Source organism: Homalodisca vitripennis, chromosome 5 (assembly GCF_021130785.1).
Source record: "Homalodisca vitripennis isolate AUS2020 chromosome 5, UT_GWSS_2.1, whole genome shotgun sequence".
NCBI classification, from domain to species: Eukaryota; Metazoa; Arthropoda; class Insecta; order Hemiptera; family Cicadellidae; genus Homalodisca; species Homalodisca vitripennis.
The window spans coordinates 114,809,721-114,953,899 of record NC_060211.1 but is presented as its reverse complement, the minus strand read 5'-3'; the positions used below and the strand labels follow the sequence as shown (position 1 = coordinate 114,953,899).

The following is a 144,179-nucleotide window of genomic DNA, read 5'->3' as shown; positions in this document are numbered from 1 at the left end:
GTGCATCAGTTAAAAAAATAAACCTGGTTTAAAAATTAAGGTGTTTAAGGGTTGTACAAAATATTTTGGTAAATATGGTTTGAAAGTAAATCTATTAAAATCTAACATTTCTTTCTGTAGTTGTCCTACAGAGATTTGGTTATTTACTATCTTTAGTTTGGTGTAGTTAAAACCATATAGTTGTATGTGATATTTTTTTAATCTATACAGGGTGTAACTGAAATACACCGACAAACTTCAGGAGGTTGTTCCTGAGGTCAAAACGAACAAAAAAGTTCCTCCTATAAATGTATGTCCTAAAATGCATCGTTTTCCGTCTGTCCGTCTGTTTGTGTTTATTACATTAATTTTTTTTTCTAAACAACCATTAAAGGTACAAAGTTAAACTTTTCAAACATATGCTAATCTAGTAAATATTGTCAATTTAAAAAAAAAATTGAAAATTTGTACTCAACAAAATTCAAAATGGCGGCTAGTTAAAATCTTTGATGGTGAATTTCTCAAAAAACTACTTCCTGTATAAAAAATGTACTAGAATATAAAAAAAATATAAATTTATTTATAAAACGAACGGTACCTCATTTTTTGAAATCGCTCAAGAAATAAAAAAGTTATGGCATTTTTCTTAACCTAGTAACATATCACATTTACAAGTTTTTTTCTTGTTTCAAAAAACTACAGTAGCCTACAATTGTTTAGAACATTCAACAAAAATATCTCACATTAAACAAAAGAGTTTTAAGCTGTCATTATTAAGAAATACGGAATAACTTAACAGAGCAAACATTTATTTCAAAATATTAGGGATCACTTTACAACAAATAATGTTCAATATGCCTTCCATTTGATGCGATGCATGCATTAACACGTCTGGTCATTGATTGCCGAGTTCTTTCAAGTATTCCTGGTGTATTCCTTACAGTGTTACAGGCTGCAGTGATACGCTGTAAAAGGTCATCCCTGGTATTAACTGGTCTTTCATAAAAACTAGAGTTTTTCAAATGGCCCAAAGGAAGAAATCGATTGGATTTAGATCTGGCGACCGAGGCGGCCATGATACAGGTCCCCCCTCTGCCTATCCATCTTTCCCCATAAGTTTGGTCCAGAAATTGCCTGACATCTAGTCTGAAATGCGCGGGAGCTCCATCATGCATGAACCAACTGTGCTCTCTCACACCCAAGGTAACATCATCTAAAATTTTTCAGGCAATTCGTGTTGTAAGAAATGTCTTGTAGTTTTCACCATTTAGTATGTCAGGTAATACAAAAGGACCTAATAAACAGTCTCCAATGATGCCTGCCCAAACATTTATTTTAAACTGCTGTTGATTGTCTCCCTTCATGAATGGCTTGTGGGTTTTCATCAGCCCATTGATGCATATTGTGGTAGTTGGTTATTCCATCTCGATTAAAAACAAGCTTCATCTGTATACACAACTAATTATGTAAAACCAGGGTTGTTAGCTTGCTGATAAAACCATTGGCAAAACTGTAAACGTAATGGAAAGTCAGCTGGACCAAGGGCTTGTACACGCTGATAATGGTACGGATATAACAATCTGCTCATGTAGAAACTCGCCATACTGTCATGTGGTCTACGTTAGGTATTGCTGCTAACTGCCTAGTACTTACGCCTGGATCCTTCCTCTACTCGCTGTAAGATGTTTTTCTTCCAAATCAGGAGTTCTACGCTGTCTCTGTACACCTCGGTCTGCTAGTAGGAGTGGTAACAAAGTGCCAGTCTCATGAAAGTCGGTTGAAAACAGCAGCAGCAAATGTTGAATGAGTAGGTTTTTGTCGATTTGGAAATGATTCGTAATACAGGCGGGATGCTAGGCGACTATTACCGTTAGCTTTTCCATACATAAATATCATGTCAGCTTGATGGCTAAATGGGTAACCTGCCATCACTTCAATAGAATAAGAGCACTATCGACTAATAATGTTTCTACAAGTGAAAGTAACAGATCATATCTTGTCAAAAATAAAACAAGGAAATGACTTACTTATCTGAATTCATTGTTATTCTAATCAGCTGTGTCTCAACATGAAAACATATTCAGCTGTTTAAACCATGAAAGTTGAGTCATTGTAGATTGCTTGTTACAATTTCGTTTTTAAAAATTTAATACTAATTATCATGTTTAAAGTTTTTTTAACCCAAAACATCGTTTTTATTTTTTTACTTCCTAAATACTTACATTAACTTTTGAAACAAGAAAAAAAACTTGTAAATGTGATATGTTACTAGGTTAAGAAAAATGCCATAAATTTTTTATTTCTTGAGCGATTTCAAAAAATGAGGGTACCGTTCGTTTTATAAATAAATTTATATTTTTTTATATTCTAGTACATTTTTTTATGCAGGAAGTAGTTTTTGAGAAATTCACCATCAAAGATTTTAACTAGCCGCCATTTTGAATTTTGTTGAGTACAAATTTTCAATTTTTTTTTAAATTGACAATCTGTACTAGATTAGCATATGTTGAAAAGTTTAACTTTGTACCTTTAATGGTTGTTTAAAAAAAAAATTTAATGTAATAAACACAAACAGACGGACAGACGGAAAACGATGCATTTTAGGACGTACATTTATAGGAACTTTTTGGTTCGTTTTGACCTCAGGAACAACCTCCTGAAGTTTGTCGGTGTATTTCAGTTACACCCTGTATATATAAAAATGAAACTGTTCGTGTGTAACAGCATCACTCACAAACGGCTGGACGGATTCGCCTAATTTTTTTTTTAATTTGTTCGTCTTGATCTGTAGAAGGTTATAGGATACTTTTTATCCCTTTCCCGATTCAGGATTCCGCCCCACTGGTTACAGAAATACCCGTAAGAAATGCATTGCAGCAAACATATGTTATTAAGTGAAAGAGTCTTTTCAAATTTTTAATCAGCTGTTCTTTGTAAACATATATAATGCGACAAAAAATTGTTGTTATTTTTGACAGTAACTAAGTAAACATAAATATTTTTGACGTTTCTATCTAAACAAACATTTTTTGACATTTACAACGTGTCACAAATGTCAAATTTTTGATAAACATGATTTGATATCTTTTTTACAATTTCCAAGAACAGTGTTATTTTCCATCAGTAAAAGGTTTAAAAAAATAGGCAAGTATTTTTGTTTTCTCATGTAAATATTCTTTGAAGAATGTTTTTCTCAACATTTTTTTTACAGAATTCCTTTGAGCAGTTTTTTGACGAATTTTATTGGAAAATAACATAATGCCGCCAAGAAAAAAAAGTGCTTTAACTTTTATAATAGATTTTATGATATGCTACGATGTATTAGTAGAGCAATAAATTAATTGGAAAAACGTATAATAAAATTAGTATTTCTTTTCGATGCTTGATTGATGTAGCCCTCTCTACTGCCACGCGAGCGGAGCCGCGGGTTTAGGCTAGTTATAAACATATTTAAAATTTTAAAATGTAAACAATTTTTAAATGAAAACATATTTTAGAAACTGAACTTTCTTAGTTATTTTTTGAATGGGTAGGCTCTCAACTATTTTGGGTAACATTTGGAGTTTCATAATTTGGTTAATAAAGTAACGATCAAAGTTGGTTTTTTTAGAATTTTTAACACTCTACACATTTAAAGCACGATAAGTAACACACGCTCTACTCTTACATCAAAAAATTTCCCCAAACAACCTCCCACCCCTCCCCAAAACACCCCTTAACAGTTTTTTGTTGTTTAAAAATAGCTTTATCGAGTTTTTTACCAGAAAATGGGATGGGTACAGTTGAAACGGAGTTTTTATCTTCACTAGTTGTTATACGGCTACAATCAGAGGCCCAGGTGGTCTGGTTCACCCTGCATAATGATCATTAGAGAATTAACGACAGTCTTGTATAGAACTAACGAAGAACAAACAATAGGTACTCCGAATTAATATCTTTATATTTTAATGTGTGTAATCTAGTTGTTTTTTACCCTGCGAACTTGGTTTACACATTGAATTAAGCCTGTGAACTGGTTAATATTGCTAATATAATAATTGTTTCATGAGAACTTACAGGAACCAACAATACCGGAAAGTACATGCATTAGAATTTGAAATGGTACGTTAAAGACACCACTTCTTCAGCAAACAACAGACTATGAATGTTTAAACGTGGGATGAGGAAGAAAAAGTGGTATTTATTTGCAACGCTTGATAACTCATACATTGGCTCTGTTTAAACCACATGGACCCATATCCAATTGAGATATAAACTATAACATAATCAAATGCCTGTCTAAGTACGTTAATATATACCATTGGCATATATTGATTACTGTACAATAATACTGCATATTTTGTACGTCAATAATTAATACATAACACCACTCCAAACAAGTTCGTTCTTCCTTCTAGAACTTATCATCAGAACTATACGCACTTTATTTTGAATATTATTTCTATTTATTACGAAATCTATGTTAAAAATAAAAGTTTAAATTTTAAATTGTTCAGTAGAGACTCTCTTTTTTTACTAGAATGTTTCTGTCAGTACACATGAAAAATTCATTGATATCACATTAATTTTGTCTGTACTCATGTTTGAAAAACAAATTGCTAAGGTCATTAAGCAATATTTATAAAATTTTACCTATATCAAATACTATTAAGTTTAAGTACAAAATTCTAAATAGTTCTTTCAACAATACTTAGTCGATTATATTAATTATCGATGTTTAATGAAGTAGGTATCTGGTCGATATTAATATATTTTACAATAACCGTCTAGCTACGTGTGAGTATATTATGCCTGACCTCTGTGGCTGTATTCTGAGTGGCAGGCTTGTACCCAGACCGGTTTTTTCGGACTATTTTACCGGGACCCGGGCCCTCAGGGGAGCCGGACCAGCCCCGCCAACAACATAACGGGGCCCGGCCGAACATCTTTTCCGGGGCCTGCCAAAGCTGAGTACGGCTCTGCTGAGTGGTGCTGGTTCCACAGAATAGTGTACAGCGCACTAACCCGTCCCGTACACAATGTATTTCTATTTATTATGCCTTCTAATTAAGAAGATTTTATGAAACGGTTTAACGGCAAAGGGTTAAATTAAATATGTTATCTCCTGTCTTTTCTGAATCTGTGAACGAAATTTACAATCGTTAGCAGCATAGTGAGGCAAGGAGGATGTGAAAGTTTGATTTAAATAACAAAATCTCTTGTATCCGTCTTCGTCGAATTAATGTTTGAAAGAAATTTACATACTTGTTTCGTATGGGTGGAATTGTAGTAGCCTAAATCAACGATTTCCCAGTTAATCGGAATCCCCAGGGATGAACCCGTGTGTAATGGCATTGCCTAGGAAGTTTTAAGTGGCGATACAATTTTCTTAATTTGGCCAGAACGTAGAGCAAGATGGACTGTTTACAATATGCAGTAGGGTTACTGGGAGAAGAACGTTTATATATGTAGCAGTCTCCCGTGTACTTCCTACTAAAAATAAGGTTATTACAGGGATAGTCCCTTTAAATAACATTCTAATATTCCTCAGATAAGTGATAGTCGTTGATAGATATTTCAGTCTTTTGACCCTTTTTAGGTTTCAGTTTAAGAAACATATTCTGAGGCCCAGAAAGTGAATCAGGGGGTTTAAGCATTTGTGAAATAACTCGAATTTATCTTCAGTATTCCGTGATTAAAAACAAATTGAATTGCTCTAACGATTTCAGTAATAACTGAACTCTTTAGGATAGCGTGGACGAATCCAAAAGTCAAAGTCCTTAACTTTTCAGTTAACACAGTTATGATGTAATAAATGGTGGATCTCTATGTAATTTTGAAACGAAAGTACGCATACTCTTGGTACATGTTATTACAGTTTTCATAGATTTTTATTTTTGGCCTTGCACATGTATAACGCTTCTAGTTTGGAATGCATTATATTGCCGACGCCAAGGTTGAATTTTCATTGTTGTTCCGATCAAGAAAGTATTTCAAAAGGCTTAGACTATACTTTTGGCCATTGTAATTTATTTCCAGTCTCCGACATTTCTAGTGCCGCAGTTGAGTTTACAATTTTGCCTCGGTAATTAAGTTGTGTACATACGCGGGTCTCAGAAGATTACATCTGTCAAGAAACAATTAAGGTGGACTTTATACCGGACTTTAAATCCGTAGTAAAACTTGGATAAGGACTTTGTCTTTCAGATCTGCACTGCAGTTCTGACTAACCACTGCATATTATAATACGAGATGGTTAGTCGTATTTCCGAAAATTTACAATTAAAAGTATATTTTTACTACAACTTTTAATGTTATTATTATCTGGATATTTCCTTACTCTGTGCTGAGCAGTTGAAAAGAAAAGTGTTGTTACTAAGCTTATTTTAACCTTTCAAGACTATAAATGTAATCAAATTTAAATTGGTAGTTAAATTAATCAAACGCGTGTTTGTCCTGTTACATTAAAATTCTGCATCCTTCAATTAAAAAAAAAAAAAAAAAAAAAAAAAAAAAAAAAAAAAAAAACGCCCGGGTATTGTTAAGGGTTATACTTTTGGCACTGTTATTGTGTTTTTTAATTCTTTAGATGCTTTTTAATGTTTTTTTTTTACGAGAAAACCTTGTTATTGTATGCTGAAGTACCGTGAAGGGTTGATAACATTATTTCATTACAGCGGTATTGTACTGTATATAGCAAAACGCCACACAAATTAAACTATAACATAATTTATTGCAAGGTACAAATACGGTAGTCCATACCTCAATTTGTTCTTAAGGTATCTAGTGGGGAAGATACACACAGATAGAGAGACTGAAATACAGAAGAAGAAATGTTCTATAGTCGAATAGATATAACTTCCGTATTGGATGGGTGTGGAGGGGCAGCGAGCAGTGGGGAGACTGATGCCGCGGTGTTGCCGCGTTGGTGCAGGCACTGCCGTGAGTGGTCATAGGATCCTTTGTAATAACTAACAAAAATATGCAATATTTCAAGATTTATAGCTCAAGTCATTCTCGAGTTATGGTCCTGATTTATAAACTTTATTAATGCTTAACAAAATCCCATGAAGGGGCGAGTAACAAAATAGAATTGGTTTCTTTATACGAATAAAACAATTAAAGTTTGGTCCGATGAAGTTTAATGTTTACTATAATTAGCTTAGTACGCCTCTTGATTTCGACATGTACGCGTTGTAGCACACAATGTATATTTTTATTTAATATATTGTGTTCATATTTTCTTAAAAATGTTTGCCTTTTCGCTGTATGTGTTCTATAATCATGTTAATGCACTTTTGACACGGAGTAATAACAAATAAACCGACAAGACTGAGCGTTAAAACCCAACAGAACGTAACGAAAGTCTTGTCGACCAATCCAACAAAGTAACCTCATTACGTGCGTTACTATTTCACACGGTAAAATTTAATGTCTTTTCACAGTTTGTTCACGAATTGGTCTATTCTATGGTTGTTGCGTTTCCACCATGGTTAGTCATGAGACAAACGTAAAAATATTCCCTTTACACTTCGTAAAATCCTATGGAGTGACACGCAACATCGAACTTAATGTTACTTAAAGCTCCATGCATTATTTAAAGGTTATGGGTGAATTCATTTTAAGACATCGTGTGGATAGACAGACAACAATTGAATTTTTTCAGCTCCTTGACTGCTAGGCTTTGCTAACGTTCAGTCAACTAAGGTACTGTAGTTGGCTTTTATTTATAATAAAAACTGTCAAATACTTTAAGAATTGCTTCACTTTAAATACCGGTACAATGACAGTTAAGGTAAGGGACGCGGATGCTTCCTACTTTCATAGTAAGAGTAAGCATAGTAACAATGATACTTTAAATACGTGTAGTGTATTTATTCTGGACATGAGGTACAAGAAGAGTGTTTATTTATAGAGCAGAGTAGTTGGATTAGCTTGTCGACCAATCAATGCGGTTTATTCCCTCAGACCAAGATCAGTACGACCTTGCTCGTAATACCGCACGATTCATTACGCTGTAGCTTTCAAAACATATTGCCAACATGTTTTATAGCATAAAACAAAACGTTAATATAAGTACGAATACTATAGATATCATATTACACACGTCAACATTATGTGTGTACTATCATTCAATATCACCAGTGTGACATTACTATCATATAACATTTTCAGTATTATGGTAATTGGGTGTTATTGACCTAAATTCACGGAATTTTCAGCCCGGGGGATGGTGAAGGCTTTTTAGAACCACGTCAAAGAGGAATAACGACACTATCGGGAATCGGCATCACTCATATCTCTAATTATTACTATTTGTGTTTGTACAATATTTTCTTCGAAGTACCTACTGGCCACATAGTTTCTCTTCTCTAATCTCAAAACTCAGTCTCGCAGCGGCAAATATTGGAAGGAAGATATTAGTTACACGTCTGTGCCTTTTATAATGCCTTGTCAGCTCTCCTTTTGACGACCTTCCAGGAAGAGGCTGTCGTAAGCCGATTTGAGGTTCGAACCGCCGTTGAATGCTTTCCCTAGGCGAGACAAAAAGAATTCACAGCGCACAATGGGGCCAATCACCAGTTTACTGGAAAAACCCTTCAAAATTCAAACTAACCCAAAGGTTATTTAGTATATCGTTTCCTGTTAAAAATATTCCACGGCACCAAAGTAAGGCTTATAAATTTGTTTGTGGCTGCCCATCACTACTAGAATATTACGGAAAGATTAACGTTTTACTTGCTCTTCCCGACAATTTTAGTGCAAATTTACGGGTTAGTTTATCTATTAACACCAATGATTTGTTATACATATTTATTTATTATATTATATATTTTCACTATAAATATTGACTTTTTAACAATTGCTTGAATACATATAAACCCTATTCTAATGGTTCTTAATAATATATACTCAAATTACAAGCGCGGACTTTTCAGAATACTTAAAAATTATAGCGAGAGGAAAAAATTGAAGTATAACTAATTATAACGACACCAAACCATATCTAAGGTGAAGAGAGGTAGGCTATCTCACCTTTCTGCACCAAAAGATAATCGATTCGAAATTGATTTAGAAAATATACTTCAAATGAGTTGCTGTGTACGTGCATATGAAGTACTGGTAAAAATGTATCATGATAGTAATAATTTGTCTGTCATGATTGATTAAATCAGGTAGCATTTAGCAAATACTTGGTGTGGTAAGCGAAGGCGTTGAGTGAGAAAAAGCAAAACACAGTTCCTACGTCAATGATGTTTCTATTATTGAATATTAAAAAGTTAATATGCTTAATAATAACATTAATTTTATTTCATCCAATAACAACTGAATTATTTTACCTGTACAGTGTAATCTGATATTACGTTTTGTAACTTCTATATGTTCTTAAAATTAACTAAAAGTATAACTTGAGAAATAATTATTCATTTTTTACTTGTAATATAGTTTGGGTTTACTTAATAATAACTATCATGTGTACTTGGTTTGCAAATAGTTCTTTTTTATTTATTTGTATGGTAATTTTCTTGTTGTGATGTTGGTTGGTTTTAGAATTGATAATTAATTTTCTATGCAACAATGGAAGTATATTTATTTCATATTCTACATATTCAAGATGAACCATAACCTTTTGTATAAACTAACGTGTTTAAAATGTAAGGTGGGGAATTGGGAGCAGCCACAGGCAAATCGATTGTAAAATGATATTGTTTTAGGTGTTAGTAGATTATACAACTGTTTATGTTATACATTGCAAGCTTAGTTTGCATAATTATTGTTAAATACTAATTATATTGTACCTGTTCAACCCAGTGCTTAAAACATATTGTGGATTCTTTGTTTAGATGTAAATACTCAATTTAAACATACGAGTCTATCATGTACGAGATTAGACATGAAATTAATTCTTTTAACTTTTCATTTCCAATTAACTAATTTCTAAATTTATTTTACATAAGACGTGTTGATTCGTATGGTGTTATGTTATTTATGTTGCAACTGAAATACGCATATTGCATAAAACTACCAAATATTGAACCCTTATTATGGGAATGCGGGACACTGTGCGGCACCGTAAGAATATTTCGCTCACAACATGACCTTGACAAATGTTTGTGAAAAGTTTAAAGTTTAATAAAATAACATAAAATATTTAAAACTCTAAGACCTAAGACTAAGACGCATAGTGCTCATATAACTAGTGAAATAAGATAATTTACGTTATATGAGTTTTCTGGTTGTAATCACTGAAACGGATTTTTCCTACGGTTGATATGTTGATGGCTGCCGATAAAGATCATTTGTTATATGAATAACACGATTTCGGACGTTTGCCATCGTTATATGTTACAGGAGGTATAACACAACGTTTCGAGAATTGGAATCCGTCCTCTTCGTCAGGTGGGGAAATGTCTCAATACATACAAAAATAAAGCACTTGTATGTAAAAAGTTAAGTATTTGTTATATAATGTTAGGCCCGGGAGGAAAATACGCTGAGATGCTGCATAAAATTAAAATAAATTATAATTTGCTATAGTATAATTATAATCGGGGTGCTGGTGATCGGTACCCCAATACCCAATACCAAACGAACAGACGATACTGGAACATAATCAAGTGGATCAATGACCAAATTTGATTTGGCGGAGGAGAGTTGTTTCCATCACATTGAGTTCAAACAAGTGTTGCAGTTTGCAAGCAATAAATATTGGACTGTTCCAATGCCTCTTAAATTTACAATTTAATGTGCTAGTAGTACTCTTGATAGTAGCAAACCTTTCTTGCAAAGACTCAAAATAATTTGATTCCTAAATATATTATAGAACGTGTTAAAATAAACCGTTATTTTTACATGTACATTACCACAAAATGCCAAATACTTTAAATAATTGTTGAATTGAAGCAGCACTGCTACTTGTTGCTCTAGTAGATGCACGGAAATGAAGTGATAGCACATTAGTTAATATAAATTCTTTATTTCCAAATCGCATTCCTTTATATGCAGAAATACTTCGTAAAACGTCTACTGGACTGGACTTTTGTAACCTATCACTTTTTTAAATAGCTACTAATATTCATCACTATCCCTCTCTGATAAAGAACCACGTTAATTACATATTCTCTCAAACATGTCTTAATTAAAATATGCAAAAGGATTTTATGTGAAATGTCATGGTGTTCGGCAGAGCCGCAGCTAGAGGGATGTAGGGGAGGGGGTCGTTTGCACAGGGCGGCAAAATTGTAGGGGTGGCTAAATTAGTTAAATAGAACATCGAGTCGTTGCATTGCAACTAATGTTTACGCATAATTTAGTTAGTCTCCGCGCGAATCGCTGTACTGTTGGGTCAAAAATACAGATATCCGTGTTTCAATGTTAATAACAAAATAACTAGCAGAACTACAATCTCGGGATTTAATTTAAATTTAGATTAAATTTAAATAAACGCACTCTTGCGTAGTAGTACCCTCACTAGCTCACCCAAACTTGTATTATTTGAACACTGCTGTAAAATCTGTCGCAGGCCTACTAGTAAAAAAGTGAATGCATCATGTGGCAAGATGTCTCGAGGAAGAATTTATCTCTAGACTTTAAAATTTGGAATTACTCTTCATTTCTACATAGACAAGAATGGGTTCTATGAAAGTGCATGTCCAACCATGGGATTTGGCTGAGCGTCATTAAAGGCTATATCACAGTAGGCTGACACAATTTCTCTTTTCTCTGAAGGGAGGGTGAACAAATTTACTGTATGATTTTATGTTTATCAGTCCATAGGACATAATATGTCTATATTATAGAGACATAATGAGCTATATAGATTTAAAATCATGTATCCGGCGTTAGCGAAGCATGTTATGTGAAACGTGGGGTGACGTACTCTTACCTTGTAATTATATAGGTTTTAGCGATATTAACAACAGTTTTAATGCATTGAAAGATGTAAATTGTAAGTTTTATATTTAAGTGGTTCTCAAACAGTATCGTAGCGGGAGGATATCGGGATAAAGAGAGAAATTTAAATTTAAACAGAATTTTTTTACAATAAAAATTCAATAGGCCGTTTGACCACTTTTCGTATGTTTTCATATTTATTTTCTAATCTTATAAAAACACGAATCGTTAAATGTGTTTATAAGCGCTAATCTCGAAATCGACTGGACCAATTCGGATAATATTTTACAATATTTATTTTGTTGGAGTCCTATTTAAAGGTTTTTACGGAGAGAAAATCTGAAAATATTTCTGGAATACTTAAGAATTTGGAATAATAATTATAATAATATTTACGAAAAACAGTCAAAAATTAACTAACAGTAAACACCTTTAGCTGAAGCTTAACAAACAGACATAAATTTTACTTAGTTTACACTTAAACTTTAGAAAATACTAACTACACAGTGCTTGATCAGTAGTATTATGCAGATTGGAAAGGCAAAGTTACAATATAATTTTTATTATAGATTTCGCCTGTGACCAATTAAACTATCTAATGTATAGGACATATTATTTAAACGTTACATAAATGCCACATTAATGAACACAGCTGTGAATGTTTGCACGTAAAGTACTCGAAACTGGTTGGTTCCTTTGACTTAGTATATGATGTTTTTACTGTGATTTCAAGAAAAACAGGGGAATGGATACAAATATGCCTCAACGACTCATTCTTTTCTAGACTACAGTCTGAAAAAGAACAAAAATTCTATCTCGCAAAGCTTATTATAAACGATTATTTAGAAATTAGAAATTAAAATAGTTGAAACAATTGTATACTATATCCCTTATACCGGAAGAAGAACACAAGTGACAAAAGTAGTCTTTCGTGTATGCATGTATTTTCTTGCTCGAGGTAAACATTCAAAATCAAATATAGTACTACCAGAAATATTGTAGACGGGAATTAGACGCTTTTCATATAAGGTATTTTCCGAAACCTACATGTGTACATATTTTCCAAATCGGTGCAACAACGCAAAGTCAACTATGAAACTGTAAATAACTTAGACAATAAGTGAATTTAAACGGCTGGAATAATGGATACATTTAACCACAGTAACCTTTCAGTCTTACGTAAGTATATTTATTTTCTTCGTCATTTAATAAAAAGGCAAACCCACTTATGGCATTTGAAGTATCTTAGACTGGAAGTAGATTACAAGAGCCAGTAGTAGACGTATTGGCCAAAATAGGGCTTGAAAACCAACATATGTATATATTTGCTTTATAAGGACAAAACAAACTTAACGGTGACGCCTTATTAGACTATATGAACAGTGGGAATAGACACTTTTAGACCGTTCGTTGCTAAAAAGACCGTAGACCATCTTTTAACCCCTTCGTAGGTATATATATTCTTAATCGGACAATAAGACAAACTCAACTTAAACACTAGAGATGTCTTTCAAAGGATGTAGGCTAAATTAAAAGGGCCGAAAGTATGTTTTTGACCAAATCAGGTTTCTGGGACCTTTATTTGTATGTATTACCTTGATTGCAGTGGCGTTGGGTGGCACCCGGTGCGGAAGTTGGTGGTGTCACCCCATCGAAAGTAAAAAGTAATACATTTTATATGATAAAGGTCATGGATATATTTTTTTCTTTTATTATCTATCACTATAGAATAATACACGTTTAACAATTCACGCCAACCAAACACAACACACTTCACGAAACAAACGAGAAATGTTGCAACTGAAACGTCAATGATCGCGAGTATGACAGGGAATCCCCCACGACAGCGTCAGGCTCTTTTGCGGGAATCCCCGAATTATAAATAGAGCTGAGCTAGTGCTAGAGGAGGAATCCCCGAAAAAAAAAATGTTTATTCTAGCGATTTATTTTTTGTTTGTTTGTACCTTGTTCTTAAAGTTGAGAGACCGGGTGGGTGTCACCCCAAAAAATGTGACACCCGGTGCGATCCACCCCCGCCTCACCCCCTTTGCTACACCACTGCTTGATTGGGATATTAGGAAAGGGACTTAACTTTGGTATCATAAATGTAGTTTAATTAAACAAAAAATGTCTCCTTCGGCTCGCGCAAAACACGAAATAAGTCAGTACAAATTTTATTTCACTTTAAATCTCTTAACCACGGGCATTAAAATAATAAGTACCCTACATTTTAGTGAAACAATTGTCATATGATTCCATCATATTACATTATAAGGTAAGGTGGGGTAACTGGACCACGATTTTACATTGGACTAGTACATATTTGAACATTTTACCTAAATATTAGTCAAAATAAAAATAAGTACTAGAGCATAGGTGATGGAAATGAAGCTCCAACTTATACTGTTTGCACACATGACATCTCATTTCGATTATTATAACTGACATATAAATATAAACATTTATTTCCTTTTTTACGTTTGGTGGGCCCAGTTACCCCTTGAGTCTGGGGCAACTGGACCACTTGACTATAAATATCATTTGTGCTTGTATAATTTTGCTGTGTGGTATCTGGGCCTGATCCAATATCTTTATATTTGTATAAAATATTCACTGACATTTGTTTAAATTGATTGAATTTCAAAATAGAAACAATGCAAGGCACCCACGTTGTGATCGGGATTAGGTTCCACATTAAAATAAACAAGAGCCATATATAAAAACACTTTTAATTAATTGTACAAATTACAAATTAAAAACTTAAATCTTAGAACTCTTTTACCTAAAAAATACAGTATTAATTGACTTAAAATAATAATGTTTGCCTTACAAAAACGCATAAAAACTAAACTAGGCAAATACAAAGTATGAGTTGTTTCCCAGGACACATCCATATAGTTAAATAGATTACTAGTAGGCATCCCACAAATTCTGCAATTCTTTGATATTATAAAAATCCTCGTTTCGAAATGAGTTTTGGTTCTTCTTTTGCACCTATTACATCATTCCAGTCATATTTCTCGATGTCCGCCTTATCTGGCCATTTCCAGGACTTCAGGGATTTTTTCATTGCCGTTATTTCTACATGTTCTTCCGAAAGGCTTACAATTTTTCCAGGGAAAAACTCGCCTTCATACTTAAAAATGACATATTCTCCAATGTTCTTTTTGATTTTCCTTCAAATGAGAGAAATGGTCTAAGGGCTGATCACTGGTGCAAAGCATTTGAAATTGGACTTCATCTTCAACATTCTTTTCGTTTTCTTCTACTATATCTATTAAATCCATATCATCACTGCTGTCTGTCTCAAAATCTAAATTTCTTTTTTTCTTATTTTATAAAGATATCCAATTTTTTCCGTTTGGTTGCCACTTTAGGTATTTTAAACTTTATTTGTAATTCCAAGAGTTTTTCCTTTTCACCTTTTCTTTTTTTATCTTTCACTTTATCTTCTTTCTCTTTCTCTTCTATTTCTTTCTTTATTAAATACTCATTCGTTGTTATGACTTCACAATTTTTTACAATTCTTTTATGCTTTTTCTCAGTATTTTCAGGACTTTTTCTCTTTTTTTACCATATCCAACAGCAACTCTTCAAAGGATTTACGCCCAGATGTTGTGCGAATACAACCTACATCTGCTTGCACCATGGCTGAGCTAGCTTCTGGCTGGTTTATGCTTGTACCAGACAAGGTGGGTTTGTTGCATTACAGCTGATTCCGCAAGTTTACTAGCTTTCAGCTCTACTTCAACAGAGCAGGGCAAGTATCGGGTTCCATTGCTACTGGGGTGGCGCTGGTCCCCAGCAGCATTGTTTCTGAAAGAGGACAAGCATCTGTTGGTGCTGCAGCTGAATGCATAACTTCAGTGGTAGAAGTAAGGCAATGTGTCTGGTTGCGTTTTGGCTGAGGAAGGTACTAGTCTTCGGCTGTTTCTGTGATTAAAACAGAGGAGGCTTCTGCTTCTACAGAATGGCTTGGGGAAGCACTGATCTCTGAAACTGATGAGGCTTTTTACTTGTATAAATTGGGCTTGAAGTTGGATGATTTTTCTTATATCTAACCAAGTCATCTTTTTTAAATAATGTCTCAGGAATCATCAACCTGTTAGGACCTCCTTTACTTTCATCATAGATTCCTGTGGCTTGAAACCCACTTACTATGTTTTTGTTCAGGCATTTCATGTGAAAGATTAGTAATGAGTTCAACAAAAATCTGTTTCGGGATCTTCTTTCGAGGATTTTCTCTCTGCCACTTAGTCAGAACCTTGTCCCAGTTACTTTTTAGACTTTTTAAAAACGCCCTACATCTAAAGGCTGTAGTACATGGGTAGTGTGAGGAGGTAACTTCATTATGGTTACATTGTTTTTTTGGGCTAGCCTAATCAAGTCTGTAGACACATGAGTGGTGTGGCCATCATATATCAATAATATTGGTCTTTCTTCAGTTATGTTGGGTAGGAAAAACATCACGAAACCAGTTAAAAAATAGGGTGGTTTCCATCCAACCTCGTGATGTGGTGGAAATTGCCGTTTGGGTCGGCAAATTGTCAGAAATCCAATTTTCCATTACATATTTGCCTTTGAAAACGCAAAGAAAGTGGGATCGTTTTGCCATCGGCAGAACAAACACATTTAATACTGATGTATTTTTCTCGCCCACTTGAACTAGTTTTTGCGTTTACTTTTTGTACCTATTGCTCCAACCACCTTTGTTCTACTCGGGTCATGGCAAAAAGAACGTCTCGTCACAATTAAATATTTGTGCTGGTTTCCCCTCTAGTTTAAGATTCTCAACAACTTGTTTCTAAAAACATCAAAAAAGTTATATATTACCCAAGGGTTTGTTTGATCGCATCTTACATGCTCAATACTCTGTGGTTTCCCTAATGGACAGTCCATGCCTTGCCTTAAATGATAAAAACCAGTCAGTGCCAGGGCGTTGGTCTTTAAACCTACTTTCAATGTTGTTCTGTCATTATGTATAACTGAACCATGTCTAATACTTCTTCTTTAGACAAACCCAAATCCGTTTTTATCCATTATTTTTTTAACAGTCTGCTATTTCCTTTTTCTTCTTGAGGACTTAAATATGATTGTACTCCACCACCCACCCTTACCTTCTCTCGAAGTCATACCAGTTCCACGTGTCCCTCTAATGGGGTGTTTCAATGTAGAACGCCGGATTTTATAAAACATAGCTGCACCCCGCGTTGTCTTGATCCCATTTTTGATGTCTTCGAGAGCCTTATTGAGAACCTCCGTGGAGTACGCGGTTCCTGCTCCCTTTTGAGTCTTTCTTATATATGTTCTCACCATACTGTATTCTGGAAAAAAATACCATCGTTAGTTAAAAATAGAAAATTATAAATAATCACAGTATAAGGAAGACCGAGATAAATTTCGAATTAGCTTACAAATATGTAAAAAGCATCAATAAAGGGGACGATAATAGTGTAAATTACTAATTTATCATCTAAGAAGCATTTTTAAGAAAGTATGCATATATGCATATTTAGAAGAAATTTAATTTAAATCTGCAATTGAAACTAACAGGTACACTGGGGCAACTGGGTCCTGTGGGGCATCTGGGCCCACTACATGGTCCAGTTACCCCCTACATGTGGTCCAGTTACCCCATGAAACAGTCAGTTCCTGGGGTAAATGGGCCACCTATCCTAACCTCAAACCTTACTGAACACATGTGCTGAATTAAATGGAAGTATGTCGTTTACATATGGTTTAGTAGTTCTACAGTAATAAACATAGTAAAAACACTTACCTTAGTCATTCAAAAAATCACTGAAATAATCATGACACCGTGTTGTTTTAAGAAAAAACAGGTTAGCGTTTTCAATCTTCTTCTATCCTTTAAAAATAGTACAGGAGAGGTTATGATTGTTGTTTAAGACAGTAAACAGATGTTCGCAGTGCTTCCAACAGCTAAAAACCAAAAATACTCGTATATTATAACAAAGAGATGGTTATGGCCCAGTTACCCCCTGGGTCCTGTTACCCCAACCTACCTTAGATGATTTCACTAAGAAGGACGCTCTTAGATCTTGAAAATTGCGTGCGAAGTCACGGGTAACTGCTATTAACTGCATTTACATGCTGATTTAGAAGCAGCAAAAAAATGTGGAGAAATGTGGTAGAAAAGGGTGGCAAATTTAGGGCTTGCCCCCCCCCCCCCCCCGGAAAAAGTATGCAGCTGCGGCTCTGATGATCGGGGATGAAGAGTGGCGGACACTGTTTTAGAAGCATAGATAAACAAATTCACTGAATCTAATTAGAGATCTCAAAGACCAGCTGAGCCAATTATATTTAAAATTATCAAATGATTAAATAAAAACTAAATCAATAATAACATAATAATCATTACATTAGGCTGTCATTTTTGACTCGGTTATCCGTTTGAGGTCGGGTTTGCGGCTCTGTACTCTACTAATAAAGACCTTTTATTTGATATACATATAAACCCATGCTTACATTTAAGATTTTCTTCTGACTCCTAGCGGGCCGCCCCCCAGAGGAAGTAGCGGATCACTGAATATGTGATAAAATAGATTTTTATGTCCAGTAACTTCGTGTAAGGTTTTGTAGCTCTATTTTAAATATTTTGAAAAATATTTAACCGACCCGGGACTTTTTGGACACCCTGTATATATAAATTATATATATTAATATACTAACTGTTATCAAGGTGTTTCTTGTTTAAATCGCGTTAAATAATTGCTAACACAACACAATTTAAATAACCCACCCCCCAGATCAGTCGAACGAGAGGTAGATTTATCACGAGGCTGTCATCTCGAAATGTCAAACTAAAGATCCATTATTAGTGTAGATGTTTAATTCGCACAACACTCATAAGACAATAACTCGCAAAGTTGACATGTTACATAATCTATTTTTCTCTTTCAAACATTTAGAAAGTCCATAATCTTGAAACCTTACTACACAGCAATTGTGAAAACCATATAAACGTGTTAGTAAGAATGTAGATATGATTTAGTTACAGTTAATCCGAAATAATGTTCACTTACTATGGTTCAATTATATACTTATATAACTTCTAACGGCCACCATCTTGAAACCTGAAAAGTTAAAAAAGTAGGGATAAACGTTGATTGGAATTAATTTAAGATGTTATGAAAAGTTTCAATTTTGATTTATCTTTTAAAATAGCCTACTCAAGATAAAACTTTTTTCCAAAATGCGAATACCGCTATATTGAAACATTTGATTGATTAAGACTGGCCAACGAACTAGTTATCGTGTTTATTATTCCCGCAATGTCGTATAACCTACTATTTAAAACTGTATAAGCAAGTTATGTGGAAACCATGCGTGATATCAAAAAACAAGTTTGAACAAAACATTACTTTAAATGGCCTGAAACACTTCTAAAACACTGTTTTGGGTGCTAATGCATAATAACTGATTTAATCATTCCTTTTCCAAACTTTTAGGATAACTGATTACGTTTATTTGATTATAATGATTTTGACCATCTAAAATATATTCATAATAACACTTATGATCAAACAGTATGAGTTTGAATATATAAATAAATGTAAAACGTAGATGGACTTTTGGTTCAAAAATTAGTAAATTAAGTTTACCATTGGATTAATTAAAAATTTTCTCAGGTATTGAACTGATTAGCTACCTGTGAAAAGATTTAACAACATACTTGAAGTTTATTGACATCTACAATATTTGCAAATAATTACATTTTCATTTTAAAGTTAATTTGGAATATTAATTTTGGAAGTTAAAGGTATACTAATTTAATGATTTAGTAAATAGTTTTTTATGATTATTAGTTAATATTAATTTATTATTACTTTTCTTTAAAAAATGACTGGAAAATCTTCAGACAGTTCAATCTCTAATACTAAAACCAGGGCTTGGTAAAAGACCTCTTCTAAATCTTCAAAAATAAGTACAAAAGAGGAAAAAACTCCTAAAAATACAAAAACCGTACTGAAAAAGCTGAAAATAAAAAATCCCAAAACTGTGAAAAATTATAAAAAGGACTATCATTAGACAAAATAAATAGTATTGAAAACCAAATTAGCAGTTTGAACTCAATAATGTTTTAAAGACAGGCAGTTGGTTAAGTGATGAACCCACCCAGTTACATTTTGATTTGTTATGCAGTACGGTATGGTTTTGAAGACCACAGAAAACATACATATTTTGAATCCAGTCCTTTGCCAAGCCATTTAAGTCGCTGCAAACATAAACCTCATCATTGCTTTTTGAAACTTTATTACATTGAAAATAGAAACTTAGTGTTTGTACCAATAAATACAGGTAATTCAGAAAATTTGTTTGAAGAGGGGTTCTCACTGGAGCGTTTTGATCTATAGTAAAGACAATTCTAACTTTTATTTCTATGATCATATTTAATTGTCATATTCCAACCCTGAGTCAACGATGACACTAATAAGTGTTCTAACTAGAAAGCTGGATCTCAGTCTTAATGTTGAAATTAACAAATTGGATGGACCATGCCAAAGCAATGGCAATGACTGCAATATATGTGATATTTGTAGTGTTTTTGCAGCAGATACTCGTTAAGAAGTTAACTGTGAGAATCATCTATAAAGTTTTAACTGTCTTTACTATATAAAGATAAGAGTTGTACTATCATGCACTCTTCACAACAGGAATAGGATTCGCCACGTATTAAAAGTAGCTGAAAGCAAACTGTGTATACAAAACTTGACTCTGTCTCTGCCATAGATTGGGCTGTTCAAACGGAGAAAATGCTCATAAATTAAAAATATTACCCTCAATTTCCATCTTAAGTTACAGCCACCGAAGAAATACAGCAAAAAGAATTCAAGAAAATTTAGGCCATGAATTTTCAGCCAGAAGTTTGTCAGTTCTGGACAAAAGTTGTCTGAAATTTTAAAGTAAGCCAGGTTTATAAATCTTTCATTAGAGAATGATGTAAGATCTAATGATGTTTACAGTAATGAAGCTGCTAATATATATATATATATAACAATCTTAAATATTCCTTAAAAACTTTGAAATCATGTAAAATAATTTAAGCTAGCATCTTCCTTCGTCATTACCTTCTACTGTTACACAAAATGAGTGAGAAAAAAATGCAACTCAACCAATCAATTGGAGGCTGCTACAATAACTAAAAAATGTCATTTTAAAAATATAACATCACTGTTTTACTCAATCTGGCATTCATCTCAACTGGGCAGGTAAACAAATCATAGCTAGCAAGACAAGTAACCAAATTAATTGCAAGTTGTACCAAAACTGCTGGGAAAATGAAACAAAAGAACCACATACCAACATACATATTTGCCAAGATAAGGTTTTAAACAACTTACTATCTGTTCACCGCTAGGATGCGTTAGAGAGAAAATCACATTGGACAATTTTGTCTCCAACCTTTACAAGTTTCAAGTTGCTACTGGAGTGCATGGTACCTTTGTTTGCAATCATACTGTCGATGTAATAATGTACATTTGCATCAGATCCACATGGTGATATGGTATCGATATATCCATCTTAAATAATACTAATTACCAATAGTATATATGTGGATCAGTATATACAAACGGATACTTGCAGAAAAGATGTGTCCATATTAGGCTCATATGATTTTTTTACCCATATCATGGCAACGTATGGGTTGAGGCACACGATAACCTCATTTAAACAGGAGTTTATAGGCTCAAGATCTGGCATCGACAACATTTTTATAAATATTTACAGTGGCCACATAAACAACAGAGTTCTAATAAATGCTTTGTTTCACCACACCACTATGGCCAGGAAGCGGATGTACACATACCCCTTATTTATAAGGAGTCTTATAGATTCAGTCCTTACAGAGTAAGCTCTCTCCTACACTACAGGGAAAATTGAATAGACGTTTTTGATGCTGAAGACTTTAATTCAAAATTAATTGAATTTCTAAAAGTAAATTATTATTTTGAAACATCATTCCCTGTAATTAGAAGCAAAATAAGTACCAATACACTCCTAACTAAGCCAGAAATAACTTATTCCAGAAATAATCGCTTTGAAATTACCTCTACTTCTTGTACACAGCTATTAAAAATTAGAATTCTCATCATCCTTAATAAATAGCCTACAAAAAACGAAAGAGTTGTATAGGAAATTATTATAAAATACAAATCGGATGATAAAATACTAACCAAAATGTCCTCTTAATCTAACAGATCAAATGCCACGTAGGAAGTTGTAAGTTCTAAGAAACCCCTGAAATCCAAGAAAGTGCTAGAATTACACTAACTACTGACAAGTGATAATTTAATTTCAAATCCCTACGAGATTGCAAATACTTTCATTGAATTTTACTCTATGTTGGCTCATGACACACCCCATACCAACTTTAAACCACTTAAGAAATTCATTTTTTCTCAATCAGGTTACTGAGGAGGAGGTACTTAAAAACATTCTTTCCTTGAAACCAATGTGATTTTGACGGAATCTCCCCCAAACTGTTGAGGCAGCTTTTTTTTATTAATATGATACCATTTTTTTTATAGCTTGGCATAACTTATAAACATCACTTCAAGAGGATGTGTTTCCAGATTCACTGAATCGTTTTCCTAAATGGAGTGCTGCCTTTTTTTTTAGATGAAAACAATGTACTTATTCACACTAACCAATTCGGATTCATTAAGAGGAAGTCGGAAATTAAAACTATTCACAATGTGGTTTCATTCGTTTTCCAAGCTCTTGACATTAAAGAATCGGCTATGGATGTCTTTTTGATCTCATCAATGACTTAAGATATGGTCGATTACAATTTGCTCCTACAAAAAATTGACTGTCACGGGATAAGAGAAGTTTCTCACTTTCTGATCTCTTCATATCTCTTGAGAAGGACTCAGGTTATTAGAGGTCACTTCAAGAATTCTGCAGGTTGTAAAATAACTTGTTTTATCAAATTTAAAGGAGATAAAGTTCTGAGTTCCTCAAGGATCAGTCCGGAATCCTCACTCTTACTCCTATTTATTAACGATCTGTCATCTTGCATAACTGGCATCAATGCTAAAGTCTCTCTCTGTTTGCTGTTGACACTTATTTCTATACAGGCTCAGAGATGAACCGACCATGAAGTTTTTGTTTTTAGAAAAACCAGTATTTTAGTGTACTGCTTTCAAAGAAACCGACTATTTCTAAATGAATCGAAAACTCAAGCACTATTTTCTTAGAAACTAACATATACAAAATATTAATTTATGTAAACCACGAATCAGATCTTTTCATAAATGTTCTTTGTTGTATGTATTAAATGTTACATTTAATATTTCCTATCACATCCAACAAATTTAAAGTAATCACAAGTCATTGCATCTTGGGGCTTGATGAAGTCATCAAAGCCCTCTTCTTATACGTAAACCGGAAAAAATAGAAGGATAGTTACAGTTACAATACAATATACTCTAATTTTGAGGTTATGATAAGAAGTTGTAATTTTTTGGCAATTTTAATCTGTTTCAGAGTTTAATATTTTTAACGATATGATAATTAGAATATACAAAATTTTCAATATTATAAGTTTAATACTTTGTATATATCAGCATTACTGCAGTGCCAATGATGTATTAGGTTGTAATGGATTTGTCAAGAGTACTGTTGGAGAAATTGACTTTTCCAAAGTGGAAGTTAAAATGTAAGTAATACTATTTAGAGGCTTGTAATATTAACAGTTTATTTATATGAGGATTGTATTAAATAAGTTAGACGTAGAAAGAAAATACTAGCCTAAGGAAAGGTGCGATTTTCACAGCTTATCCTAGCCTACTTTTAAAAATATTTTACTCATAGTGCTCGATTTGAAGGGGTATTATGGTACCTCTTTCTGAAAATATAAGGACCTTTGGTTTGTGTGGTAAACTTTCCTCTCCATCCCAAAAATACATAAAACAATGTTTTGATATTGTACCTCATATTGTTACAAATTTGTAGAGAAGGACCCCCAAACACTCTTTTTTCTGGTAGGTATTCTGTACACTAGAGACTCCCAGGACATTAGAATCCACCACCTGTAGTTCTAGATATTGAGCACTGAAGAGCTATTACTTATCGTCTGGCTCTAAAAAAGACCATAAGGCACAACTTGTGCAAATTAGCGCTAACCCTGTGCTAATTACACATTAGCTGGCATTAAAAAATTTGAGTTGTAATTTAATGAGTGTTAATGAAGCCTATCACTTGAGGGGCTGGAAAAATTTCATTTCTGTCACCTATCCTCACGATATCTTGAAAATGAAGTGACCTATAGATTTGAAATTTTGTATGCAGTCTCAATGAACTTGTTACGTGATGATGTGGTGTTGTTTAGAATAGAGTAGATTTTGGTTATGCTTCTTTTCCAATAATTGGTTTATATAACAAGAATGTTTAATTAATATGTGTACCTGAATTGTCGATAACTAGATTATTATATAGTGTTGTATTCAAGGCAAATCTTAAGAACAGCGAATACCGCTCCAATCGCCGTAATTTTTTGCATTCTAACACAGGTTAACGTAATTTCACCGAAAAAAATAGTCCCGATTATCGCCGTAGCCGTTTACTCCCCCCCACCAAAAAAATTTTTTGAAATTCGTATTCAATAAAACAATAATTAATAGTAAGATTGTTCTACTCTTTTAATGTAGAGTAAAATAATATTAAAACAAATAAAAACAATTTAATATAAAATTCATGCACTGTATTATTTTTAATTTTGATTCATATGTGCTCATGAATCTTTAGATATTTTAATCCCACACCTTCGATATAAAAGATGGTCTATTAGAATGGCAAGGATTCTATTTTGAAATTTTTCTTATGTGCTGTCTAAGAATATTTAACCCATTTAATAGTACAGGGTCTTGCCCATTGTCATACTCAAAAGTGCTAACCAGTGGTTTTATAAAAAAAATGTTTTGTTCATCATCAAATGGGAAATACAAAATATCTAACCTTAAATGTAAAAAATATATAATGAAAAAGTTTTAAAATTAAAAATATATAAATTCAGTGTTTACAATTTTGAGTTTGTGTGTAAAATACTGTTACACAAACATTTTAAAAATTGTTTACACTAAATCATACATAAATACTATCTCAAAAAATAAAGAAAGAAACTAAAATAAAGGGTACTTTGGGATTATACCAATCACACCAGTATGAAGAACACAAAAATATAAATTTATAGAAACAAACATAATTACAAACTTACAAGCATTTCCAGGTATTGTGATCGGTACTGTTGTCGCTGTTACCTTATCTTTCTCGAGAATCCCGATTACGGCAGGCCGCACGGCATCACATGATTTGCACGGTACCTACATAATTGCCTTTCCATTACAATTCAATTTATATTTCTGATCAGCCCCTCTAGAATTTGATATTTTACTGATAGGTACTATCTCGAGGGATGTTTTTCTTTCGTTGACATCAGCGCGGGGCATGCCAAAGCCCGCACTGATGGCCGGAGGCACTCGCATTTTGGGTGGCGGAATGTGATCAAGAATAAAAACAAGTTTTGAGTGTTTTTTCAATAAAAAGTTTAGTTTTAGTTTGGTAATGTTTGTTTTTGTAGAATTTTTGTGTTTGGAGAAATGTAGAGGTAAAACACGGAAGTACAACAAAGCGACGCACCAGCTGAACGGGCGGTGAGACTCTGCAATCACGTTATCTACTAGACCGCTCGACTTTGACCTCTGTCTGAGGATGGGGAGGGGTTTGCGATAAGACAATTCCTGTTTTATATTGGCGAAATATTGTTCTACGCTAATCTAGTAATCAGTAGAAGCAAAATGTCAAATAACGATTCATGTGTGGGTGTGGTCGGTATAATCCCAAAGTACCAAATAAAGACACCGTCACCTGTGGTCTGATTGTAATTGAAAAGTGAATATTGCCTACTTTAAAAAAATATATCAGCTATAGAAACGATAGTAATACAAACAGAAAATAACATTTATATTTAGATCTAGGCTAATTGTATATTACACCAAAATAATTTTAATAAAGAAGAGTTGAGAATAAATGAATGGCTAAATTTAATTTTTGTGGGTTTTCACTTTCATAGTTTCAATGGTAATGTTATGGGAAACACTTTTTATTTACAATATTTACATAATGTTTTGGTAAGTATTTTTAGAAATAAACTAAGGGTGAAGCTCTCTAACATTTACCACAAACAATTGCTGACCAGTATCTGCACTCTTTGCAAAGTCTAAATTATTTTCTTCATACAACCAAAAAGGTTCACTTACAAAAGAGATGTCTTGAATAACTGCCTAATCATTATTGAGAGCATTTATACTATAGTCCTCAGAAGCTAGTCATCATGAACTAAGTTTTCACTATCCATGGTCCATACCACAATCCGATTACTCAAACATGCTTGTAATACGCAAATATTGTCTGTAACTTTATTTCTCAAGTAAATAAATAGCCTAAAGCAAGCAAATAAATTAGGCAAACAATAATTCATAGTATAAAACTTTGAAAATAAATAAAATGCCGAAAGATTATTTAATAAAACATTGCTTACCGCTGAATCTGATTGTAAGTAAACCAATTGAATTAAGCAAACTACATGACTAAAAGCTTTTTTGCTCACGTAAGTGAGATGAAAACAGTCCACAGGTAACCAAAGAGTTGAATATCAAAATATGCAGAAAAGTGTATTTCATCAAACCTTAAACATTTTAACACAGTACAATAAGTATTTAACATATTAAATTGAAATATGGTAGGCCTATCAATAATAAGAATACCAGATCTCAAGACATAGATATTTAGTTTTATAACTTCATTAGTACACGCATTTTGAACCAGGATGTATCAGCCATAACTTCAGTCAGCACAATATACAACACCTCTCGATCGAAACAACTGAAAAAAATGTGTACAACACCCAGTGATGCTGAAGAAGCTTAAGGCAGATTTTTTGCAACAATCTCTGCAAGTATAGAAACTTGTCCAAAAAATAGGAGTGTTGCTATAAATCCGTTAAGTAGAGAGAAGATTAAATCCTACTTCCTCAGGACACATGGCAATAATGCAGAAATTTCCTGAGGCTGAAATACTATCTTAACTATTTGAGTGCATGGTAAAGAAATACGCCTTTGCCAAAACAAATTTCGTCTCCTTAGAAAATAAACATAAATGGAATACAAAGGAGGTCTACCGTACTTAAGGTATTCTGCAGCTGTACACTGATGGCTCATGCCTAGACACCATGATAGGGTTTGAAGTTTATGGACTTGGAGCCAAATTGATAATGCCCTTAGGAACTATTTCATGGTCAGGAACTAAATTTGGAAGTCATGGCGATTGAAACAAGCGCCAAAAGGCTCACACAGAGGGCACCAGAATAACACCTAAAGCTGCAACATATCTAATACTATCAGACAGTCGTGCAGCTTTAAAGGCTCAACTTGACACCTTCTCCTTTGACTTAAGGTAATAAGGGAATGTAGGAATGCACTAATGGAACTGGAACTGAAGGTCTCAGGACTCTGGAAATAAAAAATCTATAAGTAAAATGATGTTCAAGATTCCTAGATATACGATAAAGAGGATATACGATTAGTACATGGGATGTAACAGGACATGGCCCTCTTCAAAAACATCTGATGAAGGTTGGTGAATGCCGACTCTCAAACGACATCAGAAGACAGGATACCTTAAATCTAGTAGGTTTATACAGAAGCCTCAAATTTGAGGGCTAAAAACATAAGTAACAGAAGGCGCAAAGGTCCTTTCAGGACTGAGTGCAGAGTCTTAGGCTCTTTTCCTCATTATTAAAAGAAAGAGTAAAGGCCAGAAGAAAGAGAAAATAATCCAGATATATATATATATATATATATATATATATATATATATATATATATATATATATATATATATATAATGACAATGAAAGTCTCTAAAGTTGAATTGAAATAAAATAATTTAATTTTTAATATGGATTTAATGAAGTAGGTTTTTTTACTTAATATGGTCAGTGCCTGCTAGTCTAAATGCGCAAACTATCAAACTGCCAAGGCAGTACCACCCTGGAGGGTACGCATATTTTCTTAATTTTATGTATTTAGATACCCGAGTTTGAAAGTTAACCACAAACTAACCAGTAAGCAACATCAGGTGTTATTTTTCCTTAGATGGGCAACTGCTAAGCATGCCTTTGCAAAAACCCTGCCTAACTGACCATTGGTAGTTTGGAAGTGACCTATAGTAGCTGATTCCCATGTTAAGTGTTAGAGAGGGCTTCTTAATTCTAACTTTGCATGGTAAAATAAGACATTTTTAACTTTAAGTAGAATAGTAGAAATGTCTTTATTTTCTTACAAAGAGAGGTAGTGAATTCAGAGCTGTATAGCCCTATCTTACAAATCTCAATTTTAATAAAATATACATAATAAGTAACAATATGTAGAGCAAATAATGGGGGGGGAAATTAATAAGAAAGAACTTAAAAGTAAATGGACACATAATGTATTAGAACAGGGAATACCAAAATTATTATCAGCTGACATGATCAAAATTAGTTTTATGTATTTAGGTAGGGAATTTCATATTTTGGCAATCTATAGATTGCTGCAATTTACAGCGCATTACTTTTTGGATGAGTTACGTATGTATTTAGTGAAAAATAAATTTGACAAACACTTTAAGAATTTAATATTTTTGGGAGATATTAATTTGGATTTGCTTTCTTCAGAGAGTAACGATATAGACAATTATAAAATACTAATGGCCAGTTTTGGCTTTGAATCATTGATAAATGAGCCGACCCGGGTAACCAATATATCACAGACTTGTATTGATCATGTGTTTATTAGATTAGTAAGCAAACGTGAGATTGAGTTTGAAGCACAGGTTTTGCAGACTCAGGTAACGGACCATTACATGACGGTACTGCGGCTGGGGTGTGCTGGTACGGGGGGAGGGGTGGTAGGCCGGGCTGGTCTAACAGCTGACTGCCGCCTCGGTCCTCCCCCACCGCGCGCCCCGCGTAGTGCGGCGTAGGGGTCTGTTATGATAAACTGATAAGTATACTTCGTACTGTAGACTGGTCAATCGTTAGATCACAGACTGATGCATCTTATGCATATGATCTGTTTGAAACACAGCTTAACACTTGTATATCTGCTTGTACGGTAGAATCTGAATGCAAATACAGCTTTAATAAAAGACTTAAACCATGGATCTCAACTAATATATGCAGAAGGATTGAGAAAAGAAATTATTTATATAATAAATATAAAATATAGACCTTTAGAGGATAAATTTAGGAAATATTATTTAAATTTATAGAAACAAGCTAAGGAAAGATATAAGACTTGCAAAGCTGTCGTATTATGCAAATGAGTTTGAAAAAAAATGTAGGTAATGCTAAGGGCCATATGGAACACTATAAACTGAATAACATGTCAGAGTAAATCTAGTAATAAGATATCTTTAAATATTAATGGACAAATTAATGATAATTGTAAGGATATAGCTGAAGAGTTTAATAGGTATTTTCTTGGCGTTGTTTCAAGAAGTTGTGGGAAGCTATACGCTAAGTGAAAATTTTGAAAATATGACCTATTCCAATAGTTTTCCGGCAAATTATCAAGTGAACTCATTTTTTATGGAGCCAGTTTTAAGTTCAGATGTAGAGAGGGTTATTAAAACCTTAAAAAACGGTTAAATCTCCAGGATTAGATGGTGTACATTCTAACATGATGAAAATAATATATCCTGCAATATTGGACATTTTAACTTTCATTGTGAATTTAAGTTTCGAAAACAGGGGTATTCCCCCAAAAGTTGAAAAAACGCAGTTGTCATACCTATTTACAAAGCGGGTCCGTCTAATGTATGCTCTAATTTTAGACCCATATCTTTAGTTTCAACCTTTTCTAAGGTTTTTGAAAAGATTATGAAAGAGAAAATGTTGCTTTTCTTAAATAAAAATAATTTTTTTTCAAAGAATCAGTACGGGTTTAGGGCAGGACTAAGTACTGAGTTAGCCTTGTGCAGCTTTATGGAGAAAGATTAATGCGGGGATAAACGATGGGAAATTTGTAACTGGACTGTTTATTGATATTAAGAAGGCATTTGACACCGTAGATCATGAGATTTTGCTAGAAAAATTGGGGTAACTGTGGATTTAGAGGTACAGCTCAAAAGTGGTTTAGTAGTTATTTAAGCAAACGACAGCAATGTGTCAAAGTGGAAAATAGTTTTAGAGCGAAAGTGGGGAAGTTATTTGTGGAGTGCCACAAGGTTCTGTATTAGGTGCAATCTTGTTTATATAATTTTTATTAATGATTTGTGTAATGGAAAATTCAAGGGAGAATTAACAGCTTTTGCAGATGATACTGCTCTCTGCTATAAGGTGAAGACAAGGGAACTTATAACTTCCAATTATGAGAATGGATTTTAAATTGCTCTTAACTGGTGGTTTAGAAAAGAATAAATTTGGTCTTGAGTACTGAAAAGACTACGTATATTAATTTTTCTTTGAGACAAAATTTTAATGTACAAAATGACTTAGTTTATAAATGTCAAGTCTGTTTAGAAAGTGGAATTGTATGTGATAATTGTGCTAAAGTTCAAAAAGGTACCAGTACAAAATATTTAGGAGTTTTATTGGACCAAGATTTAAATTGGAAGTTACATCTTACAAAATTGAAAAATAAAATTTCTACAAAGTATACGTCTGTTCTATTTTGTCCGCGACATGTGGTCCCCCAGAGTATTCTAAGAACTCTTTACTTTGCTCTAGTTAATAGTAGATTAGAGTATGGGTATTACATGTTGGGGAGGAACCTAACATTACAAAATTTGAAACCACTTGTTACTTTGCAGAAAGTGTTTGTAAGAATTATTCTGAAGAAAAGTAGACTTGATTCGTCTTTTCCATGTTTTATCCAGCTAAGAATATTACCATTGAGATCTCTTTTCATATTTAAAACCTTGAAATTTCGTATTTAATAATAAAAAATTTAAAAATATTGAAATTTTGCATACAATGAATACAAGAAGCACTTCTAATATTTTTGTTCCGAAAACCTAATTTAACTTTTTATACTAAAAACATTTAACTTCTTAGCACCATGGCTATTTAATAAACTGAGTGATGATATTAAATTACAAACAAACTATAGATTATTTGTTAAACTAGTCAGGGTGTGTGGTTGCTAACTCAGGAGAATCCTGAGACTTTATTGTGTATTGTGCGATGACATTACGTACATAAATAAATTGACAAAATAGGTTTTTGTTTTAAGGAGGCATTGTTAGGTAACAATGGTAGGCATTCATACAGGTTTCATGTGTACCTATGTATGTATGCGGTATGTTTTATAGGTATGTATCTGTATAAGTGTATTTGTGCGAGTGTGCGTGTGTGTGTGTGTGTGTAAAATATTATTGATTTAGGCATTTTGTTTAAGAAGAGAAAGTATTTTGTTTTTTGTATGTTGTACTTGATTATTATAATTAGTTATATTTTTAGTAAATAAAAAAGGTATAATGCTTTTGTTTTGTTTTTAGGCTATTTAATTAGTTCAGTTGATAGATTAGTCCATAAGGTTTGGCATAGAAGCACATCTTTTGTTTTTAGTTTTTGTTTGTTATATCACAGTAGAGTTGTTAATAAATTATAAGCTAATATGCTCCTGAACTCATTAAATTTTTAATAGTTATAATTATTATGATGGAACCCCTAGATGGGCTAATTAGTAGCCTTAGGGGCCCTATTATTTTCCTTTGAGGTCAGCCTGGGTCTTAGAATATGTATAATTGTTACTATTCAATTGTTTTGAGATTTAAAAATGCTAAGTATGTTTTGTAAAGTATGACTTCATAAGGAGAATAAAGATATATATTTATTTATAACATTTAAACGATTAATTTGGATTTAAACAGAATACTCAACAATTATAAAGTTATAACACAGTTATAAATCCATACATTATTTTTTGTATTAAATTGTTTTGGTTGCACATAGCCTATGTTTAAATAACTAGTCGTACAAGTTTCCTGAAGACTAAATATCAGACAAGCTATTTTCATTCATTAAATTGTTGAATAACCTCATTTAATATCAATGCAGAGTGATGAACAAGAAGTACTCAGTCCATACTAATTTTATTATTGTAATATTTTATTATTTTTACACAAATATGCAGTACATGCAGTCACATACATGAGTACTCCACTTAGATCTTTATACATGAGTAGTATTGTTGTAGTCATAGAATGACAGGTTATCATCTTATTTGTTATACATGAGCATTCCAGGCATGACAAGCTGTTTTTTTAAGGGAACTCCTGTAACAATAGTTCTATGCTGAAGAATAGGAAACTCACATGAGAAAGGCATTAATAGTTTTCTTTGACACCGCAGGCAGGTGTCTTATGTTTAGGCTAGCGACTGCCTTTAACATAGGGAGCCCTACCAACTCCCAACAATCTCTCCATTAGTAGATTAGACCTATCAACCTACCCTTAGACTCCAATGTCTTGACATTTGCAGTTGTTGGTTCAGCTGGAAGTTATAAATCTGTGAGGGATGGGAGGGGTGATCTTCCTTAGATCAAGAGGAACCTATGTATCAAGATTCAAGTCTTTAGGACCTTTCTTTTGAGAGTTATCACAAAGACTTTATGACTTCTGACATGATTTTAATAAGTCTGTATTGAAAATGTAATGTAAGAAGTAGCGCAGATGGACAGACTGCCCTTTTAATTTTTGATCCTAAAATCAATAGAGCTCTTCCTTGGGCCATCATCTGTCAAGTTTTAACCCTCTAGGACCTTACTATAAAGAGTTTGCACAGACATATGGAAAGACTACCCTTTGACTCCTTTTGATCACAACATCAATAAAGTTCTTTCTTGGACCAAGAGGTTCTTCCTTTCTATCAAGTGTTATGGCATAGGAGGACAGACAGACAAGCAGAGAGAGATGGACTGCCCTTTGATCTTTTGACCTTAAAAGCTAGGACCTTTTTATAAAGAGTTATCGCACAGACAATGAGATGAATTTTAATAAGGCCTTGTCAGGTCCTTTATAAGAAATGTTGAGTCCTTATGTACCTGTTAACTAGCGGCAATCACTGCATAAATATTAGTTAAGCAGTAAGAAATTAGACAACCTTTTAATGGATTTAAATTAAATTACATAAATTTCCATTCACTGGTACAGTTCATCCATATAATTTTTAGTCATCTCTATATTTTTGATAATGATATAGTTATACAATTTCAATAAAGATTGATTCACAAGTAGTACTTACTCCTCCAGGACTCTAATCTGAATCTGTCACTTGCCGGGTGAGTATGCTACCGCTACACCACAGAACCTCTACTTTTTATGATTCAATTATAATGTATCGGCCATTTATATCACATATTTATTTAAGTTACGAAACTAACATATGATCGGAAGACCAAATTATTCTCAAACAACTTTTAAAATTCATTAAATTTGTATATATAATTAACTGTATTTAATAGAGGATAGCAGAGACACATGTATTGTTGGTTTTGAAGATTAATGTTGTATTTTACTTTTCAGGTTTACTAAACAAGGAAGTTTAAAAGATCAAACTGAATGTGCACCAAACAATGGTTATTATTTTCTGCCTCTTTATGATAAAGGGGAATATATTTTAAAAGTAAGTGTGTTGTATTTTTCACTTTTTTGTATTTTTAACATTAGTATAGAGTAAAAATAGAGTAAAGTATAGATGATAGAATAGAGTATTGTTGTAAAATATAGAGTGAGGTACTTTAATGTTTAGTTTTCAAATTAGACTTGAAGTGATCAACCAAGAAGTAGGAATAATATATGCCTAGTGGTTACATAAAAGACATTCTTTTACTAAACAACAAACAAGTTTCTTAAGCGATTAATCATTAAAATTTTTAGTGGCCTAAGATTTAAAACTTACACATAGGCAGCTTAAAAATTAAAAAACTGAAATTACAAGTAATGAATTTCCGGTAACATGGTTCTTTGCACAAGTTATTTTAAAATTACTTATAATACAGAGACTTTATAATATCTGACATATTGTGTTTATGAATTTCAAGAATACTGCATGTAAGGATTTTATAGTATGTTTATTTACAGGTTGTTTTACAGCCAAAAGCAAAATATTTAGTTAAATAAAATAATTTTTAATAAATGATGATAATGTTAATAATTTGTACCTTTATGAAATCCAATTTTCACAGTGTTTAGTTTAGATTACAATAAGTTTTTGTTAAAAAAAAAAACAAAACAAAAACACTTCTTTTCATCTAATATCTATGCCATTATTACCAATTAAAAATAAAACTTTTCCTTCTTTTTAACAACACAACAATATTAGTATAAAATTACTGAATTTCTTTTAAATTCCAACTTTTAAGCCACATTCAAAATAATAAAAACCATTGTTACTTTAAAAAAAGTAAATTAACTTAACTTATATGATTATTGGGCTTTAGATTATAGATACTTGTGATCTGATTGACTCTGAAAGAATTTGTTGGCTGTAACATAGATGGTGAGATATAAAGAAAACATATATGTTTAAATTATAAACAGGTGCATAGTTTAAACTTATTGAAATATGTTTTTATCAACCATACATATTCATTCTTTGTCAAAATTAGACTTAATGTTAGATCACAATAAAATATTTTGTTTAAGATTATCAAATTATTGTAAGCTGTCAATTATTCAATACTCCCTTAACCAAAGTAAAAATTTGTATTCTTATCATTTTTAAATTAAAAATGTTTATTGCAATTTGATTTTGGTATTAAAATTATTTTGTAATAAGCCGGAATGGTGTACATTTAGTCAAATATTGCTGACAGCTTGTGGTGGAAATTTGCCTCTTTTTGGCTAGAGCTAATTTTTGCAAAGACATTCATGTTGTTTAGTAATGAACTGTTTGATTCTGACTTGCTTCACTGGTATATTCATGGAAACTATAGAAATCTCAGAAATAGTAGAACCAAATATGGTGCAGTTAAGCAACAGTTCATGATTGTTGCCGTAACACTGTTGTTAAACTGCATTACATTCATTAACAGCTATGAAGTGGTCATTAAAAAGCAGTTTATTGTGTTGTCCAGTTTCACTGATCAGCCCCTCTGGTTACAGCTATGAGTAGTAAGTGGAAACCTTTTTGTTGATGAGCATACAAGTTGTTATCTTCATTAGAAATAATGAGCCAGCCAAGGCCACATTCATTGCTTTATGTTTAGAACCCATTTAACACTTTCAAAAAATATTTATACAACATTTAAGGACATTTCAGAGGTTTTTATTGAGTATCCACATTCAGTATGCTTTTGAAGGATTTTAAATAATGTATTACTAGACTTGCAGTGCTAATAAAATTTTCAAATTAGTTAGGGCATGAATTTGTTTTATTGTTCTTCCATTAAAATATTTTGCAGTATGTTTAAGTAGAATGCCACACACTTTTATATTTATTTTGTAATTCATGTAAAATCTTAAAGGAACATACTGCATGTGATTAAAACCTTTAAATTAATGTATTGGTGTATAAAAAATAATGGATGCAATACTGTATATACTAAGAACTAAAAATATATGCATCACTTTTTTAGTTATCTTGGATATATTGATATTTTTATAGAAACATAGCTTGAGTGTTGTTTATCCTTGCCTTGACACTTGATAATTAGTTTATTGTTACCTTCAGGTAGCACCTCCCTTGGGTTGGAACTTTGAGCCTGCGGAGGTTACTATAAATGTGGATGGGGAGACTGACTCCTGCAGCTTAGGCATTGACATCAACTTTGTCCTTCAAGGGTTTGCAGTAACTGGACAAGTGAGTATTATGGAACTTTTCATTGTTGTATTCAACATTATGATAAATTCTTCATTTGAAACAGAAGGTTTTTCCCAAATTTGCTTAAGTTTGCTAGAATTGTACCTGTATATAAAAAAGGGGACCCAAATATTACAACAAACTATAGACTTGTTTCTATATTACCTGTATTTAGCAAATTTGATGAAAAGATTTTTTTGATAAGATTAAACAACTATTTTAATAAAGAGACATCAATTTGGATTTCGTGACAGTATTTCTGCCACTGATGCAATAGTAAAACTTGTAGATGCTATTGTTGATAGCTTAGAAAGCAATAATACTGGGGTATTTATACACTTTTCAAAAACCTTTGACTGTGTGGATCACTAAAGTCTGTTGCAAAAATTATTTGATTATGGAATAAGAGGAGTGCTACATGCATGGCTTGAATCTTATCCCAAAAATAGAAAACAACAAGTAGATGATATCTCAGGGACGTTATTGAATTATTTGGATATAGAGTATGGTGCCCCTCAGGGATCGATATTTAGTCTTTTGTCATTTTAACATATATAAATAATTGTGGATCAACTGTCAAGTTAGTAAATTAATACAGTATGCAGATGATACTACTTTGTGCATCAGTTAAAAACTGATCAGCTAACTGATTTGGAAATTAAGACGTTTGAGGGTGTCAATTCCTGTACACAATATTTTTATGAATATGCTTTGAAAGTAAATCTATTAAAATTTAACTGTATTTCTTTCTGTAGTCATCCTATTTAGATTTGGCTTTTACTACCTTTAATTTGGTGTAATGCAAACCGTATAGTTTGTATGTGATGTGTTTTTAGTTATAAACATATTTAAATTATCAAATTTTAAATAATTTTTAAATGTCAATTATTTACAAATCAGTAATAGCTAAAATTTCTTAGTTATTTTTGGAAGGGTAGGTCCTCAACTATTTTGGGTAACATTTGGAGTTTCATAACTTGTTCAATAAAATAAAAATAAAAAACCTGTTTAAACTGTTTTTTTTTTTTTTAGAATTTTTAACACGTTTTACATTTACAGCAAGATAAATTGGAATAAAAAAATCTGTGTCAAGAAACCTTTGAAATGAGATACCACACACCCCATCTTTGCATTTAAAAATGTCCCTAAAACAACAAATAACAACTAAATACTCAGTACTGTGTGTACAGGCTATACTAATATCCAAACTAAAACCACTATTTATCACATTATACTGTATGGTGGTATAGTAGCAGTAATATTTATAAAACTCTATTAATATTTTATGATTCCTCTAGCAAACAAAAACTTTCTTTTTTGGTGTGGCCCCCTCAGTGCAGTGCACTGGGCACACTTGCCTAAGGCCAACCCTGTATTTTTCTTTAGTAATTGACTTGTGTGATATTCATGGTCAGTTACTTCTTTTAGTTCAACAATTTTATATCAACATTTATGTTCTCCTTTACCTTATTTTTTAAAATATTTTATAGTGCTTCTTTTTTTATTTGAAAGTGTAGAAAGAAATCATAAATAAAACATCTAAATTTTTATTAAGTGTACCCTAGTTTTACAATTATATATTTAGTCTGTATGTGTTTCTCCCAATGTGGGATTCCCCTGAACAATTTTTGTGTTGTCATAATTTGTGTAATCCATTCGCTCCCCTGGCAGGCTTACTCTTGATATTTAAGAAACTGTTTGATTATAGGTGGTCAGTTTTGGCGACTCAGTTGGACCTAAAGAAGTGGTCATGAACCTCTTGTCCACACAAATTGTGTAATGTCGTCCACTCCCTTGGCAGACTTACTCTTGATATTTAAGAAACTGTTTGATTATAGGTGGTCAGTTTTGGCGACTCAGTTGGACCTAAAGAAGTGGTCATGAACCTCTTGTCCACACAAATTGTGTAATGTCGTCCACTCCCTTGGCAGACTTACTCTTGATATTTAAGAAACTGTATGATTTTAGGTGGCCAGTTTTGGCGACTCAATTGGACCTAAAGGAGTGGTTGTGAACCTCTTGTCCACAAGTGCCAAGCCAGAAGTGCTGCTGTCTACCACTACTCAAGTAGGGGGAGGGTTTCTGTTGACACCAGTCAAACCAGGCCAATACAATATTGAGATATCACACGAGAGGTAAAGTCTCACTACATAAATCTTCTTGATGTTCTGTGTTGAAAATCTTTTCTTTTATAATTTGTTGGTAATAGATATTTAGTTTTTTATGAAGCATGTGAAATCAAGGTATGGTTCAAAAGAAGAGAAGAAAGAATTATCACATGTTTTGTTTGTAATTACTTGGTTAGTTAGATTTAATTTTAGTAATTTAATGGTTTTCATTTGTTTAAATGTATTTAATAAGGGTCGCCACCTAACCGGGAAACTGAGGATAAGCTGGATATCTTCTAGTTAATTATAGAATGATATCCATATATTTCTACACAAGTGGAATATATTCTGGAAGCTCAGTTTTTACCATATACATAATTTGAAAGCAGAAGGGGGGGGGAAATGAATTGTAGTTTTAAAAATATATTCATTTCCCTGAATCTCTGCAAATACCTCTGAAGCAGTGTGGTATACTCAGGCTTGTTTTATCTTTATTTTGTAGACTATCTTGCACTGCTCTAGAGAAAACAGTAGTTAGAATTCAACATGATGATCAAAACATAAATAATGAACTATTTCCTAATATTCTGAACTAAATTAGTAAATGCAATAGAAAACCCTGCTATACACTCCGATTTACATCGCTGCTTTAAGACAGTTTATAATTTGCATCCAAACTTTCATTAGAAGAAATGCCATCTCTGCACTATTATGTTAACTAACTGCTTCAGGGTTGAATACATTTAAACTCCAAAAATGTGGTAATGTGGTAAGAAATCATGAAAGAATCAAGAATCTTTATTTGTCATCATAACATAATTAAAGTGCATTGATATCGTCACCAAAATTTCAATAGAATGTTAGCTCACAATATATAAAATTAAATGTTAATTCAAGTGAAAATCTGACTGGCCGAGATAAAACAATAGTATCTTATGTTTAACTAAGCATGGACAATCAACAATAAATACATGTATTAACTGATTCTACAGAAAATAAATTAATAAAATTGGAATAAATTGGTAAAAGGTTCAATAATAAATAAATAAATAGTACAATAACAGACAATTAAAACAGTTTAACATTTATGTAGGCTACAATGCATAGCTTTAAAATTTAAAAGAAACATGAAAAACGAAATCAATCTTAGAATCCTTGAGCTAAGTGGCAGACATTAGAAGGAACCTTTATTTCTGCACTGTATTTCGTTTCCTTGCTTTATTTGGTTGTGTTAAACTTGGGCTCCAATCAGAGATATTGAGGAAAAGTAACGTAACGAAAAGTTAATAAGCACATTAATATAAACAATTTAATAAAATATTGTATAGTTTTTTTTATTTTCCAATTGCTGTTGTTTCTTTGTCAATCATAACTAAATATACAGATGAGTGTTTGGTTTTTACAGGTCACTTTGTATTTATTGTGAGTTAAAAGTATGGATACTCTCTGTTTAGTTTTTGATGGATAAAGATAGTGGGATGGAACTCGAGGCACCTTTCTAGGAAATAAAAGTGAACTTTTTAGTCACTGTTAAACATTTGCCCATTTTGGGGGAGTGGGTCAAAATGTTTAAATGTAAAGCCCATTAATTGAAGAAAAACAGTGGAAACAAGAGCTTTCTATCTCAACCCAGTACAAAATAGCAACTCATTGAAATTAATTATAAATTAATTGAGGCAAAACATGAAAATCCACATTCAGAAGGTAATAACTTCAATAGACAACCACTTTCCTTACAAACTCAAACCGGTTTTACAGTTATTACCTGCTGCTGTAGGCCTCTCTTATCTTATCAGTTTTGAGGAAGTCCAGTATCATGTTCAGTTTCTGGTTGGAATTAACAAAGTTAAGATGTGTTTTTGTAATACTTTAAGTTGAATTGGAGTGTTTAAGTGAACAAGAGCATATTATGATCCTGATGATGCGAGGCTATGGAGACCGGGTGAGATCTTATGATGAAGTAAGGGATTTATTTAACACATATCCCAATTGAAACCCTGTACCTAAATAAGGAGTTCAAAAATTATCCACCGTTTCAGGAAACAGGTATCATTAAAGACTGCCCCAAACCTGGACTACCAAAATTGGCTACAAACAAAGCATTGTCACTTGACGTTTTACAGTCTGTTGTTGAAAATCCTCATGCCTCAACTAGAAATGTTTCTCTACAATTAGGTATTTGAGCTGCTATTTTATATTGGGTTGAGATAGAAAGCTCTAGTTTCCACTCGTCACACTTACACATTAAACTGTTAAATCTGTATATTAAACAATGATTTAATGTTCCAAGTACTATTTAGGGCACTTACTCATTGACTAAAAATAAGCACATAATTTTTTCAATAGGCTATATAAATACATAAGTAGATAAAATTTGTTAATATTTGAATTTGTCTGTGTAAAGTGTGGTAAGTAAATACTGCTATTCTCGGTGCTGTAGGTGGCATCTAGCGAAGAAACACACTCCTGTGACAGTCAAGAATGGGAATACAGAGGTGGCAGCCAATAGCTTGGTTGTGTCAGGGTACGATGTCTCAGGCAGCGTCACCAGTGACAGTGAGCCTATCATGGGGGTCAGCTTTGTTTTATTCCAACAAGCTAAAGCCAAGGTAGGGTAACATAGATACTAAAATTTTTATAAAGATATATATTTACAAATTAATTTGCATTCTTGAACTAACCATTTGAAAAGTAAATTATTTGCTACTAAAGTTAAATTAAATAGTATTTTCCCTCTATAACATCATTTTCAATTCTTATTTGTACATGAAGGCATAAAACTCAAGATTATTTTTCTATACAATTATGCATGTACAATATTGCAATATTAATAAATAAACTTTCTAATTAAAAACAATTTTTAAAATTACAGAAAGTAGCTTGAAAAAAAATGCATAAAGAAAAACATTGTCCTTAAGAAATGAGCCTCCATGGGCTATGATGTATGTTTGCAGACTCGAGTTGCTCTTGCTAAAATGTTGTAAATGTTGTATGAGTTTCCACCAATGTTCAAATATTTATTGAACCATTGACCAGAAACTGTTTGCCAGTAATGATAGCCATTACTTCATAGCATTTTTCATCTCATCGACAATCTAAAGCGCTTGTCACCGAGATTGCGCTTCATGTGCAGGAACAGGTGGTAGTCGGACGGAACCAAATCCAGGCTTTACGGTGGATGATCAAACTGCTTCCAACTTAACTGTCGAATCACTATTTGAGTATCATCAATAGTATGGAGCCAAGCGTTCTCATGGAGTAAGACAGTTTGTAATACAACCTAATTGATAGAATTAGGTACATTATTTACTTTTTTACATTTTTGGAAATTTATTTTTAAATTGACAAACATTTCTTTATTACTAGTTAAATAACATCCACATTCTGATTTCAAAATGTGATTTATTTTGAAAACTATGTAAATATTTTACTGGATGTTAAACTCCAAGGTTACTACTATCCCATCTTATTAGATCATATGCTTTAAATGATTTTTTGTTTAGGTGTTTCTTTGGATTCATAAGGGGAAATTTTTTATAGCCCTAAATCTGGCGTAGCAACACGTACCTTTGACCACAATTGCCTTCACAATCTGGTATACCCACATGTGACATGTAACTTGCCACAATAACTAAAAATATTACTTTTATGAATTAATGGCTCTTTGTTTTTGGTACCAATGGAAAGAGGAGATTCCATTGTGTAAAAATGAATAAATTTTGCACTGCAATCAACAGAGGATTTTTAATGAAACAGAGTAAATAAATTTAAACAGAACAACAATTTTTTTGCTAGCTAGTTCAGAATGCCAAAACATATTTTGGTAGGTAAGTTTTCAAAACAGTTACATTTTACTGAGTCACCTATACCGACACAAAACAGAGAATTTTTTTCTCTTTCTATTGCAGCAAACTGATTGCCTCCACTGTAAATACATATTGTTTTATGACCTTTATTCTGAACCCTTAAAATCAATATGTATATATTAGTATGCCCATATGTTGAGATGTAACCACTAAATATTTACTCTTAAATTTATTTACTGAGTGATCGTTATGAAAAAAATCACCAGTTAGCCATTGAGACATGGAATGCATTGATGTACGGCATAGTTATTTTGGGTTGCAAGTTGGCATAAAGAGTTTGCATTTCTCTCAAAACAAAATTGATAGATGAGGGCAATCATGAACCCAAGCCACGCCATTTACTTGTTCAGTTCAGTCACACATGTAATTGTGTTCTGTAAATTAATTCTTATTAGTTTATTATGCTTAAAAATTGTGATAAAAATCATATAAAAAGCAACTTGTAATATAAATGTTTATAAGACTACATTTTTACATATAAAGAATTGCTCCTCAAGTGTTTTATGTTTATTTTTAACACATAATTATTTGTTGTACAATTGTAACATTTCTAAAATAAATGTTTCCCTTAAAAGCTGTACTAATGATATACACTATAGAAAAAATATCAAAAGATAATTTGTACTTAGTTTTTAACTTAGAATGATAAGTTTTAAATAGTCAAAATCAATGAATTTTCATTCACCTATATTTTTATTTTTGCTGTTTATAATTCTTTTATACACTCATACATTTTTGAAAGCTTTTAGAGAAAAAAAATGAAAATGCCAAATTAAATTATGAATCTAAAAAACGCCTCTTGTGATTTAGATTTTAACTTTTGTAATAATTGCAAAAAATGTATTATCATTCCTTAAATAAAAATAAAAATCTTAAATGTCCGAATAAATCTATTTGATCCTAAAGGTACAACTTATAGCTATACAGTAACATTTTTGAAGAGTTATGCAGATTTCTACATAATCACTAAAAATACATTTCATTTATGTGTTCTATTTATTAACTTTTTGTAAAAGTATTCCTACCAAAGATTTACTACTCACTTCCAGAAAACTTAATACAGGTATTTGTTTCTTATAAAATTGTAGTCATTTTTTTTAAATGTTGGGTCTTCAAAAATATTTATTTTACCATTCGCATAAGGGGTTTGAATTTATAAATTTAGTGAGCACATTCCAATAAATTTTCATTTATTTCATAAAAATTTATTTTTGTGATTATAATTTATTTTTTTCATATTAAAGCTATAACAAGACGGTTTAAACAGCATACCCTACTCAATATTAAGGTGAAGGACACTCATAACATTTGTTGTTCTGTCTATGCAAGAATTATGAGGTGAATGCAATGATATGGTAACAGTTACTACATTATTTTCAGCGGTTTCCTACTGTTGGATGCGACTCTTCGGCCTTGACTGGTTTCTCGCCAACAGGGTTGGATTTGAAGGAGCTCATCCCAATCTGTCATGTGGCGTCTGATGCCAAAGGTCGTTTCATATTCCCTAGTCTTCCCTCCGGCACCTACACCGTCGTCCCTCACTACAAGGGGATGCACAGCATAAAGTTCGACGTCCAGCCTCAACACTTGGCATTTAAAGTGGAACATGACAGTTTAGAGTTGCCAATGGTGTTTCAGGTAGGGAGTCTTACAAACAGTAGATAGTTGTTTAATTACTCTACACAAGAACACTTATAAATTTGATGTATCATAATCTATTCTGAGCACTGTGCAAAAGTTAATTAAAGATATTGTTTAACCCTTTGAGTGCCACGGCATATTTCCCAAGTCATACGCATAAATTGCCGGAGCATTTCCTTCTGTTTTGCAAGCGTGTGTGGAAAAAACTATATTAAAAAAACTATTCAACCGATTTGAATAATTTTTTTTTTTAGTTTGTGTGTTATAAAACAAGGTATTTTTTCCATATAATATTATAATTTTATTTTTATTTACACAAAAAGAATATAGGTTATAACAAAAAACTAAAAAATGAAAAAAAATAAATTTCAAGTTTGAACTAAAATTTTATTTATACAATATTTTTTAAATTTTTTTTTAGCTATACCATATGAAAAAACATGAAAAACTGAACAAAAATCATGCATAATATGGTGTGTTACAGTAATATTTAACCAGATACTGCAATATATACAAAATACAACAAAAAGCAATTTTTGTTCAAGTTTGTCAAAAGTTTAGAAACAATATTATAACTATCCTACTTCACTCAATGAAGTAAGACGACTGTAAAATACTAATTATATAAAAATATACACAGGCCTACAATATAACCTTACTTCACCTAAAATCAATAGTTTGATTGGAACTTGCGTTTTACTTCATCACCAATCCAACAATAAAATATACGTCACTAAACACGAAAAAAGAAGTTTATAAATGCATTGTAAGTTTTACTGAACACAATTGCAGAATAGTAATAACAACAGTTTTCAGCATAAACACACGAAACTAGCACAATGTAAACACACAACAAACGAAACTGTGTAGTTAATGGCAACAAGTAGCAGCTGACCAACTATTGCGTCATCTGTTTTTTTTTCTGATGGCAAATAACTACTAGGGGGCGGTGAACAATAAAAATCAATCACAATCGATTGTTCGAAACTTGTAGATTGCCGTGAAATAAGTTATTTCTCAAAACAAAAATGAATTATATGTGATATTAATTAAATACAAATCGTCTACTGGGTAGATGCCGGCAATTTATGCACATTTAACAACATCTACTATGTAGACGCTGCGGCACTCAAAGGGTTAATATGAAATAATAGGAGAGTGATCCTCTCCCTAAACATCCGTTGACTGCATCTATGAGAGCTCATTGTCCTCCTGTGAGCCAAGCTATTTCTCTTTGAATGGAGAGGTGAAGTTGCTGGATTCTAAATCTGGCCTATAAGGTGCATGTCTAGAGGTCTTTCACTTTCTGATCAATTAAGGAACAAGCATTTTCATGTAGAAAAATTGTACCAGATGAAAGGAGACTATAGCATTTCATTTTAATCATACGTTATAGGTTTTCAGTGTTGCAATGTACGTATCCGCATGATAGTTGTACCACATTCCATGAATTTCATCAGCAATACCCCTTTTTAATTCTAAAACACTGTTGCCATCCCCTATCAGGCAGAAAAAACATGCCATGGTTTTGTTGGTTTGTGTGGTGATGTTTTGTGACCCCACACCTTCAATTTTTTTAGCCTCAAGATTTATGTACTTGACCCAACTTCATCTTAAGATACAATTCTGTTCAGAAACGATTCTCCTTCTTGGTTCATAGCGCATAAGAAAGTCCAGACTTAAGATGATGAGTTGCTTTTTGTAATGCAATGAAAGAATTTTTGGAACCCATTGAGTCTTTGGTGGTCTAACATGTCTGTCACTATTTTGTATAAAATAGTCCTGAAAATCTGTGGAAATTCATCCAAAAGATATGAGGTGGTAAAACATCACTTGTTTTTAATTTTCACATTGATTTTCTTATCAGTGACCACAGACGTCCTGCCACTTCTTTCTTAGTCATGAACATGTTGTTCAGCGACTTTGAAACAAAGCCAACCCATTCCTGAACATCCCTTTCACTCATTATCTACAGTCCATATACAGTACAATTGGTTGCAAAAGGTGGATTACCGCTGCCAAATATTACTTAGCTGTGAAGAATTGAATTACAGCATGCAATTAACTTATACAAGTACACAAATAAGTTTTTATTATTATTAATGTTTTAATCTGTGTATTAAATTAGATTAAAAGAGGAACATCAGTTCTAGTTCATACTGTGTCAAAACCTAAACCTTTTGCTCACTCTAGATGCTGTTAGTAAGGCATGCTTACCCTTGCACTTTCAACGAGTTAATGGTCATAAGAGCAGGCTCGTTATTAGATAGAATCATAAATATTAATATATATAACACATAGGGTGTCCCATATCAGTGCAGACTAAGATGGCATCGTTTACACCTTGGAAAACCATGCAGTGATCTCCCAGACAGCTGATAGCTAGGACATAAACTGTACACCCGTAACTAAAACCCTACTGCCTTCCATACATACCAGACTATATTACCTTTGTTTAATCCTATTCCTTCCTTGTCAAATCTACCCAGGTTCAAAGAGCTATGAGAAAGGGTTCAGTGAAGATAAAGTTTTTGTCCGTAATTTACAATGCCATGTCAAGTACCAAATCACATTAACCCTTTAAGTGCTGTAGCTGTACATATATGTCTGCACCTGAGGATCAGGTTAATGATGACAAAATAAATATACTCCTTGTGTTTTTCCTGTGAAACTGAAGATTATATTATTAATCTCGATTTATGAGGTGAATGAGACACCTTTGTTTATTGGCTACTAGATGTCATTACTGTCCCTTTGTTATGGAGTATGGGCAGTGGTGAGACTGTTTTGTAATAAATTCCCGCACTGCGCCATCTGCTACCGCCCTGCTTGTTCTAATTATGTGTTGTAAACAGACATGTCATTGGCCCTTGAATTTATTATCTGCTGGTATCATGTGAAAATGTTTGTGCTTAATCATTGTCTCCTTTCTTTCTCCAGAACTTCTGAACTTTAAAACATTCTGGAAAACTTAGAAACTATTTTTTTATTTGTATTGTATATTTCTGAAAGTCCACTCCAAAATAATGTATGTACTTTATTTGTTTTGCTATGTAACAATTTATTATCTAATAATTAAATAATTATAATAAAATTTTTTTAGTCTTTTTGTTTTACAAAAACTTCTTCGGACCCCCTCCACCCCTCTAATTCCCCACTCCCCTCACCACCAAAGATAACCTTTCCACCTGAGTTTCAAAATATCCCCTCAGATAAATTATTTTGCAAAATAAAACTTTCCAAAATTAGCAGACTAGTGGGCCATGGCTTATTTTGGATGTTATTATCTACTGTGTGATAGCTGAGAACCATGTGCTGTTTTACATCCATTTGGTGCCAACAAAGTGTCTGGACATCATAAGGGCAAATTCACCTATAAAGTACATTTAAAAATCCTCATTACATATCAACATGCAATCCAAGGTTCTTTTTAATAGTAAAATGGGCTACTACTGTTTTTGTGGGATTAACATCAAGGCTCTCCTTAAGATACGGAGCATGAATACAATAAATACCAACATTCATTCTGTCAGCAACAACATTGCAATATTTTTCTTGTACCATCCATACTAGGTCATATGCATAACTCTGGGTTTAGATATCCACTTTTCAGATCTTCCATCAGACACTAAAATTCCAGAGTATAGATAAATAATACACCTCAAGGAAAAAGTTTTGCTAGAGTGATAGCCATGGATTTATCATGAATACTCATATTGCGTCTGGAACAAAATTTAGCATTAAGTCATCTGCAAATGCTTGGATCAGCATAATGATTCTGCATCCCACAAACATTGCTATTTCTTCAGCAGCCAGGCTTTCCTCAGTTCTATTCAACAGCTGATGCTACGATGCATCACAGGATTCCCAGGGTAACAACCATGTTGGTTTTGATGAAGAGTAGTATCTTAGAATGCTCCAATTCTTAAATATCTGTCCATGAGTATCACTAGAGTCTTCAAAAGAAAAGATGATAAGTTTTTTTTTATTAAAGTGGCCAGTATAACCCCAGTTGGAATAAAGTCTAATTTTCATCCTCTCCCAGTGATTTAGTTGGCATTGTATCTGACTAGTGTCTACCTTTAATGACTGGCTTTCAGCCTTAACGTAAAACAATTCCATCGAATGAACCTATTTTCTGTTTGGAATAAAAGCTAATCTGTTGAGCCGCCAGGTCTGCATTATATCCATAAACCAAGACTGACTCTGAAGAGTTACCATAGTAGGACATGAAGAGATTCTGGACCATTTTGGAGCAGGATCAGGAAAATGTCAATGTTTCCTGGTGATTTAATTGAGCAATATGTCTGGCTAGTGTCTACCTTTCATGACTTGCTTTTGGCCCATGATGTAAATTATTTCTGCCAAATTTACCTGAGTCATTGTCTAGATGGACATTGTTTGGGAAATGAGTGTCAAGGAAAAGCTTGAGTTCTTCAGACCTAAAGTAAACTTGTTCACCTACTAATCTCAAGGATCCCAAGTTATCAGTTTGTTCAGAAGCCAGTACTTGTAATTGAGTCACTGTATTGATACCTCCCTCCTCTTGTGTGACCTGTCTTCCTGACTTTTGTTGTGATTTTTAAATTTTCACACTGTATTTTGCGAGGGCTTGGTAATATGGCTCCCAGACATTCCTTGCTCCTCAATATAATATAATCTTGTGGTATCTGCCCTTTTGCTAATTAGACTGTCAGTCCAAAATCTGATGTTGATGCCTTTTCTATGACACAATGGACAGTTGTAGCAATTAAAAATTGCACCTTGTAAAGGTATGGTTTGATCTAAATCTACAATACTTGTTTTCTCCCATCCATTGACCCTGTCACGAGCTCAAGGTTCATTTTATAAGATGTCTAGTCTGTTGATTTAGGACTACAGATGCAAGGATATAAGCTTGTATTGCAATTTAAAATAATGTACTTGTGATCTAAGATATTTCAATACTTGATGTATTTGAATATTAGTATTTGTTAAGGGGGCCTCAAGAAGCTTGGTGTGTGCTTTGAATAACAACTTTGAGGTTGTCATTATGTGTAGCTTAACCTAGTCACCAAGTGTTATGAAATCTTCCATCAATGCGTCCAGTCATTGTTTGTTAACACGAAATGGTCAGTGCTCCTTTTTCCATGTATTGATGGAAATAATGGCTTAGTTCCAATCTCAAAGGGATCTGATTGCTCCCATGATTGCATCTTCAATGATTTCTCTCTGCTCTCTAGTCTTGGGATATAAGATTGTATAAGATTTCATTGTGAGTGATTTTAGACTAGCTAAGGATTTTATCCTTGAAAATTCAAGCATCATCCTTGGCATTCTTTTTCAACACCTCACCTAAAGGTATCAAATACTTGGAGACATGCACCTCCTTAACACAGATCACATAGCACCATCAGGGTTAGGCTCAAATATGAAGAAAAGAAGAAAAATACTTCCGCAAGAAAGAGAATAGAAAAGTATAGTCAGTTGCCAGAAGAGTTATGCTCTTCATAGATTAAAGGATACAGAGTAAGAAGAGAAGGGGGATGCTTTATTACTAAACATTGCTGAGATTCAGTGCCCTAATTCTTCCTAATGGATCTCGATAGGAGGCGGCCCCTACCCCCTAACCTTACCCATCCTGAATATTCTGTCACTCCGGAAGCATTGCTAAGGTAAGCAGTTGTATTGGGTGTCATTATTTGGATTTAATCCATGTGTGTGATAGGTGAAGGGATTCAGCGTGGAGGGGCGAGTGCTGTGGAGCCCTGGTGGTAAGCCACTGGAGGGGGCAACGGTCATGCTCAACGAGAAACTTGTGTCTAAAACTGGGGCTGATGGAACTTTCTACTTGGACAGCATGACTCCTGGAATATACAAATTGCTTATTCAAGCCAGTAAGTTGTGCAGTAAAAGTAGTCACTGGAAAAGGATTGTAGTGAACTCAAATATAACTAATGGGTCAAGTTCAAGCTTTTTTTTCAACTTTTTTCTGACCAGTCTTCATAATATTATACATAGGTTGATTTTCAAAATTTGACCTTGACCTGTCTGTTCTATTTGAGTTTATTATAGTTTTGTCCATCTAGTCTTCATTTTACTGGCTTTCCAGGAAGTGAGGTACCATATTCAGCCATCACAAGAGTAGAGAGTGGAGTTGTTCTATGCTTTGCTGCTGCGCTATGTCTCGTTAGTAATCAAAACTACCACATGTCTCTTAAATGGTTTCTGCTTTTTTTAAGAGTTAAGGTTTTACTGCCGTGAAGAATTGAGGAATTTCTTATGCTTTTAGGTATTAAAATAACCATGCTTATAGTTACATTTCATAGAAACGTAACCATGTTCTTGACTAAATTCCTGGACAGTATTTACTTACTCTGATCATGACACTAGTCTCGAAAAAACAACCATATTTGTATATTTATTAATGTATGATGTACAATATAAGTCCAATTATCAGACCTGCTGAGTTAACCAAAATTATTTCTAAACAATGAATTTAGGTTTTTAGACTTTTACAAAATTATGCTGAAGATACCTGGTTTATATTTAAGACGTAGGGACGTGGAACAATGCAGAGCTCCACCTCACTATTTACATAGAATCTTCTAGCCATTGTTAATTTGAACAGTAAGGTATGGGGTTACACCTGGTACGTGCTATTGGTTTCAACTGGGCAGTAGGTCACGTTTCAGTCTAGTCTGCAGTCTGTAGATTAATTCGTATCAGTCTGTTCTGCTGGAGTGAATGGTCTTACAGAGTTTTAGTTGTGTTGTGTTTAGTTATTTGTTTTACACTATACTTATTATATTATTATTTAGTTTTATTTATTGACAATTAGTTGTAATTGTAAGAGGGTTGTTGTTTCTTTATAAACAAAGTTTAAAGTAATTTAGACACTGAAAAATTGGTAGAGTATAAATATGGATGCGTCTGAGTTGGTGTGACATTTGCACAACATTTCTGCGAAGAAAAAGGCAAGAGCTTATTGCAAATATTAATCAATTACTTTTTTGGCAAGTAGTAATAGTTTTAGGTAGAAATCTGCCAATTACAATTGCCCTCATGTCGGGATTTCTGGAAGACATTTAGCATTTTCTCTGACTATGACCTCTAGAATCCTATACTACCTACCATCATCTGAAAGTTTATATATATGTATATCATACATATGTATAAACTTCAAAAGCCATTCGCATTTGAGCAAAACTTTAAACTTTAATAGACAGAAAAAAAATACATTTTTAAAATTATATTTTTTAATTATAGACAATCTTATTCTTTTAATTTTTTCGGTACCTCTTAAGGTTTCAAGATGGCGGATATTCCAAGCCAAAAAAGTGTTTTAGAATTCTAAGGTAATGTACAATAATTTTCGTTTTTACATGTTTTTTATATTGCGTAAGATTTCCAGACAGTGGGCATACAAAGTTTTAAGTTTTTTTAATATTTTTTAAAACATCAAATTATACATGCAGTTCTAACAAAAATAGTATGAAAACCTAAAAAGGTTTTCGTGTAGTCATTATAAACTAATTACTCGTTATTTTGACGTGGTTGATTTTCACCCATAACCAGCCTCTAATTAATTATTTAATAACCAAATGTTTTGTAGTTAATAGTATTAACAATTAATTCAACAATGACAACAGCAGTAATGATTTTGAGCTTTAAATATGTATATTGATTAATATTAAAAACTGCTTTATTTTAACCTTTACATGCTTATACGTATTACAATCTTGAACGTCCTCAGGTAACCTATTAAAAAGTGTTTGAATTAATCTATGCCTGATTCTTTTACCATAGTCATTGTTAATTCTTGAGTACAGTATAGTATTTTTTCCTTGAACAATGTTTGTGGATGTAAATAGTCTTATTATATTCAAGAGAAAAATAAATAAAATAAAAATCAACATAACTAATGAAAAAGAATATTTTTGACTGGTTTGTGTAATATCAAACACTGTGATCCCCTCTCTTATGCAATGTCACATATGGTCAGGCAGTGTAATTTTCAAAATTATTCTTTGTAAGTCTTCTACTTGTAGTAACCTTGAGTCTACTGCACTTCCCCATGATCTAGTTCCATGTCTCACAATTGATTCACATAAAGGTGTATATATTAGGTGCATAATATTATACAAGCAAACATTGTTTTAAATAGTACAATTGGTATCAATTTACATTAATGTGACCATGGAAAGGTATGTTCATTTTTTTTTTCCTGAAAACTACAATTTTTCCTGAAAACAATATTGAAGAAAAAATTCGTCGGCAACGAAAATCAAAAGAGATACGATTTTTTTTAATCCTCTGAAAACTCTGTTTTTGACAGTTTCCTAATAATTCCGCATCTGCTCAAACTCAGTATAGCCATATTTTAAAAACTGATTATCATACCAACAACGAGAAATTATCGTACTTTCATATAAAATAATCGTACCAAACACATTTAATGAAAAAGTATGTTATGTTCGTATAATAAATTATGCTATAATTAACTTTTGGTTTGTTACTTGTATTAATTTGTCAAAAATCTTTCATGGTACGATAATAACTACCCATCGTGTATCTTACCGGCGCATAAAATCAATGAAATTATCGTACCTTTACAATAATTTTCGTACCTCTGGCAACACTTATTACAGTTTTTAAATAAAAAGACTAACCAAGTTTATTTATAAGTTGTTAGATGTAAGATTTATTGTTTAGTTTTAAGATTTGTTCTCAGTTATTTCTAATTTCATAGGTTTAATTTTAAGTTTAATTAAGATTTTCATGTTACATAATATAGGCCTAAGACCACTATTAGTTAAGGACTCAACATAATATCATCATTTCATGCAAACACATTCCAAAACAATATTAATTATAAGAAAACATGTACCTAAATAAGAAGATTCAAAAATAATTATAATATTAACTAGCCTATCCAATTTCAACATGGCCTAACCATAATTGAATTTTAACCCTAGACCTGACACAATGACAAATAGATTAGATTTATTTAGTTTCTTATAATATTATGTAATATAGCTCTGAACATCACCAAAATATGTTAAAAATCACTTATTAGATATTAAATACCATTATCCTGTAGTTAATTATAATAAACAAACATAATTTAGAGCCTAGTTTAGCAATATTTGTCAATACCAGAATAATAGTACATTTAATAGCGAAAAGGACCCAGTAATATAGATAATTACCACCCAAGATCATAAAAATCATCTACCCAAAAGGATTTTTGAATATAATTTCTTTCAATGCTCGGGATAACCTAACAGGGAGCAATCGACAGTGGAGGTTTTGGTGTAATAAATAGCAGCCATCTTGGACAGTGACCACTGACCTATCTCAAGTAACATCCTACGCCAAAATAGATGTTCTTTCAAATCAAACACTTGCCCATGCATTAAAATAAGACTTCTTATATAATATATTTAATCTTATATATATAAAAATCTTGAGTCACGATGTATGTTGCCAATAAAACTCCAAAAACGACTGAACCAATTTCAATCAAATTTCACATGTATCCGTAATTTAGTCTAACTTAGAAGATAGGATAGTTATTATCTGAATTATTCGCTTATGTCGTGAATATAAACGAATAAAATGAAGAAAAGTTTTCAAAGCGCCTGCACATTATAACCTGCAATTACGAGATAGATACGTATATTAAACAGTGAAACACTATTTTGAAGGCGCTAAGTTATGATGTATAATTGTCTATAAACTAAATTTTTGGTTGAACTTAAAGGTTGAGTGGTAGACCACTTTGTAATAAAAATTACATTATGCATGTACAATAACATTTTTGACATATTTTCTTGATCGTGACATCAAGGTAAAATCTACATCGGGGTTGGAAATATAATTTACTTCAACCAGAAATGCTCATACGCGGGCAAAACTTACGAAAAGCGTGCGAAGCCGCGGGAAACAGCTAGTAATCTCTAGATTTAAGAACAAAACAAAATTATACTTTTCTATAGTAGATTTTTGTAAGGAATACGAATTTAATAATGCCCACACCCACAATATAATAATTTAGAACCTTAGCATAAGTTTATTTAAGCACTTGTACGACAGGAGAAGCCATTAACTATTACCAAACAATGCTTATATATTTAAAAAAAAAAAACTTGTCCGAATACCTAAAGATCGTTTCTTTTAATATAATCCGATATATTTCTAAATTATTATTTTTAATTATAATAGCAATAAAGGAACATTTAAATCAAATTCTAAAACTTCAAACCCAAAACCCTTCTTCCTCACTCTGACCAATAAGAAAAATTCCTCAGTTCGCCATTGTTAAACTGACCACTCTGATTGGCCAGCAGTGATCTAAACAGCTTCACACGGACCCAAGCCATCTTGTTAGCATCTTTAACCAGTCCTCCTCGAGGTCTTGAGACAAGACAGACCTCCGTGTACTAACTACTACATTTTTTTAAAATTTATCATAAAAACCTTCAATTTAACCAGTAAAATATCAAATTACACAGTACACTTACCTGAGCTTCGAGAATATTCCTTTTATATTTGACAAAGGGAATTAGTTAAGTGAGAACATTGAACTTATCATAATTGACACCAAGCAGTGTATTATACTTGGTAACTTTTCACTCTCATATTCGTCGCTTTCATCTACCAGAACTGACATCCAGCATCAAGAGAAGTATTTCAAATAGAACTTCAAGAACTTCAGCACATAGAACATCCAGATCTTCACTCTCATCATTTCACCAAAACTACCCACCAGGATGGAGAGCCCGTCTTCTAGACACTCGTCAAGGGTACCCTTCATCACAACCCAGCTATCCAATCGCTCAATAAAGGAGAAAACTGGTCAGAGATTTAATTTATATTCCAATATAAACATTTATTTCAAAGATCACTGTCCAAACCCAATCAAATGAACTTAAAATTGTACTAAATTTCCTTTAAAAAGCTCATAAAATACTTTAATATCAATTTTCTGTCATAATATTCTTTTTTTACTTACAATTAATATCAATTTCTTTATTTCAATATTTTAATCTTCCAAACAATAACTGTCATGATAAATAATTTAATATATGGCTGTCTTTTCTTTTAAATTGTCTTTGTCAGGTGAAAGAACCTACCCCCTAGATAAAGAGCAGAACAATTGTATTTTAATAGAGCATTCATTATATTTTTAAAAGAACCCTGAGAATTATTAATAAAAGAATTGTAAAAGAAATTAATAATTATAGTTCATTAAAAAGTTTGTAATACAGATTTGTAAACAAGAATTTATTTATTTTCTCAACCACCTTTTCTTTTCATTTAAGATATAATAATAAATTGGACACCACAACGTGAGAGAGAATTTTAATACACTATCCATATTTGACAGTTTGGTATTACTCAAATAAAGAAGGGACGTCATTTTGAACTACCGTTGTTCCTCCATGTCTATTCTTAACCTCCTAGTTCAGTAGTGGTAATGGCACACCTTTGTGTTGGATGTTCGGTATCTCACATGGAAGCAATTCGTAAAGACGAGTCTGACTAATACGTTAATCCTGTCAATGATGCCTGCCCGCTGCGCAGTGCTACGCACTGCTTGCTGTTTTAGAAAAAAAATTAACTCGAGGTTACAAAAGTCGAATCCCAGATCACGTGATGCCCCTGCTCCTTAACGCAATAATGTCCGAAAGGCATCAATATAATAATAATATACTTTCCCCCCAGTTCATATGCTATAAATGCACTATAAATGCCCAACCCATGAAAACAAAGTCCATTTTCCATGGTCACGCTAATGTAATGTAAATAAATACCGTACAATTTTCCCAGGCATAATCTTAATTGTTGACTTATTTTATTAATATGAAAATTTAATTTTAAATGTTTGTCTATTGTTACTCCTAAATAAAAAAAGTTTACAACCTGTTCTAAGACATCACAACTATAGACATTATTAATATATAAAAAGCCATGAAGACAAGAATATGTATGCAATTTTATATTAGCTTAGGCACTACTTACTCTTGGGGAATGAATATGCATGACTTAATTTTATTCCATCCATAACCAATCTATAATCATGGCACCTCATGTTTAGCTTCGTAAAGTCATGTTGTAATTACATCCTCCTGGCAGACAAAAGAATATTGTGTTAACCTCCTTAATGATAAAGTGTGAAGATAATATTTACTGAGAGATCTTGCCACATGATACATTCACATTTTGTTCATTGAGTTAAGTTTCTGTGTTCTGTTTAAATAATACAAGTTTCTGTGAAGTAGGTAGTGAACTATAACACCTGAGTGCGCTGAAATCAGACCTTTTCCTCAATTTTTAATATTGACTCTCACTTTAATGTATTATTATTTATAATTTTTTTATCTTTACTGTTTGAGTAATTGACATGTGGATAATATGTCACATGATTTTACAAATGTATTTATTCTGCTATTTTCTTCATTGCCGTCATGGTTATGTAAGACAAATGTAAAAATATTTACTAATGCTCAACCAAATCCTGTAAAGCGACATGCATCATCATTGATTTCAGTGTTGTTAATATATTAATGAAGGTACATGCAAAATTTCAAATGTATAGGTCAGTTTGTTTTCGAGATATTGTGCATACAAACAAAGGCTAGACAGACAGACTGGCAGAAATGAAACTTCCAGCCCCACAAGATAGACTTCGCTAACACTCAGCCAATGACTCTTTATATTGTATAGAAATACACATGTAAGCGTACCTATGATTATAAATTTTGCTTGTAAATAAAGTTTTCTATAAGATATAATTCTGTTTTTACTGTCCTGAAGAATTGCATTTTGGCACTTACGTCACCATGTGTTTGGACCGACATATTAAAGTAAATTTTTTCACAAGACAATTTTTTACATGTGGAAAACCGTAATAGTCATAATGCTCCCAAAGAAGGGTTTCCAAACTCTCCCTAGTAGTCTTAAAACCAAATATATCAAGAAAAGTTGTGTGCAGATGTGAATAAAACATCTTATTAATCCACACTAGCATTGCTTCACGAGATATTGTTTTAGTGCCACAAACTTGTCATTATTTTTATTTGTGGTATGTTAGATTAAGCGGCGATATCATGTTGATACCATCTGTCTTAACCTCTAAGAAGCTTACGGCAACGTCTATTTATGAGGAATCTATCAATTGTTTTCAGGGTTTCCCTGCCCTTATTCACAGGATAACCTTACATCTTTAAAAAAAAACATTTAAAGTACATTTTGATAGGAAAATTATGAGAGTTTTGTTGGAAATTCAGGAGTACCACAAGGCTCCAATTTATCAGTGATATAGCATCTTTGATGAACTGTGGTGTCCAACTTTATAGTGATACAAACATTTCTCTTCTAATTGCATAAATAGCAGACTATCTTTGCAATCATCCACCGATAGTACCGCAAAGTGGACTCATCATTTTGTTGAAATATTGATAGCTACTTTTACTCATAAACTAATCTAAAGAGACACTCTTTAATTTTCTTAATAGTAGAGTATTTGGTCTGGTAATTAGATGTACTGGCATCGCAATCATCTAAAAATCACTATTTTTTATAACGATTTTGGTAAATTTATGAAATATGAAAATAACATAGAGCTGTGATATGTGACTTAACCAGCATTCAACATTTTATAAAAAAGGTGTAATTTTTCTCAAGAGATAGATGCTTGGTCTCAGGTCTGTTTTAGACACTTGATATTTCATCCTATTGATTTATTTTTATTTGCCAGTTTGAGAATCTGTGAGCTAAAAAAATGAATGGAAAACACAAACATTCATGAATGTACTCTACAGTTTTCCAAGTTTCGAACAGAGTTTACTAGTCTTCATCTGTGGCATATGGGTCAGATGATACAAATTCCTACTAATAGCCAATGTGTTTTGAAGATTTTGTACTCCTGTGTGTTCCAACAGTACTTGTCTAGGATTATTATCCATTACCACTTTCAACAGGAATGTGTGATTTTCATTATTTGGAAATGAGAGATGGTGTGGAAAACTTGACTCAGAATCAAACATGACATAATCTAAGCTGTTTTGCGGAATATGTGTGAAGGTGTTTCAAACTGGATACACACTGAACACACAAGAAGATGAAAAATGTTGTCAGGCTTAAGGATTATTAAATGTGATATTCATTCACCTTCCCATAGGGTGGCATCTTATCCCTCCCCAAGCTGATGTATATCTTCACAGATGTGGACCTTATCACAGGACTAGATATCTGAGAATAGACCTACACATAGTGGGTATCTTTATATATAATCCATCCTGTAAACTATGCGTTAGCAAGAAAAATCGTTGGAAGAAATTTTTGTCATCTTGGAGATTTTAGGTAGGGATTCCTTACTATCCTTTATTGAAAGATTTGATAAGTTATTTTATCATTACGTAAGACTGCTCAAACTGTAAACTATCAGGGATTCCTTTCATATTCCTGGAGATGCACAATATACTCTTGAGGCCTACAATGACATACTTGACAATAGGCCATTTTTTACAAGAGAAGCATTGAAAAGGATTGAGAAAAACTATCGGAATTCTGGTTAATTTATAGTTATTAATATGAACAAAATTAGATACAGGAAAATATGTTACTATAATAATAATGGGTAGTTTTTGTAGCTATACAGAGTTATAAGCTCCTATCTCAATCCTTGTTTCATCTTTAACAAAAGAGTTCCAAGTAAAGAACATTTGAGGATGCAATAAAGGTCCTTCAAAGCATGAAGATGAATGATCTGCCTTGAAAAGTCGCATACGATTCCTCAGAAGACATTTTTCCTCTTTACAATAAGATACCCAGCAAGTCTAGAATTCTTCAGAATAGAATGCTCTGAATAGTTGAAAAGTCAGTTTTAAAATTGATACCCAAAACTGTTACAGAGGATGTCGAGTTTAAGGAGCAGAATGTGAAAGTGACGCCAAACACACCTCATATTGGAGACCTGGTACCCACGACATATCGTGTGTGTGGTCGGGTGACAGTGTCACAGCCTGGCTTCTCCCCTGCCAGTCGCCAGGTGGATCTGATCCACTCAACCAGTGAGGACTATTACGGCACCATCTCTGATGCAACTGGAGGGTTTTGTGTATTTGTACGCCCTGGAGAGTACACTATCAGTCTGCATGTCACTGACGCCGAGCATGAGGATGGGCTTCAGTGAGTAATAGTGTTCTTCATGATTTTGTCAGGATATGTTTTCAAAATAGTTCTGAAAGTTAATAATATTATTTTTATTCTCAATAAATCATATACTGAAATTATTGATTATTGAAAAAGATTTGTAATTTAAATGTGTTAATAAAAGTATGAGTATGCTCCATTTTTTAACAGTGATTTTCCATAGACATGTTTTGTTCTGAGATCTGTTTAATACTTACACTAACACACCATTCTAAATTCTTTTCATGTATTTATATAAAATGGCAATCTCTTTTTACGACAGTGAATCAATTATTAATGGGACATTTCTTTTCAAGATTCCATAGGTTAAGTGAAGTTAGTAGCACATCTTCATTCATGTTATTTGTAATGTCAAGAGGTGGGGAGGGTATAGTGTGAGTAACCAGGCCAGATGAGCTATTAGTATCATATCAATAGTAGTATTAAATTAAAGTGAATATTTACAATTATTAGGTAGAATGGTAACAAATACATTTGTTGATCCAAGATGTTTTCTGCCAAGTTCTTTTCATTATATTCATTACATTACATACATTATACAAGGACTATCCAGAAAGTAACAGACTTTTAGAATGGTACGGCAGTGGGTGGGGCATCTTGGTGTCATAACACTCTGGTGTTCAGTGGCATTGTGCTGTAGTTGTATGTGGTCTGTATCTCTTTTACGTTTTTCGCTGTGATTAATTCAAATGTGTGCTGCAATTGAAAATCTCACCACTTGTGAAGTGCATTCAGTGATAAGGTTTTTGTTGGCAAAAAACCATAAACCAATTTAAATCTATCTCCAACTGTGTGAAGTATATGGAAATGGAATAATGAGTGAAAGCAGAATAAGGCAGCAGTGTATTGACTTTAAAAATGGCTGCACCAATGTTCATGACCCTGTTGTAACGATCAGCCTAGCCTAGTGACTGAAGATTTAACACTTTGTACCCTGGGCCCTTAATACATGTTTCGGCGTGGCTCCATGGGGGTTTTATGATGCTTTTAAAAAATGCTGTGTTATTACAGTAATTATGTTATAAACTCATACTATATATCTTTTTAAATATAGAGATACATACTTTTTTTAAATGTATACAAATATAAAGTTTATTTTCAAAATAAAATTATTACATAATATTGAATGTTATGTAAAAAATACAAAAAAAGTTTTTGCTACGTAGCTTGTTAGTTCAGGTAATTCGCCTTAGAGTGGTAATTTTTAAAGCACAATGGTCTGAATCAAATACAGGATCTCGCAAATTTTTGTTTAGATCGTTCATAAAATCAATATTTGGTCCCAGGTGTGTATCAAAATCATCGTCACTTTCCGACTCGCAGTCAAACAAAAGTTCACGAATTGCATCACTTTTGATTTCATCACCCATATTATTTAAACTCGAAAATAATAAGTAAACAATATAAAAGAAAATCAATGGAAAGTCGATAAGAAAGAACAAAGCCAGTGTAAATACAAAACAAAACACACGGATAACCTCACATTGCTTGCATTTGCCTTTACTTCATTCAGTAAGAAATTAAAGTTCTGATTATTTACAAACAGTTAAATTCACATTTATAATACATTATAATAACATTTGCTTCAGTATTTGTCAGCAAGATTTGTAGAAAACTTAGTAAGACATCACTAAGACTCACAACAACACACAATGTGAAACACTACAAAGCAAACTGACAGTACCGACGATCAGCTGTCTAGACTCGCTTGTAGTACGACGATAAATATACGTATTTCATTACTAAAACGTGACCCAGGGATCTCAAAACCAACAAATACAAACTTAGACCAATGAACATAATCAAAATGTTTCAATCCAAAAATAAGATGACTGAGCTAAATAATACAATTAAATAACACGACCCGAGCTATACTCGGGCGCCGGTAGCAGGCACTGCCGATGCGGCCCGACCTATACTCGGGTTCAGGGTACAAAGTGTTAATACTAAAAATCAATGACAAAGTCTGTGAAAATCGCTGTTTCACAATGACTGAAATCTCAGAAAATTTCCCACAAATTTCACTAAGCTTACTTCATGAAATTGTTGTAGGGAAGCTTGGATACCACAAATTTTGTGCCAGGTGGGTTCCAAAAATCCTTAAGGGAGATCACAAAAAACAAAGACTTGCTGCATTGTTAACTTTCCTTGATGAATACGACAAACATGATAATGAACATCTCAATTGTATTGTTACTGGTGATGAAACATGGGTGAAGCATGTCAATTATAAAACAGAAATGCCATCTATGGAATGGGGACACACACATTTTCCAAAAAAACCAAGAAAATGTCTCCAAACTTTGACAGCAAGAAAGACTATGACAACTGTTTTTTGGGAAGCTAAGGGTGTGATTCTGAGTAATTTCCTTGAATGAGGATAAACAATCAATGCAGAGAGGTACTGTGAAACATTGCAGAAGCTATGGCGAGCGATACAAAACAAGCGTAGGGAAAAATTGAGCTCAAAACTTTTCTTTTTTCCATGACAATGCACGTCCCCATACAGCCAATCAAGTCTTGTAAGATATTGATTGGGAACTGTTTGATCATCCGCCTTATAGCCCAGATCTGGCACCAAGCGACTACCACCTCTTTCCAGCGATGAAGATCTGGTTCGCAACGCAGCGCTTCGATAGTGACGCTGAACTTCACTTTGGCATTAATCAGTTAGTTAAGATATCAGGTGGCACATTTCTACAAAGCTGGAATCAAAAAATTTGTGCCACATAAATGTCTCAATTTGAACAGGGATTATGTTGAAAAATAGCCTAAGAGTGTAAATTTAAAACATATATAATAAAATGTTCCTATTTCAGTTGGTTAATTTTTGATTTCAAAATGTCTGTTACTTTCTGGATAACCCTCGTTAATAAGTTGATGTAACATTTTTAACTGTTTCATGTGTGTGTAGGTTCGCACCTCTGAAGAGAAAAGTAAAGGTGGTGGATAGCCCTGTGTCAGGAATAGACTTCTCTCAATTACAAGCCACTGTAAAGGGATCCATCAAATGTTTGACGTCTCCATGTCCTGAAATTTTGGTTACCCTCCAAGCACTGAGTAACCTCTGGGTGAATGAATTGGTCTCTGTGTTATCCAAAGGTTAGTAGGAACAGCTAAGAATATTTTTCTTTCGTCAGTGATTTTTACTGTACATTTATTTGACTTTTTATTGACAATTTCAATGGTCTAGAGAAACAATGTTTCGTGAAGTCTATATCTGTATAACCTTATATTTGTTGCTTAAATTAATAGTGAAACCTATAGAACCATTAAAAAGATTTAGGTAATATTGTAAACACAGTTATTTATCACCTCTTTGGTGCTTACTAAGAAACAGCTTTACAAATTTCACAATCCAATCACAAATCTGTGAAAATCCATGAGTCTTTTCATTAACAAATCTTCCCAACTGTTGCTTAATAATAAGTGGGTCATAAGCCTTAACTGAGAAACTCACAAGACCCTTTTAATTGTCATAACTCTTATAACATTTTAAAAATTATTGGACTAAATATCATTAGTTTGCCACATACAAGGATACATTACTGTAAATGTATTCTAGTAAGAACTGGTTTTCTTTTCTGATTTCAGGGCTCCTCCCCACCGGCCACTTGTTTCTAGTTAATTTTACAGCAATTCTGATATTTGTACTTTTTCCGGACAGGCATAGCCACACCTTCACGTCTCTTACTATACACTTGTATACACACACTCGCACATGGGAGGCATAATACTGATTATTTATCTGCTCCAAGTTACCAGCTGATACATGATGCACAGAAACTACAATTTTTACATGTTAATGTATTTAAATATTTTATTATGTAAAGTACAATATACGAATTATATTGTGTTGTATATTGTACTTTATATAATACAATTATTTAAATACATAAAAATATATAAAAATTGTAGTTTCTGTACACCATGGTATCAGCTGGTACTTGGAGCAGACAAATAATAAGGGTGTGTGATAAATTAATAATAATAATAATAATGTGTGTGAAAAATAAAGTGAACACTAAACTACTACTAAACACAGAAAAAATGTGATATGTACAAGTAGTGGATTTATTATTTTAATACAGGTTGATACGCTGTTTGTACACAGATAATTAATTATGAGCACATGTTTTTCTTCTTGTATGAGTTCTAATTATAATACATATTTGGTGAGTATAAGGGGAATTCTCGGTTTCAGTAATTTTGTACCTACACCATGTGTTAGGTGGAGAGGGCATAAGGTGCGAGTTGGGGTCTCATCACTAGATAGTTTATGAAAATATATAACCCACACTGCTCTTTTCATATTTTCCAAATTATCCACATTATTTCTTATAGCTTTACCATAGTAGTTCTGTAAGTGTTCAGTAATTTTATCAGGAAGCCCTCCAATACCTCCAGTTGGTATTCGTCTAAGAGCAGAATTTTAGCTAATTTTGTTTATAGCTTCCAGAGTCTTGTACACATCCTTTTTTGGATATACCGTACACATTCCAGCTTCACAACAGTTACATATCCATAAGGCCTACTTTTACAAACAGCGGGATATGATTTAGAACCACCATCCCCAGAAACTTTTCGCCCGGGCTGCAGATGGTTCTCAGTTTTCAATGCTAAAATGTTATAACTGGAAATGTTTAAAAAGATATAAAAAATTACTTATAAGCATCAGATTTTAAACCTTTTTGCATTTTTTTGCTTGCAATTAAGTAAACCAGCTTAAAATAATCAAATTTAAAAAATCTTTTACTCTTCTCGTTATGACTGGTGGAAGAGATATTCATAACACAAACAATATAAAAAATATGTGATCATAATTATGTATCTATATACAATATGTGATATGATATCTATATAGTGATATCTATATATTGTGATATGTCACAGGCCAATAATTTAAATGTCAACTTTACTATTTCATAAGCAAATCATATTTGGAGTAATTTTCTTTATTTCTTGGACTTATTTTCCAATATGAGGATAGGTATGTTATAAGATTAGCAGACTTAAAGAATTAACACAACTGATTATTCCACACCAGTTACACAATTGATGATTGAAACATCAGGTACACCATTAAGGCTGTAAGTGTGCGTACAAGAGCCCTTGGTCATCAAACGTTTATAATACTTCAGGGACTACGGCTGTCCAAAATAATGTTTCTATTGGAGTCCATGAATTGCAGCACCTGGTGCTTGGGTTTAGTTTAGGTTTTATCTCACATTGATCGTCACTGACTCATGGATGCATCAGGACACTTGCCTCAATATAAGGATTCCTAATGGCACTCTTATTAATCCTAAAACTGGTATGCATTTTAGTCTTAACCGGCACAACTTTATAATCCTTTTCGCAGAGTTAAACAAAAAATTAACTGCAAAAAACGCAAAACAAAGTATTACATATAATTTTAATTAGAATAAAATACAGTATATTATGAAAGAAATAAAAATTGGGTTTATTTTTACGTTCATGGATGTATGTTGCTCCAAATTTAATACTTTTATTTTATAAATTTAACAGTTATTTTTTTGCAGTGTATATAAATCTAAAAACATCTTCAATTTAAAAATCCAAAATATCGGGATTGTTATGCTGATCAAGAAGATTTCTACTTGTCTTGTAAACACAAGAAAGAAAACAATGTAAAACTAAACAGAACAGAATCTAGCTGACTCGAACAGCAACAGCTGTCAAGATTGTATTGCCCATCAGACATCTTTAGATTTTAGCAGAATCTTTTTCTTTAAATTAATATAAAGATATGTTTTATGTATAAAAGTTAGCACATCGAAAGAAAGCTCAGAATCTTCAGGTTACAATGATATAACTACGATTTGTGTGAATTTGTTTGAAAGATAATGTAATTAGCGTCACAAGTTACGACTGCCATTACATGGCACGAAAAATTGCATCATAAATAACGACTTTGCGAGTTCCATGGTTAAGGCTACATCAAGTGAAGCTCTATAGATAATGCCATGAAAAATATTTTTAAGCCGGTGCAATATTTTTTACGTGTATGTTGAACAGATTTAGATAAGTCTAGTAAAGTTATAATTACTTTATGTGCTGTTCCAAATTAAAACAAGATTTACTAGTTTGTATGGTCAAATAATAATAGTATAAAATTAATTTCACATAAAGAGGTTTGCATAAAAATGTAAACATAGAATTGTATTTACCAAGCAGTGACATTCTTTTTGAATGCATCAAGCTGATTTTTTGTATGCAAGGAGTGACTGAAACCAGATAATTCCTCTTTATCTTTAGGCTGTTTGCTATAATGTTTTTACTCTACCCACTGTCATTGGCCCCACCTTCGTCCAGACTGGTTTACCTATTAACTTTGTCTCCTCACTTGCTACTAACATGTGGAAACTAACAGCTGCTTGTACTTTATGTCACAGATGGCCATTACCAGTTGGATAAAGTGTTACCGGGAGAGTATACAGTGTCAGTGCCCAGCGAAGACTGGTGCTGGCAGACTAGTAAGTTCCGGCTCACAGTCTCCACAGAGCAAGTCATTGGCCCCACCTTCGTCCAGACTGGTTTACCCATCAACTTTGTCTCCTCACATGTTACAAAGGTATACCAATGGTTTTAGCACTAGTAAATAACTTTTCACTCTGTTTAGAGATTTAAAAAAATATGTATTATTCTGCAGTGACGTTATATATTGGACACAGCCCTGATTATGATACCTGACTTGCTAGTTGTAGCCTTATGCTCTTATAATTCAACATTGAACACTTCCCGAACCCCACATACTGTTCCCAATTAAAATTAAAACTAATTACTTTCATTTAATGGATATTTCTTTACTGATGCTGGATTTTACTGGATGTTAGTAGATTGTAACCATACTACAAACTCATAACCAAACAAATCTTTAACAATTAGATGATAAGGACAAATCTACTAAAGCAAGCAATTGAGCGAATTAACCTATCTGTCTCTGGCAGTAAGATGACAAAGGACAAGTGTACTAAAGGAAGTAATTGATCAAAGCCCATCTTTCTAATAGACCACAATACAGTCTTAAGCCAAGACTTTCATTAATGTTAAATTGGTTTAGTTAGATAAATAAAAAGCATGGAAAAAATATTAACTTAATATTTAGAGAGCCGATAGTCTGGTCTAAGACGTCAGACTTTGGATCTATATTAGAGATCCACAGGTTCAAATCTTGTCTGTGACCATAGCATTTTTTATCATTACCATCAAACTTTGTAATGTATCTGCTCTCCTTTATTCTGTTTGATAAGATCCTCGAAGAGGCTACCCATGAGGACGGGCAGAATAAGTCTTAAGAGGAGATCGGCCTCTCCTTTATAAAAGAAATAAAAATTTTCATATGGATTTGGATAATTTTCCCTTATAAACTTTTAGTACAGTAAATTAATAAGCCATTGCGGTAGAAAACACCCCTCCCTCCCAAATTATTTAGCCTTATGATTCATTATTTTCAAAAGATTCTTGTTTTAATAATTATTATATTTATACGAAATTAATACTTATCACGGACACAGCTTGTGGGTTTATCATGTGCCCGAAAGAAAAACCAGTTTAGAATCTGCCATATTAACCTCACTTTTTGCTGAGGTGAAGAATATTAGCTCAGCTATATAAAACAAGTAGTATAGTGACTGCTTCATCTTAACTGATCTATACTATCATTTTGTTGTATACAATATAAAGGTAAGGTAGCTTATGGTTATGGTTTAACTTATTTACTGCTAACAAAATATTTTGGAACTCATTAAGTATGATACATTTTTTTAGTGTGTATAGAAACAGTGGCTGAAGATCTCCCATCGGAGATGGCACCACCTGGAGAAAGTTCAACATGTCTCTGATCGGAGATGTTAGCAGTGAATGTTTTAATCTGTTATAAGGATTATTGCTTATAAGATAATAATCATCTCACATAGTATTGAAAATAAAGTAAGAACGGTATTGTGGTCTACTAAAAAATGTACAGTATAAATGAAAAAATAGTCTCAAAGAAAGTATGTTTTCAATTTTCAAAAGCCTTTTAGAAGTGCTTGAGTTTGTGGTCAAATCAGTCAAACTTACTGTTACATTACACTCATTGTACTAATACTATTGTGCTTTTCTGTTTTGTCAATGACATGTTTGTTGACAACACAGCATCGAAACAAGTGATTGCAGTTGGCAATAGTAGATACAATTACTTACTTACTAACTGTAGAGGGGGTAATAACCTGTCCTTCAGATCATGACGGACAATTGCTGCATATTCACAATCCAAAGATAAAAGTCGAAACAAAATTACCTATAAAGCGCGAAATACGCAAGTTTTCAGCCCAAAACATGAGTGAATTTAATAGGCTCCTAAAAAATGAAGCTTGGGAGAACGTTTACATGGCCTCTGTTAAAAAAAAATATGACGAGTTTCATAATACTTTACAATATTATTTTGATATTTCTTTTCCTAAAACCTTAGTTACTGAAAAAAATTGTAAACAAAATTGGATTTCAGAAGATCTTAAAAATGACAAAAAGGAACTAATACAATTGGCTAAAAAAACTAGAGGAAAGACAAATGCTCTTTTAAATAAAGACTTGAAACAAAGAAAATGTGAGTATAAAATAAAATTAACACAAGCTAAAACCGATTATTTTGAAAATAAAATAGAAAAATCTACAAATATACAAAAAACAGTGTGGGCACTTATTAACTCTGAAGTTGGGCAAAAAAATCAGAATGAAATTAAAAACATCTCCTTGCAAGAGGGAAATAAAAGTTGGTATAGTCCTAAAACTGTATCTAATGTATTTAATAAATACTTTGTACATGTAGTTCGGGAGATCGGTGAATTTAATTGTCAAAATACAGAAGTTAGCGAAAAGGAACAAGCACAATGTATTAGAAAAGGTTTTAACTTTAAAAATGTTGATGCAGAGGAGGTGGAAAAACCATAAACTCAATAAAGAACAAAAACTCTGCCGGATATGATGAAATCCCTATAAAAGTGATCAAAAATACCAAACAGTATTTAATCCAAATTTTAAGCCACTTAATAAATTCATCATTTGTTTCAGGGATTTTCCCAAATCAGCTTAAAAGATCAAAAATCATACCAATCCATAAGAAAAACTGTCCAGAAACTGTGTCAAACTATCGCCCAATTTCCCTTCTTCCGATAATTTCAAAAATTTATGAGAAAATAGTTAACAAACAATTAATAACATACCTAGAGGATTCTAAATTAGTAACTAATATTCAGCACGGTTTTAGACCACAAAAATCAGTAATAACCGCTGCTGTATCTTTTGTTGAGTCTATAATCGAATCAGTAGACAAAGGTGAATATACAGCTGGAATCTTTATGGACCTATCTAAGGCATTCGATAGTGTAAGCCAGGGCTGCCCAACCTACGGCCCGCGGGCCGAATCCGGCCCGCGAGTCAGTTTTATGTGGCCCGCCTTGTTGCCAAAACAACCAAATTTGTTTACAAGCATTTGAAATATTAAATAAATACAAATTTTGAGAACCAAGCAGTCCAGCCGATTTCACGTAGAACGAGCCGTATTCATTTGGTGGAGTATGAGTGTTCAAAGAAGTAAAGTAGTTGCAGACAGATTTCACTGACTACGGTGGTGGCTGCCGGCTGGCGAATAGAGCGCGCATAAAGCACAGCACAGCGCGCGGTGCGGCGACGTAACTCCTACCCAACTCAAGGTCACCACTCGCCACGTCATTTGTATGTCCTAGTATCCTAGTAGGATTAATTAAAATCAATGTATTGGTGACTTTTTTATTGTTCCCTCAGAATTAGAGCAAACATCCAAAAGTCTGGGTTTATATTTATTTCTACTAAAAGTACCTAAACACATAATATATTATAAACCTTTACCTAACAACTAATAAATAATAAGAAATTACAATAATCAGGAAACAAGTGCCAAATAACCTTAAAACTCATATTTTGCACAAGATTTCTGGAACAAACCCCCGGGCAATACGTTTTGTTTGGGATTCCAAATTCCCTGGGATGTTGGCCCGCCTGGCCATAAAGGCTTTACAATGTGGCCCTTGGGTAAAAAAGGTTGGACACTCCTGGTGTAAGCCATTCTCACCTGATAACTAAATTACAAAAATTAGGAATACAAAAAAGTGCAATTAAGTGGTTTCAATCGTACATTTACAATAGATGCCAATTTGTAGAAATTACCCATAGAACGCATGAAAATAGAGTCTTAAAGGTTTCTTCAGAAACTGAAATGATTAGATATGGTGTCCCTCAGGGATCGATTTTGGGCCCTCTTCTGTTCCTCATCATCATCATCATCGTCAGACGTTTTTCCGTTTCTCACGGGTCGTCGTACACAGCCTCCTCCACTTTAGTCTATCGTTCCAGGTCTCCTCTTCATCCACCTGTATTTTCTGTAGTCCCCTTCTCCTCTATGTCTTTCCACACTTGGTCCTCCCATCTTCCTCTCGGTCTTCCTCTTGGGTCTTCTTCCTCCTTCCTCCTTCTCCAGTGCTATTCTAGGCATTCTATTATCTCCCATCTCCTCTTCACATGCCCCATCCACTGTATTCTTCTTCCTTCCATTGTCTCTTGCAGTGAAACTACCTTCAATCTTTCTCTAGTTATTTTCGTTCCTTATTCTATCTCTTCTTGTAGTCTTCTCTATCCCTCTTAAAAATCTCATTTCCTGCAGCTTGCAATCTGCTTAAATCATTTTTAGTCCACGTCCACTGTCTCTGCTCCATATAATAAATATTGGTTGGAAATAAGATTTATACATCAATACTTTTGGATTCTTTCCCAATGTTCCAACTCCACACAATCTTCTTACCATATTGAAAAACTTTCCACTCTTCCATATTCTGTTTCCTATCTCTTCTCTTATTGTGCCCCTATCTGTTTATGATGATACTTCCCTAAATAACAGAATTCCTTCACCTTTTCAAGTCTTTTTCCTTCAACTAACACGTCTTTGTTTATTTCCATCCCTTCTCTCTATACTTTTCATTACTTTACATTTTTGTATGTTCATCTCTAAACCATATTTCTTCGCCACTTTTTTGCCCATTTTGTTTAACTCTCGTTCTAACTCTTCTTCCCTATTTTCCCATAATCATTATGTCATCCGCATATGCTATTGTCTTAAGTTCTTCTGCTCCTCTGTTTCCTTGTACTTCTAGAATAATTTCATCCATTATAATATTGAAAAGGAAAGGTGACAATATGCTTCCCTGCCTTACTCCTCTCTCTGTTTTAAAAGTATCTGTAGATATTTTTTCTTCAATTCTTACCCTGTTTTTTACATATGCCAGTACAGGTTTTTTATTCTTTCTACTATTCCCTCACGCAATCCTCTCTTTCCTCATACTCTCCCCCATATCCTTTCTCTCAGTACCTTATCATATGCCTTTCTGTAGGTCTATAAACGCTAACCATTGTATCTTTTCCGTATTCCCACCACCTCTTTTCTAACACTTGTCTCATCACAAAAATAGCATCCACCGTTTGACCTACCTTTCCTAAAACCACATTGCTCCTCTCTTCCTGTTTCTTCCAGTACTGGTCTAATTTTCTGCAACAGTATTTTTTCATAAATTTTTTGTGTATGGCACAACAAAGTTATTCCCCTGTAATTCTCGCATTTTTTGCTTATTGCCTTTTCTTAAAAATCGGCACTATTATTCCCATTTTCCAGTCTTCTGTATCTTCTTTTCCTTCCAAATCACTCTCATCACTCTCTGTACAACCATTGAATTCCCAATGGGCCCGCCGCCTTTATCATCTCAGCCGTCAGCTCGTCTATTCCCGCAGATTTCCCCTCTTTCATCTCTTTAAAAAACCGCTTTTTCCAATTCGCACATACTAAAATCCTCTTCATCTTCTGTCTCCTCTGTCATATCTCTTCTTTCCTCTTCATTTTCTGTTCCTTCCAGATAGTTCCTTAAAATACTACTTTCCACGTCTTCAAAACCTCTTTCTCCCTCCCCATTTGATTTCCCACTGAAACATCCACCACCATTAGTCAACATTTCTTTAGGTTCGTCTTGTTCCTTTCCTTATCACCCCATAGAAAATTCTTCTTATTTCCTTTGAAGTTTGATTTCAGTTTTTTCTTCAAAATCCTTCCATGTCCTCTCCTTTGCCTCCTTCATCATCTTTGCTGATGCCCTTCGCAAGTCTCTTCCATTTATCCCTCTTTTCATTTGACCTATCCTTAAACCATTCTGCTCGCCAAGCTCTATTTTTGTTTTTAACTGCTTCAGCAATTCTTTCATTCCACCAAGGGGGTCTCTTTATTCCCTTCTTTTACCTGAAGTTCGTCCACATGTTTTCTTCTGCAGCTTTGACTATAGCATTCTTGAAATTTGTCCATTCCTCCTCTCCTGTTTTGACCTCCCCCTTGGTATCGTCCTCTAATGTTTATTTACAAACTCCTCTCTAACTTTCGTATCTTTTAACTTCCATGTCTTGATTCTTGTTAGTCTTTTGCATGTATCCTTTCCAAACCTCATTCTTTGAAAATCAGCTACCACCAGCCTGTGATCTCCTCCCATACTTTCACTGGGTATAACATTTTACATCTGCCCATGTATGAGGCTGCAGGCATTTCCTCACTAATATAACATCTATTAAACTTGGCTGTTCACCATTCCAATTGTAAAATAAATCTTGTGTATGTGAGTGGCTATCCCTTTTCTTGGTTTCCAGGTGTTCCCTATCACTATATCATTCCTTTAAACAAAAAATCCAGTAAATTTTCCTCCTTCTAAATTCCTTGTTCCTACTCCATAACATCCCATTACCTCTTCATATTCCTTGTCTAAACTTACCCACCTTGTGCGTTAAAATCCCCAATTTATTATTGTTCTCTCTTCTTTTACTTGTCTTTCCAGATCCTCTTCAACTCTCTGTCTTCTCATCGTCCGTCATCCTGTTTGTGGTGCGTATAACCTGTATTATGTCCATTAATTCCTCCCCCTCCATTCTGACCGTAACCTTAATAATTCTTTCACTTACCACATCCACTTTCATCACTCTGCTTGTCATCTTTTTGTCCATGACTATAGCTACTCCATTTCTTTCTTCCAATTTCTCCTCCAGACCACCAAAATTCCTGTATCCCTGTCCCACTTCTCTACTTCCACTACCTTTCCACTTTGTTTTCAACTGATTCCCATTATGTTTATTCTTCTTCTCTTCATCATCTCTACCTACCTCTTCTAACTTGTTCCTAAGCGTCACAACATTTATTGTACCAAATCTTAACCTTAAGCAAATTGCCGGGTCGTTTGCCGTAAATTTCCATCCTTTCCGAGTGCTGTTTCTTATTTTTTGAAAGCAAGTTTTTTATCCACTTACCCCCACGGCTTGCTAGACCTGACCGTAGCTTCACCAGAGCCCCGTTAGCCGTCCTCTTTGAGCCGTTGCCCGTCCCTCACGACGAGACGAGGGTTGGACTTATAGAGGGACCTCTTATGTTCCTATTCTATATAAATGATATAGGGAGCGCACTCACACGTGCACCCCAAAATAATCTGTGTCTTTATGCAGACGACTCAAATCTTAAAGTAGCAGCCAATACTGTTGAACAGGTTGAGATAATAAGTTCCATTGAATTAGAAAATATTGGAACTTTCTTTAAGCAGCACAACTTAATGTTAAATGCTCAAAAAACTAACTTTGTAAGATTCAAAACACACAACAACAAACAGATACCCGAACCATTAATTATGTACAACTCAGAAGAAATTGAGAGTAAAAAAAGCACACAATTTCTCAGCCTAACAATAGATCAACATTTAAGCTGGGACAAACATGTAGATAAAATATTATCAAAATTAAGCTCGGGGATATTTTCTCTTTATAGGATGTCGTTTTTTTTGTAACCAAAAAACACTAAGAAATATATATTTTGCAAATTTTCACTCTCATTTATCTTTTGGAATTTGTCTCTTTGGTGCAACGACAAAAACAAATATGGATAAAATTCTTAAACTACAAAAAAGGGCAATTAGAATTATATTGAAACTAGATTACAATGAAACAGTAAAGGAGAAATTTAAAGAATTACAAATTCTAACAATATATGGCCAATATATTTTTGACACGATTCTAATTGCAAAAAATAATCAAATAAGTAATGAATTAAATCTTGAACCTCATCCATACAACACCAGAAATAAAAAATACATTGTAACAACTCATCACAATTTAAAGTATTATGAGAAAAAACCATCATACATGGGGCTGAAATTTTTTAAACATCTACCCACTAGTATAAAAAATTTTAACTAATCTGAGAATATTCAAAAACACAGTTAAATGTTTTTTGATAAACAAGGCATTGTTCTCTGGAGGAGTATTTTTCCACCTCCTCGTAGATTTAGATGTACTTGTATTAGTAGTTTTAAGATGTACAGACTGCGAGTCTTTGGACACTATTCAATTGTATACTTAGTGTACGAGGTCCAATCAAAAAGTATCCTACCTTTTGGTGCAACGTAAAACTGAAGTTACCTGAAAAAAGCTGGCGTTAATTTTCTTCAAAATAAGCACCCTGAGAAGCAACACAAACGGTTCCAGCGGCGTTTCCACTTCTGGAAGCAGTCTTGAAAATCACTTTTCGGCATCGCCATGAGATCAGCCGTCGTTTTTTTCATAATTGCTTCTCGACTTTCAAATCTGGTGCCTTTCAATGGTTTTTTGAGGTGGGGGAAGAGCCAAAAATCGCATGGAGCCATATCTGGAGAGTACGGAGGCTGAGGAACTTGCGGAGTGCCGTGTTTCGCCAAAAAAGTTTGAATGAGCTGGGAAGAATGAGCTGGCGCATTGTCGTGGTGTAGCCACCAATTTTGAGACGCCCACAAGTCAGGTCTTTTGCGGCGAATCGCATCTCGGAGACGACGTTGGACACTTAAATAGTACTGTGCATTCACAGTTTGTCCCTCAGGGGCATTTTCATGGTGCACAACTCCACGGTGGTCGAAAAAAACAGTAAGCATCACTTTGACATTGCTTCAAACTTGCCTTGCTTTTTTTGGCGAAGGATCCTGGGGAGACTGCCATTGTGATGACTGAAATTTGGTCTCAGGGTCATATCCATAGACCCAACTTTCGTCTCCAGTTATTATCGATGTCAAAAAGTCCGCATCATCCTCACAACATTGCAGCATGTCCTCGGCAACATCCAATCGCCGTTGCTTCTGCTCGTCTGTCAGCAATTTTGGCACAAATTTTGCGGCTACCCGGCGCAATCCCAAGTCATCCGTTAAAATTGCTTCAGCTGATCCGAAACTGACATCTAACTCAGTACTTACTTCCTCCACAGTCATTCGACGATTTTCACAGATCAAAACTTTTGCTTTCTCGATGATTTCCGGAGTTCGACTTGTTTTTGGTCGGCCCGAACGCGCGTCACTTTCTGCCGAGGTTCAACCACTTTTGAAACGGTTATACCACTCTTTAATCTGCGTAACACTCATTTCCTCATTTTCGAATGCTAGCTGAATTTTCCGAATGGTCTCACTTTGTTTTTCTCCGAGTTTCACGCAAAATTTAATGCAATAACGTTGTTCCACTTTTTCCGTCATCTTCACAGTTAGAGAAAACCGATACGCGCACTTGACTTATCAGTACATACTGACCCGTCTCCGGCGAACCAGTCGGGGGATCAAGATAAGACTTTGTACCTTTCCTTATCATAGTAGGAACTATTGTCGCAACAAATCTTATCTCATTATTGGCAGCAGAAGCCGCGATACACGACGAGGTCGGATACTTTTTGATTGGACCTCGTATATATCTGATGAATAAAGATTTTTTTGATTTGATTTGATTTGATTGAGTAGATAGGGAATAGTGGGACAGTGTTTCCTCCCCTCTCTCCCTTCTTTCTTGCAATGAGAGAGTTGCCACAACATAAACAAAGTCTGAACTACTATGTATATATATATATATATATATATATATATATATATATATATATATATATATATATATATATCTCAATGTTGTCAGTACTTGCCTGATTCTCGGCTGCTTAACCCTATATTTCAATACTGAAAGGGTTAAACACTCTACAACAATCAGTACGATTTATTGAAACCCCTAACCTTAATTTTGCTTTGCTCACTGAAATATTTTTGTTTTATTGAAGATAAACCAACATATAAATGTAACCAATTTAAATGGCAGTTTTATTTGCTTGTTGGTTTGGCATTGTAATAATTTGGATTAATTTATCCCTAATGATTTTTTTCCCAGATTTGCTCAAATTAAAACCTAGATCTTTACAACTTTGCTCTGTATGATTTATATTCTTTTGATTATCTTTGTTTCATTCATGTTTTGCTAATTACATTCGTTATTAATACTATAATTACCCAGTAAAGAATCGTATTAAAGTATTAAACTATACACTGTTATGTATTGTATCAGGTGAAGTACAGCCTGGAGACCAATGGGACACAGGCAGGCAGCAGCAGCACAGTAGACCTAGCAGTGGGCAGCAGTCGGGTGTGTGTGAGCCGACCTGGCGTGTACGTGCTGGAGCCTGTTGGATGTCATGGCTATGCCAGTCCAAGTATACGTTGGAGTGGTGGAGTCGTCACTCTAACTGCAGTCTCACACCTCTACACTGGTCGTGTTCTGTCCTCTGAGACAGTCTCTGATCTCATCATCAACGTCTTACCTTCAGACGAGAATAGCTCCACACCATCCAGGTGCGTCCACCTCACCATTCTCAGTTCACATTTCATTTATTTTCACTCTGTTATGCGACTGAACATTATTTTTTTTTTTTATTCTCTTTATAGTTTAATTAATAAATAATAAAAAATTAAAAAACATACCAATATTAGATAATTTGAAAATAACAGTTTTTAACCTGCTGAGAAATGATGGAGGAGAATATTGGAGAAGTGATGTCGACGTAATGGTAATAAGTCAAGTTTTCCAGTTCACATCACATCAAAATGTTGCTTACACAATTAAACTCCTGAGATATTTTGGCTTCGCTGTGGAGAGTCATCTATGGCTCAGGAGTTTGTAAAAGAAGTTTGGTGTAAATATTGAGTCCCTTTGATTGATATTTGTGTCACATTCTTCATTTCATTGTCACAAGTCCAATGGTTGAACTATGTAGTTTTTAAATTGAATTACATTTTTAGTTTATGAGTTCTGTTAAGATTAAATGCTTAAAATTTGGGAAATTTTATTAAGGTTTTAAACATTATATTAAACTTTACTTGACTCATGTTTCTGTGAAACATTGTATAATTACAACTTTAATCGTTGAATATATTTATAGTAAAACTCTCATATATCTACTTTCCACTTAATAATCATAGAGTAAAAACTTAAGCTTTCAAGAACTTATATTTTACTGTTCTTACATAAAATAATGTCATCTGTAGATAGTTTTATACGACGATTTAAAAAAAAGTAAACTAAAATAGAAAAGTCACAGAAATGTTGAGTACATTGTTATATTTAATTAGAGACAGCTATTAAACAAAGTTAATTAAAATTAGGAAAAACGAATTTATAATATTAATAGAAGTATTGTAAAAATAAAATACATAAGTTGTGGTCATATGTGAGGTCAACTGTTGTGTGTTGATATGTGCAGTGTGCGACGGCTTGGTCCATTAACGGCTGGAAGTGCGAGCAGTGGGGACGCCAAGGTAGAGTACACATTCAGCACACAGTTGGCTCCTGGGGAGACCGTAACTCTGGTGCCGGCCGCCAGTTCGCTGCTGTTCACACCCATGAGTGCCGCAGTGGTCGGGGGTGATGACTGTGTCCTGGGACATGCAGGCGTGGTGTTCCGAGCCGAGCGAGGGCTGATTGTGGATGGCAAGGTGCTGGGCAACAGTGTGCCGGTTCCTGGCGCCTCCGTCTCCATCTATAATGCCCAAGGCCAGCTCATTGCTACACAGGTCACAGACCAAGAGGGTCACTACATGTTTGGACCACTCAGTGCCAATACTAACTATAAGTGAGTTTCAAGCAATATTATTGTGTTGCTACACACCTTTAACCCATTGCGGATCGATTTGTATGGAGAAATGTGTCCCAGTAAGTGCGAATTAATTTCTGTGTTGGCAGCAGAACAAGTAACAATTTAATTGTGTTTTGAAATGGATTTTCGTTTAATAGGTTAGACATGTTTTCGTGTAAATACTTACAAAAGGTATATAATATATTATTTCATGAACTATAATATTTTATTATAATAAATAATCAAAATGTTCTGCTACTTACTGTTACTATAGTATGGAATACTGATTCAATTCGGAGGATCATAAGTTCTCCATTTTTAACAGCACATGTAATACAGCAACTGGTACAGTAAAATGCAAAACTTGTTGCTGTTACAGAAACAGCTGAGGAAAACAATAGATCAGTAGTACCAAATAGCATAGTGTAAATTCAGCTGATTCTTTAACTTTTACATACAACTATGGGGTCTATAGAATGTTTACAAATGAGTTTGCAGCTAAGAAAAGCTGTTAAAAAACATTCAGTTGACTAGTATTGCCAACCAAACAGTCTACAAGACATTACAACTACAATACTAGGAGGTAAAATTAAAAATAGACCTGAGCTTTTCACCATGCCACTAGACCCAGTGACTGCATGATGGGATATTTCTCAATTGATCCGCAATAGGTTAAAGTCAAAAGAATGGTTCAATGTATAAATAAAATTTCTTAATGACATTGATAGTTTGCAATATATTAATGTAAACAAAATAGTATAACATTCTTGAGATGACCACTTTGTACAGTGTGACAGCAGAGAAGGAGGGATATGTGCTGACTGGGCCCAATAGCAAGGGAGAGTTCAGTGCTCACAAGCTGGCTGAAGTCATCGTTACTGTCAAGGATAAGGCGGATGGGCAACCCCTACAGGTACTGCTACTTGATTGTCACAAACTCTACATTAACATGTGTACATTTCACAGATAACCAGGCAGCATTAAAACGTTACTCTTGTGTGTTCAACTCGAAATTTGCCTGGATATTGCTGTCAACTTGTTTCTTCCCTTAGCATAATTAACAATACGACTGTTCATGGTTCCTGGTCATGAGGGAATGTCTGGGAATGAAAGAGTTGATGGCCTGGCCAAATTGAACTCAGCTTCCATCATGACGGGGTCTCAGCCATTCTGTAATATCTCTAGGAGTGATTCCTTTGGGGCTGTGTCGAAGTGGGTTGACACTAAACATGAGAAAAGGTGGAGACTGCATCTGGGTCTGAGGATGAGCAGAATAGTCCTATAGTCAGCCCTCTTCCAGGGTGGCATCTGACCTTTTCTCATTAAGTAACTCAGTGTCTTTTCAGTTTTGGTTCTAATTACGGGACATGGTCATTTGAGGATCATTTTCACAGAGTCTGCATTCTCCGGGAGGATCTGCTCTGTTTAGTGTGTGACAGGCAGGTTGAAACTGTTTCTAGAATTGCTAAAACTGTAAATTGGTTGATCTCATGGTACGCTTCTGGGGTGAGCAAAAAGCCCTTAAGGTTTAAGTGCATGGCAATAGGAAAAATTCACAGAGATTATGGCGTTTTGCTAATGTTGCGTGGCACACAGGTAGTTAAATAAAATTAAGATTTTGCATGATGGATAAAATTTATAAAGAAATAGTGAAGGAATATTACTGAAGAATACCAACACATATATTAAGGAAATACAAAGCAATACTAAAAAAATAGTATTATATTTAAAAAAGCTTAATATTATGAGGATGAGAGACAATCTTACATGTTCACCATTGCGGAAATAAATAAACGTGTGAGCAAGTGTGTTAAATATTGCAGTATAAGCTATGAAAACCAGCTGATCCAGCAGTGAGCAGTAGAATTTGTGTGCTTTAAAACTGCAGTTTATTTTAGGCCTATTTCACAAATTCAAAAAGATATTTTTTATAAATTGATTTTTTCTACTTTTGGTTTGGGTTTCTTCAATATAGCATTCAAACATTAAAACTCAATTTGAAATATTTATTATTTAATATTTGTAATTTTATTGAAATATTTTTTTGCATTTAAGTGATATTAACTTGTTAGGAAATAATTGTTCATTTTAAGATTCAAAACAATAACTCATGTTTTATTTTATGAATAAGAATATTTTTATTCATAAAAGTGTTACATACACATAAAAAATGTAACTAAATGGTTTACATTTCTTGTCTTTCTTTTTGGTTTTATTTGTTTACAATTTATTGTGATTTCAGATTAGACTATACAGAAATTTAATGTGAATTAAAAAAACTGAATTTAATTTAAAATGTTGTAGAACCATTTTTTAACCAGTAATATCAATCTCTGTCTTAAATGTTGATTATTTATTGTCTGCAACTGTAGAATAGTGAGCTTTGATTTTAGTAGTCTGCAATGATTGTAGGGGGTTTTATTGTCACTGTCGGGAGGTGAGAACTATCGGCGCAACAGCCAGACAGCAGCTGATGGCACCATGGCATTCCTGTCTCTTAGCCCCAGTGAGTACTACCTGCGACCGATGATGAAGGAGTACAAGTTTGACCCACCATCCAAAATGATCGCTGTTCAAGAGGGAGCTACAGTACAAGTATTGTTAAGGTTTGTTTATTCATTATTTTATAATTGTATTGAGTAACTACCACAGTTTTGTACAAATTTAATTATATAATCGTTCATTAAATTTATAAAATGTGCATAGCTGTATTCTGAAAAATTATAGACTTTATGGTTCATCACATTATTTTCAATTATAAAAACCAACATTCAAGAGCAGGACTAGGCAAGCAGGGATTTATTATGTTTAGGTACTTTTTCCTTAATACCAGCAATACTTAGAGATACTGACATAAAGAAATTTGGCTTAATCTCTTAACTGCTGGATTACTGATGTAATTTCAGAAAAATGTACAAAACCTATTATGAAAACTGTAATGCTTGTTAACCTGTTGGTATGCTACTTGTAATAGCCATTTAGCACCCAAGATTTTTTGAACTTTTGATATGTAGCTTGCTTGCCAGGTGAGCACACTGACCAGTTATAACACAGAGCTCTTACATTTTGTCCATTAATAAGAATGTTGTGTTTGGTTCTTGTCTGTTACTTATGTAGTTAACACCTCTACTGCAACTGTATCCTGAGTGATCCTAAGTAGTCTAATAAGACAGCAAGCGCATTAGGGCGTCATGTTGCAGTCAACGTGTTAAATAACCGTTTTAATAAATGTATATGTAAATCTAAGATATAATTATGTATTGAAAAAATTACATTTTGTAATAAAATGTAAGTGTAATTTTTATCTTACTTTTTAATAATTAATTAATTAATTAAAAAGTAGAAGAAAGCCTTAACCTCTCTTTATTTTATTCTTGAATTTCAGGAGGATAAACTAATTTCCATCCAATATTTTCCAGAAATTTAAATAACTACTCTTGTCTATTTTATAATCTGGGTGAAGCACTTGAAGAGATGTGTTTTACAGTGGTGAGCGTGTAGCATACAGTGTGCTCGGCAGCGTCACCTCACTCAGTGGAGACCCTGAGCCAGGGGTGGTTGTGGAGGCGGTAGGATTGGGGGCACCACAGTGTAGCCAACTGCAGGAGGAGAGCTCCTCTGAGGTCAACGGTCAGTTCCGTATCCGGGGTCTTCAACCACAGGTAACAATCATATGTCTGTTTCTTTTAATTAATTATTAGTAAAATATTTTAAGTCTGTGTCTACCAAGCAACCAGTTATTGTTTGATTGATAGGGATCTGCCAAGTGACCCGGAAAATAAGTTTAATCCCATAAATATTACCTGAATTGAAAACTAACTATACTATCTGATAAAGCTGAGGTTCCAGGATTCAGTTTTCACGTATTGATATTTACGATGGATGAAAAGTGCGCAAAATTGTGCAACATGTGTCATATACATTTCAGAAATGTAAAAAAATTGTGTGAGAGTATTATTTTTGAGTGATTATGAGCAGTTTTCAACACATATTTTCTGCAAATATTTTTTTAACACTGCAGTTAAGAGCATTGGCAAGATTAAATTCTGGTCTTCCATGACCTTGTTTCTTGTTTGTTGAATGTTGTATGTCATTTTCATTCAGAATTAATAGAATTCTATCTAAATTACCAAATATAATGTTTTACATGAAAATCTGCAAAAATTTGTTTTGTTTATGTATGCCTTGTACAGTGAGACATATAAGTTGAGTTATAAATATTATTTGCATTTAATCTTCTTTAAAACAACAGCAAACTCTAGGAAGGTTCACTTATGGCTAGTTGAACTACACTGGGTACATTGAAAACATACGTGTCACATATCTAGCAACCCCTTCTTCCAAGGTGACGACTAAGATATAGGGTACAAAATACCTTCTCATGGGTTCTCAATAGGAGGTGGTCCCTACCACCAACCTTATCCATCCTGAAAATAGTTACTTATTCTTATAGGCCTAGTTTATTGTTGTTCTTAAGTGTTCAGTTAAGTAATATCTTAACACCACATAAGCAACCTTCTTTAACTTTCTTATTTTATTATTACTTTATTATTTTACTTATAAATAGACCTAACTCAATTTAAAAAAAAAAAGTTTGTAACTGAGAATACGCATGAAAAATAAAGGCATCTTTATTTATTCAATCCATGTTTTTACTCAAAAATACTGGAGTTCTGTACTAACTTATCTTTACTTTCATGTTGGTTGTCGTTACTAGGTAAAAGAAATAAAATCTTTGATGATCTATCTTAATTTTCATTCAGTAATTTATTGCCTTCAAAATAACATATACAAGGTATTATAAAAAAGTAACGGGAATGGAAAAACAAGGTGTTATGAAAGAAATATTTACCGTATTTATTTTTTTGCTTTAATGTTATCACCTTCTAAATAGTCTCCATTAAATATTATGCACTTGTGCCAGTGCTTTTTCCAATCCTCAAAACACTTTTCAAAATTGATCTTTAGGACAGCCTTCAGCTCTTTCAGTGATGCACTTTTAATATCATCTATACTTGTAAAACGATGGGGCTTTTGAGGTTTTCTTTATTTTTGGAAATAAAAAAAGACATCCAGAGCCAAGTCTGGAGAATATGGAAGAAGATGCATTGTTACAGTACAGCTTTTGGAAAAAAATTCACGAACAAGCGATGAAGTGTGAGTAGGTACATTGTCATAGTGCAAAGCCATGAATTTTTTGCTACAAATCTGGATTTTTTTCGGATTACTTCTCACAAACGACATTGAACTTGCAGGTAGTAGTACTTCTTATTGATCGTATGACCTTGTAGTAAGAATTTATAATGCATTATCACTATGTTATTAAAATTAACAAACACAGTAAGCTGATTCACGTTTTACTGCACTTGTTGAGCCTTTTTCAGTCTCGGAGATCCAGAATGCCTCCACTGAGATGACTGAGCCTTATTTGTGATGTCATATCTGTAAACCCATGTTTTATTACCTATTATAACATGTTTCAGTAATTTATGCATTGACTTCATTTAATGACTTCTGAGCAACTTCCATTTGCTGCTGTTTTTGTACAAAACTCATCAATTTTGAAATAAATGTTGCTACCACATGTTTGATATCCAAAACATTTGAAATAGTTCATGTCATGAGTCAATTGATATGCCAAAATCATCAGCAACTTCTCTGATTGTAATACAGCAATCATTCATAACCATTTCTTCCACTTTTTTCACGTTTTCATTGTCGTTGATGTACTGTTTTGACAGGCGTTCATCATGTTCAATGTCTTCAGAGCCATCTTTGAAACTTGTAAATCCTTGTTTTACTCATAGCAGACTCACCTTAGCCATTTGTTCAAGTTTCCCACACTTTATTTAATTTTTCACGCAAAATTTGATAGAAATTCTATGATCCATTTTTTTAACAAATTAAAATTGCTGAGTTCATCAAACAGATCTAACCTTAGCAGCCGCCACTGATAAAGTAAACAGTAAATACAGCTGGACATTTTATTGTACTTCAGGAGCATTAGTACGAACATAAAAAAAAATTCTTGACAATTTATTGCACTCTCCAAAATCCTCAAAACTTAAAATTCCCATTACCTGTAGAACACAACTCTTACATTTTAGTGTTTTCTACAAAACTAATTTTGTAGGGTTCAATCATTTTCAATTATTTTTCATTCATTATTGGTCATAAATACATGACCAAACATCCTCAGAGTAAACAATTGCTGTCACAATCATTTTCCAAACTAAAATTCTGTGTTTTCGCATGGCCCAAACTAAAAACATGCATACAAACAGAATTATATTCGTACACATACATCTTAATTTAGTGCACCATTTCCTTTGCTTCAAAATGATGTATTAGACGTTGTATGTTTCTATATTATTAGCGTTATAAAATAACTTTTTTAATGAATTAGACGTTTTTTCTTAAAACTGTATTAAAACTTTTATTTAGTATTCCATTTATTAAAAAAATTCCTTTTATAAAATGCTTTACTGCTTTTACTATGTATATTTGAGATTTTGTATACAAAAACCACTTGGTAAAGTTTTTTTCTCAAAACATTTCTCTGCAACAAAATTTTTCTATCTAAAATAAGATAATGGTATCTAAGAAAAAACAAACAAAATATTATTCCATAATTCATGCATATGCGTAAACATAAACTAAATTTAAATTTTACAATAGATTGACATTAGTATTCAAATACATGCTCTTATTTTTTCATTGTGATAGGTAAATATTCTAGAAGTTAATTTTATAATATATGAAACAAAAGTAAAATGTAAAAAATATGACTTACAGTTCTTAAAATATAATTAAGAATCAATTTTCTAATGATACAAGATTTGAAGTCTGGATTTAACTATTAATAGTTTAAACTAAGATATGAATTTTTTGTTATGCCAATACACTTACTTTTTGAACATGTAACCATCTCATTGTCATGTACAGGATAAACTTGTTTCCACTGTTTCTGTTAACCATAAATAATATGGTTGTATCTACTATGTTATTAATAATTTGTAATAATACTATATTACTTCAACTTACTCATTGTTTGTCTTTACAGTGTGAGTATTCCGTCCGAGTAAAACAAGGATCTCAAATTAACCAGCACATTCAACGCTCAACTCCTGAGGGAATCTTAGTTAAAGTAAGTATAAAATAAAAATGAATTTATGATAGTTATATTCCTTATTTAAGGGCTATTCAAAAAGTAAATCCAATTAATGGATTTGTTTCACATAAAGTATAAATTGGACATGAACAATCTGAGTTATAAATGTTCAATGTTTCTTCCATTTGCTGAACAGCAAACCATTATGCCAGTGATTCCTAATCTTTTTTATCTTGCGGCACAATGACTAAAATCACATTTTAGTCACAGCACACTTAATTCACCAATTTCCGTAATTAACTATGAATATTCTTTTATTACGTTATCTTCCTTAGGTACTCTAGGGTAATATTTATTGGCCAGTAGAGTAAAATCAATTCATATTTCTCATGCAAGCGAGCTATTCATGGCTGAAGAAGAGGTAGATTAAATAAAATATAATATATATCTTGAATACCATAGTGCCAATAGGAAAGAGCTCTCCATCCTGTTAGATAATTAATTCTTATGAATCTTGTGGATGCCATTGAGGAAATAACCGATGTTCCAAAATGAACAGGTACATCATTTTACTTACATTGTCTTCGGTAAAAAAAGGGTTCTTACGTTTTTGTCTATAATAAGGTCTGAATAAGTGTCAATGCTGTGAGAATTTTTAGACCTATATATTTACTTTTCCACTGGAAGATGAAATGTAACTTTTTCATTCCTTAGTTATGTAGAATGTTCATGAAATATAAATTGTTAAAATAGGCTCATTGTTTTGAATAAAGACATTACATAAATACAGGGTGACCACCGGGAACCGGACGTTTCTTAAATAAACATAAACCACTTATTTTTTAACATAAAACTTATTTTATTACATAGAAATGTTTGTAATTACATGCCATTTAAGAACAATGTTACTTATGGAATATAGCGTCAAATAGATGGTGTCCATTTTCTTGAATGCAGGTTTCTAACCTTTTAAGAAAATCCACATGTACACATTCGAGAAGCTCTTGATCAATTGCTGCCACTTCGGTCTTGATTGCATCCTTTAGCTCTGCCAAGGTGCGAGGTTTGTTGTTGTAGACTCGTGATTTGAGGTACCCCCACAAAAAAAAGTCACAAGTCGTCAAGTCTGGTGACCTTGGGGGCCACTGGATGTCGCCGAAACGGGAAATGAGCCTTCCTGGAAACATCCGACGGACCACAGACATTGACAAGCGAGCAGTATGCGGTGTGGCACCATCTTGTTGAAAATAAACGTGTTCATTTCTGTCTAAACCTCTAGACAGGATTTTGCTTGTTAACTTCTCCATTTAAATTAAAATGTGCCTCATCACTCATAATGATTATTGTGCTGTCATTATCTTCGAGCAACACTTGCATGTGAACGGGGAAGTCCTCTCGCTGAGCGTAATCTCTTTCCTATAGCTTCTGAACAACACACATTTTATAGGGATGAAATTTTAAATCACTTTGCAAAATTTTCCGCACTGATTCACGCTTTAACCTTTGTTCACTTGGATGTCTTCTTGCTGAACGACTTGGGCTCCGAATGATGGCTAGTCTCACCCTCTCGACCTTTTCCGGCGTCCTTACGGTCTTCCTTGGGCCAGGAGATTTTTTCTTTAAAATAACTCCTGTCGTTCTCAGATTTTGAACCCACCTGAGAATAGTATTGCGGGTAGGAACCGTACCATGGCGTCCAAGGTTGAAATGAGTGCGAAAAATCCGTTGTACCGTTGTAACAGATTCGCCATTTTGCACATACGCGTCGTATGCAAACATGCGATGCTCCACTGTCCACTGCTCCATGGCTACTGAAATTGCATTGTATAGCGAAGTCATTCACCACACTCTCCCCCCTCTCCCATCTTGGCTGAGCGTGTACTGGCAATTCCAAAAACGTCCGGTTCCCGGCGGTCACCCTGTACATGTTGAATACTGAAATAATAGTTGAACTTTTTTTATTGTAGTTCGTTATTGAAGTATAAAAGATTTAGTCCATCTATATATATATATATATATATATATATTTTATATATATATATATATATATATATATATATATATATATATTTCTTGTGTTTGTGTGTATGTGACTGAACTCCTCCTAAACGACTGGACCGATTTTGATGAAATTTTGTGTGTGTTGAAGGGAATTCGAGAATGGTTTAGATTTACAACTCTGTCCAATTTAAATTGTTTATTTAATAAATGTTATATTTATAATTTTTTTGTTTGTTTTGGAATGTTTTACCTTCGATCTGGCAGACTGCGCTACGACACGTAATACAAAGTGAACTGATACTTGACAGCTGTTAACACTTTCAGCTGAAGTTCATCAAAGAGGCAGAAACATTTAAAATTTAGAAAATTATTATTGTAAAGTGCTTGATCAGTAGTGTAATGCAGATTTCATAGAAGAAGTTATAGCCTAATTTTAAATTTAGATTGCATCAATGACCAATAAACCTTCTAATACGTTTAACACTATTAAACGCTGTTATGAAAACCACCTCATGTACAAAACTGTGAATGTTTGCATATAAGGTAATCGAATTTGGTTAGATAGAAGGTAAATGAAAACAGCCGAAAGAAGACACTTTATGATCGAAATTGGTTTTCGTTGATACATACAAGGCAAACTCCACAATAATACTGAAAATATCTTAGACAGAAAATTAATTTTAACAAACCAAATTTGATTCTTTATAACCTAATTAGTTTATCGAGATTCATCCATATAAGTTAAATTAATTGTACTGAATAACTTATCAACACCTAGCAAAACCAAGAAAGATAGAGGCAGGGAATATTGTACACACTTTCATAATGCGCCCAAGAGGCTCACGAAGGAACGACTATCAGTTATCTCAGGAATGTTTAGAATGTGATAGAAAAAGAATACGTGAATATAGTGTACTGTTTTTCAACAGGAAAATGTGTGCGAAACCGCGGGCAACTGCTAGTATAAATATATGCATCAAACTGATAACAAAGTTTCTAGATAAAAGTTATTCAGTATATTGTTGTTTTTTCCTATTAACTATTCCTAGTATTTACTATAAATTATGCAATTTATTATTACTGTAAATGTTCAAGTATTTACATTTTGTTTTTCAGGTGAACAAAGAAGATGTACAGGGGTTAAACATAATTGTATTCAGACCCATCTCACGCACTGATATAACAGTATATGTGGTGGCTGAGAGTCCAGAAAATCTGCGCAGTCTGCGGGTGAAGATGTTCCGAGATGACACTACGGTTCACTCGGTACGTTTGTCATCGCTCAAGGCCACCCCATCATTCGCTCTCACTTCTACGGCACTCGTGTTCCCCCCAGTTCCAGCCGACGGTAGAGTCTACTCCATCCAACTGGAGTCCAGCCTGTCACAGAAGACGCACAACTACAGGACTCACCCTGTATACTTCAAGGCCAACTCGTCTTTCCAGCTGGTCCGTCTGAATTTTGTGACGACGAGCCAGACCGGTGACAGTGAACTGTCGCACACATCATACCTCGCCCTACCGCTGGTGTTGATAGCACTACTAGTGTTGTATAACCGGGAGGCAGCCCAGGCCCTGCTCACCAGACTGCTGACTGCCACAGACAACACAAGCTACAGTCAGCTGGACGACTCCTCAGGAGAGGCTGTCACTGTGGAGCCTGTCAAACGTAAACTCAAGCAAAGAAAGACTTAGTCTACTAGTCATTGTTGTGTTTAGGTTTATTAATTTGTGTCACAAACACTTTTGTACATTGGTATTTCAATTATTAAATAATTGTGTAATAGATCAAAACGGTTTTCCTATATTTAGTTGTTAGTTATAAAAGCTATGATATATTATTCATATTGTTGAGGTGTCTAAAATATTACATGGTTTTAAAGAAAAGTTAAGAATTAGTTAATACAAATATTTCCCAAAATTTTGAATTTCAATGTAATTGTTGGCATAAATTATGGTATAAAATACCCATTTAAAAATTCGTTTCCTATAAAATTTTGCTAATGTATCAGGAGGAACTTAAAACATTTTCAAAACATGAATGAGAAAAAATAACCAAATAGTTAAAAATGTGAATAAATATTGTATATTTAATTTAGTTTTTGGGAGGAATCAAATTAATTATGAATTTACAAACCAACAAAAATTAAAAGTTTTATCATTTAATATTGCATAACTATATATTAAAGCACAAAAATAATTGTAATTCTTTTGATCCTTCTCAGTACTTTTTTTATTTCAAGTAAAGCCAAGCAGTATTCATATATATTGACTTAAATTCAGTAATAAATAAGGGATAACAAGAGCAATGTTTTATTTCCAAAAACCAAATCTAAAAAATCTTTAATAAAACTGTGGAATTTAAAAAATGTGATTTAAAGCTGGCTAAACAATTACTTTTACTTAAAACAAGCCAAAATGTGAAAATAAATTTCTTAATATAAATATAGACATAATAGTTTATACTTTTACTTTATATAAAAAGAACTACATTGTACTATTTATACTATATTTTGTACTTGACATTTAGGTTTCATTTTGCTCAATGTTCTGCCACTCTTTTTGTTTGTTGTTCTTGTACATAAGGTTTTCTAACAAAATTTGAGGACTGAGTTATTAGTTACTCCAATAGTTATTTATTTATTAACTTTAATTTCTTTAGGTTGAATTATGTGTGAAAACAGAAGCTATTTGTGAAAGTTTTGAAGCAAAAGACTTGGTTAAGCTTCCTTGTTTCACTGATCGCTGCAGCAACTATAGAAAAAGGAGCTTTGTTGTATAACAATATGCCCGACCATCTCAAGAAAGAAGATGGACAGCGCTTCAGTAGAAAACTGACAACATAACTAAGTCCACTGGAAGACGAACTTTTCTACATGGAGAAAGATTTGTTGAGAGATGCCTTGACTAAAGAAGACTTGAAGAATAATTTACAAACACTGACTATTACACATTTTCTTGTAACATAAACACATATTTTGAATATTGTTCTATTCTTCTTAAATATGTACAATAAAGAATCTGTATCTGAAATTGAAAATATTTAGAATTGAGATATTACAGAAAACCAATCTTATTGTTTAAATAGTTGTATCAATTCATTATTGTCTAAACACCAAGTATGCACCACATTAAAAAACAAATTGTGCCAAAACAAGGAATAAACAGTTTTCCCTAGGTTTTTTGTCAAATTATTTAGGGCTATCTTGAAATAATCAATTGGTGGTTTGGAGTATTGGAAGAATGGATGTAGTGCGTTTTTCCTCCAGTTCAGGCAGTTTCATATCAGCAGAAGGTGGTATTCCTTTGCTAAGTTCTTAAATAAGATGCAGAAGTGATGGAAAGGTTGTATTGCAAGATTATATGTAAAATATTTTAGTGTAGGTGATGTCTCAATGTTATAAACAAAGACAGTACCTCTTGTAAGTGTGGTGGTAGAGCAATGTGGTCCATTTGTTGACCACCCATTGCACCTTGTCCCGGCAAATGCAATGGATTTAATACCTTTGCTTTTGTGTGACATGCTCTGTTTCAGGTTCGATAACTTGATTCAGATTTATAACTCTGGATCTTAAGAATTTTTATTAGATGGACCAGCCAGTTTCAGAACAATTGCTGCAATATAAATATAGCCTATTATTGAAAAAGTGAAATATACAGTACAAATATTACAAAAAACAAAATAAAAATTTGTTACACTATTTGAAAAAGGGATTTAATTCTATCACAAGTTTAAAATTAAATAATATTTATTCATTGCTACACTGCTGTACTACAGCTAAAATATTGTATAAAATGTAAAAGGCTATTTCATTTAGATTCTTTTTAATTTGGAATGATCCTTTAATTCTTTTTTCGTATATTCCCTCAACAAAATCTTCAAGATGTAGCATATGAGAATTAAAATTAACTTATTGCCGATAGCGCAGTCTAGCAGGTATGGCGATTGTCTCATGATAACTGAGTCGGCAATGTGGAGTGTACATGCTCCTTGGATAGGTAACCACTGAATGATCCTGTCTATGCATAGCCCACCTCTCCGGCTATATGTGAAGGTTTGGAAGTCACCTTTAGGCCAATGGTCCCTAGTTAAATGTTAGAGAGGGCCTATTAACTCTAACTTTGCCTGGCAAATGAAGATGTCAATTATCTTTTATAAAACTAGATTTAAAATGTTTCTAATGTTCTGTTACTACTACTTCAGGTATCAATTTCTTTGATAATAATGCTAATTCCTCTTCCTCTTAAATCTAAACTATACTTAATGTGATTAGTTATATTGATAATTGTGTATCAATGTAATAGCTTTTGCAATTTGTGCTTTAATGTAATAACATCATCCTTATTCAAAATTGGGTTCAATACCAACTATTCTTTTTTTTCTGATAGATGTACATGCATTTTTTCATGTTGTGTTGTATACTTTTAGTTTAATTCAAGCCTTAATATTAGTATAAATAAATATTTAAAATCCAAATTATTTTCATCTCGAACTCACCAAAATATTCTTTAATTTTCATTAGTTAGGTTTCTAATTTGCCTATTGCATTGATTTTTACAATCAAGTTCTTTGTTTATCTATCATCATGATTACAGCTGCAGTTGTTAATTTTCTTATTAAAATTAGTATGAGTTTTCTTACAAGTACATTTTTTTTTAAAGAAGAGGCATATCCCCTTTTAAGCTTTATTCTGGCCCTTCTCATGGGCACTGGCTTGTATGAGGATCTTATCAAATACAATAAAGGGGAGAGTGGATGCAGTACAAGGTCAGTGGTACTGATAAAAAGTGCTATGTCAGAAACAGGATTTGAACCTAGGCTATCTTTATCTCAGGTCCAAAGTCCATCGGTTGCACTGCTTGGCCAATGTTTTGAGCACTTTTTGCAATCAAGAGAAGAGTTACAGGATAAATACAATTTATTGTATACACAGTTTTCATTACTAGAAACTCTCTGAGACCATGAAGTGTAAGAGTAGAGATTTTCCAGAGACCAAAAGCTTATAGTGTTTGAAAACATTGAGTGCAGGGAGCTTCTATTGACTAGACAATTAGGAGCACCTAACAAGAGTGAGATAGCTCTCTGGATGCAGGGTTATAACATTTAGAGGAAAAACTTTCAAAATGCCAGAATTTGGGAACTTCTGGAGGGAGAAAGGTACTAGATACAAAAATCTTGCAGTGGCTGAGAACTACCATTGACCAGAACTAATAGCTCCCAGAAGCTGGGAGTTCCTAGAGTTCAGAAACTCTACAACCTTTCTATAGTTTGAATCATCCAATGACCATGACCTCTTAGAGGCCAAAAGCACTTAGAGGTGTCAAACTTACTGTTGGAAGCTGTATGGCAGTCTACAGAGTCTAGAAAATGGAATCTTCCAGTTGTCTGAAGCTGTCAAACATCAGGACTTATTAGAGGATAATAGGAGGATAGGCTTGTAAAGTTTGAATGGATTACAAGCTGGAAATTCTCATGAGCCAAGACATTTTAGAATACAGCTCTACCAGAGTACAGGGTACAGAGTATAGATGTCAAAAGCTTTTAGAAATGAAAAATTTCCAGAGTCCCGGAACTTAAAGAGGTCAGCATTTCCTAGACATCAAGAGTTCCTACAGGTAGAAACCTTCTGAAGATCAGGAACACATGCAGCCCAGAAACTCCATGAAGCAGATAGCTCTTAGTGCCTGGAAGCTCCTAAAGGACTGGACTACAAGCTTCAAAGGTTAGGTATTCCAGGGTTGGTGTAATATACATTCTGGAGGCTTGCAGGAGCAGGAGGATAACTACAATGGAAATTTACCTAAATATTGTGGCTAGTGAGTCACATGGACTTGTTTTATTATCAAATTATTTCCCCATTTAATTTTGTTAAAATTTATGTTTTATTCATTAACTTAAATTGTAATAAACTGGTACTTAGGAGTATTGAAGGACATGATAGAACCTAATAAAAGAGTTATCACCCAGAGACTGACTACTGACTACCCTATAACCTTTTGACCCCAAAATCAATATAACTCTTTCTTGGATCAAGAAGAACCTGTATACCGAGTTTTAAGTCTCTAGGACCTATTTATCAATAGCAAAATGTATAGGCAGACAATAACACAATTTTAACAAGGTCCTATCAAGTTGTAATTTGTATTCCGTATGCATTACAAAAACTTTGGTAATTCATATTTTTCAGGTAATAATTTGTTGATAGATGTGTTATTTTTTTCTTTCATTTAAATAATTAATCTAAAACTAAACAGAAATGTCCACACGTTTGATGATTTTTAATCTGAAAATCATCATAAAATAAATTAGTTTTTCTTAAATATTTGACTGGGTCTATCTGAGTAGTATCTCTATAGTTGATAAACATTTTCAAGTAAAGTATTTTACTTATAAACAATCTTCTAAAATGTTTCATAACGTTACAAGCCGCAATTCTCCTAATTAAAGGTTTCATTTAAGTCTTTGGCAGGCTAGTCTTGATTAAACATGTACAAGTACATATCTACACCTCCTAGTTAGTTGGAGCAGTTGCACAAGGTCATAACATAGCTGTTGCAAAAGGCTAAACCAAGATGGTGGATTTGCAAGACAGGTTTTCTTTTATTAGTTGGCTCTATTATGGATGAATAAAATAACTATGGACTGGACGATTCAAATACTCCATACCTTAATTCTTGGGTATGACGGCTTTTTTCATTTAATTCTGATTCCCCTAAAATTATGAATACAATTAGTAGAATTGCTCATCACAGTCACACTCTAGAGAATTAAGTCACCCATCATTAAAAAGTATATTTCATTAAGACTTTTTCCTAAGCCGAGAAGTCTTAAGGACATCAAAATGGAACTGAAAGAGAAGTACTTGCAACAAATCAAAGTGGTCGTCTTCAGGTACAGAAACTTCAATTTGGATACTTTCAAACATCCATAATAGATTTACTAAAAGAAAATAGATATTTGGGGGCAGTTTTGCCTTCTCTATTTTGTGCGATTGGCATATTTAGAAAAAATATCCACTAAAATTATCTGTGACGGAAGGGAGCTGATACATGTGAAGATCACGGTCTTGTTGTTTCAGGCAGAGCTACAGTAAGGAACTAGTACCTGTCAAGGATGAAAATGTTTCATCAGATTTGGTCTGAAGATCAAATCTGTTATTAAATAGTGGTCCATCACAGCTACTCATGATTATAGCCTTCTTTAGTAATTCTAAAGACCCATATTTGTGGTTATGTAATGTAGCCTACCACTAAATGGATACATCGCATTACAAGACCTGTCTAAATCTGTAATATAATATACCTTCAGGAAGTATTCAGCTATAAACAGTTGTAATTTTCATTGCACAATCAGTAGAATCTCAAAAACAACTTTTACATAAAAGTTTAAATGTAGAACTTCACCTACTTTTTAGTGATAGTTGTATGAATTTAGAATTTCAAATTTTGTCCTCCATTTGACAATATGGCGTCCAAATTTAAAATTTCTTAGTTTCTTGCAAATTTGGAATAAAACAGCATTTAAAACGTTATAATTATTTTGGAAAGTTTCTTTTTAAATTACTCGTAGGAGCTACATCCTAAAGACGTAAAAAATGGCACATTTTGAGATGCTATTGTGTGAGTAATAGTACCATTCCTGGTCCATAAGTTCAACCAGCACACCCACAAGCACTATATTTCAGCTGCACCATCAATATCACTAACAATTAATTTCTAAAGGCATTTCAAGAAAAATTGTTTACTTTTCTTGCAGACTGTGACGGGCTGTTTCCGTATAAGGAGCAAGAATCTCAACTTTGGCTAATTATTGTTATTATTTTACTATTAGTCTATTTGCAACTACACAAAAATGAAACTCCTAATTTCAGAATCTCTTATTTTGATTGGTAGAGATTTTGATTGGTGATGGTTGATGTTTTGTGTGGATTAAACTTAGTTTTAGCATCAAATCATAAGTTAAACTACAATAGTGTGCCATCACACAAACAAATTTATTTGTCTGATAAATGGCTGATTCCATGATTAGGGTTGAACAAAACCAAACAATAATCAACAGATCAAAATTCAAAATCCACTCTTCAGGAGATCAAAAATATAAATACAAATTGATTTAGGCTCTGCTTACTTTATCTTTGTGACGCTATAAAAATAGTCATCAGAGTAAAGCCCCAAAACCGTTTAAGGGGTCCATCAGCCACTACTGTTAACAACAGTGGATAAATTTGAATTAAAAACTCGTTTCTACTATTCTCGTAATCATTATTTGCTTTTAATGGATAAAATATGAATACAAATCAAATTGTTAGACATTTGTTAGGAGCATTGTGTACAAGTTAGAGGGCAAAATAACTCCTAACCAAAAAGTAACACCAATTTTTCAAAACCTGTTTCATAACGGAACATCAGATATTCGATGGCATGGGAGAATGAAGGGGAGAAAATAATATAAAAGGTGAAAGAGGGAGGGTGCGTCATATCACGTGAGAAATGTTATAACTCGGGAAGTGCGATCACGTATTTGGGGGAAATTGGCGACCTTGTAGTTTGCGGCTGTAACAGGGTTATAGGGGTGGATTATACCTTTCTGAACCTTGTACCATCCGAGACATGCCGTAACTCGCGTAGTACGCTCACGTAGTTGGGGGAAATAGGCAACCTTTGTAGTTTATGGCTGTAACAAAGGTACAGGGTTCGTAGATTATGCCATTCTGAGTCTTATACCGCTCGAGACATGCTGGAATTCCCCTTAATGAGTTCACCTAGTTGGGAGAAATCTGCAACCACGTAGTTTGCGGTCTTAACAGGATTACAGAGGTGGTAGAGTATGCCTTTTTGAGTCTTATAATAATCGAGATATGCTGGTACTTTTGTGCTCACGTAGTTAAGAGAATTTGACCAACTTTTAGTTTGCGGCTAACAGGGTTAAAGAGGTGGGTTATGCCTTTCAGAACTTTTTCTGTCTTAAGATAATGTTATTGCTTAACTGGACCAACTTGATTTTTCTACCAATATTCTTTAATTGTTCAACTGATCGCTGTAACCATGAGGTTTAACTAGCCACAGACAAAACGTGTTGTTGCAATCATTTTAAGTTAAGTTTAAGTTTTAATCTTTTTTCAAGGTTTTTTCAATAGTTTTACTAAATAATTTCCTTCTGTTATACCTCAGATTTGTAGCATTAAACCCAAGTAATTGATATATAATGTAAATGTAGCAGAAATTTTTAAATATTACAAACTTTTTACCGTGATCTTTTTTTTCAAATAGTCACCGAATTATGATCTGAGAGGAGAAAAGTCACACAGAAGCTTGCTTTTAGCTGCTAAGTCATCTCACATTGACCTTCGGCTATGAAACAGTAACAATGATAAGAAAGCGGTATGAGAGGTAATTCAGAACATGCCGGAGGAAAATCGAGGTATAATACATTTATTTGGGAGTTATAGATTAAGACATCTTAATAAGATTAAGGATCCATAGAGACCTTCTAATATTGCAAATATTCTTAACGAAGGGTTTGCTCATGCATGCGTCATTTAGTACATCGATAGCAGCATTTCTACCAGTATACAAACTCAATCCCAAAATCCAAATCTGCTTCTTCTTTTATCCTACAGCATATGAAGTTTTCAACATAATTTAGAACAGTCCAGATCTACGCCCGTATTTATAAATCGTGTGGCCCTTTGCCATCAGTCGTTCACCGTCCCCCTTATTGCTAACCACCCCTTCCCATCATTCACCAGTCAGCCCTGAACAATAACACATATGTTAATATACACCTCACGCATAAGAGACCAAACTATGATTTAACATACGTATAATATTTTTACTAGCACTACTAATATTTAATAATTTTACTATAAGATTTTACATAAAACACAGTTTGGGTTAATGAAAAACAAGCCTATCTTTGAAGCCAGAGTTTTTTAAGGTTAAGGTTATTGGTGTAGCCCTCGACAGCCACCAATATTTAGCTGGGATTTTCTGTGATCTCAATAAAGCTTTTAACAATGTCACTAATGATATTCCTTTTTCTACAACGGAGATTGCTGGCATCGCACAACAGTGGTTCAAGTAATATTTCACAGATAGTTTTCAGTGTGTGCAGGTAGCTAATGAGACATATGTAATAAGTTAGATTTCCTTCCAATTACGAGAGGCCTACATCAAGGATCCATTCTTGGTCCCTCCCTTATTGTTCATTTTATATGTCAACGATCTTAATCTTCATTAGCCTGCATCTGTAATTCAGTATGTGGACGATTCTACGGTGGCCATTGTTGACGATTATCTTATATCTCTAAATAGTTTGATAACATTCAGTTTAACACATTTTATGTGATGATTTTCACACAATGGTCCAGATTTGAATACTGAGAAGACTTTCTGTCCACAAGTCCCTCAATCTGAAATTATGCTGTAATCGATAAAGTTGGCATTCTTGAAAAACCCCCTTTCTTTTCTGACCCTCGATATAAGTTCTTCCCTTAATTAGTTTAATCATGTTGACATAATTTGTTCTAAAATCAGTAAATCTTTGTACTCTTTGTGACATCTATTTGAAATTTAAAATATTAACTCCCTTAAGCTAGTTTGTTATGGCTATTTTATATCTGTAATGTGATATGGACTTTTTTTGGAGTGGGGGGGGGGGGGGTTCATCACTGACTTCAATCAACCGAGTTTTTGTGGTACAGAAGAGGGCTGTTCGCCTGATTTGTGGTTTAAAGGGGAAGGATAGCTGCAGGGAGGTTTTTGTCCGTGAGAAGCTATTAACTTTACCCTCTCTCTTTATTTATTTTATTTCCTTGCATACTCTAAGAAATATTGAATATATTCAGCTAACATATCATAACTATCCTACTCTTGATACGCCTTGTAATAAATAAGTCTTTTAGTTCCGTAACACCAATACATGTTATTATTCATGAAAGAGTAATTATGCTTATTTTAACTAAGTGATATTGGCTAGAATGTTAATATCAATTAATTTTATATTAGAATAAGAAAGTAAAGAATGACGTGTCTCAATACAATATACTAGTTGTCTGCGATGATAAAGGTTTGATTTGATTCGTGCCACCCAAAAACATGCTGTAACTTGCGTTGTGTATTTGCGTAATTAGGGAAAAGTCGTAGTTGTTGTTGTTCGCGGCTATGACAGGAGTACATAAGTAGTAGATTTTACTTGTCTGCCGTGTACTATCCGACACAAACTGTAACTATTGTAGTTTTCCCACGTGGTTGGAGAAAATTGGTGACCTTCTAGTTTGCAGCTGTAACAGTGTTATAGAGGCTGTTGGGTATTTTCTGAGCCTTTTACTATCCGAGATAAACGTTAATTCATGTAATATACAAACGTTTTTAGGTAAAAATTGGTGACATTGTTTTAGTACAGACAAGGCTACAGGGGTTGTGCCTCGTTTGTTTCTTTCTGAGTTTTTTGTTATGAGAAGTAATCTGAGACATGATAATTAGGATCGTGTGATCGATTACGTTTGCCCGTACGAGCCCTGCAGGACACTCAGTTAGTTTATGAACATAAAGTTGTATGTCTCTAAGTATACAAGTACCTTTTGCTACTTTCCGTTAAGTATCTATTCTCTCTCAGTATTATATCTCTATATCTCTTTCAGTATCTGTTGAAATTCCTAAACAGTTATCTTTAGCATGACAATACTATATTTTTCTATAATGTTACTAACTCCACATTACAGTGTCATCTTTACATTAGAATAATGATTATTATTATATTATCATTATTCTAATATTTTTTTCTAATATTGCGAATTAAAGTTTAGATCTTAATTCCTTTTTTCTTTATGGATAATTTTGTCGCTGTTTTCGATAAAATAACTCAATAAATTAATTTAAATAAATGTTTAAACAAATCCAGTCCAAACTATAGACTTAGTCTCTGAGCTGTTGACGCTAATCCTAATATGATGTGTCTCATTGGAGTATGATCATTCAGAGGAAAATAGCGATGAACAAAATCATTGCGGCTTACATCCAAAGCTCAAAATCATAAAAAAACACGCACGCATACACAATTTCAAAAAATATTGAATCACTAAAAGCATTTACTCCGCCGTGACTCGAACCCCCCGAGCCCGGGCGAGTATGCTACCTATACGCTTCACTATAGAGCCCTTACTTTTCACGATTAATTCTTTGTATTTGACCGTTTATAACCAAACTAAAATATGATCGGAGGATGAAATACCTGTCAATCACTTCTAAAATTAATTAAATTCGTATGGACGTTTATAGCATCATTTAATATGGAAATATAATCACAAGAAATATTAAAGAAATATAAAAGACTCTAAATATATATTAGAGCGGATTAAGTTACAATTGACACCGGTAACACTCGCCTCGCGCAAGAGAAATGTCACAGATGGGGAACAATTTTTATTCCGTTCCGACTGCGACATTAGCAACAAGCCCACCTCCCTGCGAGCGCCGTGATAAGCCAAAGTGCACAGAGACATTTATAAAGCTTACACAAAATCTTTGCTTGTCGGCTTAGGCCATCCATCCCCCGTCATGCAATTTACGGGACAGGGAATGTGGTGTGGGGGGGTGGAGGGTGGGGGGTCACAACTCCACCGTTACATATCTGCATTGATAGACTCCCCTTGAAACTTCTCTACTCGCCATTTATTGTTCGCCTATCACTGGGCGAGGAAGGGCGAGGGGCGACATTGTCGATGTGGCACGCATTTCAAACAGAACGCTTTCTTCTTTTACTTTGACAAACTTTCTGAATGCTAAGCAGCAAGGGTAAGAGTCGGGTCTGGCGTTACACAGAGAGCATCTCAACCGTTTGAATAGTGTGGAACACAGGTTATACACATATCTCTATCGAATAAATGCATACAACAGCACAGTACATATTTAATGAGACTACTGACATCATGCTGGTTACAGACTATAACAATTAGCTTGTAATGTTTCGTTCCTTTAGAACGTACGAAGTACTCTTGGTTAGGAAGCAATATTCGCAAATATCTCGGTACACTACTATAGCCATTACAGTCCTCGAGCTCAGAGCCAATTCGCATTGTATAAGCACACAACCTTGTTATTATTCTTGAAATAGATAGGAGAATAGCTCCTAAGAAAGGAATAAATAGTCAGGCACGCAAGTTTTGGTGGAGGTCGAAGTGATTAGGGTATCAAAAAAGTTTAAAAATATGAAACAATAATTTATTTCTCAGATAATAATTTTTTAGCTGGACGCACTTAAAACCAACCGTCGTATATATATAAATAAATATGAATTCAGTGTCAGCTAACCACATACAGACCCTGAACTGCCGCTTTCAGCCTCTTTATCTGGTTGGTATGTATCAGTCGGTCGGTGTGTCAAGCTAGAAACAAATGTAATCTGAGAAACAAAATATAGTTTCATATTTTTAACCCTACCATTTCAACCTCCATTAAACCTTCCGAAGTTTATAATCGATGTCCTTCTTAGGAAACATTTCTCTATCGAGAAAAAACAGATTGTGTAATGCAAAATGATTCTAGAGACTGTTATGTAAGTGCTTATAACACTGCAATCTCTTACAATGACCATAAAGTTAGAAATGTCCTCACAAAAGATTAGTTCTTAAAATGTAAGAACATGGATGTTTAGGTTAAAGTAAGGATCAATTAAGAAAGAAGTACGCGGAAAAGCACAATGCACTCATTCAACAGTGTATGAGCGATCGTATTCTATGTATAAATCAATCAGTCTTTATTGCAGAGACATGATTTACACGTATAGCAAATAGAAATATTGGATATAACGGAAATAGATAATATTTAAGCCTTCTACTCTATTGTTCGATTTTGTAATCGGTAAGTAATTAGCGCCTTGAATTATAATTGCCTTAAATTTCTGGTTTAATTTTGAATATAACTAGTACAATGGAAAGAGAGAGTTTTTAGCCTTTCTGTAATATAAATAGAGTGGTTTAGGTAGTTTAGATAATTCTAAAATACACGCACGTCCTCGGGTTTTACCAACGGCTGTAGTAACATGTTTGCGTGATTTAAAGTAGTGTTTAGGTAAGATTGAAATGCAACTCTAAATACTTTTCGATTCGGACATTTTTAAAAACAACATAAAATAATAGGAGACATTATAGGAAATAGTCACGTAAACATGCCTTTCAGAATGTTTGCGTCATTATTAGAAGTATAAAAACCCTTCTTTAGTGAGCGCATAAAGCCCAACAATAACATCTGCTGCAAATTTCAAATACCGTACTTGGTCTTTGGGTTCTTGAAATTCAGTTGTTTTATCAATAGTATTTGGATTTTATATAAAAGAGATTTGAATTTTTGCAGAAAAGCAGAGTACAAAGGGGCCCTGTCAACAATGCAGAGACATTGAGATGCAGATGCATACACACGCTCGACGCTCGAACACTGGAATACGATATCAATGCCTCTATTACATGGAAATGCAGAACCGATGTCAGTCATTAAGCTTGATTCCTATGTATCTTCCGGCATTAAAACGAATCATCTGGCTGTCGTACATTCTGTTTCCCTAAAGGCATACTGACTAGTAATTTTTCTCGTGTGTATTATTTGTAGAGTTATTCATTGGGAATGTAGTAACTCATTAGTTTACTCAAATTGCGAAGAACGATTTCCCATAAAGACTACATTCGGAGCCGACATTAATTTATAACAACTCGTATCCTTCGTTCTTTATATGGGACGTTGGATACATGTAAAAGCATACAGGTATGTTCTTCACATTTTAGTGTTCTCATAGATTCCAAGCTGATATTCTCTGGAAGCGTAAGTTGTATTGTTTCGAAACTGAGAAGAACTTGAGTCTTATTGTGGTGTATAGATCGTCCAGTTCTGCAGCAATAAAGATATTTGTTTGATGCTTTACAGATCCTTCATCCGAGTCAATCTTGAGAATAATTACTGAAATTAATTATGAATATATCTAACTCATAAATGTATATGTTAACTGTAACTATTCTAATAATTTTATAAATGCGAAAGTGTCTTTGATTAAGTTTTGCTTTCACGCATAAACTGTTCGACCGATTATACTAGAATTTTGCATGGACATTCTTAGGGTTCCTGGGATGAACCCTATTATTATTTCTAAAACCCTTCCGGAATACGGCCCTCTGGTCTCTAAAGCAGTTAAAAATCCCACCTTGGTCTCTAAATTTGCAAAATATTAATTAAAAGAATCTGATAAAGTTAAAGTTTTGTGTAAACAATGTATTATGACAGCACACCCATGTTTAATTAATTTAACCACTATTTTAATTTCATAGAATGAAAACATAACGAAATTAACAACACTTTTTATTGCAACATCGTAGCAACAAGGCTAAATTGTGAATGATTGAGTTATTAGGTAATGAATTTGGTTTCCTTAGACATTGTTGGACGGCATATTGACAGTTGTAGCTGAAGGAAGAATAAACGGAGGGACTGAGCATTGGCATAATTCAATAAATGTTTCGCTCCAATACACGAAACACTTAATGCAATCTTTGTTAGAGATAATTGTCGAAGTGACATTGCATCTGTTTCTCATTTATGAAGTAGGCTATACGATACTGATTAGGTATATAAATACTGATATAATTCCTATACTGGACCGAGGACATAGTATGATATGGCGAACTTGGATTGGGAAGCAAGAACATGTAATTTACTGTGATATATATTATTTTTACATATGGATGAGAACTGTTGAATCCAACCTCATTGCAAAATTGTATGTACATATATATATTGTTTCTCGGGGCAAAATATCAAACTCCAATTTTTGCTTTTAAAATATAATAAATTTCAATTAAATAAACCGCTATTTAATTAATTAATTTCAATTATATATATATATATATATATATATATATATATATATATATATATATATATATATATATATATATATATACAATAGCCACAGACGCAATATCAAAGAACCAAATCCAACCAAAACCTTATTTTTAAAGTAATGTCAAAATTGACATTTTAAAAAAACTAAACAAAATACAATGCATTTCAGTACAAAGGGGGAAGAATACTTTAAATAAGAATATTAGGTTAAGCAAAAATTAATTAATTAAAACAATGCTCTGTACAAGTTTAGGCACTTGGTATACCTAACTAAACAAAAGAATACATTTTATAACAAGACTAATGTACTCAGGCCTTAGATATATTGTTTAAACTTAGCAAGAGTATAGAAGATTAGTTCCTCGTGATAAAACTGGTATTCAAATTATTGATTGAGATATCTTTGGTTTATTAATTCATAATAAAGCCAAACGGCCATGTTTGCAGTGATATATCTCGTACTATAATATAAGTTTGAGTTTTAGACTTTAGTAATAATGATACTAAATTTACATATATATTTGCTTAAAAAAGAGTAATGAGATCTATAAAAATCTGCCTTTCTCTTGGAAATACTTGATAACGTTGAAATACTTATGTAGTTAAATCATAAACAAAACCTCAGCTTTTCTAATTTGCAGCACACGATTTTGAAGAGTTCTTAGTTTTATTATGGACTAGCTGTTACCCGCGACTTCGCACGCAATCTTTAGAACCGAAGTCCTTATATTACTTAGGAAAAGCACTTATGATGTAAAATTATGATAGTAGGATGTATGCCAAGTAGATATTATTTAAGTTCATGGTGAATATTATCAGTTTAATTTAATTAATGTATCATGTTTTGCACGTGGAAGAGCATTTCTGATTCAAATTAATTAATTATATTTGCAATGTCACAGCTGAGCCTGCATTATTATTTTGATCAATAAAATACAAATATACAGGCCGCGGAAACCTACTTCGGTCAAAAAGCGTTTAATTTCTAGCCTTTATCACATATTTCAGGTCTAAGATATATCCAGTACCATAGCAGAGTTTGCCTTGTCCTGACGAAGAAAAAATATATACTTACGTAGGACCGAGAAGCCTACTTCGGTTAAAAAGTGCCTACTTCAGATCGTTTAAATTCACTTACTATGCAACATTTCAGCTTGCAATATTTCCTCGACCAAATTCTAGATAGTTCGATTATTCAGTTCTCCGAAATCTACTTTTTTCAAAATCGTCTACTATCGGATTCTGTAATCTAATTTCAGTTTAAAATATTTCCAGGGTCATGGTTTTTTTGTGTTGTCCTGATGAAGAAAATGTACACACACGTAGGACCTATTACGACCTAGGGAGAAGTCTTGCCCATTTCCTATGTACTTTCGGTATAAGGGAGAAATCCTTATTAGGGTTACGCAACATTCAAAAATAAAAGTTTTTTGTTGAGTAGAGGCATGTTAGTATTAATTTCTCTGTTTTCCCACAAGCCACTGTTAAATGCCATATCACAATGTCAAGGAAGCCAACCAGTTTAAAGCAACGTATGTGACTTTTCATTAAGGTTGGTTTTATAACAATGTTTAAATAATATATAAAATGCATTAGATGATTTTAATTCATCACTAGCGCAATCTGGAGTAAAATTTTGATATTAACCTTTTATTTACTACCTGCATTACACAACTGATTAAGCACTGTTTACTTAATATTTGATTGAATTTAAATGTAAACAGATTTTTCAGCCAGTCGACATAAAACTGAAGGTGTGAACAGCTTTTTAGTGCCAGTTTGGATTATGAAACGTAAAAAGTACATTTTTCTGAATTTCAAAATATTTCAGGTAACTTTTCTTATACTTTACTTCGTATAAACCTTCCTCTTGAATCACTCTATCTATTAAAAAAACGCATCAAAATCCGTTGCGTAGTTTTAAAGATTTAAGCATACAAAGGGACATAGGGACAGAGAAAGCGACTTTGTTTTATACTATGTAGTGATACTTACTAGGTTTTTGAGATAGGTACGGAAACATAAGTAAAATAATCTCCTGTATCCTTATCGGGATCAGGTTTTTATTGACGGATTCACTGTTTTATGTTTGTACTGTAAATTTCTGTACAAACTATATGATGGCCATTTATAAAAGAGCGAGAGTAGCCGCTACCACTTGAATGAAAGGATGCGTTTATCTGCATCTATGTTTAACATACAATTAAATACTTGTAGTATAAATATTGTCGATTTAACCTCATAAATATTATAAAAATATGCCTTACTAAATAACTTCATAAATGTACTAAAATGTTAATATCGACAGGCTACTTGTAGATAAAAGCTAAAGCATAATAGATATAACATTTTTTCACTAAAACATGGTGAATAAAAATAAATTATTAAACTTCATTTAAGACTAAATTTAATCAATTAAAATCCCAATGAACCTTTGAAAATTCAAAATTAATTATTGATTCAGCGGTCATGGGAAAGGGTAGGCTACGTAAAGTTTATATAATTGGCACACACACATTCACATATAAATCGTTTTAAAGGTCATGAATGTTCAACAGTTCAATACGAGTGTTTAAGTCGCTTGTATTGCCTCTCCACAATCTCAGCCACGCGTGTGAAGATGTAGATGTAGACATACGGAGTCTTTGATCTAACCACTCATAAATCCGCAGATGATATCGTCCTCTCTCGTCACCGCCAGCCCGACCTGACTCTGCCGCCAACGGGACTTTGTTTTGACCAGCATACGAGATTATCCTGCCCTGCCAACCTCTGGAGCAGTATATTTTGGTCTTGTTCCGTGAGAAACTTAACTGTTGCCCTTGAAAAAGTAAAATAAACAGAGTTAAAATGTTGCCTAGAAACTAATTGTTTTTGCTTGCTATAGGAAACACTACAATAATTTATAAAAAGCATAATGTAAAATTAGGATTTTCAAACCAGCAAAAATATCTCCTGTTTTGAATATGTCTCCTGTGTATATTTAAATAGTACATAAAATATCCATCAATTCATCTACGATTATAACATACTTTGTAAAGGCAATATACTAACCATTTCTAGCTTCTTCTGTTATGTTGGTAATTTTTATATAGTTTTGTGTTATAAAAAAAATTAAAAAAGACTGTTACAATAAAATGGTAATTTTATATAGACAATAGAACAAATTCTTTATTAACATGTTCATTAAGAGCATGTTTTTTTTATGTCAAGTCGTTTTTATGACAGTATTAATAAGCCATGTTTAGGGATATGTAGGAAGTGATTACCAGATTTTCAGTTGATGTTACATATATAAACTTTAAGCATGCATCTCCAGTGTATTGTGGTAAGTCGTTAACGAAGAGGATGAAAAGTACTGGTCCAAGAACGGATCCTTGGGGGACCCTACAGCTAACAGGTAGGAAACTAGATTTTACGTACTAGATATTCCATTTTTGGTTTGTTGTTGTGTTTTAGCTCTTCTAGGTAACTCTGGAGCCCATGTTTTGCTGTTCCTTCAACTCCCAAGTTTTCTAGTTGTCGGATGATGAGATCATGGGTGAGACAATGAACGTCTTTCCTAAGTCTAGGAATATTCTAGTTGTTAAATTCCTTCTTCAATACTATCTATATGAGATTCTACTATTTTTACTATTGCAATGGTGGTATACCTGTCTTTAATAAAGGCATGTAGACAGTTTATTAGTAAATTATGTTCTTTGAAATGGTCCAGTAGTCTTCTGAGGTAAATAACTGTGTGTAAAATAAACTGAGAACAATCTTTTCACACAGTTTTGAGAAAGTAGATACAAGAGATATAGGTTTGTAATTAATGGGATCTAAATAGCTTCCATTTTTATATTTGTTATACACTTTTGATAATTTTAGAGCTGAAGAAAATATACCTCTTATTGAATATGTCCACAAGGGGCAGTGCTAGTTCTTGAGGACAAATTTTGAGACATTTCAGCTGTCGAAGATTTTTTCCCAGAATTGAAGTTGAAACCCATTCTGAGTAGATTATTCTGGATTACTGAGAAGTTGACCTCACATCTTTGGGTAGTATGGTCTGAGATGCCTGCCTGGATAATCACTGTGTTAAACTTCTTGATAACAATGTTAGAGCATATCCAGTCGATAGAGCATATTGTAGTATCCATGGCTATTATTAAGGCTTCTTTATCCAATTAATCGCTGTGGAATCGCCATTACTTTTTTAATATGATAAGCTTAAATATTATCTAGGCCTACTGTATTTATATAAATTATTATTTAAAATTACTAGTCTAATACTAATAGTTCCTTTATACGTAGAGCACTACAAAATCAGCAGTTGATATAATCATTAAAACAGTGACAATTGCTTTGGAGAACATTGCATTTCTAAGACAAGTATCCAGTGCTTTGTCTCCGAAAAATTGTAATGAAATGAAGAGACCAGCAGTTAAAATAATGCCAACCAACATGCTTAACAATATATTAAATCCAATTGTATTATAGTTGCTTCTTGAAAATATTCAATTTAAACTATCGGTTCGTAGTAACTTAAAATTCGTAAAATGTAATTAATGCATAACAATTTCATGAGTATCGTGGTTTTGTAAATCAAACATTTTAATGGCATTAATTTTACTCGTTTGGTGAGCGTGGGCGCAAATATATATGCAAGATAGTGTATCAGTAAAGAAAAGTTACCCTTGACGACAAATAGATGCGAAATATTGGATATAGGTTTTTGTTACGGGAGACATTCTTTTGTTATCAAAATTTGTCCGAGGTCGTGAAGTTGCACGAGTGATATTTTCAAAATATTGTTACTACATGTAGTCTAGAACAAATCAAACTTAACTTAGACCGTTGCACATATTTAATGTTCTTTTATTTAAAAATGTTCCTGTGTAGGACATTAATATTAGTTTTATGATTGATGAAACCATAATTGAGAAGGTAAATTGTGCAAAATCCTGAGGATGTTATTAAAAAATTAACGTCAAGGATATTATTAAAAGAAACGTCAATAATATTTCTTAAGCAGTTTCTTTTGGAATATATGCATTGAGAAATCTAAGTAAATAGCCTATTGCACAACAACTGTTTTTGTTGATATATCCTCACTTATCATACGGTATTGCTATTGTGGATGTTGCAGTGTAAATAAGTTTCAGAGACTTACAAACATGTCCACACGAATCATTAAAAAAACTACATTTGAGAGAGTTGTGTCAATCTGTTTTTAAAGTATTTGAACTTCTGATCTTGCATTGTCCATATATTTTTGAAGCATTAATGTATTCAAAATTTAAATGTAAAACATGTGAGAGAAAAGATTACAGCAATCACAACACACCATACAATAAAATCCGCAGACTTCAGCAACAGCAACACAGACTAATTGTATTTAGAAATATTTCGTCACAAGCTGGAGTCAGATTTTAAACATATCTTCCGAAATGTATTAAATTAGAAACCAATGACCATTCATTCAAAAGAAACAAAAAAATATTTTGTTGTCCAGGGAATTTTATACAGTGGACCAAGTTTTGGAACAACATTTTATATATAACTAAACTCAAAATTGACGATCAGCATTTTTATAAAAATTAAGTAGAACATATTTACCTAACATTATTTGGATATATTTAACGTTATACTCAGTTATATTTAATTTTATAATATTAATAGTAGAAAATACTTCCTGTAAATTAAAAGATTTGAACTCAATATTGCCATTTATGAGGCAACTTAATGTTGTAATATAAATCCAATTTTTGTTATTGATAAAATATATTTCATTATATTCTTTGTAAACACCTCAACAGATTAAATCTTAATTTTAACAACGTTCAAAAGCAATTCATTTACTGTATACACTTACATAAAATGTTTACTTCACGTTCATTCACAGCTTGCTATAACCTAATGAGAATAATTCTCAAATATAAAACGATGTGATATATAAATACGGCGTGATTTATTATGACTACATAATACATTTGTAACTTCAAATTTAAGAAAAGTTAATCAAAGTCATTTTGTGTATATTGTGGTATGTATTATGATAATAAAATAAAAAGGTTATTAAAGATTGCTTACGTGAATACATATTTATTTCGGAAAATGTAAATAAACAATCCGATGTTTTAAACAATCTGCCTAAAATAATAATCGTTAAGGCAATATAGGCAATCAAATATATTTTTTATGTTGATTTAACCTAAGTTCACAAAATATAATATTTAATATGACACCTAAATAAAAGATTAACTAGATAAACAACCTTGACAAATTACGATTTAGAAAGTAAAACATATGATGGTGAGTTTATATTTACGATGGATTTTCATGAACATCCTTCGGCATGAAGCAATACTCAACCTGACGTGTTTTTCAAAAATCACAACATTTTTAACATGTAACATTATTATGAAATAATTTTCTTAGTACTACACGTAACAAAATGAAAAGTTCATGCAGTAATCTGTTGTAGTTATCCGTAGTTTGAAAGCCTAAGAGTAATTATGAGTGGTCAGTTGTCAATAGTCGATAGCGGCCGAGAGCCTGTATGCTAATGTGAGCGACACCTGCTCAGTATGCCTGCCGCCCGCCCCGCCGCCAGCTGCAGAGTTATTGCCCAGATTTAGCAAATGAAGATAGATTCGCCGCCATTGTAGCGTTGCTCGGACAGATATATGACTCACTCTCCAGTCTCGAGCTCGCTATATCCTTCTAGCCGGTGGTCGAGACTCCAGAGGTGGTTAGTTCGCTTACAGTTACAGATGAACTACAGGATTTATGAAGTTTTAAATTGGCAACAAGTACGAGTACTTGATGAAGGTCGCACGAATAAATCAATACTTCCTACAACCTTAACAGGACGAAGCGTTATATGCATGTAAAAATGTATGTAGTGAATAATACTTGTGGATTGTAAGTTTAAACGTTACGTTTATATGAAGTAAGATCGGATTATTAATATGGTGATATAAATACACGGTTCAGGTTTCTACCGCATACGATGACAAAAATAAACTGTGTGAAGCATATAACCTTATAAGTATTATATAAGCATATAAGTATTAACATGAGGCAGAGGCACACAGCTAAAACCATTATGAAAACAATAATTTGGAACGTCCTGGTTAACATAGTCTCTTTACAAAGTAATAGCAAGGTGAAGTTCGTTGTTGGCGACAACCTGACAAAGAAGCAGAACCTCGAGTTGAAAACCTTTCATTACACAACCATTCTAGAGATCTTGAGGCTGGATTCGTTTATTGTGGTTCTAAATAAATATTAGTCCAGGATAGTTTCACTGCGCATGCTGAGCTAAGAGAGCGGATAGTAGCTTATGTAATAGTAATATGAGCCAAACTTGGTATGCACTTTCTTTGGTACACATTATAACTAAAAATCGCTCGTGAGCTCCTTCGGAACCAGGTTGAAGCCCCAGGGAAGAAGAACATTTCTTCAGGTCAGTCATCCTGCAAATCCCAAAAATTAGCATGACTCTTTTTATAATAAATAATAACCAACGATTCTGAGCCAAGGGTTTAAATATATTTTACAAAAAATACTTTGCACGAATTATAATGCGCACATGTTAACAGAAACTTAGAAGTACGTGATATGGAAGGAACTTTTACATTTAACCAAAGACAATTCAAAGCGTCTTTGACAGAATAGTGTCCCAGGAAATACAGTTCCTGTGTATTAAATTCAACTAAAAGAACCAAGATGCGAAGTCAAACATGAATGTGTCTTTTTGTGTGCAGTAATAAAAACTGGTATACTTGCTTTATAAAACAAATGTTTATCAAGGAATATTTTTAGAACTGTTATTACTAATAGAGAAGTTCATGATGCCTCGAAACCATTTTTATACTATTCCGAGAGATCCTGAGGTAGGAACCGGCAAAAGGACAAGAACTACTAGAGTTGGGAAATATTTTGTTCCTAGGAGATTTAGTTGGCATAGACTTAAGAAAGACCAGCAGTACTCGGATGCCAATACATATCTTAGTCTGAGAACATTTAAAGGAACGAATTTTCAGAATGCCAGAAATCGGAGTTTCTTAATGCAAAGAGCTATTAGACAGCAATTCCTTCCAGTGGTCCATTACTACCCGTTACCAACAACTCATGAAGGCTGGAAATACGAGTACCTTGAGTCCGAAAGGGTTTAGAGACTGGAACATTGCCGGCGGTTTTATCACTTCAACTGTACCAATAGTTGACTAAAGGTTGGTCAACTATCAATCTATTTATCTATATACCACGTGTGGTGTTTCCAGACATGTAAAGATTTTATCTATCCGGCGTCTTCTTTATTTCAACTCTCAAGTAGCCACGTTATGAAACAACTACCAATCGAATGGAGAATAATATAAATTTATAGACAAAATTTAATTTAATAAATGGACTATAATAATTATTGCTATAAATTTTCAACAGAAAATTAAATGCCAATGACAAAATAAATCAAAGAGCTTTCCCATGAATGTTTTAAATTAATTAACACCTTGACTGCGGCACGAAACAGGTACCGACATGAGGACTGCCGGGAAGTAGCTAGGCGAGTTCCCAGCGTTAAACTATCATAGCTCTCTAACTAGTATGTGCAATGCAACTATCTGACAACTATCTTTGGTTGGGTAGCTAAAATACTTAAAAATTAAACTTAATCTTTACTTCCAGAGTATTTTTAGTAAGCAATTAAAATTAAAATTACTTTTTTGTATATCTTAAACTATTATTGTTATTTTAGAAAAAACTTAAAATTGCACTAATTAGTTCGATAATTTAAGTTCTTTACAGAATACACCATTGTATTATATGATCTATTATAATATTGTGAAATAGTGTCAATCGTATAAATAAATAATAAATTTACTACAAAGCTTCTAGTTGTTATCGTCAATTGCAAGTACATATTGTGGATAGTGCTTCATAACGGCGTATTTGGTAAGGTATAAATTTATATTTTTGTACAATTTCAATTTACTAGACATCATACTCCCCTGCTGGTCTTTCAAGTCTAAAATCTTATAAGTGGTTTAAAACATGAAAAATATTTATCCTTAGGTTTTTAAGAAATTTTAATTTGAACTCAACCGACCAAATTGTAGGCTACATATGCAATATTGGATTTGTAATATTTTTTTTGTAACACACACACACACACACACACACACACACACACACACACACACACACACACACACACACACACATAAAAGTAAAATATTTGCAAAGCCAATTCTTTCAATGTATTCAGAGCGTTTTGCTTGAAAAGTACAATTGTTTCAGAGAATACTTCTAACGGTTTTTAACACCACAATTTGATATTTCATACAAAGTTTATACATTAAATTAAAAAATACAATAGTTTTCAACTTAATAAGTAGGGAACGTAATTACGTGTTGCCTTAAGTATTTCCATAACTTTAAAAATGTATTTTTGTTTTATATTACGTAATAATTAACTGAATCTACTTTAATGTGGGTATTACCACATGATTACAAATTATGGATAGTTTTGAGTTTAAGCAAAGAGGAAAAATTACTAGTACGCTTTTTTTCTTAGGTCCTTGCAGTAGGTAGTGTAACAATAGGTATGGGACAGTCAGAATAAAATCATAGCTATCGTTCATAATGTTGTAATGTTCTAACACTTCCGAGTAACTTATCTCTTTTCTTAATCTGAAGGTCTATTAAAATACTTGTAACTGGCCTCGAAACAATAATAAAATGGTTACTCTTTTACAAACACCCACACAGACAAATGATATGTAAAAGATGTAAGTTCCTATTTCAAACATTAACAAAATATCATTTGCATTACAACCAACACATGAGTGAATGCTGACTGTCCACGTTTCTCCTTAAAGTTGTATTTAATTAAATTCCACGAACATAAGTATAAAACATACAACACCATACTAACACTTTATTTTCGGTTAGTCTGTAAAGATAAATTTCAGTCTGCCAAACAAATATCCAGGCTCTAATACGGTATCGTAGAACGTACTGAGCATGATCAACAGTTATTACCAATAAATTTCTCTACATCACTAAATTACTTACAAATGTATGAGATTATCGGCCATTCAGAATCTTCAACATATAACCAAAATCCTCAAATTAACTTAATGGAGATGTAAGACAAGTAAAACAAATGTAATGCAATATACAAAGAAGACATCCGCCGACATCGAATTCACACGAATACACCCTTGGTTAGGCTAGTCAGCTACAGCATGTTTTTTATGTTCTTTCAGCTGTTAATTTTGAATTAGTCAGTCAACGTCTGCACCTAAAGAAAGGCATATTCTTAAGGTTGTTCTTAGCATCTGGTTTAAGGTTGTTTTTAACTTTCATCTTAAATGTCTTTAAAGAATTGTTGTAACAGATCATAGCAGTGCTGAGATTCAAATACCCGTGGATACGGAGGTTAAAACCGTGTAAGATTATTCCTTTGTTGTCAGGAAACAAAAAATATTCCAGCTACAAACAAGTCTAAGAAGTAACAATGTAAGAAATAAACTGCTTTCATTATGATGATGAATAATATAACAGATAGTTACTTTTAGAGTCAAAGGAATTGGCGTTTACAATGTTTTGCAGAATAAGGTTAGTTACTGTTGTTTCAATGGAGTCGTATCTGAATGAAAAAGTTAATAATACGAAAATTTGGCTGAGTGTTCTTGTAGCATTATTCAGACGTATGTCCCATAATAACAATGAAAATCGTACTTAAGAATCATTGAAGGAGGCTAATAAAGCTTCGGGAAACACTGGTAGACTTCACTGTTCTGACAGCGCATGTTATCTTTAGATGTTCCTACCGAAGTCAATGAGATAATTTTGTCCTTAACAGGTTCTAGATTTTTGCTCCGTCTTTTACTTCATCCTGCATTATGTCATTGCTGTGATCAGAATATGCTAGAACGCATTCTTACGGGCAACGACCTTGTCGATTCTAGTCCTGGCAGTGCTCCATTGCTAGGGGAGGGCAGAGATCATATGTCATCTTCTTGAAATATGCAATCATAGTGTCAGTTGGCTGAAGAATTATCATGACTTGGCTACTTCCAATTTCCGTCTGGGAAAACAATTTGGATTTATATCATCAAATTTCATTTTATGCCTGGGCTGACATGATTACTTTCCATCAACACTGTTGTAAGATTGACTTTAGTTATTCAATTGTGTATAGGTATAATAAATACATTAAAAAGAGAAAGTGTATTAGGTACTATAAAGGTTTCAGTCAACTTAATCACTTTTCTTAGTTGAGAACATTTTGATCACAAAAAATGGATCACTGCACAAGACAGTGTTGTGTTCTTTGTTAGGAAAATTTTTTGTTTGATCTTTGATGTTTTGATCCGCTGCAAGGAGACACTGACGGAATACATATTTTGGATTATATAATATTGTGAAGCGTTTCTAGTTTTGTCATTACCGCTATCAGCTATTAAGTTGACACTGTCAAATGTACAACACCAACAGTCCCAAAACTCATTCAGATTGTTGGATTGATGATATTCCTGCGTTCATTAACAGTTATATTTAATTTCATTGTTCCTATGTTTGTATTAGGTGAAGTTTACTGCATCGAAATTTTTTAAGTAGAAGATTACGTAATGCAGATTAAAAATTAGTCCAGCTTTAGACACAATTTTGCTGAAGTGTTGGATAAAATATGTTCATAACAAGTGAATGTAATTTTCTATACAAGATAGTTTACTACCTCTCCACACTAGCATGAGTTCATGACAGTTCGTTCAACTGCAATAAGCTTTGCCACAAACTTGTCTTAGTTTTTAGCAGTAGCTGGCTCTGCGGTTAAGCGAGGTGATTAGGTTGATACTACAGGTTCATTTCCGGTTCTCAATAAGCTCTCTCCTTATATATTGCCGAGGAAAATTCTCACTTTGAGATTTCTCCAAGCTTTATCACCTTTTACTAGTTGGATAGAATTCTTGTTTATGATTTGGTAGATTCTATTTGAATAATTGTGTTGCCAATCCAACTATGTTGATAGCTTAAAATTAAAACTTCTGATTTTCTTGGTATTGTTAATGACGTAACTGAACTGTAGGATAGTGGTGTATACGGATCAAATAAAATATATAGTGTAAAAGCTTGAAGTTTTCTTATGTTCCTTTTCTAAACACGTAAATAGTGTTATTTTGAAATACGATTTTGGGCCTTGTTTTATACGGATCGGAAAGATTTTCAACAATGGTTCTTGTCTGATACTTTCTGCATTATTGACCCGAAGACTTCTTCTACATTACATTACTGTTGTCTGGAACATGGATCATTTAAGGATGTGAATAGGAAGTGGTGCCTCTCGCGGATGGTCAAGAAGTTTCCTGAGCTACTTGGAGTGGATGTAAGGAAATAACTTCGGCCCAATGTTTTAATATCGTCGTAGACTACCGTGGTTATTAAAAACTTCAGTAGCGGCAAGTAGCTGTCTTATTAAAATCAAATCACTGGATGTCGTTTCAAAGTGATACCGTAAACATGTGAACAATGACAATTGTGCTGTGTATTACAGCATTTAAAATCTGACATCTACATTATTTTGGCCGATGTTTATGGTTTAGGTTGTCAAAATTTTTGTATTTAGAATCAGCATCTTTCATTATTCTTAAGAAATGTTATAATCTTATATATAGTTTTTACGTTATGAAGCTTTAAAAATTTTCAATCAATCGCCATTATGAAAAGTGTTATGATAATATAATATTAATTGTCTCTTGTTTTCTCAGACCGCAAGAAAAATAACTGTGTTAAATTTGAGTTTTTTTACTGGTTTAAGAAATAAAAAATAAAATAAAAAACGCAACACAGACAGACGGTAAACTAAACATTTCTTTCTGGCACATTTTTACCTTACATTTTTTGTTTGTTCTTATACGAACAACACATTCCTAAAATATTTCCAGAGGTTGATAAATATATAATATCTCGTACGTGGTAGCAACAAGTTTTTATACTGCCAGGATGGATAGTCGCCTTGTTAACAACAGCTTGTGTGGTCAGAGTCAGTGGTCATCAGCCATCTGGTTTGTCACCAGTGTAATACCAACAATTATAGTGAGTGAAGAACTGAAAACAACAGTTGCAGTACAGGAACGGTGGATAACCGGACCTAGAGAAAGAAGTAGACAGTTATCCTAACTTACAACAAAGAGTTTGGTATAACTATTTGTTATATTACATTAATACAATAACGTCGTTCATACTATCGACGTTAATGTATTAATGTTTTTTTTATCATGTAAGATTATAAACAAAATATTTATGTGATGTTTCATTTTAATCTACATAAGTTACCTAACTTTAATTATTATAATCACTTTCTTATCAACTCACCTGAAAATTACATGATATACGTCCTATAAAATGTACCAAAGATATTGTTTCTGAAATTGTTCGGACACGCAAATGTCTTCCCTCATGAAATTATCACGGAAAATATGAATGTATATACCGTGTGTCTTAAAAGTCCCCTCCCTCTTTCTATTAACTTTCTTATGAATAGAGACGGATTAATTTACTTTGAGGTGTGTTTATATGCCCAAAGGTATTATAAACAATATGATAATATTATAAATAATATTACATTTTAAGGTATTATAAAAAGAAGAAGAATGGCGCAAAATAGAGGTCTCTAATGTTACTCTTTCAAATTTAGTAGCCAATTGATAGATTAACTTTTTAGTGGAGTAACAAATTTAGTAGCCAACAGATGAGATGTTTGAATTTTTTTAAACCCCACAGTTTAAATTAAATTCAAAGTTATTGTGAGGCAGATAAAGCATTTACTCAGTAATTACTTTCAGAACTTAGGATACGAAATCGTAAAACAAATCATTACAAGGATAAAAAACATCAACAACCATAATTAACATAGCATTTAATAGGTTATGTTTTGTCTGATCGAAGCCCATTAGGGAATCCTGGAAATAGAAATAGCTGATTTTACCATATCATCTCGTATTGTTTACCAGTTAGTATGTGAGACACATTCAGACCACTTTGACACAATGGCTTATAACACAGGGGAGTCAAAAAGTTTCTTACGTCGAAGGCCTCCTTGGTTGGTCATATCATCCCCCAAAGTAAATCACGCCATCTCTATTTATAAGAAAGTTAATACGTAAAAATAAGATATTTCCATGGAACTTAGGCTAATTATAGGTATTTGAAATATATCTGAAATATAGATAAAGTGACAGTTTAGCACTAACCTGATTGGGAATATATTGCTCCTTAAGGTAGGAAATAATAAGTATTTGAATAAATCTATAAGTATTTACTATATACTTTGGTTTGTGCTATAACACAAAAGGTTTTGTCCCATGATGCTGAAATCTCCAAGCTCGAAGTAAGGTTTAGCAAATTCACAGCGTAATACCGGAGGTAAAAAAATTTTGCTAAATAATACAGAATATAAGGGCTAATAAGAATAATAAAGAGGAAATATTCACTTATTGGCACGTTGGTGCCTGATTAACTACTACATATACTTCAATAGCATCTTCACAGGAATACTGTACATGATATCAATGTCGTTAGGTGTAAGTTACTATTCAATCGATAGAATATGCAAATTTTGTCAACGTCCTGAGACATAAATTTACTTAATTATTGTAAAATTACACCTGTACTGTTTAGTGAAGTCCCAATCGAAACATACACGGATTTGGATTTGTTTCGATATATTTACCACTTGAAGATAGGTATTTTGTGAATATGTTTTATTTTGACAAGAGAATAGTAATGTCAGAGACATTCAACAAGGAGCTCAATAAATCGTAATAATTACTGACACTTTTCATTGGGCGATAGGTATATGAGTTAGAGTGTTTGTGGTCGAGCTGTAATATTCCATCTTACGAAAAGTATTTAAAGTTAATATCATATCAGTAATACTCTATTATTAACGGATTTTTTTAGAATCTCCAGAATAAAGTCCAGTTTCAAATGAAATTACTGTGCATGTACAGAACAGTTTGCTGTCACTAAAACTTCGATTTTCTTCTAAATTCCAAAAAACGATGTTGCAATTAACGGTATACGAGAGATACTGATGTGGCTCCCATAAAAGTGTATTGCGATCCGATAACATCTCAGTCGGTTCTGAAATTGCACCATCGGTCGGGAGCAGAGATCAAGATGACTTTGAAATTCTGGTCTATTCAAGGCTGATATCAGATAGAGGTGGAGTTGAAGCAGCAATAAGGTCGCAGAGAATGATGGTAGGTGAACTGTGGAGACCATGTTTGGTGGCAGATGGTAGGCTAGTCCGGCTCAGACTCGCTATCTGTCAACTCAATCGCGATGCGACAGTTTACTTGTACAAGTAGCCATCAATATTCCAGCCGGACGAGTACTGTACTAGGAAAAACGACAACGTCGGACAGTTAGTCGCCGAGACGCATCTCAAGCCGGCAGTATTAGTCAGACACCTGTCGTGCTCTCCCTCTTACAAGACAATTTCATTAAAGCAATGGCCACCAATTTAGAATTAAACTCACCACTTGATGTGGGTTTTAGTTTAATTTGATGTCCAGTTTGTGAGGAAACATAGTGTCCTTATCGAAGAGGGAATTTCTTGAAACCTTACTAAACAATATATAGAGGCAGGTTCCATACTGGATTAGTCTCGGGCACGTTTCAATTTCCCGTTCACCATCGCAATGCTATGATCCGTTGCTCCCCAAAGTATGATTTGTTTATTGACAGCTCAGCACTGCCTTCATGGCAGAGGTTTAGACTCTAGTTTGGATTAAAAATCAATAATGGGGTTTTATAATTTGTATTTGTGAGAAACAGTTCACAATGCAGTTGTGGCGAAACATTATTGTACTGTTACTAATACCGATACTAAATAAATTATTCATCTTCACAAACACAGAAAATATACATGTTGTAAAGTAAGTAGTTTAAATACGTGTATGAGAGGGCGGCAGTATTCCGCATGAGAGTTTGCCTAGCCGTGATCCTAACAATTCATGCCCAAATCCTATCAATATTATTGCTTAAGCTCATCACATCGCTTCCTAGTGTAGTGCCTGAGGGCATTGAGTCAGTGAAGTTGATTCGTTATTTACGTCACCACTGGGAGCGCTACGTTCTGTACTGAACACACGTACGACTAGGGTAGTGCAGAATTATGTGTATTATGTTATAAATATGAATTTCTATTAGTTTTACACATTTTTTGAACAAATTTGGTAATATATAGAATAAAATAAATTACCAAATGACATCAAGAATAGAATACAAAAAAATTTGAATAAAAATTAAAGCCATTCTTAAAAATATATTTTTATTTAGCGTAGAACACATTGCAAATGAAGAAGAATGTATTTATGAAAAAAAAAGTTTTCCACCATTAATTTGAATATTTATTTTTTGGTCTGTCTGCCCGCACGAACACGAACTGTTCTATAGATTTGGCTGAGCGAACACTTTTGCATCGGTTTTATAAGTGACGACTATGACAAAGAGAAAATATCAGTATAAATTAATTTATAAACAGACTGAACACAATCATATGAGATTTTAACATGAGACATTTTAACCCATGTAACCTATTTATCACATCTCCCACAACATCATCTTTTGGCACCTCCATGTTTAGACTTTTATTATTTAAACACCTATATGAAACCCAACTTAATAAACAAAAATATGAATGAATCATGCGGAAAGATTTAAGACAAAACTTCATCTGTAATTACAAATTACCCTTTACATTTTGCATAAAACTGTATTCCTACATAGTCAAGAATTTAATTCTATGATGGTGCAACCAGCTATGGATTTGGCTGAGCGTAAATGAAACGTACCACGCAATAGGTTAGCACAATATCTCTTTTTTACCTGGGGAATGTAAAAATCCATGTTTTATATGACTGTCTATCTGTTTATCTGTCCGCAAGACATCTATGTTTGCATTGAATGATGGAGATGAAACTATCAAAATAAAAATGGGATATAGTATAAATGTGGCAATATAGATGCAAATTATCTTTATCAACAGAAGCCGGTTGTCAACTAGTAACACTCAAGTAATATATATAAATATACATATATATATATATATATATATATATATATATATATATATATATATATATATTGACAATAATAACATTGATTATGAAAATTAAAATAATAAATTGTCCTAGTTTCAATTTTGGTTAATATACTTGGTTTTATATATTGAAACCACAACAATTTATTATTTTTATTCTTGTAATCAATCTTATCAATTTCAAATGAATTTGACTAAACAAATAATAACAATACATGCATATAACCACTATCATTTCTGTAGCGAAGTGTTAAACAATTTTTTAGGTGTTTTGAAAAATATAAAACAGAGACCTCTGTTTGTTACATCAAACAAATCAAAGAATTGATTTTAGTAAAGTGTATATTAATTTGTTTCGTGTAATTGCTCTAAATATTGCTCGGACATGTTGAAATAAAACTATTATTTTATTAATTGACAAAGTTTTAATATTTAGTAAACCGTATTATTATTCAGCTAAGCATCTAGTACGGGATGTTACCTGTATTACAGATGCACCTGCAGTTTTATGAGTGCATTTGTATCTAAAGAAATTTCAAAATATTATAGTTATTGAAAATAAACCACCCCTCAGATACATTTCAATCATTAAATTTCTATGTTTGAAGTCGGATAATTAAATCAGGTTTTAAATTTATATGTATGAGGCAACATGTCTGCAATATTCCAAATAATATTATCAAATAGTTCTTATGATTACACTAGTTATTGTTGAAACCTTCAAGACCAGTGGGGCAGAGTAAAATTACATACGACAGTGAAATATGTTTTATTGAGTAGATGTGAGGTATGATAACATTAACTTACATTAAAACATAAAACCAATATTTAATACTTTTATTTTTTGTGAGGCCTTTCGATAGCGAGGCTATTTTCTTCAGACACATCACAAAAATGTATGATAACATGTCCGCAAACGTGCACGGATTGTAGTAGAGTGTACTTCTTTGTACATCTTACACTAGAAATAATTCATACAATGCTATAAATTGAGGCACGATAAAAAGTGAACACTCGGACTCCCTTCAATGTGGAGTGAGAGGCTCAGGTAATAAATATTTGAACAGTAACAATCAATTGGTACGTAGCGAAGCTGTAGCGCCAGACAATATAAACTGTATGAAATAATCCCCCAGACTATATAGCACACCTCGTCCGTATGAATGATTTATCTCCTGCGAAACTACAGTAATGCAATCAGAAGTTGTACTTAAGATTTCAGAATTTGATATTTCAACTATTTATTCAGGGATGGAGACACCGAGGGTTTTACAGTTTTTCTACATATGTACTTGTGACATACCGTGAATGCCTCTCCAAAGTTCCATGTTATTTATTCAGCAATTCACGAGATGTTTGTTTACCTTTAAACACAAGTGGAGTGGAACTATGATGTTAAAAACATTTAGGAGAATATAGTCATTTATATATAATAATAAAAAAAAAAAAAACAGATTCTATATACTCATATTGGTAGGTATTTGGTTCCATTGTTTTTGTGTTTTCATTATCTTTTATTAAAACTTACAGGTCACCTGAATATTGGCCATTAAGTATATTGATCTACAAATTGTAAGTTTTGAAAGTAAAAAATTGGATCTAGCCTATTAGCCAGTTCATCAAAAATAATTATAAAATGAAGATGTGTGGTTATTTAATAAGAAAAGTCAGTTAAATTCGGTGTATATAGAGTTTCCATTATATTTTGAAAATATTATATTACATACAGTATAGTGTTGAATTTATATTTTGCATTTGGATATTACTTTTATTCTTTATCTGACTTAAAACTATTTCTGTTTTATCGTAGTACTTGATTGTTTTAAAATATATAATTATCTTTATAAAATAGTAGCTATTATGTACTAGTATTATGATATTATATAAACTATTTACTTAAAGTAACAGAACCTGAGTGCTAACGTGTTAATTCAAATGTGTTTACAGGTAAAACCATTTTCTCTTATACCTCCTTATTTATTTTTGAATTGCCGAGTTTCATATAAAATGTGTTTTAGGAATAACAATTCATAACAAAATAATGCTAGTCCTGCGCCAGTGCAACATTTATATATTATTTAATTGCCTCACAACAAGACTTTATCATTTCATTAGGGCGAAAAATTACTTTTTATATAGTTTGTCAGTTGGTTTGTCTTTCGTGTATTTACATATGTGTACAAAAATAATTTTAAAATATAAAGAAAATATTTGCCTTCAAAATAATAATTTTTCTGTATTCTATTTATTTTAGACGACAATGTAATATTAGCATTTACAGCGTTATAGATTAATTAATTGGTTCGATGAGGGTCACAAAAGACCTGGATGAACCATTGCAGAACGGATGCGGATTCAGAATTCAAAGATTGGAAGAATTCATAAGTACTTTAAAACAGAAGGCTGGTAAATTATAGCGTAGATACATGGTCACAAGTACATGTGTTACACTTAGAAGATTGCCAATGCAAACAAGAAGCTTTTTTAATAATATGTAAACACAGATTACAGATTAAACCGAGCTTATCAAGAAGAACTCTGTAATGCCATATATATTAGGCGCCATAAGCTCAATAGGGAGCACCCAAAAGGTCAAGATATCAAAATACAAAGTTTCCTGACAGAAATGTCGATTCCTCATGACACTTTTTTGAATGTTTCTTATATAACGTGTTGAAAATGCTCCTACCTTGTCAGATTTAGGCTCTGAACTTTCTTGTTAGGTTTCTCTTAGATTTTAAGTAAAATAATCTCTTACAAAGACTCATCTCTGTCAAATCAGATTTTGAAGTCTACTGCTTGATCCTATCTTTCAAGCAATGAAGCATCACTTTTAGTTAAGCCCTTTAACACTCCTTTAATGGCCAAATGATGACAGTATTACTTTAAATCAGTTGTGGATACATTCTCTAATTTCGAATTATAACTAGAATTACAACTCGGATATACGGAACGGCTCTGCTCTCCTTTCCATCCTGCAGTATATCAAACGCTAGGTGTCCCAATCAGGTGATATTTCTTTAGACCCATGTTCGAGGAGTCGGTGCGGTGGTTGGTTTGCATGGAAGCGAGAAGTGCGGACACGGTTGTGGGGATGTCTGATGGAATGTGCCGCACGGCTGACCAGGCCCGGCAGGTGGAGAGCTATGCGACCACAGCCGTCTACGGTTCCGCTTCATTTGGCCTCTTCCTCTCCTCCCCAAGAACAAAGCCTTCCTGACGGTGACGGTGATGGTCATCTCTCATCTCCTCGGCTCTCTAATGACATTACTGGCTAATGCTTTCCCACATTCTCTCGGTTTATAAAACTCTCATCAGAGTGCGCTGTCGCCGCAGCTTAGTGTCGTCTGAGTCTGTCTGTCTTGCGACGGATTAGACCGAAGCGACTTTGCCACTAATTATTGTAATGTCAGATCTATCTCTGGTCGGAGTGGAAGTTGTTGTTAAGTCTGCCATTTATTTTGACAAAACAGTGTTGTTTGGGATATTTTAATACCAATACATTAAGTTACTTAAAATCACATTTAAATAAATATGCAAAAGTTAAATACTTCAAAACACTGACAAAATATTTAAAATAAATGTTTTATGGTCAGTCGTATGTTAAAAGTTGGTTTTAATTACATTAAAATACTAAAGTTAAATAGTTTACTTCGTCTTCATTAATATACAAGGTTTAATTTACCATTTTTCTTGACATTCAGCACATCGTTAAGGTGGACGATGTCTGTTTCCACTAATCGTTCCAGCACTAGGTAGTAATTAAGGTTTCTTCAAAGTTAAAACTTGCTAATAGTAAAATGTAAACACCTGGTTAAATCGGTCTTGTAGGTAGGAGGTGACTTTATTTTTCCATTATATTAAAATTTGGTAGAAGAAAACAGAGATACAGTGCAATAATTATATTCATTTGTTAATGTGTATAAAGTTTGGATATATAAACAGCAAATTTGCATACAGTTTTAATTTACAAGTGTCTAAAACATGACTGAGTTAGGCAAGTTTTCTAATACCTTTAAAAATTAATCTCATCGCATCCTTTAAAAATTGAACATTGTTTACGATACAATGGGTTTGTAAAGGCTTTTAATATTGCGTTGCATCCACTTTGGTAACAAGAGCCGTTTCTTCGTCTCACAGATCTGTTTGGGATTTACAAAAATAAAGAATAATATGAATAAGAGTGAAAGGATCTCTCGAAGATGAGAGTAACGTCACGGTGTAAAGCTGAACAACAATGACGCCAGGTATTGTCTTGTATAAAATATACAAAACTGAGTCGCCCACAGCAGACCAGGCTCGGTGCGGCGTTCCACGGAGACGTCTCTTAGTTCCTTGATAAAAACCTTTCTTTATTTTCAACGAGGTTTCTTACAAGGGATATAATACAACTTAATTAGGTCTTTTCACCACTTATCCCTTAATTTAGAAACGCTCTCCTTTTAATTAAGCAACAATCTTGCTTCATACTTCCGTACAGAAGTGAATGGATTTTAATATTATTACAGATGTTTATCACTCTTTTTGCGATATAAATACAGGTTTTGAAACATTTAAAGATGGCTGCACCCACAATAATTCTACCATATATTTTACTTACCGCAAACAACGAACAGCTTCGTTTGAATTTATTTGAAACCAACATATACAAGTAGTTTAACAACATGTTTAGTCAAAGCGCAATAACTAGATACCTCGTTTGATAATTTCAAATTTAAGATGAATCCACATCCGTCTGCCGAAAAAGTTTTTCAGAAATATTCAATGTAATTTTTGTGTCGTTATGTGACTGTGGATAAAGTTTGGATATATCACTACACTTCTGGACAGCAGGTAAGACTGTAGACTGCACATGGAGAAATGGCTCCTATTAAAGCGAAAGTGTTCGTCTACTGGGAATACAATGCCATTGCAACATGCCTGGGCCGGTTGAAGGAACCCATATCAGAGCATCGCCCAAGATTTGCCAAAAAAGTTGTGGTTTCACGCGACAACGCATCAGCGCATTTAAGCGGTGTCGCCCAGTAAAATGGCCGTTCTGCGATTTGGACTGTTTCGTCATCTTATCCATTCACCAGACCTAGCCCTTAAAGGATTTGTCATTGTTTTAAAAACGTCTTGGAACTGTCGTGACAATAGAAGGGAATTTCGGAAGAAAGTATATATAGTTAAAACATATAAACATGGGCGTGAATATATTATTACTATTATTATTGAGATTCATTCTATCGCAGTATTCGGAAATCCTTTCTTTGGCCATATATAATATACATTACAAGTCAGTACTTGTAATTTAGATAGCCAAAGAAAGAGTTGACTCAGTAAGAAATATTGGTTGGTGCTGTGTATCAGCAAAGATAAGCAATGTATGTGGAGAAATATATTCAAAATCTTTGATGTATAAAAAATTATTCTAATTAATAAAATTATTGCAAATAAAAATTAATAGTTTTTATTTAACGGTAAAGTAATGTGAATTTTATTACTGAAAGTAAACGGCATAGAGCAACAAATTCAACCAATACTGAAGCGTGGAAGAGCCTTTTTGTAAAACAACATATCATGATACACATAACTAGTTCTTTGTCACCCTGAAATACTAGAAACAAATGTATACAAATAGTATCGTGCTGTTTATTATCAGAATGTGTTTCCTATCTAGTTAAGAGTGTCTCATAATGACCCATGTCGAGAGTCACGAGCAAATACAAAAGAATAATCTTGTCTCTGGCCGCGACATTTCCGACCAGTGTCGCGGAGTAAATTGTGCTAGTGGAGAAGACGAATTTTCCCAGTGACAATCACTGACAGGAGTGCTTTGAAAATCTCACCATGTATAGGTAAGGATACCTAATCACAACACTGGTGAAGACCACCACCGCATAGTTCACAAAGAGGTATGGCGAGATGTAAAGTTTAAATAATTTTAATTGTTTTACTGATTAAGATTGGCTTGTAGAACTTTAGCTAGCTGTCCAGAGGATAACCTTTTGGGAATCATGATGTCCGAGGATTTGTGAAATGATAAGGGAAGGACTACGAGGATGCACGTTTCTGTTGTGATCAGCACGGAATTTTGGGGCGATTGCGTCCATCTCGCCGCCCATTGGGTGCAGATAATGGCTTTGTTCATAACATTTCTTAACAAAGCGGGAAGGAGAACGGATCTGGGGCTTTAGCTGTGATTATCTCAGACTCCGAGGTTCTCATTGTCTCATTGTGTTCTTTTTTTAAAGTGTAACTTAATGTATTAGGCAGTATATAGATTTACTGCCTAATACATTATTTGCCAAATAATAAAAACCTAATAGTCAAGCTACTCGTATATGTCCAGAGAGACAGGCTCATATAAGATTCACAAAAGAATGGAACGAATCATAAAAGTTTTAAAAGTTGCCTAGGCTTAGAATTAAGATTCAGCTTATATTTTTTACCGAACTATGCTATTGTCATGATTAGGCATGCATGACATCGAATAGTACAAAATTGTTTATTACAATCCTAAACATGCGCAAGAAACATGTCTTTAAATTTTTAGGCCTGCTTGAATAACAAAGTAGTTTTGAAATTGCTGTAGTGTTATCTATTTACCACGTTATCTTAATAATTTGTTGTTTATATCCAGATCTTACAATTTTTGTCCACAACAATTATATATTTATTCATTGTTTGAAGTTTGTTTTTGACGATGAAAGGATTGGGAAGGAAACAGGATTTTTCCGGATATTTGCCATCGTTCAGTGATACAAAGAAATCAGTAACAGTGCAGAATGCAGATCTATTGTGACTTGTATTCTGTAGTTCAGTTTTAATAATAATTAGTGTTATGTTTGGTATTTATTAAGAACATGTTTTGGAGTTAGTGAAGTTGACACACAACATGGTGGTTGTGATTCCTGACTTACATGTGTCACAGCGCTTTGGTATGATTTGTTTAGTTTAACCTAGTTTGTAATTATGTGTTAGGTTAGTTATTTATTTGAAGAAGAGATCAGATTGCAGATCTCGAAACGTAGTGTTACTGATTTTTTTATATATTTATTTTGCAACGTGTCTTGATTTCAAATAACAGGACAACAGGGTATAAAGCGGAGTGTTCACTGTGTTACACTATGGTTTAAGGTGACTGGAATATCGGTTTCATTCTTACCTATCTGGGTAGAGCTAAATTCCAGAGGTAGATTTCTAATACATGTCGTCTTAGTTGTTTGAAGTGATGTATGAATGTATAAATCGAAACGGCGAGTGCCATATCCCCACAGCCAACTCATTCATTACTGAAACCCCCGATGTGTAAACAGCTGTTATTAGAAGTCACGTTTACCAAGAATCTGCTCATATAATATAAATGCAAATCAGAGAGTGCAAAAATGTATTGCAATGCCATTGTGTACGGAATAATTTACCCCAGTTGTTTTACTTCTAGTTTTAATTTTACAGAATTATTTTCGACAAAATTATAAGTGCTACATTGACATTGACCCATTTAGTTTTTCTGAATGTTATTGGATTTATTATTTGAAGAAGTTTTCGCTGTAAAAAATTAAATATACATTTATTTATCGAGTAAGCTAAACAAAAATACTTCACATCAACGAATCTTTATTAAATACGAAGTTTTACGAATAGTTTGGAAAGCAAAATCGTAATAGAAAATAAACCCGTCTAGTGAGACCAATGGCAAATGTTCGATAAACACTTTACTCCAGTCTTATTTTACCCAAAGCACGCTGTTCCTTAGAATTTCATTATGATAAGATACTTGATTCTTTACTGTAATATTTAAAATAATGCTTATTTTTCGTCACATTTTAAGAATTATTGGTTATAAACTCAGCTGCACTCCAGACATTATTTATAAGGAATTTGAAATTACTGTACTGCATTATATAAATTCCACTGATGAAAGTGTTAAACATTTTGTGCTTTTGTAGTTTATTTCCTGTAAATGTCCAAACAATTTGTCTCTAATTTGTTACGAAGATATTAAAGAGATCTCAATCTTTAAACAGTCTATAGGACATTAAAATGTTTTGGAGATTAATCTGGTTAATTAGTGTATATAAAAATAATGCTACGAACGTAAAATTTATTTATAAAATTAAATATTTCCTATTCCAAGTTAAACATTTCTTACATACAGCGAAAGAAAAGAACAAAGAAATGCCAACTATGAAAAACAAAAGGAAGAAGAAGCGTTGATTGTGGGGAGGGGTGTGAGAGGGGGAGTCGTTAAGAAAAGCATTATTGATTTGGTTCCCTTGGCAAGTAACACAATTTATGTTGCTTAAGTTTGCTGAGCGTGGAATGTTTCCGAAGGTTCATCAAGAGTATTCCTGTGTACATAGAACACTGAACACTGAATAGTGAGCATGGACTATTGAATACTGAATAGTGAGCATAGAATGCTGAATACTGAATAGTGAGCATAGAATACTGAACACTGAATAGTGAACATAGAATACTGAATAGTGAGCATGGAATATTGAACACTGAATAGTGAGCATAGAATACTGAACACTGAATAGTGAGCATAGAATACTGAATACTGAATAGTGAGCATAGAATACTGAACACTGAATAGTGAGCATAGAATACTGAACACTGAATAGTGAGCATAGAATACTGAATACTGAATAGTGAGCATAGAATACTGAATACTGAATAGTGAGCATGGAATATTGAACACTGAATAGTGAGCATAGAATACTGAATACTGAATAGTGAGCATGGAATATTGAACACTGAATAGTGAGCATAGAATACTGAATACTGAATAGTGAGCATGGAATATTGAACACTGAATAGTGAGCATAGAATACTGAATACTGAATAGTGAGCATGGAATACTGAACACTGAATAGTGAGGATGAAGCAATGAATAATGAGCACGACACACTGAACACAAAATAATGAACATGAAATACTGAATGATTAGTACGCATGGACATTACACACCATCGTGCTTGTTACGGGCTTAGAACAGTGAATACTGAGTACTTGACGATAATGAACCATTGGACTGACTATATACTGTACATTGCATAGTGATCACTAAAACATTAAAGCTGACCAATGGATAGTAAGTAGTAAACACTGAACACTGAATATTGCTTAGTGAGCATGAAACAATAAACCTGAATAATGAGTATGGCATAATGAACACTAAATAATGAGTATGATATACTGATCACTGAATAATGAGCATGAAATACTGAATGATGAATAGTAAGCATGGACATTAGATACAATCGTGCTTGTTAGGGCTTAGAACTGTGAATACTGAATACGTTGATGAACCAGTGAACTCTATACCGTACATTGAATAGTGATCGCTAAAACATAAAAGCTGATCACTGGCTAGTAAGTAGAAAACATTGAACATTGAACACTGAATAGTGAGCATGAAACATAGGGCACTATATAATGGGAATGACTGGATGATGAATAAGGTGTATGGACATTAGACACAGCCCATTGTGCTTACTAGAATATGAAACATTTTATACTAATCGTGAGCATGAAACACTGGACAATGAATAGTAAGCATGGAACTCTGGAAATTTTATTTTGAGTACGAACCAGTAACATTGAATACACTGATTTGTGATAAGATTGGGAAATATACATGTAAAGATATTTTATTTTTGAACACTTTTTGAATAAACCACTAACTACATTTGCTGATTTTGAATTAGTTACGCGGTTTCATTAGGTAGCTTAACTACTGCATCCAGTTATTCGGTATTTAAATTAGAGCATTTCATTCTATAGTTAAGAATTTTTTAATGATTTTAGGAAATAGTCGTAAAATGTGAATATTAAATTAATAATAATAAAAACTGATTTATTGGAGGATGAAGATCTGTAGGATTTATAGTTTTGTTATATACAATGCAACAATCCTTTTTTTATTTTTCAATCATTAAACATGTTATTGTTAATTATAATTCATTCCATCTACAAATAATTGCAAAATAATTTTTTATATTTGAATAAAATTCCTTAAATGTAGTAGAACAAGCCTATCACAATCTACTTCGCTACTATTAGGAAAGTCTTGGGCAAATATATAAGCAGAATTATTTATTACAGCAGTTATAAATTTACTATCTCTAATGTCAAGGCTTGCTGAAATCTATACCACTAATAGCCCAGGAAACGAGTGCCAATTGACATTGTATAAACACTCAACTTGGTTATTTTTGCAATCGGGATTTGAATTTAATCATTTGTCCTCCATGATAGTTTTGGTGGAAGTCTAAATTGAAGGGAATCAAAAGAACAAAAAAATGATAATTTTTCTCATATCATATTTTCTTTAGACTGACACACATACTGTAAACCAACAATCAGATACGTAACTAAGATGTTAAATGAGTATCCCCTTACTGTAAACGGACCGACTTTTTGGCAGAATAAGGCGAATTCATTCTCTTTCATGAGTTGTCTGACAGTGGATTTTAAGTGGTCAAGATAAAAAAATTAAATCTGGGGGGGGATTATCGTTTTATTACCCTTTTGATACTTTCCCATTTCGATCTTCACCAACCTAGCGTGGCTGACGATCAATTTGTTTCTTAGGATAAATTCCTCTCACAATTTCAAGAAAAACCAGATTGGTGCTTATACAATGCAATTGACTCTCAGCTCTAGACTATCAGGTAGCCTCACCCACTACAACAATTATCCTTAGCTGCAATAGAGCATTGTTCGGCTGTAGCCCCTTCATCATGTCTTTGCAGTGTATATCCGCGGTTGTGGAGCAGGAGAATCGCTACTTTTGATATGTTGCATCCAAAATGGATGAGAGTGAAAGTCGTCTTGAATAAAAATAGAATGTTTTATATTCACGCTATAGTTTTATATTTTAATTTGTTTGTTTTATTTACATCTTAAATGTGATTTTCTCTGACATTGATATAATCGGAATAGTATATTTTTTGCGTGAATTATTTTTGTTGTTAGGTTATACAATGTATAGTTAATATTCTTGATTTAATTTTTTATTTGAAAGTTATAAATAACTGTTAAATTTATATTTTTAGACTCAGGCTAAGAGTAAGAAAGGGCTGTGTAGTCCTATCTGCGCCTGGAAAAATATAGTTAACTCACTCATTCATCATTCTCAGGTAGACATTTGCTATTGTAGACATGGTGTCCTTGTCTATCCATAGTTTTTTTGTTGTATCCGGTGTAGGTTTTACTGACAGGTGAACGCTTTTGAGTATTCATATTATCTTAGTTTCTTATAAAATGTTTATCAGAAGTTTTATGTTATGTAACTTCTAATTTTTATATAATTAATATTATACCTCACACGGTACGTTCCGTAAAGGATCTAAACAGTAATAATAAAAATAATGATTTTATTACGTAGTCACGTTGACCTTTATTTTTGTTATGTTACTATCACTTCACTGTAATATAATGGATATATAGGTTGCATGATTTAAAAATTAAAGAGAAAATATTTAGATGCCATATTAACTTTAACCCTTTTTTCCACACATAATTTTACCGGACCATAACTGCTGCTTTTAATGATGTTACAAACTATCACATAAGACACGTTTAAGCAGTGGATGTTTCTAATTCTCTCGATAAAAATCGCTTATGAACATTAAAAATTCTACTAAAATAATTTAAGAGAACTTATCGGCATTAAAACGAAAATAAAAAAATATCTAGGCCTAGTGTATTACATATTTAATCTATTTGAAGGGGAGTTGTATACATGCCCAATCTTCCTTCCCTTGATTTAACAACAGGCGTTAACATTATGCGTTGTGTATATACATAAACCTTCAAGAGTAGTACAAACTAGTACAATCTAAAACCTCCAAAATGAAGATAAAATCAAGAATATTTTAATATCTATATATTATTTGCTTGCACACTGTGCCAGTTTTCACCTACTAATTAGTATTCAGTGGAAGCAAATCTACTTCTGAGCGGTTCTCTGATACCAGAGCCACCTCGGAGCTCAAAGCGCTCAAGGTAATGAACATACAAAACCGCTCTGTTTCCATTACAATGCAATGGAGCAAGAGATAGAGTTGGTCACCAACATATGGTCTCCAGAGTAATTATACTCGGTCTCGGCCATTTGTTTTAATCTGTCCACTGGTTTAAAGAATCAATTCAAGCATGAGGTTAGAATATTAATCAATTAGCGCTGGACTGGTTTCAGTAAAAACTAGTTGAGCCGAGCAGCCAGGCACAATGGCGTGGCTAGCGTCTAGATCTTCGTGTGATCTACATCTGTGTGATGGCTCAGTCAGTATCTTCTGCAAATATTCTGCAATTTCTCGATTTTTAGGTAACGCTTACTAGCCCTTGCAGCCAGACACAATGGCGTGACTAGCGTCTACAGGTAGATCTTCGTGTGATCTACATCTGTGTGATGGCACAGTCAGTATCTTCTCCAAATATTCAACAATTTCTCGATTTTTAGGTAACGCTTACTGGGCCTAACAGCCAGGCACAATGGCGTGGCTAGCGTCTAGATCTTCGTATGATCTACATCTGTGTGATGGCTCAGTCAGCGTCTTCTGCAAATATTCTGCAATTTCTCGATTTTTAGGTAACGCTTACTAGCCCTTGCAGCCAGACACAATGGCGTGGCTAGCGTCTACAGGTAGATCTTCGTGTGATCTACATCTGTGTGATGGCACAGTCAGTATCTTCTCCAAATATTCTACAATTTCTCGATTTTTAGGTAACGCTTACTGGGCCTAACAGCCAGGCACAATGGCGTGGCTAGTCTCTAGATCTTCGTATGATCTACATCTGTGTGATGGCTCAGTCAGCATCTTCTGCAAATATTCTGCAATTTCTCGATTTTTAGGTAACGCTTACTAGCCCTTGCAGCCAGACTCAATGGCGTGGCTAGCGTCTAGATCTTCGTGTGATCTACATCTGTGTGATGGCACAGTCAGTATCTTCTCCAAATATTCTGCAATTTCTCGATTTTTAGGTAACGCTTACTAGCCCTTGCAGCCAGACTCAATGACGTGGCTAGCGTCTAGATCTTCGTGTGATCTACATCTGTGTGATGGCACAGTCAGTATCTTCTCCAAATATTCTACAATTTCTCGACTTTTAGGTAACGCTTACTGGGCCTAGCAGCCAGGCACAATGGCGTGGCTAGCGTCTAGATCTTCGTATGATCTACATCTGTGTGATGGCTCAGTCAGTATCTTCTGCAAATATTCTGCAATTTATCGACTATCAGGTAACGCATACTGGGCCTTGCAGCCAAACACAATGGCGTGGCTAGCGTCTAGATTTTCGTATGATCTACATCTGTGTGATGGCTCAGTCAGTATCTTCTGCAAATATTCTGCAATTTATCGACTATCAGGTAACGCATACGAGTACTGGGCCTTGCAGCCAGACACAATGGCGTGGCTAACGTCTAGATCTTCGTGTGATCTATAATCAGCCCTGTGCTTTTCCTGCTTTTTGTCAACGACAAAGGTATGAAGAACAGTACAGTTTGCAGATGATACGACTCTTTTTCAATGCAAGATCAAGAGAAGTTTTGTAACAACAGGCTTTTGTTGATATTAATAACTGTGTCCAATAATTCAACAGCCTCAACCTCAAAATAAACTCTTCGAAAACCAACGTTTTTAATTTTTCTTTCCACACTGCGGGCTCCAATTTGGACCTGCCATCTTGATGATTGACTATACACTGGACGATATCAGCTCTTCGAAATTCTTAGGAATGTACCTTGATCGAGGACTGACATGAAATGAACACATTGACCATGTTTGGGCCAAAAACTACTGAGGCATGTCTGTCTAAGGTCTTCAGCAAAATACTGCCCGAGTCAGGTACTGCTCACGACGTTTTATGGCTTGCATCTGGCCTATGGACTGATCCTTTGGGGAGCTTGCGCAAACACTCAATTCCAAATCGTATTCAGACTCCAAAAAAAGCGATTCGAATCATCGCAAAAATAAAATTTGTGCAGGCAAGCTTTCAAGAAATCGCAGTTGTTTACTCTGCCATGTGTTCATATTGGAAACAACTTTGTTTTTATGAATACATTTTCCTTAACCAGAGGCCAAGACATAAACATGTATGAGACACGTGACAGAGCAAACTACCGAAATGGTAGACACAGAACGGTGGTTTATGAACGCCTGCCCTCACCAAAATGTGCTCAATTCCTCGACAAACTGCCCAATTCAATCAAAGATGCTCCAACGTCTAAGGCATTAAAGACTCGCCTAAAACGCTTCTTGGTGTCTCAGGCATTTTATGCAAGTGAGTTTTTAGCTTTCAACTAGGTGGCCGCCCGATTAGTAGATTGGCCCCTCTATTCGAAGTGGGTTGCATTTGCGATGAGTGGAAGAGGCGTGGTTGTAAAGATTGTGTGTATTAATGCGTATTTTAATATGAATGAAAGAAATTGTAAGATATCCTTATTAATTGACGTTTGCCATACGATGTAATTATTTGCACAATAAAACTAATTTGATTTGATATTTGTGTGATGGCCCAGTCAGTACCCTTTGCAAATATTCTGCATTAAAACCCGATATCCCGAGTTTCAGTAAAAACTAGTTGAGCCGAGCAGCCAGGCACAGTGCAGTGGTTAGCGTCACCACCACTATTATTGGTTAATAGTTATATCACAATCAAAATAGATAAAGAGATTAAATTCGCCACTTTTAAGTGTCTGCCAATGTTTTAATGACACTGGTTTATTATTTTACGCCATAACTGTGATGCCAAGCGTTGTTGTTTGATATCACAATTTTATGTTTTTATTATTGTTTAGATTGGTCAGATAGATTTCAATCTGATTCTTTGCTCTACGATTAATTTACTGGCAATTTTGCTATTTTGTGTGGGATAGGACGTCATAACGTCTCCTAGAGTACAGACACTTGATGTTTTACGTGTAGATCTGCCTCTATATATTATACCCAGCACTTCAATGCATGATGGTAAATTCTCGTATTTTGACTAGGTTTTTCTTTTCTCTCCTATATTATTGTAACATTTTCATACCAAGTTTGAGGGTTATTGTATAGATAGCTTCCAGCAGATCTTAAACACAGATTAATACCTTACATCTGAAATTAAACACGATACGAAGACTGCAGTACGGGATGTGACACGCGGAAGAAGAGACCTCACACGCGAAATCAGTTGGGAGCAGCTGGTTGCTGTGACGTCAGTGACATGCGAGTGTGTGGAGAACGTTTTCAGAATAAATTGAGAAATGAAAGCGAACATCGCATCTGGCGTATAATTGCGGGGGGACCAGAATTGGATGTGGAGTTTATTGATCATAAGAAATTCTGACATCTTACACTGATAGGGTAACTAACTACACTGAGTTAAGGACAGAAGTCAAGAACCTAATGTAAATGCGAAATTACAGTTAATCAGAATGTCGAAATTGGAATGTATTGATTTAACAACGAACAATACTCTCGTAACAATGAAGCTTGTTTAAGAGTTGTCACATCTTCATGCACTCAGGTTAGTTTTAGTTCCGAGAAAATAAACACCTGTTTGCACTATTCAAATGAAAAAGCAACTTTAAGATACATAAATCTTACTCCCTAACTCTAAAATGCGACAACTAAGTTAACTTGTAGTCCGTATGTTGATCCAAGTAATTTTCGGATAGCAAAAAATGCAAAATGTGCTTTACTACACCATCTTTTATGTTGTTATTACTCTCGTACGTTTTTAACATAAGAAAAAAATCTTCGTATTTTGGATAATCTATGTGAGTACAACTTTTTTGTGGAAACAATTAAAAAGAGATTTTTATGGAAGTCAACTTAAAGTAAATGTGGAATTTACATTTATTCGTACTTTTACTGCAAGGTATTGCAAGGAGTGCAGTGAGAAATTATGTGTATAATCAAAGTAGTGCCCTTTCAAAACAAGAAGTTTTTATACGTGTCATTGTGAGATAAACGAGTCATAATCGTATTTTATTTGAATTACTAAATTGTTAATATTACCTTCTCACATGTTATCGCATTTAAAATTTTTACTTATCCCCCATATAGAAGAAGGGGAGGAAAATGTGTTATATTAAAACAACAATTAGTGTTATGTAATAGCAATAAACAATTACAATTTTAAATAAATTTACATTTTAGTATTGTTGCATGTTATCATTGTTTACTTGAATATCAACACAAAGTAATGTTTCAACTCCATGAGAGCGTATGACGACAAATAAACAAAAATAATTTGGTCACACCTCGCGTAACCTTATCAGATTTGTTGCAACGGGTCACTGAAAAGAGCGGAAGGACTCGCTGCCAAGGTGCATGAATGTTATGCATCATTGCGTGAGGGATCACTATTTCATTACACCACATTCTTATACTTGATCTTTATAGTACTTTCTTGTTCGCATCTCCTCTTGATGGACTCCGCACAGTTATTCGCGGTTCTTGTGTTCTTGGCTATATCGTAAGCTCCGACTCATTTTGTTGTTTTTTTGGAGGAAGAAACATGCACTTCTCGTATTCTAATTTTATACGCTTTTCAAAATAGATCGTTACATGTGTGGTTTATACAGTTTTGTAGTCTCTAAACCTTTGACTAGACCCTGATAATACTATGTCAGTAAAAGGTAGGGGAATTTGTAAAATGTAAAAAACCGACATAAAATAAGAAGTAAATAAACAAAGTTTTAAAAATCAGGAATAAATGCTACAACCATAAAATCAACCAAATAATGTGAAAACGTTTATTGTGATCACCACTAAATACTGAGAACAATGATTGAGATGAGTACAGTTGTTTGCTACGTATGTATTATGCGGTTATGTTGTTACTATATGTTTCGAGCATTACAATAAATAATCAATATTCAAATTCTTTGCTCACCCTAGTGGAATAGTGTGAGTGAATCATTTACTAAATTTGATTGACAAAAGTTGTAAACGCAACTAATACAAGTAAGTTAATACAATATTAATATTGTATTACCTATAATCATCAATATTTTCAACGTCACCAATTAAATTCAATGATCTCTTGAGTATACAGTACGTTATGTAAATTGTGTCATCCCTTAATAACTATCGCCTGTATTATGAAATGGAGTTTTAGGAACCGAAGTCTCCTTCTTTAATACATCCTTAGTTACATTAAATATTTAGTCGTATGTACATTAAATAATTCTTAGGTAAGGTTTAACTAAACTCTGTTTATGGTGTATGCTGAGCTTTCATTAAAACCAATGCATGGAGGCCAGGTCGTGCATGCCCTATGTGACGAAATACATCGTTACTATTAAATGTCAGTATTTAAGTAAACAATAAAAAAACGATATTTAAGTCACACCAAGAAACGGGATGAAAGCTAAATTGAACACATGACTACTACTGCAGGTAGCAGCATGTGTCCACCGTTCTGTGAGAACCTATTAGGCTTCGCAAATAATATGGATGATTACCAAATCTGCTCAAAAACCAGTCACGGTAAACATATTCGATCAGATTTTGGAACTGTCACATTGTAGACTACAAAAAGCTTTTTGTGCCGGTAGGCGAGGCGAGGAGCCTCAGGTCGGAACCAATTGTAAATGAGTTAATCTATGACGGGAGAGCCGCCCGTTCGTCACCCAGGGCTAACGTGGAAATAATGAAAGCTAATGGCAATATAATGGATACAAATAGGAAGGCATGAATGGGGCGGGGTGAATGGGCAGAGGTAGAGGCTGACTGCAACGTGAGAATCAGTCAGGATCCCACATTGTGGTTGCGGCAGGATGTGTCATCTTTGTCCTGTAACCAGGATCCTGGATCGTCCATCACTGGGCGCGCCTGCTGTTGGGCCGGCGGTGCGGTACGCTGTTGGGCCGCTGTAATCTGAGGCAACTAGAGTGTACTGATCGATACTCTGATATACTGATACTCCCCGTGCATGCACACAATCTAGTTTGTCGGAAAATCGATTAAGAAATATCCCTTACTTAGAAACCGATCAACAGCCACACTAGATTGGATGGGGTCAACATGGGAAGGTATCAAAAGGGTTGAACTTATAAAACGATACATTTTTAAAATACTTGAATAAAACGGGTAGAATCGTAAATAAAACTTGGGTAGAAAATTAAATAAGGACCGACTATTTCGATGAAAATTATTGCTTCTCATCATCTTTTTGGTTTTCTGATGTAAATATAATTTGGACAGTTTAAAAGATTGACAGTTAGTTGTAAGTGTGAGGTTTACAAGAGATAAAACTCATGAAAAATGTATCAGCCAATCTTTTTAATTCTTTCGATATACTCACCCTTTCTATAATTACCAAATATTTGATGTGTAACGGATGATTTAAAAATGAGTTAGGACCAAAAAAATCAGGAAAACAATTGATTATAAAAAAGCGGCGCTGCCATCGATCCATTTCTTTCTAATAGGAAATTGCTTTACCGATCCACGAAAAACTGGGTTAGGTGGTTGGCAATAAAATGCAAATTGGCTCTCGGCTACCGGACTTCAATTTTCCATAACGATGCAATGTTTATCTGTGACTGTTTTGTTACGGCGTTATAGCAGCCCACACACACGAGCTAGACACAGCTGTTCTATTCACATACGGTGGAACTAAAGCATTCCTCCATTTAACCCAGGAGGGTTCTGTTTTAATATAATTTGCATTCCCAATTTTGAGTACTATGTACACAACTGCATTTCAAAATATTATTTGTATCATAAATGAGATTGTTTCAACAAGTTAAACTTAATAAATAAGTCTCAATATACCAAACAAAAATTGCATTCTTCAAACTTCTGACTGACCTATAAGTACCAAACTGCTATTGGTCTCTGTAACATTTTTCTATTGGCCACTGGTCAGTCGTAGGTGGTGGTTGGTAGACGAATGCATACTTATTGTGATATGTATTCTGTAGTTCAGTTTTAATGATTAGTGTTGTGTATAGTTTTTTATTAAGTGCATGTTTTAGAGTTAGTGAAGTTGACACACAACTTGGTGGTTGTGATTCCCGACTTAGGCGTGCTATAATTGATTGATTTGTTTACTTTAATCTAGTTTGTAATTATGTATTAGGTTAGTTATTTACCTGAAGAAGAGATCAGATTGTAGATCTCGAAACGTAGTATTACTGATTTTTGTTTCACTGAACGATGGCAAATGTCCGGAAAAATCCTGTTTCCTTCACAATCCGTCCATCGTCAAAAATAAACCTCAAAGTACCAAAAAAGGGTAAAATATGTACCTTACCTTACTATATATGTGCTTACTGATCTTGTAGTAGTAAAAATTTCAAACGGTTTCCATCTAAATGTATTTGTTATAATGTTTAGTTTTGTCAGGTTCATGCAATTTCCATTCTTCTTGTGGTAATTTATCAATTGTAACAATCGTAAACTATGGTATTATCTTTTAATTACTCAAAATGTGTTGTGGTCTCACAATTGGATTGATAATTGTCACGTAATGTTCTGCTACCTCCTGTACTGAGCTCTCTGGAAGGCGGAGGAGAGGAAGACGCGGTAGAAGATGACCAGAGTCAGTCACGCGGCCCAGTCCGACCAGGCTGTACTCGCTCAAATAGCCAATATTTGAACAACTAACTCTATTCACGACTTATTCAATTCTGAACAACACTTACATATTCATTAGTTGGTTTAGGGCATGCAGGATGTCAGGATGTTGGAGTCCTCGCGCCGATATTTCAGTGGCCATCCTTCCCACGAATGTTCCTAATCTTCTTCGCTGTATTGTGTTGTCGTGCCTTTGAGTGGTTCTTCATCCGCCCATAGAATTTCATACGATATTAGTTTTTAATCAGAGTTTGAATTGTTCAAAGGAAGTTTAACCAACAAGGTTTAGAATTAAGATATAAATGAGTTATTAAAAGAAACGCCACTAGTAGTCCAAATATTTGATTTATTTCTAAAATGAAATGCTTGGTTTATCACATTTTCAAAATAATTAAGTAGAATATCTTGATTGAAACTCAAATTTTGTGGGGCAAACAGTTTTTAAGTCAAATAATGTATATAATTCATTTAATACACACATAAAAATCAGGTAAAAATAGCTAAGGAAATATTTTATTTCAATTAGGGTGTGGTTTTAAAGAGTGTTATAATCTTAAACATGGGATTTCATTTCAACTGTAAACATGTATTATTATGTTTTTGCAGATAATTGTATATCTACACAGTTGTGTCTATATGTTTAATTAGTGCTTTCTAGGATATTACGATAGTGGAGATCCTGATAGAGTTGAATCTATGTAGAACACCGACAGGTTTCCTCGAAAAACAGAACTCTTAAGGAGCTTTTTATATGGACTATAGACTTTAAATGTGAAGTTCAGCTTTCGTGATAGTATTGTTTCAATGATAATCAGAAATTACCTTTCAAAATTAGAAACTATTTTAAACAAACGTTATAAAGGTCATTGTTTTTGCCTGAAATCAGGACTTGGAAGTTGATAGTACATTTTAATATTATCCTTTGTTGTAATATGTACTTCAGATTATGTAATATGTTTTACCGCGAAATAGTTGAATAATTTCAATATTAATTTTAAGGCATCATCATATCATTACAATTTAAAACATTTGTGTATGTGTGTGTTTGCTGAACCTTGTGCTTTACGATTTTTGAAACCTGATGAGGAGGACAGATTCCAATCTTCGAAACGTAGTGTTCTGTTTTTTTACCACTTAGTGATTGCTTGCATCCGAAATACTTTTAAATCATTCATCCTCTAACTAACTTTAACTAAACCAAGAATAGACAGAAGTAGATTTAAACAATTGTGTATAAAAGCGATCTATTATTAAGAAAATGGGTTTATTTTCAATCTATTGTGAATGCATTTATCTTTATTCTGAACTACAATATGCACTTCTTCACTGTATTTATTTTTAAACACACACACATAAAGCTGTTTTATATGTCAAGTGATATGTTAATACAATATAACTTTCAAAACTTTGAATTTGTATAGGAAATCTGTAGTACATTGAAGAAAAATGAGAATTGTAAATAAATAAATTTAATATTTCCAACGGGTGATTGAATCTTTTACAATTTATTTTGTTTCATGAAAAATGTGCTATAATCGAAGTCTAGATCCCAATAAACCATACGGTGCCATAGAAAGTTATATCCTTCGATCTCTGACCGACTGTATAATAATGAATGTGTGTGTTTAATTGTTTATGCCTAATTGTCATGTTTATCTGACGCTTGCTCTAACTGCAGTATAATAAACAATCAGCTAAAGATCAAGGGCCGAGTGCACCGAGGGTAGTGCACGCCTTTGTCTCTGTCCAACCTTTAATGAAGACCCCCACAGTATCCACTCTGTGCAGCTGGAGGACTACTCAACTAAAAGAGAATACCTGAGCTGGGGGTGCAACATCCCCTAACTGTCGCGCCGTGACGTCTGCACGCACTGCATTGCTACCAGCTACACAATAATACAGTATTGTATCTCTTGCATTTATCTATCGTATTGGATTAACTCATTTCTGTTCAAATGTGTCAGGGCTTATTGGCATCCCTTTCTAATTGACACAATGTTTTTCACTGCAATCATATAATCAATCATATGCACATAAATAAAGATGAATATCTATGTACTTATATATTTATGTTACTTAAGATATTGCAATTTCCGTTTGTTGAGTTGATATTTTTTACTTTTAGTTATTTCAGTTCATTAAAGTCCCTTTAGACAACCAAGTCCCTAAAGACAGAAACATGTAAACAAACATTACTCCACGGAAGATATTCAAGGAGTTGTAGTTGAAAACGACCATGAATTTTATACCATAAGAATGAATTAATGCAGTGTGTTTAGGTCATGCAATTTAAATCCTTATTTTGGATCGTAGCGTTATGGGAGATGTCTCATTTAAAGATGTAATGAATACACCTCCAAACGATTTTGAGTTTTTTGGTGTACTTGTTTGTACACACACAAAAATATCTGAATAAACTATAAAAATATGGAAAGTACTGGAAGGACTTTGAATACGTATTAATTATGTGTTTAAAATGAGACATTTCGCGAAACTCTACGACTAAAATTAAGATCGTCAACGTGCATGAGCTTTAATATCTTTATTGTGGGACTTTATTATATTTCAAGATGATCGCCAGTACAGCCAGCTCTCAAGTAATTCAAGAAGGAAATTCGGAGAATTTCGTGTCAAGTTAAGAATAAAACATTACTGTAAATAAGAAGGTATATCATCTATAACTTTAGAAAGTGAGGATTTATACAACACGAAGCAAATCATAGCATTCAGCCATCTGCCATATAAGTATTGTAAAAATGTGTAACTTCATGTTCAACAGTTTTTCTTTCGGTCTGATTGCTAATCTCACTGTAGATACCCACAACTTCTGCTTTAAATACTACTAACTGAACCGAGCGCACCACCTTAACATTTTTTACTCGTTAATGATTGAGCTTCTTTCGTTATACTTTTGCAAATGTTTGTTCTAATGGCGCCTAACTAGTGTAAACATTTCGGTTTTAGTCTTAAATCGCCGATACTGTATCTGAAACATGTGAACTTGACGGTCCAATATATTTTAGTCTAACCATTTCTTGCATATTTCCATGAAGAGTGGCAGGAATGTTAAACATAATCTTAGCACATTTTATAATCAGGTCCAAAAAGAATGTGTAGAAAATAAGGAAATGTAAATTTTATAGTTTACACATAAAGTGTACTAGATTGAGTGTCACTTTTTTAATGTAAAAATTAATAGATTTTAATAACAATTTATAAATTTTTTTAAACTATATTAAATAAAAAATATTATTTGATGAGTCAAAATTAATAAAATATATGTAACTTCCTGAATTTTATCTCACGTTTATACTATAAAGATTTCCAATTTTTATCTTCAAACGTTCTTGTATATATCTAATTACAAAATTCCTTTTTTAAGTGTCCGTGAATGATTGTGGTTCGATAAAAATGATTTCTTCACAACCTTGCATATAAAAATGAATTGATCACCTCTCGACATCACTACTGAGAGTAGTCAGTCAGTAGCAAAGCACTGGTAGACAGATGGATGACGGGTCAATATGGCGGCAAGGCGCGGCACGGCCCAGGCAGCACAATGATGGATGAGACAATCAACAGGGGAACACTTGTCCTCATGGGGGAGTTCATTTATAACTGGTTAAACAAAACACGGCGATCCAGGGTCGAAACCGGCCGGGCCGGCTGTGTGGACCTGTCAGCAAATCTCCTCACAGAAACTGGGTTTTAAAGTTGAACATTACCATTTGTCCAACATTGTCAGGCTTTTCTCCACCAGAGACAGTCGGTTTCTAGAAAGAAAAACAGTATTTTAACAGGAAAGAAAATAAGACATTTGCCATTATTGTGTGTCACAAGATAGATCAGTAAGTTTCGAATATTGGGATCCATTCTCTTCTTCAAGTTCATAAAAGAAGAAAAGAAAATAATTTCAATGAATTAACAAGTATTTATTTCCCCGTATAGATATAGAACACATTAGTTAGTACACAAATACAGGAAATTATGTCCACATGGGCACAGCCTGTGAGTGGAGATCAAGGAAATATCAGCAGCAAGAATAATGCACTAAATAAACAGTTTAGGAACTATAAATTTCTCAGGGAGAGAGAAAAATGACGTTCTGGTGTACGACTTAGTCTTTTTTTACTTTGATGAGTTCATCGCCATATATTGATAAGTACTTGCTTAAATTTATATATTAAGTCTTTTTTATACCTGAAGAAGAGGATAGAATCAAAACCTTAAAGTGTAATGTGTTCTATCCTTGTAATAACGATACCAAGTGTCCGAAAACCTGATTTTCATCACAATAAAACATCGCCAATAATAAATTTTACACAAAGAATTTGATTTCTTTTTACACATTTAAAACGACTCGTGTCTAGTAATAATCTTTTGACGTTGCGTAATACATTTTCAATCTGGTTGAGCAATCTGTAGTGTCCAGGATGTCTAAACTTTCTCCTCAGTTAAGCAATTTATATACAATAAGAATAATAAATTTAATATGTTCACTTGAAAAGGATAAAAAGGGTAAGAATGTAATCAGGATTTGGATGCACACAGCTGTTTCTGATGTTTTCCTTTATAAACACACGTACTATTTATTGTCTTCGAGCTTTTTCGAACCCATTAACCCTATATTTACTATGAGTATTTACTTGCTTTTATTGTATATTTCTCTTCTTTGCATTTTAATTTATGGAAGCTATTAAATACGTGCGTATTATCTCTACCATTGAGCTTATTAACATCGTATGTATTTAGAATTTGTCATGTCTTGTATGTACACTTTTAACAAGGTATGAGTAAGCCCATTACGTGATATATAACGGGCTTCGCTGAATTTGCATTAAATATATTTCAATTCTACAAATCAGTTCGTACTGGAGATGTCCTGCGTACAGACAGACGAACTGGCAATCATACAGAAAAGAAACTTTACAATCCCACTTACAGACAAAAAAGGTTGTGTCAGCCTATTAGGTGATTGGCTTTAATGGTGCTTAGCAAAATCTCATGGATGAACACGCACCATAATAGACCTCACTATTGTCTATGTAGAAATGAAATGACCTGCAAGATTTAAAGACTATATTGAAATATTTCTAGAGATATCCTGCGGATAGTTAGACTATATGTGTTACTGTGTCACATGTTAAAAGTCAGTTGAGCTTGTATACATATTTATTTTTCCTATGATTTTCTTGTTACCATAATGGATACCCATGAGACCAATACAAAAATGTTTTCTAAAGATCAGCCAAATCCCATGGACAACCATTGAACTCGTGTTGCCAATGGTGAAATGAAGCTTCAGGCAAAATTTCACATTTGTAGATCAGTTTATTCTTGGGATATCATGCAGAGAGACAGAAATTAAATTTGTCAAGCCCTTGAGTGATAGGCTTAACTAATGCTCGGTCAGTGATGACCGGGCCCAGTTGACATTATATCGCTTGCAACATGAATTTGTCTCTGAGGACGTAGATTTGTTCTGTTTTCACAGAATAATCCATGGACGTCTCTGGGGTGAGTCGTCTACTCAAGGTGCAAGGATGAAAGAATGCTCAAGTGACGTGATAAACCTCTTTAGGATCAAAGCAATCTCTGCTGTTGGCAAATACTGGAGGTGATTACAAATCGGATTTGGTGTGGGGAGTGCAATGTGCATGCAGCCTCTCACTCTCTACGCTCCGTCGCTTCGGAGACGTAAGAGCCTCTGCAGTACGGTGCAACACCCACCCACCTTCCTCACCCCCCGTCCCATCGTTACAGCACAGGCATGTAGGGAGTTGACATGTTAGTACCTTTATCCGAAATAACACTAATGTTCGTAATCAATACGTAAACAACATACCCCACATCACTACTATAATCAACAATCGTAAACTACAACTTACTTTGATATTGGTAAAACTTCTACTTTGTACTTAAAATATTGTATTCCTGTACTTAAAATTTTTTCCTA

At 33.6% G+C, this 144,179-nt stretch overlaps 1 protein-coding gene across 1 annotated transcript; it reads left to right on the top strand.

Moving 5' to 3' along the window:
• Window positions 1-23,275: 23,275 nt before the first annotated feature.
• On the top strand, window positions 23,276-88,745 carry LOC124362747 (nodal modulator 1). The gene is made up of 17 exons (XM_046817496.1): window positions 23,276-23,536; window positions 33,445-33,544; window positions 35,594-35,722; window positions 37,691-37,857; window positions 40,271-40,439; window positions 43,077-43,334; window positions 49,045-49,213; window positions 58,238-58,514; window positions 61,453-61,640; window positions 64,955-65,133; window positions 74,985-75,268; window positions 76,177-76,545; window positions 77,338-77,461; window positions 78,961-79,154; window positions 80,036-80,210; window positions 83,612-83,695; window positions 86,777-88,745. The coding sequence occupies exons 1-17, from the start codon at window positions 23,385-23,387 to the stop codon at window positions 87,353-87,355; spliced, it is 3,597 nt and encodes a 1,198-aa protein (XP_046673452.1). The 5' UTR covers window positions 23,276-23,384; the 3' UTR covers window positions 87,356-88,745.
• Window positions 88,746-144,179: the final 55,434 nt, after the last annotated feature.

Excerpts from the sequence above, each read along its gene's own strand:
- LOC124362747 (XM_046817496.1), top strand. The coding sequence starts at position 23,385 with ATGATAATTAGAATATACAAAATTTTCAATATTATAAGTTTAATACTT. Across the intron at positions 65,134-74,984 it reads TCTCCTCACATGTTACAAAG|GTGAAGTACAGCCTGGAGAC; the intron begins GTATACCAATGG and ends GTATTGTATCAG. Across the intron at positions 83,696-86,776 it reads CTGAGGGAATCTTAGTTAAA|GTGAACAAAGAAGATGTACA; the intron begins GTAAGTATAAAA and ends TTTGTTTTTCAG.